This window comes from Pogona vitticeps, chromosome 2 (assembly GCF_051106095.1).
Source record: "Pogona vitticeps strain Pit_001003342236 chromosome 2, PviZW2.1, whole genome shotgun sequence".
In the NCBI taxonomy this organism is placed as follows: Eukaryota; Metazoa; Chordata; class Lepidosauria; order Squamata; family Agamidae; genus Pogona; species Pogona vitticeps.
Window position 1 is genome coordinate 181,813,550 of NC_135784.1, and position 121,896 is coordinate 181,935,445.

Consider the following 121,896-nt stretch of genomic DNA (forward strand, 5'->3'; position numbering starts at 1 on the left):
AGCACCTCTCTTGCACTCTCTTTTAACTTTCTTTCTTTCTTTCTTTCTTTCTTTCTTTCTTTCTTTCTTTCTTTCTTTCTTTCTTTCTTTCTTTCTTTCTTTCTTTCTTTCTTTCTTTCTTTCTTTCAAGGTGGAATTATACAGCAAAAGACATGTGGGTTAAGACTTCTCTCTGCAAGGAATTTACTAATGGCTAGGTAAGTGTCAATAATTTTTGTGTGTGCGTGCAATTTTGTTTGTGTATATATGTCTCAGCATGAATTGTGTGGCGTCTAGAAGTTACTCTCCATGGCGGGCAAAATGTACTTCGATGGTGTTTGGTTTCATAATGAAGGGATTTTGAATAATAAATCACTCACCTTCTTTAAGAACTATAATTCAGAAAACAGCTTGGGGGAGTTTGGAAGAATTTTTATAGTGGGGGGCCACATGTGAGACTTGCTGGCACAGGCAGGAGTCTGTCACAGGCGGGGGGGTGTCTTTCTCTGGTAGGAGGTTGATGAAGCTGAGATCCGTGCCTGGCACTCCACTCCTCTGCCAACTGCCTTGCTGATATTCAGTAGAAACGTCAAAGTTGGTTGAAATAGGTTCTTGCTTTTTGGATCCTTAATAGAAGCCAACTCTGGTGTCTCACTGAGCTCCTGTAACGTACTGCTGCTTTGACTGTTAGGCATGCACATAGATATGTTGAACCCAACATCATCAGTGGTCAAAATAAGCCACCTGCTCAATTTTTACAACAGGCCTCCTGACCATGGTCAAGTGCTCCTTCATTTTCATTAGGTTGAGATACTCACCCAAAGCAGGTGTGAAATAAAAGGATTGTCCTTTAGGACTACAGTATTCTAGTTTATGGGAGTCAGCATGGCTATGCTACAATTTTCCATTAAATTTGTTCCAGCAAAATTTGGTAGTGTTCCCGCTTGGGCACAGTTTGAGAGGGCAGTGCTTTTCCTGTAGTTTATTGGTTCTCAGGCATGTCACTTTCCCTAGCAGTCTACTAATTTCTCTGGCATATATGCTCAATGGGATGGAATGAGAAGAATTGGTATGTTGTTAAAAATAAATAACTAGCAGGCGAGAAAAGGATTTGGCCCTCATTGCCTTTGGAGCGCAGGGTATAGGCAAAAGAATAGAACTTTTCTGGTGAAGCATGGAAATGAATACACACACACACATATTTTTGGCTAGGATTGTTGAGTGGTTTCCCCTTCTGTTGAGTCTCCTTTGAGGTTGTGTAACCACCCACAGCAGAGTTATATAAGGACAATTGGAACATGATGAGACATCAGTTTTTTGGGTGGGGGCACTTCCAGCAATGTGGTACCCTGAAAATGGCACCAGTTACACTCCGCCTGGCTCACACCCATTGAGGGAATGATTCATTCTTTCCCTGTTGGTTCACTTCTCTGTTTTTCCACGCAAAATCGCTTCTGCTGGGAACGACAGTTCTTTGCAAATTTCAGGGCCACTCCCTCTCATACTTTCCATTCTTGAAGCCCAGGCATGCTTGTTGATAGTAGACTGGTGTGGCATTTACGGTGTGCCCAGCGGTTGATGAGGGCATCTCACTGAGGAACAAATTATGCTTCTGAACTACACCCAACTTGCTTTGTTTCGTGGAAGGGCGGACTACTTTTCTCAAATTCAATCAATCCGATCCATTTTGGTGGGGTGGGGGTGGGGATCCAAACAGCCAGCTAAACCACTAAATAAATTAAAGGATGAATTAAACTACCAAAATTTGCATCAGACTTATGTGGAAAAAAAATTTGCACATTTGGGAGCCTGATACTTCAGATCTTTATCTTCTTTGACGAATCTCTGGTGTTTTGTCTCCTGGTCAGGCTGTCTGTGTTCTCTCTAGAACATTCTTTCATTCTTTTAAGAGCCCAGACAGACATTATATAAGAGGTCCATGATCAGGCCTCCTAAATTTTTAAAAAATAATTAATAGCTGTCATCGTGCCCCCCCCACCATTAGTTTTGGGCAGCTGTGCTTCGGGGGGGGGGGCTTCATCTCTTTTTTACCGGGTTGCTTCTTTGATTGTGATCTCACTCCGTTCCCCAAAGTGATTGTCGGCCTTCTTGGAGAAAGTAAATAAAAATCTCTTTAAAGTTTTGAGGGTTTTTTTTGGGGGGGGGGAATGTCAGGAGATGGGAGTGCAACACTCTTCCTGCTGTGTTATGTTCGGTTTGGCCTGAAGCAACTTGGGGCTAATTTCTATTCTGGCGCAAGCACTCCTTTTGTGCCACTGATTTGCACTCCTAGAGAATCTGGCCTCCATTTTGGAAGAATCCTCCACAGCCATGTTTCTTTTGAACAACTGGATACGGAGGAAATCCAGAATTCCCAGCATAAAAAGAAGGTTGGAAACAATAAGGATCTTCTTGGAAACTGGGAACATGCCAGGATCTGAGCAGGTTACACTTCAATTGAGGTTGAAATTGGGGTTTGGCTTTCTTCAATGTCTTTTTTTTTTTTTTAAATGAGATTCCTGTTTTGAAGTTCAGCTTCCCCTTAATTTTGACTCCTCCCATCATAAAAACCCTATGGTTCCCTCTAGTATTAAGCCAAACCATGACAGGCTGAAGCCAGTTCTTTCTTGATAAATGGTACTTGATTTTTCCAGGTCCGGGAATTATTAACGGACAAGAGATGAAAAGCCCTTCTTTACCGGTGTAGGCGTAGCAAAAGAAGGAGCACCCTGTGCTATGTGGCTCATAAGGTTGTCTCCCAGGCCTTCCAAAATGCCTTCCACCTTCCAAAATGAGGAAAACCGGAACAGAAAATGGTGTCTGATGACTGGTCACCACGCTTGGAAAAATTACTTTTTTTGACACTAACTCTGATTGTGTGTCAGGAAGATTATGGGAATTCTAGTACGAAAAGTAACCTTCCAGACCTCTGCTGATTTTTATGCTTTGCCCATGCCCTTTCTCCACGCTTTTCTTGCCCGTTCTGGTGTTTGCCACTGCTAACGTGTGAACCACGACTGGGGCTTTGGAAACAATGCCCGTTTCCAAACCATTGGGGAGTGCATCAGGGAGTTGCCACTGCCATGGCTCTGTTACCCATGCGCTCGCCGTAATATGTAATATGAAGAATAAGCTTAGAGAGATGAGTCCCCTGTTTGCAAATTGTATGGTGCCCTAGCAAAATGTTAGAATTAACAGCAGGCCTGCAGTGGCAAAACTAATAGCTGCATGAATTGTGAAGCGGTTTTTCCTCAGTTTCAAGCACTGCTAAATAACAGACACAAGACAAGGCTCCAGGCTTTGCTTACGTTAATTGATAGAGAAGTCAGCTCGAGGTTTAGTTGATTAACTGCTGAAGGTCAACTGAAATTGCAGAGGGCAAATTTTAATCAGTTGGGGATAAGACTACTAGGCAAATTTTTAAGTTCTTATGTTCAGTCAAACAAAAATAGCAAACTGCACAATAGATACTTGAAGAATTACAGTGAGTATATTAAATTTTAACAAATATAGATTATGATATTTATACTTAATATAGCTTCATTCATTGATTAAAAAATATTTCCAAACAGTCATCCTTTTGAGGCTGTTTTGGTTCTGGAGTATTACTGTAGAAGAAGTGAAAAGCGAACTATTCAACATGTTTTTCAGATTTTTGTAGCTGAATTTCGTATCACACATTTTCCTCAGGAAGAGAAATCAAAATGGGGAGGGGAAGCACTAATGCCGAGATTTCATTTCTGTGCATCTTTACACAGAATAAATTAACTTGATCTCTCACTGATTTGTTTAAAAGGCAGAGGTCTGGAAAGAACCTGTGAAAGGGCATCTATTAGTACAGTACCTACCTACTAGTCTCTGCTACAGGTGCAGATTTAGTCCCCATGGTTTGCAGTCATTTGGAATGGGTCTGCCCAAAAATAAAGTGGCTGCAGGCTTCCATTACACCTTGTTGTTGTGTCTGTTCTTGAGAACCCAGTTTTCACATACAGTATGTACCTTGCTTCCTAACAGCAAAGTATTGAAACAGATGTGTGTCTATGGAATCCAGGCCATGCTTGTTGAACTGTCAAGCTTGCATGTGTGACACATGATGTAGGCAAACATCTTGGCCCAAAGTGGGGGGGAGAGGAGAACACTACCCCATGAGCCTGCCATAAGCCGCTTATGACCATACATACATTTTTTTTTTGTGTGTGTGGTTATTTGGTCACAAATGGAAACCAAGACGAATGGCCATTCCAATCTATTTTTAATACCATCCAAAGTTCTCTTTGAGGGTCCGTTTTTTTTTTAAAAAATTTATTTTTGGACATGAAAATATGATGTTCCACACAGAGAGTTTGCTTTCTCTTCGTCGGTCCTGCTTCCCAGTTCTTTCCTTGTTAGTTGGGAAGGAGAGGTCCATAAGATAAGCTGCTGTTTGCTTCGAAATCTTTGGTGTTAACACCCATGATACCACAGTAGCTGGTATTGGGCAGAATATTCATTGATAAATCACAAGAAGCATACAAACTAGGGCAAATGGACTTACCTGCAGTTGTGTATATATTTCTTCCTCCAATTCAGGCCTTCCAGTCACTACAGCCATTCTTTGCTGCCATTTATGGGGGTGGAGGAAGCTGCTTTCTGATGTGGGTGTATAATTGTATTTAAATCCAGCGTTCTCATTTAACCCCCACCCCAGCTTTAGCCTGAAGTACAGGACAAAGGATCCCCACACACAGTATACCAGATCATGTTTCAAAGCTGATCCAGTAGGCAGACTGAGCTGGTGCTTTTAATACACCATGCTCTGATGTATGTAGCTTTTCACTGCTAATGTCCCAAATTGGTCTCAGACAAGCAAAGGAAAGCAGGCCTCCCTGAAACAAAGAGGAAGGGAGGGAGGAAAAGAGCTGAGGAGGATGGCTGCGAAAGCGTGTAAGAGTGTTTCTGGAACATGGTGGTTGATTGCTTGGGGCCGGAGCTAGGACAATTTTTACCTGTTTGGACCATAGCTTTTGAAAGCAATGTTTTAAAAATGTTCTTAAAATGTGCTTTTCCAAACTCCACCAAGTTTGGGCACTTACTAGTTCTGGCAGTCCTAGAAGAGGGACTCCAGTTTTAACCAGAATTCTCAGTTCCATAGCCCTGTTGTGGGAGGCACATGGCGGTGGTAGAATTTGGGGTGTTACTGAAGGGACAGAGTGGAAGAGACACACAGGTCTGTATCGAATCAGTGGGAACTCAACCAAGCAGAAGTTCTCTTGTATGTCCCGCTGAGGCAGATGGGAGATGGGCAAGAGTAAGGCAGCAGATTCTAACACATTTTCTGTAGGAAACGGCTGTAATTTATGTCAAAAAGCATTATGTCGAAAATCAGGGAGGGGCTCCCACTGAGGTTTTTTTGTGTCTCGGGCACCAAAACACATTGGGTTGACTCACGTGTATATATATGGCAAAGGGAACGTGCCCTAGTGGTTTGTACACTGGTCTGGGTGTGGCTGAGCGGGTATTTTCCACAGGCTTTGGCGCTGAGCGAGGGTGTGGATGATTCACCACTGCCCCGGGTTTGGGCGTCTATCTTTTCCTCCCCGTTAAGTTCCCAGTGAATTCCTGCTTCACACAATGGCGCAGAGGAGGGGCTGTGCAAAATGCCATAGACGCAGAATTGCCCAGTGAGGAGTTCCAGCTCAGCTACATTGGATCCAAAAGACCCCGTCCTATTAGCATTCTGTGGAAGTCGTGCTTCGGTCTGTGGCAATCTTAGGGATAGTCACTGCAGTAGTCACTGGCCATTCTGGCTGTGTGGATTCTGGGAGTTGTGGTATGAAACAGTTTCTCCATTTCTGGTTTGCCATGTTGAATACAGGATGACCACTTATGGGACTTGTCTACTACACAGGATAAGTCCCATAAATTGGATGACAAGTCCCCATTCCAGAGGGAGGCAATTTCTTTTCCAAGTTATTCAACAGTTCTGAAACCTTATGTTAGAATCATGTTATTCACCACTTTGAGTCCTACTGCCAGGAGAAAGGCCACATAGCAGTGCAATAAAGAAATAAAATAAATTTGCTCTTCCTGAGCAAAACCTTTGTATTTCCCCCCCGTACATATTAACAACAATGTGCAGTCCCTGTTTAGCCACATTCTGGGTTATGAAATCGTATAGTTCAGAATGGTTTGAGAAGAATGGAATAAGTGTTGTCTTCATGAGGATCTCTCCGGCTTTCTTTACTCCTGTAGATGACTGCTAGCACATAGACTCACTCTACAGTAATGGCATTGCCGCCATCTTAGCCCACAAAGGGAAATACAAACTCTTCTTTGCTTTGAGGGCTGCAGAATCTCTGCATCCTAATGCCAGAGAGCAGGAATTGTTAACAAAGTGCTCTTCTAAATAGGGCGTTTATGCCCCTTTAAGTTCCTCATTAAGTCTTGATTTTAATTAAAGCCCCTGGACACATCTGGATTACATTCTTTGTATTTCATTATGTACAGTATAGGTATGACAGTTTCCCCCCCATGAAGTCCCACACACTTTGCTTCCTCACATCCTCTCCCTCGGTTATTTTGTGGTGCTTCCCTTCTTAATCCAAAGTACTGTATGTCTTTCCTCCCTTTTTGAAAATGACCCTAGCAAAAGTGGGGACGATAGTTTGCACTGTGGCACTTCCTCAGTTTACTGAAAGAAAGAAGGAAAGAAAGAAAGAACGAACGAACGAACTGTGGCAGGAGAGAAAGGATAAAGTGAAGGTGTTTGGTGGTTGAGGAAAGAGGTGGCACAGCAGTAGCATTCCTGAAAGCCAGAACTGATCTTTCTTTATTCATTATCAGAGTGTTAAACAATTTTACATTATGGAGGTATATGAAATACAGGTCAAATTAAAGTGTTAATTAGACTATTTTTGACCAAAAGTGTGCTACTTCGGTAACTTTATCTCGGCCAATTGCTAGATCTTTATCTGAACACATGGTGGAGCATAAAATGGATGCACATAAATGCTGCACTGGTTGTATTTCTCCATAGTCATAGAATATTTGTCCTGTATCCAAGTAGCCCTATTTTACCTGATTATTTTTTGATCTTCCTACTTTGCGTCAAAGTTTATTAAGAGACTTCCAGATGGCCCGGCCAGAATCTTGTCCTCTTCAGCATCCATCCATTCAGCAAGGTGTGTTGTTTTTGTTCCCCGTGGTTTAGCCTAGCCTTTTCTGGTGTCATATGTAGAACTTGAGATGTGTGCGGAAAACGTTTCCTAGATTATTTATTTATTGGTTTCTTTCTTTCTTTGTTTAATATACCACCCGATTAGTGAATTTATACTATTCTGTGTGGTATACAAACAAGCAAAGACCCACAACCACCATTCATTTCATTCCTGTCATAACATAATGTAATAACATAATCAAAATGGCGCTAAGACCAACTTGAGCGCAGAAAACTACAGAACACCAAAAATTCAAATGTTAAAATTAATATCATTTGAAGGTATGGTGTTCGTAAAGGCTGCCTTATATAATGCTACCTTTAATTTATTGAATATTGGGAGGGATAGAGCCCGGTGCACCTCACCTGGCCGTTTGTTCCACACTGTGGGTCTTTTACGGAGAAAGCCTGATTCCTTGTTGTTTCCTTTCTAGCTTCCTTCAGTGTAGCCACCTTTAGCATTGTGGATTGAGAGGAGCATGTGACATGGGAAGCTGTTTTTTGAGAGAGGTGTTCTGACAAGTATCGAGGTCCTAAGCCAATTTTATTCCCCCCATCACCTAGGCAGCCATTATCAACAGGGGCCATATGGCCCTCTGGGAGCCCTTGGCACTTTTGAAGGGGGCCACAGGCCGGAAACAATTCTTCACACACCAACGTACAAGGTTCTTATGCAACTTACTACAATCCTGATTTGGTCTGTATTTCTTTCATATTGTGTTTATGGCTGTGGCCAAAAAAGGACTGAGAGTGGCTGGTCTAGGACGTTGGTATCCATGAAGTGGATGGGTTTGATGCTCTGCTACCTTATTACACTTATTATTTGCTAGCACCCCTCAGTGTACAAGGGGTAATGCCAGCCAAGTACAGTAATAGACTTTTTCAATGGGGATAGGTTTAAAGCAGCCAGTAACAATCTTGTGCAGTTCATTAAGAGCTACAGCCACTTGTTTCGCATGTGCTGATTTATACCATGCAGCTCTAGCATAATTGTTTTGCGGAGCTGTTCAGGGACAAAGCTATTATTATTACTGTATTCGCGAAGTCTTTCATGGCCGGGATCTAATGGTTGTTGTGGGTTTTTCGGGCTCTTTGGCTGTGTTCTGAAGGTTGTTCTTCCTAACATTTTGCCAGTCTCTGTGGCTGGCAACTTCAGAGGACAGCACTCTGAAGATGCCAGCCACAGAGACTGGTGAAACGTTAGGAAGAACAACCTTCAGAACATGGCCAAAGAGCCTGAAAAACCCACAACAACTATTATTATTTCTGTTTGTGGGTGTGCACAAACTGGTATGGAGCCAGAACTGGAATGGAGCTTGCGTGGTCAGGGAGACTCCGGGGACCCTCAGCTACCTCTACAACTCAACTTGCAGGAGTATGCAGAGGCCCTCTCCCAGAAAACAGCTTCTCGTGTCACATGTTCCTCTCAGTCCACAATTGTAAAGGTGGCTATGCTGAAGGAAGCTCTGATTTCACAACAGTGGTCTAATTTTTAAATGTTTTGAGAGCTGCATGGCTCCCTATTCTTCACTTTATGTGAAAACCGTCACTTGGATGCAGGTCTGGTACATCCAGCGCCAACTTGGAACCAAAAGTGGGGGCCAGAAAAAGGCCATACAAATGCCCTGTCTAGAACAAACCAAATTCACATACTTCTTGTGACACGGAACACAAGTAAAAGTGTTGTTGCGCTCCCGTTCATTTTCAGTGTTTGCTATTTGCACACCATATCAGTTTCCTGCTTCCTCCAGTGTGCAGCTAGTAGACATGAAGCGAAGTCCCACCTGTTGCAAATTTGGTCCAAGAGGGCTGGGAGATACATCCAAATGCAACTTTTACTGTGCAGTCACCCTGTCTTCAATATGACATTGGGGGGTGGGAGTGGGGGCTGTTGTTCTCTTTGATGTGTCTCCCTCTCCTCCCCCCCCTCGTGCTACTTCTTATCTCTTTCTTTCTCTTTCCTTCTCACACAAACAAAAAAAAGGTGAAGGAGGGAAACATGAATGATCGGAGATGGCAGCATTAATAGATATTTGCCTGGAAGCACCCTGGGTGTTTGGTAAAGATGGCCGAAGTTTAGATGCATACAAATGATTTTAACTAAGGTTTGGAGCATTATTTATTTGATCTGAAGCTGTGCAGACAGGCCCAGAGAAGAGTTTGTTTCAGCCCGTGCAGCTATTAGGGATTTGGTGAAGAGCTATTGTAGCTTATGAAGAGTACGGGCTTTGTGGGCTGAAGGTCTCCCAGAGTCAACCTCAAGTTACCTTCATTTTAAAAAATCTGAGACAGCCGGACAGGGGAAGAACTCTAGAAGGTGGTGGCCACTCAAGGTAAACGGTACTGAGCTAAACAGTGCAATGGTATCTGTTAGCATATGGACAGTACAGGATCAGTCCACACAAGGCTAACTTCCTGCATGGAGTAAGTGTGTCTTTCTGCACTACCTTATCCAAGGCACCTTCCGTACATCTAAGTTTAAGTGCCCACCTCTGTTTTATTTATGCATTGTTGTTGTTTAGTCATTAAGTCGTGTCCAGCTCTTCGTGGCCCCATGGACCAGAGCACGCCAGGCCCTCCTATCTTCCACTGCCTCCCGGAGTTGGGTCAAATTCATGTTGGTTGCTTCGCAGACACTGTCCAGCCATCTCATCCTTGGTCGTCCCCTTCTCCTCTTGCCTTCACACTTTCCCAACATCAGGGTCCTTTCCATGAAGTCTTCTCTTCTCATGAGATGGCCAAAATACAGTATTGGAGCCTCAGCTTCAGGATCTGTCCTTCTAGTGAGCACTCAAGGTTGACTTCCTTCAAAATGGATAGGTTTGTTCTCATTGCAGTCCAGGGACTCTCAAGAATCTCCTCCAGCACCGTAATTCATAGGCATCAGTTCTTCAACGGTCGGCCTTCTTTATGGTCCAGCTCTCAGTTCCATACATCACTACCAGAAAAACCATAGCTTTGACTATGCGGACCTTTGTCAGCAAGGTGATGTCTCTGCTTTTTAAGATGCTGTTGAGGTTTATCATCGCTTTCCTCCCCAGAAGCAGGCGTCTTTTAATTTTGTGGCTGCTGTCACCATCTGCAGTCATCATGGAGCCCAAGAAAGTAAAATCTGTCATTGCCTCCCCTTCTATTTGCCATGAGGTGATGGGACCAGTGGCCATGATCTTAATTTTTTTGATGTTGAGCTTCAGACCATTTTTTGCGCTCTCCTCTTTCACCCTCAGTAAGAGGTTCTTTAAGTCCTCCTTGCTTTCTGCCATCAGAGTGGTATCATCTGCATATCTGAGGTTGTTGATAATTTCTTTGGCAATCTTAATTCCTGCTTGGGATTCATCCAGTCCTGCCTTCGCATATAAGGTAAATAAGCAGGGAGACACTTGTCGTACTCCATTCCCAATTTTGAACCAATCAGCTGTTCCATATCTAGTTCTAACTGTTGCTTCCTGTCCCACATATAGATTTCTCAGGAGATAAATAAGATAAAATTAATGCATTAGTTGCATTTATATTCTGCCTTTCCCCTAATGAGCTCTTCCTCCCCTTCATTTAATCCTCACAATAACCCTGTGAAGTCAGTCAGGCTGAGAGGGACTAGGACAAGATTAGTAAATTTCACATGTACAATACAAGTTACTTGAATACAGGCCCCATGAGTCCTACCGTGTGACTACATACCGAGAGAAATAAGAATTCACTCACTGTTAAGTCACACTGGGAAATTCAGGTTTTCCTGGTTCTGCTCGAATTAACTGGCTACACAGGGAGAGGAGGAAGCTTGTTAACATGCTCTTGTGTAGCCCCTTAGAAGGCACAGGTACGGAATAACTATTTAATAAGCTATAAACAAGAGCAGAGTGGCAATTTCCTTACCTTTTTTCCTCCTCTTGTTTTCTATTCTCTCTCTCTCTCTCTCTCTCTCTCTCTCTCGGTGCCCCAATGCAACAGCATTGGCACCAAGCTATTAAGAAAAAAAAATAATATGAAATAAAATAAAATAAAAGTCATGTTCTTCCCAAAGGAGCTGTTTTCTGTATTGGTTGCAGTGATCCCACTGTCTGAACCAATGTGAATGGATTCAATGGTTTTAAAAAAAGTAGATGCCCCAGCTGCAGAGGCAAAAACTATGGTTTGTGGGGTGGGGAGCTCCAGGATGATATGCATTGGCTTTTACATCATGTGGTCAATGGAAAAAAGTGCAAATCGATCCATCTCAGTAACACAGCATTTCCCACATCTTTTGCCAATGTGGTCTCACTCCCAGTCTAGGACATCAACTACTATGCCATTCCCATGAATTGGAGGTTTCTAATTCCCAGCCCTCTCGTCGAGCTTCGTATTTTGTAGCTTTCTATAGGGCTCGGCAGGCAGGCAGGCAGACAGATACTTTATTCTTATTATTACCAGTTTCAATCTGAGGTGTTCTTTCAAGATTTAAAATAATGTGGGGAGTTCAGAATAAAATAGTTCTGAATTTCTGACGGCTTTTTGATCCCAGAACCACTCATCTTTTCCCTGTTGTGACAGAGTGTCTGAAAATGTGAAGCCCAAAGCCTAACATTTTAAAAATGTTTTAAAAAACATTTGTAAAGCAGGCCCCAAAACAAAATAGAAGATCAATGATTAAGTTAAATTTTCTCTGTATGGTTCCAGCAACATTTGGAAGGCAGAACGTTTCATGTCTGTGGGCATTTGAGGAACTCCTTGATGTGTACTTTAATGGAGGCGCTCTTAATTCCTGCCATTTCAGCAGCTGTGCTTTATGAGCCACACCTAAAATGGCGTGTCTTGCATTGCAATTGCAACTATTTTGTTTGTCCGGATGATTCAAAGCAGGGGTTGGATTTGGCTGGATGTGCACAAGACCAGACCCACATGTTAGATTTACCCCTTCAAAGAAACAAGGGGGTTCATTCATGGGATATTTTTTTTTAACACGGTAGTTTTGTGGTGAAGACACAAAATAAGTTGATTTCATGGGCAATGTGACAGGCGGGTCTTGCAAATACTTCAATATGGTGATCATGACTCATCATAGCCTGGAAAACTTGTGAAGTGTGTAGGTTGGATCTGAAGTCAGCCATTTGGGATCTGTCTTCTGGACACATTGGATGTTTGTCTAAACGTTGAGGAGCCATGTCAGAAATCTGTGCAATCCAGTGTTTCCCAGTCGTTTTCAAGTCACAACCCAGTGTTATAATAGTGAAGTAGCCTGCAACTCCCCTGCCAAATTTGCACTAAAAAGCATTTTTAATGAGGTAAAGAAAACACATTAAAATACAGTAGATTTAACTCTCCAGCCCAAAGGGCTAATGTCAGTTGTCCGAAGGTGGATGCAGAGGAGCAGAAAAATTAGCAAGAGTTGCTCTTTCAGAGGGGGTTGGACTGATGTGCATGCACAGAAGGAAAATGTTGATGTGATGTACAAATTTATTCTCAATGTAAATAACAGTAATTTGTAGCATGGATGGCTTTTCAGTGACAAAGGACTAAGTATTCGCTTGCTTGCTTGCTTGCTTGCTTGCTTGCTTGCTTGCTTGCTTGCTTGCTTGCTTGCTTGCTTGCTTGCTTGCTTGCTTGCTTGTTTGTTGAGGACAGTATCCCGTTGAGCTTCCACTCAGCAGACACTCTGATGTAATAACATGGGATTGTGCGAATCAAGCAAGGTTTGTCGTTGTGCATATGGTGATCTCCGTGAAAAAAGAAACCCATGTTCTGCTTCCTAACAGCAATCCTTGCTCAAGGAGCATGAGCCAGCATTGCTAAACTCAAAAGACTTCCTGTTCCGTGGAAGTACAATAGGATACGAGCCTTTGTATTACCTCCCAAGATTGGGATTTAAAAGCACTCACAACCCAATTAAAAAACAGATACACTAAAACACTGTTAAATTATTGACATGTTACTGTTAGAGATGTGTCTGTTTGTGTTTTTGGACTACATATCAGGAAGGAAATTGGCAGCGTTTTAAAACTGATAACCAATGATTTTGGAACAACTCCAGTTGCTGAAATTAATTTGGGGAGGAGGATTAAGATTTTTTATTAGTATTATTACTAATACTATTTAAAAGTTTTAAAAATATGTCATTTCACCCACAAAGTTTTCGGACTTGACTTGCAAGGAACCCTGTGGCATGGTTAAACTGCAGTACTGCAGTCAAGACTCAGCTCATGACCTGAGTTCGATCCCAAGGGGTTTAGATAACCGGCTCAAAATTGACTCAGCTTTCCATCCTTCTGATACTGGTAAATTGCATATTTAGCTCACTTGGGGGCAATGTGTAGCCTGGATAATTAAATTGTAAACTGCCCAGAGAGTGCTTTAAGTCCTATGGGGCAGTATGTAAGCAGCACATTTTACTTGCAATGTTAAGGCTTGACACTTTGGTTCATCCGCATGCATGCACCAACAATGCTGAGAAACAACAAGGATAATGCAAGTTGTACAGTATTAAAAGCAATTTTAAAATATCCAGGAAGACGTGCACTTTAGAACAGGGATGGGGAGTACGTGCTTTCTCAGATGTTCCTGGACTGCAGCTCCCATCATCACCCCATTGGCTATGTACCCTGTTTCCCTGAAAATAAGACCTATCCTGAAAATAAGCCCTAGTACGATTTTTCAGGATGCTCGTAATATAAGCCCTACCCCCAAAATAAGCCCCAGTTAAGTGAACCCCGCCCTCCACCCTTGTGCAGCAACCAGAAGAAGATGACAGGACTGTATGTAAATAAATATAAACTGTTGTATGTGGGGAAAAATCCCCTGAAAATAAGCCCTAATGTGTTTTGGGGAACAAATATTAAGATAAGACCCTGTCTTATTTTCAGGGGAACACTGTAGACTGGGGCTGATGGGAGTTGACATTTGTCAACATCTGGGGGCCACATGTGCCCTGTGCTTTCTTTGTAAAGGTGTAGGCACCATTACTATGGTGATGCAAAATGATACAGCGCTTATCCTCAACCTTGTACTTCTGAGCACCTTTTAAGGGGAGTTTAAAGGCTAGTGTCAGGGACACAGGAATTGATCTGTAAGTGTTATTCAGCCTTCTTAGCGGCAGCAAATTGTCTGTTCTAAATACAACATCGGCAGTTACAACCAGGCCTGTATCTGAAAAGGATAAAAAGGCCATTTTGTCTCCCACGTTTGCCTTTCGGTGTTAAAACTGGACATCATTCCCACTCCTTACCACATTGTAGGTGTACAGAGCAAACAGAGGAATACACAAATGCTGCTCCCATCACATCTAGTTTCTTGGCCCTAGTAAATCAACTGAAAACAGCAGGTCTCATTTGTGCTAGCTACAAGTATGGAATTTGGCAGCAATCCAGTTTGAATATAGTAGGTACATGTTGCGGCCACCATTTTGACAACCAGTTGGCCCCCTTCTGTGTTTGTGAGTATAAGTGTAATGGGAGAATCTAGGCTGCAGTTTCATAGAGAAAAAATGGCTAGAAAGTTAACTGTAGCGCTCAGGCAGACTTAAAAAATGTAGGTGGGTGTATATGTTCTACTTGCCCCAGAATCAGCTCTCCAGCCATATTAAGCATTAACCTCATAAGTCAGAGCCACGTATCATGTGAGATTCCATTTTGTGAGATTCCATTCATTTGTGAGGGAATTTCTGATGGATTGTGTCTCTAAAGAGAAAATCCTTTTTTCTGTCTGTCCTTCCCCACAGCATAATATTATCATGGTATTGGAAGGTACATCAAATGGTATTGGAAGGTACATCATGGTATTGGAAGGTACATCAAATGTCATCTAGTCCACTCCAGAAAATGTAGAAGTGCAACACTCCTGAATTATCAAACAATGGGTACCAAGAGGAAAATCTTCCTAATGTTTAGTTGAAATTACTTTCTTCTCATTCGAACCTACTGGGTCCTACCCTCTAGAGCAACATCATCTACATGACAAACTTTTGGATACTGTATTTGGCTGATAATAGTGCTTTTTAGTTACCTCACCAAAACCTTCCCAGTTCCTTCAACCTTTCTTTACAGGATTTGGTCTCTAGGCTTATCACCATCTTTGTTGCCCTTCCTGCAGAAATGTGCCACTTTCTGAATATTCATCTCAAACTTGTACCATAGACATGCTATTCCAGGTAAAGTCTGGTCAAAATAGTACAAATTTTCACCATTTGGACACCACAGTTCTCTTGATATATTGTTTTAAGGAGGCTTGTAGGAAAAAGGCGCCACCGATTTTAACTGTCAGGTGTACGCAGTTGTAGACCAAAAACCATGGAACGGTGTGTATGACACATATCAAATTATACCTATGCATACACTACCACTGATGCAGAATATTTATATATTGTATTGGTGTGAGGTGTACTATTTTCTTTTTAACACATTTGAAAATATTACGTTTCAGGTGCATGAAAAAGCATATAAGAATTGCAACAAACATCTCAAATACAATTCATACCTTCAGATTAAGGTAGCAGATGTGAAACATTTTGTAAAGGTTCTACAAATGGCTCCTTGCATGCTCGCTGGAGGAGTTATAGCCCCCGAAAGTAACCTTTTAATCTCCATTTGTGATCAGCAAGGAACATCCCAATGGGATGGGCTCTAAGAAAAATGTTGGGGCCGAACTTGTGGGAGGACATGGTAGATTTAATAATCCTGTGGACTATGGGCAGAATGATCAGTTCAGTGTCAGTCATTGAACTGAGGATACTAGTTCACATGGAAGAGATTTGAAACAGTAAATGCCTGCATGGGATTCCAAACAGAGAAGAGATGGACAGGGAAGAAGTAAAGGATCCTTTTACCCACACCATATGCCCACCCATTTCCATAGCAACTCCCCCGCAACAGCTATTTTAATTGCCTTCAACTGAGATTCCTGTATATTTGAAAACCCAGATAAGAGGAAGGTTTAAAACCAATTTTTAAAATCAAATTCATTTAAATTTTAAAAACATTTTAATTTAAATTGTTTTATTTAAAATTTTGATTTTTAAAATTTAAATCATGATTTAAATTGGGATTTAAATCAAATCCACCCTGTCCAAAAACCTTTGCCACATGCCACGGTCCTGATTCTCATCCCCCCATAAGGTAATGCAGTTACCATATTGGTTACTTTGGCTTTAAAATCACATGTTTCACTGTGGGATATGGTGACTCTCTTTCTTGCTTACGTCAGGAGTTGGTCTCATGGACTGGTTTAGGGGCACATTTATATGTTGTATAGGGGTCCTGTTGTACAATGTTCTAACGCTATAGTGCTTTAAAAATATTACAGTGTTATAATGGCGTAACGTGATATTCCTCTCTCTCTTTCTTTGGTTCCCACCTGAGTTTCTGAGGTTGGCTACCATCATTTATAATTTCTTATAATTACTTTTTATCCCTGTCATTTGTTCAGTAATTAGAAAGAATTTTAAAAATAGAAAATCAACATTATATTGCTATGCCGTACTTCTCTCTCATTAAGGGGGGGGGAGTCAGATTTCTAATTTGTTTGCACAATCCTTTTATAATTTGTTCCTAGTTGCCTCAGCGATAAACTGATACTGAGCTACAGCAAAAGACCTAAAGAAGAGAGTATACATACCAAGATGAACTCTTAAAATTTGATATGATTATTGAAAGTGCTCTATACTTCTAATACACGTGGATCTGCGCAGGGTTTCTGACCCATGTCAAACACTGACCCATGTCAGAAACAGTAGTTAAATCCTCCAGCGCTTTCTAGAGGGGAAACCTATCAATTTTTATTTTCCTATTTTTTAACTGTAGGAGATTTTCAACCAGCCTTTCTCTTTGGGATGTCTTGGACTATAGTTCCTTTTATTTATTTGTTTGTTGATCGATCGATCGATCGATCACTCCCGTTAGTGCTGAGGCACTATCCTGGGGGATATTATCTCATGGCCAACCAAGGGGTTAGCAGTCCAACACACTTTGAAGGACAATACAGTATACTGGGGAGACCTTTCTGATGGGTTATGTCCTGCGGTATAAATTAATGGAATGAGGAGTTCTGTTTGTTTGTTTGTTCTATTCCATAGGCACCAAAATATTATGGCCTAGACTTAGACAAACAACGGTACATGTAACCAACATGCTTTGTTTATGGCATAAAGTTTATGTCCTTAACTTTGTTTCCAGTTCTGTAGAAAAACTGTCATTCTTTCCCAGTTACAGCAATCCCCTGGCCGGCTCCTAATTCTCTGCTCTGTCTCGCCCTTGATCTCAGTCCCTTTTTAGTGTGTAATGCCATAACCCTCTTTTCCCATATACAGCTATAATACAAAACCCCTATTGTGTACTAGACAGCCCAGGGCAGGCGTGGGAAGCTGGAAGCCAGCTGGATCCATTACCACCGAGTGGAGCGTGCAAGATCTGAAAGTCCTAAAAGGAGAGAGGCCGCTTTGAATCCTGCCTGGTCTCCAAATTGGACGTGTGCTGCTTGATGGGCAAGGAAGCGAGCCACTGAAGTCCACCCCCAGTTTGCCATAATCAAGAAAGGAGCTGGCCATTCATTCTCTGTAAAGCTCCATCTGCTGTGGTTTCCTCGTTTTCTGCATATTTGGGCACTCGTGTTTGCACTTTTAGATGCTCTCCTTCCTGTTCACCCCTCCCATTCACCCACTCACTTTTGGTTTCTGTGCTCCTGTTCCTAAGAACACTTTTCAAGTATCTCTTCTGATAGTCTGAGATCAGTGTGAAGCAAATCTACAGTTTGACAGGACAATATGACCGGGTAGGGCAGCTCTGGAGCATGGGGGAAAGTCGGTCCTTCAGATGTTTTAACCTACAGCTCCCATCCGTCTCACCCAGTATGACCAAAATTAAGGGATAGTGGGATTTGTTGTCCAAAACATTTGTAGGGTTAAGGGGTCCCTCTCCCAGTTCCAGGAAGTGGTGAATCCATGCTGTTGTCAGGACCTATAGAGTCAAACCAGAGTTTAGAGTTTACTGATTAGGGCGTCAAGTCCAATAATTCTTCCAGTCAGCATGGCCACTGGAGGAGAAATTCAGAGTACTGTGGTTCAGAAAATTATCTTTTCTGCCACGGGTCTACCACCCCAACTAGAATGGCCACTCTGGCTTTCCTTGGAGCATCCCAGAAAGTTAGTTTGACAGATGAATTATTTTTTCACCAGTTCCAAGTTAAGGAAGGGTGGACAGGTGATGGGGTAGAAAGCAAGGGGCTTCTCCCCACCATAACTGAAAATGACACAGCCAACGAGCAGTTACTTTCCCCTATGTAGCTAATGCCTGTGGGGAGAGAGCAGGTGGAAGAAGCAAAAGAGAAAGGGAGGGAGTAGCCAGTACGATGGCATCTTCTGCTTGATTAGTGTGATGACAGGTAAATGGTTACTGAGCCTGAGAGCATCTGAGGCCAGAAGTACATGTTTTATCAAGTATAAAGGTACAACCTTGAAAGCATTAATGGATGAAAATTGGTTTCATCCATAACTTGCTCCTACAAGACTTTCTGCATATTCATGCAAAACAAATTACTGAGAATTCCAGTTTATTGGTAATAAATGATCTTGATGGTTCACACTCCCTGATTATTCCTATTTTGACTCTTCCTACGGACAAGACTACATTCACCAAAAAATGACTGGTCATAGAAATCTCAGCATTGCAATCAGAAGCCAGATTCCTGGCTTGTCAGTCCACTAACAAGACTGAGTTTGAAGCCACGGTTTCTAATTAATTTCTGGATTCTGTCTTGTTAAAAGAGAAAGAAATTAGTGTATGGATTGAAGGCATCAGACTACATTTCCTAAGGATGCAACTCGTACTGGAGATGGTATCGTTAAATTCAATGTATTTTCTGTCAACTGCAAGTTATATAGCTAATTGTGAGTAAGCCTGGTCTTCTTTCAAGAGCATGCTTTATTTTTTGTTCAGCTGGCAGGGGTTATATTTTCTTTTGTAGCAGTTCCGCTCACATTGCTGGTCTCAGTTTCTGGCATATGTGATTGCTTATAGCAATCCAAAGGGTCAGTGGCAGGTATGTTCTTGGGTGCCATTGAACAATGGGGCATGTTTTTTAAAAAAAACTGACAAGTGACATACTGCTGAATTGATATAACAACTTGTGAAACAGCAGTATTCGCCTAATGTACCACTAAATTGTAAAAGCATAATTTTCAAAAAATTGTTTGGAAGAAAGACAGGAGTTGTTCACTTTGTACTACTATACAGTATCCTCATGTTAGCACCTCACAATTCTCTTCCAAACATTTTTTTGTTATTCTTTTTAAATTTAGTGCTACGTAAGATAAGCACTGCAGTTTCACAAGTTGTTATATCAATTCAGTGTGGGATCACATATATTGGAGGTAGGGAGCAGCAGGAAGAAGGCAGATGTACAAGAAGTGAACAAATGGGCCGCTTTCCAGATAACTTGAGCCCTCAGAGCAAGACTGTTCTGTCACCGAATCTCTTTCAAAATTCGAAATTAGGCTTAGATGTTGTGAAATAAATAAATATGTTCCTCTGCAGATCCTATTCCTTCCCATGAGGTTTTCTTGGGAGACCCCTCTGTTGGACTGCAACCCTGGAGTCAACTCTGTCAATTTCCTATTTTGCCACCTTTAATGGCACTCCAGATCTGCCAGTTGAGGCAACTGCTTCATTGCTTCTTATGGCGGGGCTAGTTCTGGTCCATTACTGGAAAACCTGTTCTTTAGACAATTCTGACATACGTAGCTATAACAGAGAAGAATTCACTGGGCTGTAGAATGGGGTGCCGTGTGGTCCAAGCAGAGAGGTGTTTCACCCTAAAATTTGAGTGAACCCCCATTCTAGCTGAATCATATTCCTGGGTTATAGAATTAAATCCAGCAGGAGCTTGGGATTTGTGCAATGGTGACAAGGTTCCACTGATTAATATTTTTTTTTTAAAAAAAGCACCTTTTAATGGATTCCTCCCTACTTATAAAATAGGCAGAGAGCTATGCCCATTTTAAAAAGAGCTTAGAGGCATTTTCCCTTCCCTCCTGTGGAGGAGAGGGAAGGACTGGCTCTTCCAGGCTGAAGCCCTGCTGTGCCACACCTGAAAACAAAGAAAGATTGTTTCTTCTTGAGCATTGCTTTACTCATAATCAAATATTATGCAGATTTATTGATACAGTAGATTCATTCAGTCCTACGCACTTTTTAATTTAAAATACTATCTCCTTTCAATTCAAGGAGATGTACCCACTACTGTCATTCTATGCCGTCAAGTTGCTTCTGACTTATGGTGAGCTATGAATTAGTGCCCTCCAAAAAGTCCTATCTCTTGCAAACTCAAGCCTGTGGTTTCATTTATGGAGTCAATCCCTCTTATGTGTGGTCTTCCTCTTTTTCTGCTCCTTCAGCTTCTCCAAGCATTGCCTTCTCCAGTGAGTCTTCTCTTCTCTTGATGTGCCCAAAGTATGATAGCCTCAGTTTAGTTATTTTTCACTTCTGGAAAGAGTTCAGGCTTCCACTCACTTACAGTATTTGTTTTTCTGGCAGTCCACACTTCTGTTCTCCTCCAACACCACAGTTCAAATGAACAGATTTTACCTTGCACACACACAGAGTCAGCTTTCTTCAGTGCCACTTCCCAAGTTAGCCTCTGTAATCTCTAGGCTGGGCAGAATACTGTATATAGCAGGAGCAGATAAATAATGAAAGTGAGAGATTCAAGGGTTGTGGGTCCGATGGGAATTTTTATATATATTTTAATTGTATTTTAATTGTTATGAATTTTTATTGTATTTTAAATGTTGTAAGCCTCCCAGAGACCTTTGGGTAGTGTGGGCGGCATATAAATTAAATAAATAAATAAACTAGTGGAGAACACAATCTGCACTGCCGTCCAAGCACTTGCATGCAGCCTTAGGATGTATTTTAAAAGCCCAGGTACTGTACTGAAATCTACCTCTGGCAAAGATAGTCTGCTGCTCTTTGTCCTTTGCTGAAGGGTTGGGGTGTCTGAGTTTCAGGAGTGTCAGAATGAAAGCAGAAAACCCTGCCTAACACAGGCCACGTTACTGCCACCCTGTGGCCCCTGGCAGTCCCCAATAGAAGAAAGAGCCCTACTTCTGAGATGGATGAATAATTATTTATCATGATAGCATTTTCTCTCCTTTGGCATGGGCTAGTGTGTGTGCAGAAACAGGGAGGGAAAACCCTTGAATCTCTCACTTTCATTATTTATATTGCTCAGCATATTTTGCTGTGGTATGGGCTCATAAAAAACAGCAAACGTATTGGTAACATCAGAATAGGCCTTTGGACAAGATCTGTGAAGAACAGGATGTTTAAATCTAAAATATGTTACCATATTGCACCAAAATATACATATTTAAAGGAGATGATCAGGAAGTGTTTTTAAGCAGTAGAAAATTTGAGTTTAAAATGCCACGTTGCCCTAGTCTGTCATAATGTCTTATGTGTAGTTTCATTCTGCAAGCTAATATAGTAGTTTGGATTTGGCACTGTTAGAATTATTATTGTTACAGTATTTTAGTGAGGAAAACAAAATATGTGATTACCTGCTTTATTAATATAGATTTGTCAGGCTCCGAATGCTTGATTGGATAACAGTTTGGACAATAGTAAGGAGGAGCCTGGAATCACTTGCTTGGCATCTGCGTGCATAGAAGTCATTTAGTTGCTAGTTCTTGATGATACAGGATTCCCTGTATGTACTGGCAAGGCGTAGGTATAGAATTATTGTTGGGGTCCCTTCCAAATCTAAAATTCTTTGACTTTTTAAGACTCAATGTTGGTTACTGTACACCAGGTAAGTAGCCAACTTGATGGACCAGTTTTCCATGTGTGTGCAATTTCACTTGCTAATGTTTATATGGTCATTCAACCTCTCTCCACCCCCAAAATTCAGTTCTAAACACCTCATTTATTCCTGAGCTTGTTTCATGTAGAGCTTGAATTTGCAGATAACTGTTCTGCCAATAGCAGTTGCAGAAGTGTGTGGCATGTGAAACCAAATTTCACTTCCCAGAATAAAGTTAACTATCAGCATCCATGCTCCAACATTATAAGCTAGGAGAGAATTCTTGGAACACAGACAAGCTTTCCCCAAATGTTCACCAAGATTGGTTATAAATACTGAGATGTTTTTGGCTTAAACAAGGGGCAAATTCATCCATCACTAGTGGATTCCAATTTTGTAGTTGTCAGTTTGTGCTAAATATTCTTCACAATGGCTTCTGGGGCCATTTCAGTGGGGCCAGCAAAGCTGACAATTTCAATGGGGCCAGCATCATCTGTTTAAAACTACTTATGTCAGTACAGTATTGCCCTGTCAAAATTATTGTCTGGTATAATTATTTCCTCTGGCTATTATTTCTTCCTCCTTCCTGGTCTAGTCACATGGATGACCCCATCTAATCAGGAATAATTGAATGGATTAATGCTATGATGTTGTGTCAATCAGATTTGGTAATATCTACATGTCAAAGAGAACAAACGGAGGCAGCCCAATGAAGGCAAATGAGGGCAGTTTAGCTGATAAAATGGACATTTTTACAAACACTGATGAAGATGTAGATTAAAAGGGTGATGCGTTTTTGACTGCTGAATATGTGTCATGAATTATGGCAGCCAGTTTTTGGATCCTCTCTTGTTTCCACTTTCTCGTATTATCTCTATATACTAATTTATTTCTAAAGACTTCTCAGTGTTGGTGGGTGGCTTTTTAAAGAAGGACATGAAATGTGTCTCTTCCCCTTCACAACTCCTGTGTTGGTTATGTGTACAAAAATGTCCTGGATTAGCTTTTATTTTGAGTTCCTGGACATCCATGGAGTGTCTTGGGAGTGTCCCATCATGTCAGGATCATAATGGAAATGATAATGCATTTAAGTATTTCAGAGTCAATTGTGTATGAATTGGAAGGCTGAGGTTTTAGAATCTGCATTCATAAAATGTGAAGTTGGGTTAATAATTATGTGCTGTTCAGTCAATGCTTTCCAGGGTTTTTTATGCACAGGGTGCTATGGTTCTTCTGGTGGCATTTTGTAACTGTGCAGCTTGCCCAGGGTTACACAGGCTGGCTCTTCTTCCAGAAGGTAGTCAGGAATCAAACTCCAGTCCAGACACCTAACTCACTGAGCTATCCAGCCAGCTACAGTTGGCATAAGTTTGTGGAAATAAGAATCCTTTATTTCTGATTTGCCAAATTCAGTTTAATTCTTGGTATCCAACCTATTCTCCTGCTAACCTAGCAGTTTGAAAGCATGCAAATGAGAGTAGATAAATAGGTACCACCACGGTGGGAAGGTAACGGCGTTCCGTGTCTAGTCGTGCTGGCCATGTGACCACAGAAACTGTCTACAGACAAAATGCTGGCTCTACGGCTTGGAACTGGGGATGCGCACTGCGCCCTACAGTCAGACACGACTGGACTAAATGTCAAGGGGAACCTTTACCTTTACCTATCGAACCATAAGCTTATTACTTGTAAGTCCCACTGCTTATTTCTCTTTACGGCTTATTAACGCCACAACTGGCCCAAAACACTTGAGTGCCTAAATGAGAAAATCCAAATGTTGTACCTGTCCCACTAGTCCACATGAAGCATGGTCCTTTGGAAAGTTCTCTTGTATACTCCATATGCTTAAAATGTGAATGCTGCACTGGGTGGCATTGTGAAAGGTGTTTCTTGTGCAAAACGTCCTGTATTTTTTGCAAAATGCAAGGTATGGGGTAATTTTTTTTTTTTTGAATAATACAGAAGTGCTCTGTGCATCCACCTTCACTCCCTGAATTTTACACAAAATACAAGGTTCTTGGGATTTGGGTTTGTTTGTTTGTTTATTTGTTGGTTGGTTGGTTAGTTTGTTTTGCTAATGCTGCTTCTGCTGTTCTCATACAGGAGTGAAAAATCTTTTACATGTTTGCAATTTTTTGAAAGGTTTCTCAATGTATCAACTCCCTTTTGAGAATGAAAACGTTGATAGATAATCATTACATCATTATCATTCTCGTTTGAGGCCTTTTAACAGCTTTATGAGGTAGATCAAGATGAGAAAGATGGACTCAGCCCAGGTCATAGCCCTAGGTCAGAGGGGTCTTTGAACCAGGATCTCCCCAGTCCCAGCCTTGCACTCTACAACACATGTACCTCATCTTCTGCTTTGGTACATTTGCCTAATCTTTAAGATGCAACAAGACTCTTGTTTTGCTGCAAGGAAGTAACAGAGTAAGACCTTGACATTTGTCTGCTGTGCCCACCTCAGAGCTGCCGATATCTGCCCGTCTGCCTGATAATGACATAATAGCATGTCTACCAAAGATGTTCATCAGTCTTGAACAGGCACATACATACGTCAGCAAGCTCCCCATAGCCTCAAGTGTTGGTGGGACCATCCTTGCTACTTGTTTTCCCCTTTCTGTCCCATTTAGTTTTTGCAGCTATCCTAGGAGACTGTTTGAAGGGCTTTAATTACATAGTAAAATTACTGGTTGAATGTTGGGCTGTGTAAAGGCAAAACCATGATGAGCTGGAGTTACCTACGTGGCCACATGAGTTTGCTTTATATCCCTTTATTCACTCTGGGCCTCACTATTTCGGCTACTTCTGAGAAGGCCGTTCTCCGGCAAAGAAAAGGTAGAAAAACCCTTTCCAGTTTCCTCCAGGGCACCAGCTCATGGTGCGTTTGTAAAGCCAAGCTTATTCATTGTTAAGCCACATTATTGTTTCGTCTCCTTCCGCCGTTCCACTTTGAAGAACAGTCATCTGCAGTTACTATGGATACGTTGATGTCATTCAGTTGGATGGGACTTAGTGATGTTTACAAGACCAAAGAAAAAATTGCAACCAGTTTTTCTGAAATCATGCCATACTATTAGAATAAGGAAGTCTTGATGACTGACAAGGATGTGAGAAGTGAGGGTCTGGAGTTTAGGGATTCAGACGGCGTTGGCAAATGGGTTGGATGCATTCTAGTGTTTTCTTCTTAGTGAGAAGACCAGAGGAAAATGGGATAAAATGTGAGAGTTGGAATCCCAAATTCCTAAATCGGACTAGATTGAGGGTGTTTGTTTATTTTTGACTTGCCCCCGGATTTTATTTTCCCTTTTAACCAATTTGAGAATAGCATAGAAGTGTAATTTGTGAAACGTGTGAACTGAGAAGGTACCAAAGATTTTCCTACTCTTGCTTGGCCGTGGGGCCAGATCATTTTAGCCATTGTGGGTGTTCTGGCCCTACCACTCTGCAGCATTATTGAAGTTAAGCAGTGCTAGAGAAGAGGCAATTGGGAGCACCGTATTGTTAGTAGCCTGTAAAGGTTTCTAAAAAATAAAGGAAGAATACCTTCTAAGTATCATAAATACATAATTACAAAATTCACTTGGCCATGGGAGAAGAAAAATCAAGAGGGTAGCTTGATGAGCTCCTCCAGGGGTCTAATTTTCGCCCACGGTTTAGCTCTACCAACAGACTGTGCTGGCTTTGCACAGCCCATTGCCCAGGTACTGAGGACTGATTCGAGTATAGACTGACCATTTCTTTCCATCTTGAACTGAGGCACATTTTTTGGCTAACCACGCGGAGTTCTTTAAAAATCCGACTCTGCTTTCCTTCCAGGGTCCTGAATATGAGGCTTTTAAGTCCTCTCCCTGAGTTACAGAATTTTAGAGATGTGGTAGTGGTTCAGGTGGTTCAGACACCTGCTATTAATCCTCCTGTGTTTCACCACTGTTTCTTCTCTCTTCCTTAATTCCATTAAAATAATCTATTCAGGAGACAAAGACAGAACAGCTGCACAAAGCCTTTTGATTGTTCACACTAGGAGATGCCATCTGGAGGCACCCCAGCTGAAGTAGTTGAAATGGAGGGAAGATAATTTGCTCCACATCTATTTAGTTGTTAGCCAACAGACTCTGCTTCACCCAGGCTAAACTCCGATGAGTCCCAACCTCAAGCCAACACTCTCTCTCTTCTCTGTGTACTCTCCGTCTTTCTTTTACGTTGGTCTCTCTCTCTCTCTCTCTCTCTGTCTCTTCATCTTGATACTCATTGTCAGAATACCTCAGCCAGCATGGCGCCCAATTAAGATTTGAAGGCCTCCTTCCATAAAATTACACCATAATTCAAAATGTGAATTATAAAGCCTTTCAGATGATCTGATACACAATTGTTTAGTCAACAACAAATAACTGGAGTGTCCCAAAGGCCCCAAAAAGATTTTGTGTGTATGATAAAAAGATGTTTGTGTGTGGTTCATGGCCTATCATTTAAGTCACAGACTTAAGAGATACTCTCTACATTTGCTGAAAACCCAGCCAGTTGTTTAAGAGAAAATCCCTGAGGATCCCCAAAATGGTTTTCATATAAGGCATACAATTTGCACATCGACTCACATCACCTCAATGGTATACTCCAAATTTGATGAAAATCTGTCGAGACATTTTTGCACAATGTGATACTGAACAGACAGAGGGCAGAATTCTCTTCTTTAGCCTGGGAAGCCACAGCTAGAATAGGTCCATTGAATCAATGGGGATTTGGCGAGTCAACTCTTTTGCAAGTTCCATTAATTCAAGGGCCCTTCTCTAGTTGTACTAAGCAATAGGACTTCAGCCAATGATTTACTTTTATTTATAAAGATTTATTCATGTCATCTCTTTCCTCTAAGAAGCCCAACGTGGTGTACGTGGCTCTCTTCCCTCCTTTTCCTCTACAACAACCCTTTGAGGTAGGTCAGGCTGGGGGGAGGTCTCTCCCAAGCTCATCCAGTGTGTTTCATGGCCAAGCGAGGATTTGAATCTCAATGTTTTGAACATTGCACCATATTCATTGCCACCCAGAAAGTGCCAGGATTAGGCTGGCCCTCAGATCATGGCTATCTAAGTTATGATTGAAGAAACGTAAGGATTATCTTTGTGCATGTGTATATAACAGGTATAAATTGGCTTCAGCTTCATAGACATTCCTTTCCCTCAAGGAACCATATGACATGTAAAAATTTGTGAGCCCCCCCTCACTCATTTACAGTTTGCCCGATTCCTCGTGGAAAGGCATCACTGTAAAACTGGTACAAAACAAGAACATATTTCTGACACAGTTTTGCTATCTGTTAGCGTCCTACAGTTCTCTGCTCCGTCAGCAAAGCCATCAAAAGAGCATTTGAAGTGTTTACCATGGGTACCGTATGTGTACTGATTTTATGGCTTCTTAACTAACTTTAGAAAATTTGAGCTGGCAAGCCAAATTGCAGCCCGTTGTACAAGAAACAGTTCAGGCAACTGATGTGATTGTATGAATTGGTCCCCAGACCTGAAGGCTGTGCTGGTAAATCAAGCACAATGCTGAAGATTTGCCAGAAGTCGTAATGCAACAGTAGCAAGGAATGGTAAGAAGTTAATCCTCCCATCCCCTTTTCACTACTGTACTATAATAAATTTAAGGCTTGTCCTCCATATTGATCTTTGATGTGGGAGTAGAGACTAGAGCCAAAAATACATTGATAGAGAAACTGAAGGTTTTGAATGCTGAAGTCAAAATCAGGTGGATTTACACTTTTAGAAAAGAAATCTTCTGAACATTTTGTTTGTTTTACCAATATATATGTAGACATTTGGCCAAGATTATTTGTGCCATCTTATTTGGCGAATGCCTTTTCAGAGACAGAAGCTCCATTGCATCTGGAGACTGTGGCAGTCATAATGCAATGGGGACATGGTGAGAATTACTTTAAAAAATAAATAAATGGTGGATTGCACTGCCCATCACTGTGAGTTCAGTAGTGAAATCAATGGGACAACATGGTCTGGAGAACTCAACAGGATTTTGATTCTGGTTTTTCAATAGCATCAGGACACACACATTTGGCTTGTTTAGGATTGCCAATATAAGTTTATATTAACTGCAGAGTGTTCTGTATGCCTTTATGATATGTGCTAGTGAATAATGTACCTGAGTGTTGCAGTGCTCAAACTTGGAAGTCTGGGAATTTGTAGCAGATCACAACATGAAAAATTAGCAACCTAGAGGGGCGCACAGTAAGAAATGCTGCTCCTGTAAAAGACACCAGTATATACCATCTGATTTACCTGGTTGAAGAACTCTTGGAGCAAGGAGCAATGTGTGTGTACATGTGTACATACGCACATGCATCTCTGTGTGCACAAATGTTTTTCTTACCATTAGCCAAGCCCTACCTACAGTTACAAATAAACCCAGTTTTATGGTGTTCCTGACTTTGGAGACATTTCACTATGAGTGCAATCAAAAGCAAACACTCCTTTTGCACTCACAGTTGCTTTTAACTCTTCAATTGTATTTTAATTAGCATATCGTTTAATTGTTTTTTTAATGTTTAACTTACGATGATTTTTAATTCTATTCTTTTTAATATTGTGAGCCACCTTGGGTCCCCTTATTAGGAGAAAGGTGGCCTATGAAACAAACAAACAAGATTTTTATAAGGTGTCTTGGCAATTCTAGTCCACGCTGTTGGCTGGGGCGGGAGGAAGACTTCTTCTTGCTTGTTCTCTCCCACCTTCACTGGGTGACCCTGAATTCTAGAGATAAGAAAAAGTTCATTAGAGGACATGATCTTATGTGAGTGGAATTTTTAACTTATTCTATATCCAGGAAGGCTGTTCGGATTAGAGTGCATGTTTATCTCCAAATTTTCTCTCGATGAAAGAAAGGTGATATAACCTGTATATGACTGCCTTTGTCCCTGCTTTCTGCTCACAACACCCCTTTGTGGTGGGTTCAGCTGACTGGATTCCACCTCTCACTTGGTGAGCTTTGTGGCTGAAATGTGAAATGTAAACCTAGATCTCCCAAGTGCAGAGTTTGAGAGTGTTATATTTTTAGAATACAGCTCCCAGAAGCTGCCAACCAGTTTGGCCACTGGCTGGATTCTGGAAGCTATAAACAACAAAATGTAACTTTCCCAAGTTGTGTCATTTGAGTGCTATGCATTCAGAGTGCAGGGACCTCTATAATATTTTCTGGAAGAATGAATGATGAGCTTCCATTGTTTTCTATGGCGTGATGGTTCTGAGGCAGACAGAAATAAGACCAAGAGAGTTTTGTTTAAGGGGGTGTTTCTATGAATGGGGCTGCCTGGAAATGCACATCAGGACAGAAGAATGCTAGAAAAGCATGGGGGGAGGGGAGACAAGGCTGAAAGCTGAAGTCAGAAGCAACTAAATTGACTCAGAAAGGAAATTAGTTATATGTTCCGATGAATGTTGCCTGTTTTACTAATGCTTGTGGGTAGCTAGGCCTATATACACATTTGTCAAAACTGTCTGTGCTGTCTTTGCCCCAGATACTTCCTGGGGAACTTTGGAAGTTGTAGTCCAAAACCACTTCTGCACACCTTAACGCATCTACAGACTAGCCAGGAAGGATTTCTCTAAGAAACAGTGGACAGCCATGAAGCCCATGGCTGCCTCTGGACACTGACCAGAATTGGCTCTCCATGGCTTCTGACAGAAACTTCCTGTGCGTCCATCATAGTGCAGACAATAGATTAGGCCAGAGTCAGCCAAAGGGCCAGATTGTACATTATAGATTACTTGTCCTTAGAGCTGATATAACATTTGAGTTCCAGGTACATAGCTGAAAAATCAAGCTTGCAAGGCAAAGTTGTACTTACAGTATAAAGGTAAAGGTAAAGGTAAAGGTACCCCTTGAAAATTTTTGTCCAGTCGTGTCCGACTCTAGGGGGCGGCGCTCATCCCGCTCTTCAAGCCATAGAGCCAGCGTTTGTCCGAAGACAATCTTTCCGTGGTCACATGGCCAGTGTGATTTAGACACGGAACGCTGTTTACCTTCCCACCGAGATGGTACCTATTTATCTACTCGCATTTGCATGCTTTCGAACCGCTAGGTTGGCGGGAGCTGGGACAGGCGACGGATGCTCATTCCGTTGCGTGGATTTGAACTTACGACTGCTGGTCTTCTGACCCTGCAGCACAGGCTTCTGCGGTTTAGCCCACAGCACCACCACGTCCCCACTTACAGTATAAGCATGCTAATATGCAAACTACATGAGATGAGAAAAGTTCTCACTGGTTCACCCAGACAGCTTTCAGGAGTCAGGAATTCACCCTTCCAATGAGAAATGGTCTCTAATGTATATTTTGGCCCCAACCCAAATTTTCTGCAATGTATATTTTGACCTGTTGCATCTTGTCCCTCCAAGTGGTGTGTGACAACAACCCAATATGATCCCTTGGCTGTGGTGGCAAAGGCTGATGGGAACGGCCATCCAAAAAAAAACATCTGTTGGGCCACACAGTCCTCTAATCTGGGTTTAGGCCATGCCTATGCATTCCCATGCTGGTCAAAGTGTGCCATCCATCCCAGTTGCCCGTGCCATACAACTCCAGGAGCTGCACCTCTTGAACAGTGCAAGGGAGACTCTTGGGCTCACCCTTCAGGTGTTATGGTGCTTCACAGACGTCCTTGAAAATCCTTCTCTCCCCACCCCCAGCAGCTGCTTCCTACTGGGCCAGACACAGAGTGAAAAATGTGACGAGCAGTGCTTTGGATTTACACCACGGTAACCGAGATCAGCATCCCTCGTTGGCTGTACATCAATATTTGTACAAGCAATTTCCTCCCTTGCAGGTCACCTGCAGCTCCTAGCCACTGGGCGGGGCTTGGCACAGGGAGAGAACGACACACACTTGCTCTTGTTGCTTTGCCATGGCAACGGCACACAACAGTTTGCAGTTGTTTGGTCGTCATTGCCTGACCCTCCCATCCCTCAAGGCTTATGAGTGCTCAAGCTGTGAGAGCCCCACTTACTGGCAAGACTTGTCCATGCACGCTGCATGGCGATAGGAATGGTTAAATGTAGCTGAGTGGGAAAGCAAGGAGTTTGAAATTTGCATCCCTTTGACACTGACTTTGTCCTTGCACGTTTCATCGGAAGCAGGAAGAGTCTCCCTGCTTCCAGCCTTCCTGTGAGTTGGGTTTCCGTGGCACACTCTGAACCCTGCAAAAAAAAAAAAGAAAAAAAGAAGGAGGGTGCAACTTGTTAAGGCACATAGGTTGTGTGCAGAAGGCCAGGTAGGCCTTCCCAGGGAGGGTGTGGCTAGGAAGGGTGACCCTGGCCCATCTGTTCCAAGCATTCCTTGTCCACGGGCTGGCTCAACTGGACAGAGCTTTAGCAAAGGATTTAGTATCTCCAAAGAGCTTTGGGGGAAGGAACTTAGCAAGACTGTTGTTGTTATTTTGGACAACGTCCAGAATCCTCCGCCCAGCAGTGCAATCTGGAAAAGGGAGTTCTAGTAGCTGCAATCCCAAAAAGGACATTTTCCCCAAGCATTGCTGAGGGCACAAGGGGTTAGCCTGAAAGTACACCTGGCAGGTGATCAAAAATGTGTGTGTGCAGAACCTCTGGCAAATATATCCAGTGCCACTTTCACTGCCTGAATGACAGCACTAGGTCAATAAAGGGAGAGGCCACCTAACTGTATCCAGGGTGATGCCTTGCTGGGTTAAACAGTACCGTCTGGTCCCTGAGCAGAAACCTGGAAGGCCACCAAAAAAAAAAAATTTTTTTTTTTGGTAGCACAAAACGAGTCTTGAGGTTATGTTCTTTCTAAATCAGCATTACCATCACCATAAAAAGGGTAGCACCAAGCACTTGACAGTTCTCCCAGTTGTTCAGAGGTAGCGGTTATATGGAGGTTGCAGCACGCAGCCCATCTTCCCTCTTTCACTTCCCCATAGATCCTGGAAGAGACTTTCCCCATCATCCATTCCTCTTGGGTCTGAAGCTGAAAACCTGTCCAGCTTTCTTGAAAGTGCTGTTCAAGAGCCAAGCCAGACTAGGCAAGGGAGGGTCCCCTGATGAAGGTGGGAAGGGAGAGAAGGATGAGAAAGGGCTTGGTTATACACTCTGTGTGGCCAACTTTGCCAGCTTTGAGAAGCCGAAGAGGCCAGAGGCTCGCTAGAGACCCCTGAGAACGTCACAGTCTTGGGTGAGCTTCAGTTAAGGTGCATGCGATGGCAGATCTCTCAGACTAATGAGCCAAGCTCTGTGCTGCCAGAGATGAACTACTGGCAAATCCTGGGCTGACAAACCAGCAATATTTGAAGAGAGCTGCAGGCTGTGTGAAAGAGGCAGCATAGCATTCCCTGTCCTTTCTTTAATCTCACCGTCATGTTCTCACTAAATAGGTTTTGCAGGTTTTTAAAAGCATGCACGCACGCACGCACGCGCACACACACACACACACACGCGCGCGCACACACACACACACACACACACACACACACACACACACACACACACAAAATATGCCGGAATCCAACTTTCATAGTACCAAAGGTGACAATGTGAGGAGTGGATAAATGCAAGGCCAGGATCAAAGTTCAGACAAGTTATGTTTACAGCCTATCTGTGATCATCCCTTGTGCTGTCTTGAGGATTCTGGGACGGGTAATCCAAAGACCTAACTTTTCCAGCGTCTAGCAGTGATGTCTTTCTTTCTGAGTACAAATATGGCAATCAGTTAGAGCCCGGCTATAAATAAAATCCATCCACAGAGCCAGCCTTCTTAACGGACATTTTAATGAGGTGTATGTGCCTGCATCATGCAGTATTCTGCCTCTGATAGCAGAGGTCCAGTGAGAGCTTGAATTTCTGTCTAATTGCAACCCCCCCCTCCCCTGGGTCGTAGCCAGTTGTGACTCTTTGCCCGATGGTGCCCTCCTCCTCCTCCTTCGAAAAAGATGTTACACGATCCAAAGTGTGTATTGTGCAGCGCTTTGTGGCAAGGGCCTGGCAGAAACTTGTAGAGAAAGACAAACGGGGGAGTTTATCAGGCAGGGAGCTGGCTGTTGCCTGTCTCAGAAGATGGGGAGTCAGAACTGTATGCCGCACTATTTCTCTCTCTCTCTGTGTGTCTCTCTCTCTCTCACACACACACAACCCCCCCCTCCTCAGACAGACCTGATTTCCCTATTTATCCACAATGACTCAACTCTCGGCCTTGTGACTCTCCCGGTAACCTTCAAGGAAGGGAGAAAGCAGAAGCAAAACAGGCACAGAAGCTGCCAGCTTTGATTGGACAATTATTTCGCATGCGACCCAGGGGTGGGGATGGGGGAAACTGGACCATGAGAGACAGTTGGTGTGGGCAGGGCCAGCTCCTTGCTTTGCTTTGCTTTGCTTCTATCCTGCTCATGTATGCCGGAGGCCACATGGCTCAGGCCAAAGAAGAAAGAACAGGAGGCCTGGCTGGGCTCTAATACGGAATAATTATGCAGAAGAGGGGAATTTGATAGCCTTGAAGCGTGCTGGGTGACTCACATGCCAAGACTGTGGGCTAAGAAAAGCCCTCGTTGGCATCTGTGCCCCCCAGATGCCTTGTCCCCACTGAGTTTTCCTGGGGGGCCACTTTGAGCAGGGGTGGCCCAGAACATTGAGAAGCTGGTTTGTTTTTTGGGGGGGTGGGGTGAGAGGTGTGATGCAGGCACCACTTTCTCCACATCACTTTTGCTGTGAGGACTCAGAAGGGGCTTATCTGGACACCCTGGTTTTCAACCTTCAACTTAAAACAGGAAGCTAGCCTCTCAAGGCTCAGATGCCCTCACGGCCATGAAACGTGCAGGCCTACCGTCTATGAGCCTGGCTTACCTTGCCTTGTGGGGATTTGGGGAGAATGAAAAAATGGGGAGGAAAGCTATCTAATCACCTCCAGTTCTTTGGAGAAGAGTCAGGATGTCCATACACACAACAACATTACAACAGAACTATTGCGATGGTTGTTTGGAGAGCCTTCGGATTGGCCAGGTCAATGCCGTGACAGAGACGATCCTTTCCCAAGTGCTTGCCAGGGGCTGCCACCCCAAAGGGCAAAGGGCAGCCTCCTGGAGAGGGCATCGACTGTGGTCCCATTGCCCCAAGGAAAGCACCGGAGGCTCTGCTTCTCTCTCTTTCCAGGAAACTCACCCTGTGCATAGGACAGGAGTATTTGCCACAAGCGGCCATTTTGGAAACTGCTTGGAGTTTCTGGTATGAAATGTGTGTCTTCTCTAGCTGTACGCTGACACATATATTTGGGCTGTGCAGTCTCTTCCCCACCCCGACTCCCTTTGATTTGGAGTCCATTTCGGCATTTTGGATAGGATCTTGATTCAGCGTGGGCTTAGACCTTACACAACCTGATCTAGAGCTCAAATGAAAGTTAAAATTCAATCATCCAAAGTTTAAGGTCTTCATTTCATTGAGAAAACAAGAGGGCTATGGCTTTTCTTTTTCTTTTTTCTTTGTTTTATACAAAGGTATCCGTTTTGGAGGAATTATGTCCCTTCAGAGCACGTTACGCTTGTCAAATTACATATAGGTTGCTCAAGGTTCTTTTTTTCCTGAGCACCTTTAAAGTTGACTTTTGTTTAAAGAAAAATGACATGAATATTTTTAAAAGCGTGTGCACTCAATCTTGCCAGTTCATGCTGGTTTCTGCATTCTCTGTGATATATGGGTGCTGCTTGTGCAGTCCGAGACCTTAACATCTGTATGTAGCTGAAGAAAAATGGTAGAAGTTTCCTTCTGTACTTCAGTGCCTGCCTATTCCAGGCTGATTTTCACCACTGAAAGGGATCCCATGAAGTCCCACCTACAGTCTGAAGAGGTGCAGCTCACATTATTGTACCTCACACAACTGCTGAGGGGAGTTGGGGGGGGAAAGGCATATCTGCTCATAACCCAGTGCTCTTAGTCGAACAATGGCAGTCCTTAATTTCCTGGTTCTTAAATCACTTTTTGGGAATCTTGGGAGATGCTCCACCTTGTTAGTCAGAACTGACTTCAATCTGCTTCCTGACATCTCTAGGCTCAAAGTAGATCGTTGGGAACATCATTATGATGGGGTAGATAACAGTCTCCTTTAAGATGGTGCAATCATTTTCCTGTTTGACCAGCAGTTTATGATGCTTGGAAAAGTACAGTAAGCATTAAAACACCTATTTGATCTAAGGATGGTTTTGTTTCATAGTGTATCTTAAACCATACAGACAAAACTCTTCTTTGTTTTTGTAATAGGGCAGGGAGACGTTGACTAGAGGAGTTGAGTTTTTCATAGTCAGAGAAAAACAACAACATGTAGAGATGTGTTGTAGGGAGAGCCTGTACAATCTTAAGATGTGTCTACTGAGAAGCAATTCTCATAGATTCCAATGAGGTGAACTCTTGGAGGTGTGTATAGGATTGCCACTTCAGGCAGCAGTGGTCTTGCATATGAAGGGACAGGGTGCTTTGCAGCAGAGAAGAATGTTACTTGCCGTTTCCATTTGTGGAATGTTTGTGAAGAGTCTGCTTAAGCTTTCCTAGAAAGAATGAGTACAAATGTATTTAGGGCCCAGCTTTTGTGATAACCTCCTTTCCCTTCTGGACTGAGCCTCTTTGAAACACACTTTGAGGGGAAATGACTCTGCTTTAGTACAGTGCAATATTTTTCCTGTCTGTCCTGAACTTTTCATAGTTTTTCAGATGTAATTTTTTTTTGCATGTTGATCCTATATAGATAGATGCCGTCTGTGATAGGATGGCTTCCAACCCTGAAAGAAGAGGAAGGTGGGGGTTGCTTTGGAAAAGAAGTGGAATGATTTATGGGCAGCTCTTCCTCTCTTCAGAACTGTCCCAGAAGCCTAGTATGTGTAGCCTTTGTGTATAAAATTAGACTAATCTTTTCCTTGATGTGATATCCCCCTACTCAGTGAGTCAAGATCAGTTTGTCTCCTGTGATGTTTGAAACTTCCACAGGAAGGCATTCTTGTGGTTTCCCCTACTGCTGCTATAGGGGTAGTTTTTCATCTTTACACACCTTGGTGGTTTTGCAAATCTAGTACTGACAGGTCCAGCAACGATGTTTGGTTTTGGGCTTCGTAGGCTCTGTGAAAAAGGAAAGAGACCTCCAAAAGAACTCTCTCTCAGCTGCCTTGTGGCCCGGTTGCCTGAAACACATGATCTAGGACTAGCATTGCTGCATAGATGCACATTAAGACCTTTAGCTCAAATGCAGGCTGCCTGCAAGAACTTCACAACCACCAGATACCTCATAGCAGAAGTGTAGCAAGATGCCATTTTCAGGTAACAGTAAGGGATGGGAAGCTATAAAAGGATTTGGGGGTGGGAGGGGGAGAAAAAGAAGAAAGCTGGTGAGGACCGATAAGAATTTGAGTCTGACATGTGGAGGGCCACAAGTTGCCCAGCCTTGAAGTACAGGTGGTTTTCTCCTGCCCATTCGTCTCTCATCTGTTCACCTGCTGTTGCCCGTCTCTGCCTGCAGTGGGGCACACCTGGCATCCCTAGGAGTGGGTGGGAGCACCTGGCATCTGCTATGGCGGTATGTTGCAAGGTGTGGGCCTGTCTGTAGTCACCGTGTCATTATAGCACATGCCCGTGTCCACATCCTTTCACGCAGTGAAAGAGAAGAGAGCATGTGTAGGGCCACCTCACAGTTTCATGCCAAGCAGAGGTGAGCTACTGGAAGCTTTTGAGGAGGTAAAGACCTTTTTCTTCAGGCAGGCTTTTCCTTAATAACTGGTGATCAGAGAGGGGTTTTTAACTGGATGGTTGTGCACTGTTGTTTTAAATGTGTTTTTGTATGGATTTTATTACTGTTTTAAAATGTAATACTTTTAAATTCTTTTTTTTTTAATATTTACATATTTACTGGTTCTAGCTTTCAAATCTTGTCTTTTTAATGATGTTAGGGCCTTGGGTCTTTTTCAGGAAAAAAACTGGGATAAAATATTTTAAATAAAATAAATAGTGACTCTTGGAAGGGCTTTCTTAGGTGTAGAGTGCATAGTTTACCAGTTCCCCTCTACTAGTAGCACTTCTGGGACTGTGCCATTTGCCCACGACCATGGAGGTTGACTCTTCTCCCAGGTAGCACAGTGGGGAATTAAACTTCCACACCTGATTCTGTAGCCATGTAGCCCAACTCACTGAAGACCGCAGGCAGGGACAGAAAAGAAAGATAATAGGAGCAAGTGAGACGGTTGTGTGATTTCTATGAAACAGGTTTTTGCAAAAGAAAACTTCCTGAAGGATAGTCTGTTTAGCTTGAATTCCACAATGTTTCTGGGCTCAGAAGGCTGCTGGTTGAGTTTGGATCAGTGTAGGAAAACCTAACCTCCCCAAAGTGCTAGCTGCCCTTCACAACATGGGCTCACTTGCACCCAGTTCTGAAATGGTGTCTCTCAATCCACAGTCGTTCTGTATTCCAGGGTACTCTGTCTTTTGTCTCCCCCAAATCAACCCTTGTTGTCGTCCCGTTTCCCCCCCCCCCACTCCTCTACTGCACCGCTGCCTCACTCAGGGCAGCTGTGCCAAACCAGTCTTCAGGGTCGCCAGAAAACAGGCTTGTGCTTCCCCAGGTGTGCTGGGCTTGGCCCGAGGCTGCAGCAGTGGAACGATTTGTACAGAATGAATTAGCAGCAGCAACAGGCCTTGAGGGGAATGTTCACACTGGTGAATGTGCTGAACCCTGCGGGGCCCCACCCTGCTGGGAAGTGAGTTTCCGGAGCTGCCACATAATCTTGGTGCTTTTGAATGCTCTATTTTTAGGGCTGCTTTTAACTGATTCAGGAACAGGCCGCTTGCCCTTGGCCTGCTATCTCCAGTAGGCTAAAAGGGTGGGCAGAAATGGGGCTGCTCCCCTAGCCCCCCCCCAGTTCCTCCCAGTAAGGCTGTGACAATTATTGAAGCAAATGTTGGAGAAGCAGAAGAAGATCATTCTCTCCTCTTCTTTGTTTTTCTTCAGAGACATGCTGACACGAGGAGTGGTCTAGACAAGGGACCACGGAAGCCACCTCCTGGACCTGCCCACCTGTGGTGAGTTTTCTCCCTTTGCTTCTTTGACCTTCTTGAATACAATCCTTAGAACAGGGCTGGTCTCAGCCTCAAAGGGGCCTTTGGATGCCTTCACCCCTAAAAAGTGCCCTACCAGTGGGTGCTCTCTCTCTCTCTCTCTCTCTCTCTCTTTCTCCTCCCTCCCTCCTTCCCTCCACCCCTAGTGGGCTATTTCTTAATTTTCCACACATGGGTCAAGAGGACGTAACCTGGTGATACCGTTGCTTCAATTCATATCAGGCAGCTGCCCTTAGACCAGAATTTGACAAAGTTGCTTCTTTGGATTATAATTTGCATTAATTAGGATGGGGCTTGGGGGGATTCTGGGGCTTGCAGTCCGGGAACATAACTTTTTCAGATCTCTCATTTTCATACCTCCTTCATGACCCAAGGTTGCATTGGCTTGGAGCAGTGTAAAAAAAAATTAAAATGACAGCCAGCTGGTGCTAAGAATGGGAAAGGGGGCGGTGTTCAAGGGAGCCTAGAGCCACTGTGGGCCCTGGCTTTGCCAAAGGGCCTTGCGGCATAGCAATGCCAGGCCTCCTAGGGGGAAAGCTCCCTTCAGTTCGCTGGAACTTAACAACACTTAATGGAAGCGTCAGGTGGCAGCCTTGCAGGACCTTTGAGCCCATCTTTGCTGGATCCAGTCCTATCCACTTGCCTGCTCCCCAAAGTGCCTTTCTCAGGGGCAGAGATTTATCAGCACCTAGAAAGATGTCAAATCATCTGTTTCCAGGTTTCACTAAGTGACTCTTGCAAATCATCACAAATCTTTGTAGGTACTGACACCCTACTTTCCTTTAATAGGGCCACAAAGCAAACTATTGGCCAAAATTAATGAAGGAATAAACCACAAGATACTTTTAAAAAAAAATCTTTGAGATTCCATATCTCCTTACACATTAGATTTAAGGGAATATTTCCATATTCTTTTATTTTTGCTTCCTGCAGTGGCCCCTCATCTGTCCCTTGGAAGCCTACAAACAGGATGCGAAGGGCGTCTCCACTCCCACCTTAGTGGCTCCTCCTTAGAAATCAATACCTGGAGGGATCCTGTCCAAGCCCCTCTGTCTTCCTCCCATTTCAAGGACAGAGCATCCCGCAAGGGACATGGAGTCAAATCCTTCTGTCAACATTGCCAGTTTCTCTCTGCCCAGGAACGTCCAGTGTGGGAAAACTGGGCTTCCCCAGTCCACATCCCAGATTAATATATTATAGACGTCCCATCCCAATTCAAGCTCACTCTGCAGTGCAAGGAATGAAATCCCACTTATGTGGCACAATGGCAGGTCAGCAGCTGTGCTAGCTATGGGATTCTGGGCATGGTCATTCACAAGATAGATGCTTCCAAAACTCTGATCCTTGTGACACCATGGAGTGACACAGATTTATCTCAGGAACATGTTCCCCTGCCTGTACTTGGGCCTGTCCTGCTTCACCTCTTGTTTATTTAGAGAACTCTTTGCTGAATGTGTGAATTGGTAACTACAGTATTCTGTGACGCGATTCACACCTGCAAGCCAAAACTTTGAGGAGAGAGAGCCCAACACTAAAGAACCTGAAGGTGGCATCTTCTGTGGTGGGTTGGTTCCACCTTTGTTCGGGAGACAAAAAGCAGATGGATTGACAAGGGCCTCCTTGAAAGGAGGTTGGAAATGGGGCTTTTGCAGTTTCCAGAGATCACCCAGGCAGCATCCTGGCTCCTAACTATGCTGGCCAGACAGATCGTGAAGCTGAAGCAACTTTCCCAGGATGTGCTTTCAGGGTTTCTAAGGGGTGGCATCAGTTTTGCTTAGGAAAAAGAAACTACCTCCTTGCCAGTGTGGGGTTCAGTTTGCACTGAGCTCCCCCCCCTTGTGCAACATCTGTCTGAGCACAGAGGGTATGGCCTCCAGTCTTTCAGTTGCAGAGCAATCCATAGTGACTGCAACAAACCTAAACTGCTTTGTCAGTTACTTTAAGTCAGGGCCCGCTCATACACGTGTATTGAAAATTCACCCGTTGTCTTGTCCTTGATTGAGGTGCCCTGCTGAACAAATTGTGAACCACAATGGAGGCTTCTCACCCATGCACAAAAATGTACAGACCAGCAAGGTTTTTGTTAGCCGAAGCATTCCCCGGTTTGGGGGGGGGGGGGGAGAAGGTTCTGCAAAGACAAAGCAAACAACAAAACAACAACAACAAAACCTACCGTGTACAAGTTTTTGTGTACAAAATTTTTTTCCACACACTTGTTTAGGAGAGGAAAGGCCTCAAGTGTGAAAAATGCATAAAATGTTGACTGTGGGGAGAAAACATTTGACATGTTTCTTCTAACCTGTGAGAACCAAACAAGAGAAGACTTAACCTCCCTCAATCACACAATGTTTATCCGCATGTGTGCATGTGCACACGTTGACAGGTTAGCGTGACGTCCAGGAAGGCGTGCTGTTTCATACATTTTTAGGGAGCAGCTCAGGTCACTGACTTCTAACATCCCTTGCTGAGACCAAGCATCAACTTACACATTGTGCATTTTTGGAATTAACTGCTTTCAAAACAAACAAACAAAAGGCACTGGAGAGCAGAAGCCTCGGGAACAAGATCATTTGGGCAATCCGGGGGACATAGGTACATATTCCTGGGTGGTGGTCTTGGCTAAAGCTGCCCCACCCTCATGATCTATTTTGGCACGTGCCCTTCTCAATTCAGAGAACAGCTGGAGGAGAGGCATTTTTACTGGATGGGCAGGCCATGGCGGGGAGAAAGATGGTTAAACACCCTTCTCTATTCAGTACATTACACTCCTTACCTCCTGCTGGTCATTCATTTTGTTTCTAAAACCTGCTAATGAAAGCAACAATACACACACAGAGTGCTGTCCTCTGAAGATGCCGGCCACAGAGACTGGCGAAATGTTAGGAAGAACAACCTTCAAAACATGGCCAAAGAGCCCAAAAAATCCACAACAAGCAATACACACCTTGGTGTGTACTGCAACCTAGACAGTCACTTCACACTACATTACGTTATTTAAGTGTAACCCTAAAGTTGTTTTTTTTTTCAAAGCATGGAAACATTTGCTAATTTGCTCATCATTGCTCACAAGCAGTTAAGCACCTTTGCTCATTGGTAACAAATTTTGAGTATATTCTGAAAAACTTTAGTATCACCCCATATCCCACCATATAACTTCCCAAAAGTAATGCCTTTGAGCCATCATGAATAAACATGAGCTCTAATGAAAAGAAACTGCTAACATTTATGTTATTCTTGTTAAAATGTTAAAAAGTAATGCTGTTGCCCCCTGTTACAATGTTACTTTTAACCCATTACTTCTATTATTGTTGTTGTTAGAAAATACCAGGCACAGTCAATCAGAATAATAAAAACAATAACTGGTATTATATAACAGATACAAGTTTTAACAAAAAAAACTATCTGTTAAAAATTGGTGCAATATGTATGATGTTCCTAATATTGCCATTTTTTTTGTAGCTCTGATGGTGTTATTTCTGAGATCTGCCACTTATGGTGATGGTTTTAAAGCATGCCTCTAAAAATGTAAAGTGTCCAACATTTGTTTGCTGGCATGCCTCCTGTGCCCGCATTCTCACCAGGGAGCCAAGCATGGATGCCGAAGGACTTTCCCCTGCTCTTTTATCAGCTTGGATTGGTCTCTCGTGACCAACTTGCAGATCCTACCACGCTAAGATAGACAATTTATTTTGCATGATATGGAATCATACTGATCATTTTTGTGCCTCTTGCTGATTTCATCCTCTTGTCCCTACAGATAGCTCGGGTTCTGGATGCGTTCTGGTGGGATACTTGAGAATCAGACTCTTGCCTGGTGCCCCAAGAGCTTTTTTGGGGGGGGGGCTCAAGAAAGTTGTGCTCACAGGAGGTGGTGGTACTGCTGTTCTCTCACCCCATGAACGTGACTCTCCTTTTCTCTTCTAGCCAGTGGCCCAGAGAGGAGACCTCTGGAAGCCCTGCTTCTTCTGCCAGCTGGGGTTCCTGGTGATGTGATTTTATCCTGATATTCAGAATCACATTGCCAGGGATTTCCAACTGTCGGTGAGTAAACGCAGCACCTCGATGCAAGCCCCATGAACTAGAGCACTGAAGTGGACCGGGATCATCTTGGCATCAGAAAGGTGGCCAACACAACCACCCCACTGTCACACATACACAGAGCTCCCGGACTTGATGATGCTTGTGACCGGCCCTACCATCAGGCAGTAGATTTTGGCTGTCAGGAAAATGCAGCCAATTGTTATTTAGCTCATATTGCACTTTTTGGTGCCCCTCAATGTGGGGAGAGCTGCTTCTGGGACCTTCTGACCCATGTGCCAAAATATCACGACTGTTTTTAGATCCTGCACATCTTGATTCAGGTGACCTGAAGGTAAGCTGTCATTTGTTGGTCTGCTGCGGGCAACACTATGCCTCAGACCAGGTGAGTGTGTGTGTTTATGTGTGTGTGTCTGGGTAAACCAGCACAGAGGCATTGGGGATCGGTGGGGAAAGGCTTTCTACAGACGGCAAGGGGCAGGGCTTAGCCCACCTGTGAACAGCGTTCGGTTCAGCCATGTTCACAGTGGCTAAGTTCCGCCCCTTGTGGTCGATTTGCTCTCTCCTCCTCCAGGACCCCCATACTCTGTGCCTTCGCTGTGAAGAGGTCCTAAGAATGCAAACAGAGCCAGGAAAGAAGCAGCACAGGTGTGTTTGCCAGGGATTTGGAAGGGTACTAAAAAAGGGAGATACTAGATCTTTATTTGTACTGAGCCTAGAGACGAAGTGGGTGGGCGGGTGGGTCGGTTTTTAGGATCTGGTGCTCCTGGCCGCCTCTACGGGGCTCAGCCTCCCGTGCCTACTGAGCTGATACTCAGTTGCTTTGAATAAACTGGCTCAGTTCAGCAGGAACAGGAGTCCTGCCCAGGCCTCACAAGGACTCGGCTGCTGACAAGCACCCTCTGACAACATGGGCAGTGGGCACGAATCACTTACACTCTCGCTCCCCCCCTCCCCACTATCCTGTGGTAGGGCACTGCTTGGACTCCCCATGTGCCACCGAGCAAGAACACTGGGACCAACAGAGCCCGTCCGTAATAAAAGAGCTCCCTCACTGGACAACGGACACGTCCAGCCCCAAACCCTCTCCCCCCATTTTCCATGCCGTATTTTTTTCCTTTTCTAGTTCTCATTTTCAATCCTTACAAAGGGTGTGTGTGTGTTATTTCTGGGTCATCCTTTTGGATTAGCTTTTGTGTTGCATTTCTTTAAGGCAGGGGTTTAAAAAATCCGCATCAGACATTAATAAACAATTGCTCTTAAACTGTTGTTGGTTTCTGGCTTTTTAATTCCATCCACATTAAAAAGAACTCAACAGGTTTACGGAATCAAAATGGGGGGGGGGCGCCTCTGGGAAGCAGGCACGCTGGGTTCTGATCTATATGTTTGTGGTGAGTAAACTGGAATTATGCCCGTGAGGGTGGTTGCAAGGGGCAGAAGGATGATGCGGCCGCCAGTACAACTGGCTGAGTTCTGCAGATTTAGCAGTTCCTATAAAATGAGAGCTCCCTTTTTTAATTTAAGAGGATGGCACAGAAGGACCTTGAGGAAGATCTGATACGGCTCTCAACACCAAAGTGGAGAGAACTGCTGGAAGAACTTAGAAAGACCAATGCTCATTGGATGCTAACTAGTTTGTTAAAACACAAGAGGGAAAGAACCCAAAATGCTGTCAACATATGTCTGTTTTTGCAGCAATGGCAATAAAAAAGCGGCTTCATCAACACCCATCCTCTTGTCAGGGAGAGCTTCAATCCGCTCCTTTCTGCAAGTCAGGTTGCAGTTAAACAGGCCAAATCCCATCCTCTCCTTTCTTCTAGTCAAATGGACAACCCTGATCAGCAGCCATTATCCAGGTAAGGAGCAAGATTCTTCTTCCTGCTGAGCTTTGAAACATGACGAATGGCTCCGCTTCACACTCTGGTGCCATCATGAGCTAAAAGGCATGATAGGGTGATCCACCGAGCTCAATACTGCCTGTGCGCACCTGAAGCCATCTGCATTGCTGCCCCCGCAAACCATCCCATGCACTTTGTCAGCAAGTCCAGACTTCATGAGCAATTAAGGGATTATAGGAAGGAGTGGTGAGGGTGATCCCACCTGTTCTGAGTCATGTCAGAGCCAATATTTAACTCAAGAGGCCCGTGTGCCCCCACCCCTGCCTGTAGGTGTGTGGGAGGTTAGAGGTGGAACGTAAACACATGCGTGCATAAGAAGGAAGGACTAGGAGACAGGACATGCACAGATACACGCCAACACATGGGCCAAGGGACTTAGGAGGTCTGGTGGAAGCCTGAGAGAACCCCCCCCCCTTGAAACTCCATTCTTCCTGGTGGAGGTGTCAGTGAGTGGAGGTTCGAGCCGTTTTGATCAAAGTAACACTTGAAGACTTCTTTCCTTGAAGATGTGCTATTGGATTGGTGCAGGTTGTCCCATCACAGATAAGAGACGGCAGTTATTCCAGGCACAGTTGCAGTGGACAATACATTGACAACCCCCCCCCCCAAAAAAAAAAATCCTTCTGCCAATGAGCCTCTGTGTTAGGCTCTTCAGACACACAATTCATTTCTGGGGCCGTACTTTGAAGGCCATACTGGGAGAGGCTGCCAGGTTTATGCTACGTTGGCACTGCCTTCGAGGGTCTCACATGGATTCTATGCCACAAGAGAAGATAGAGTAGAACTATGCAGAGGTAGCCAGTTCCTCTAAGGCTGAAACTATACTGAGAAACCAGATGACAGACCAGTCATTTAAAATGAAAGTGTTGATTAAAGACTAAGGCTATCACACTGCCTTATTCATGTAAGTTTATAGAAAGTCCAGACATGATTGCCTCCAGCTGTCAAGTTTCCCCAAAGTATACCACCTCTTATTGTTAGTTCTCCTCAACTGGCGCCAACAGTCTCGATAACTCATTCTGAGACACTGGGAAGAGAAAGACTAAAAAGTTCTATTTACTCACAGTTCTGAATAGATAAAAATCCAGCATTTTGTAGAAAAATAAAGGCTGTTTGCATGAACAGAGTTTAACTGATTTAACTAGCTTCATGGCTGATTCACTCCATTGCTAACAGAATTGTGACTCTGACTGACTTCATAGCTGACACTGAGTACTAACTGAAAAAGAGTGGGAAAAGGACTCTCAGGCAGAGAGGGGCGGCTCTCTTCAAACTGAGTCAGAGAGGGAACAATTGGTTGCTGCTGGATTGACTGACATTCACTCCGGTCTGGAAAAGGTCCCTCCCAGCCAAGACCTCCTAAAGGCAGCATGCAAAGTTTGCCAAATCCCAGCATTTACTAGGCCATCACACTGTCTTATTCATGAAAGTTTAGGGGAGATTCAGATGTCACTGCCTCCAGCTGTTGTCTCTCCCACGTCTTCCTTGTTATTTCTTACCAGAGGAAGTCCATTAAGGAAAGAAAAACTAATCAAACGGGACCTTTTGATTATGAGCTACAGGAGGCCAGCGTCTAAAATGGGGCAGGCAACAGGGCTCTTGATTCCTTGTTGATACCAGTAGATCTGAAGGAGATAGCCAAATCACTCTAGGCAGTTTCTGGAATTGGATCAGTTTCCATTGGTATGGCCTGAGGATGTAAACAAGGCACTTGCACGTAGCAAAGGCAGGTACCTGCTCCTGTCTCAGTCTTTGCCCATCATGACTCAAGACCAGCAAGGGAGTCAACCAGGGAATGAGCGAGCCACATACACCATTAATGGGTCTTTCAACTTAAAGGAGACCATGATAAGATCCATTCCAAAGAAACCAAATGTAGCAACAGATGATTTCAATAACAATAGGCTCATTGCTAATATTTCATTCTTAGGCAAATTGATCAAGAGGGTGTTTGCCAACCAGCTGTAGGTGCTTTTGGAGGAAATGGCTCGCCTAGATCCATTTTAGTCAAAGTTTAGGTTGCACCATGGAGCTGAAACAGCATTAGTCACCCTGCAAGACAATTTTCTGAGGGAAGCAGATGGGGGGGGAGGGAATGTGACTCTGCTAGTCCTGGATTTTTCTGCAACCTTTTGAGACCATGGACCATGGTATCCCACTGAGATAGCTATTGTGTTCAGGACTTGGGGGCTCTGCTCTTTGGTGCTTCCAAGTGCTTCCTCTAGGGCCAATCTCAGATGGTTCCACTTGCGGACCTCTTGGGGCTTCTGTTATTTGAGATTGACTGTTTCCCAATTCTTTTCAATATCCACATGAAGCTGCCAGGAAAATCATACAGAGCTTTGGAGTTCATTGTCATCAGTATACAGAAGACCCATAGTTCTCTCCTTTTCATCATCTGCAGATGATGCGGTATAGGTCCTTGATGGGTTTACAGGTACTTGACCTTGATGGGGTTACCCTAGTGCTGATGGATCAGGTTTGCAGCTTGGGTGCACCCTTGGACCTAGCTCTCTCTATGGAAGCACAAACATCTGCTGTGTCCAATGGTGCCTTTCATCCACTTTGGTTGATTGCCCAGCTGTGCCCCTACCTAGAGAAGAAATGCTGAACAACAGTGATTCATCCCAGTGGTGGGTCTCAATGTCATTGTCTTCCCTCTGTACCCCTTCTTGCATTTCTTTCCCACTTCCTCTGCTCGCTTCCCTTACCTTAAAAAGATTCCTCAAGAAGCAAAAGACAATTATAGGGCTTGGGATATGCTTCTTAAGTTTAATCAGTATGTGCCTGATCCCTGAGCGTGCCTTCCTCAGCCAGCCTCCTTGCCCACTGGAAACAAAAACCAAGGCTTATGAAAGGATGTGACCAAGACTCTGCCAAGAACAGTTGACTCTGCCAACTCTGTCACCACCACTTTCACCCAGCAGGCGCCTCTTCTTTCCAAACCTCACATGCAAACCAAGTTGGCAATGTCAGTAAACAGACTGCTGTTTCTTTAATATCCTTCCACGGCCACCATCTTCTGCGCATGACATGGCAAGAGATGGGCTGTGGTGGGACGAGTCAGCATCAAGAGCAAGGATGCCCCACTCAAATTCAGCAGGGTGGGGAATGAGAGGAGAATTTTGCTTTTTTTGGCCTCAGGAATGAACACGCCTCGGTCTTGGTTAGAACCACCCATGATCCTTCACTCAAGGCCAACCCACTGCATTTTTATGTCTGAGGCTCAAATGCCGACAATCAAGGCCACCGATTACCATGGGGCATGGATCCACCAGGAAATATTCCCCGTGTGAGCCCCACCATCTCAGTCCCAACAGCTTTCCAGGCTGCGAGCAGAAAATACTAGTGGGAAAAGCTTTGTCTGTGGCTGCCCCTTTATTCTGTTGCCACTGTACTGCAACAGGATGGGTTGGCGGCCTGCGCCTGGCCCAGCACAGCCTGTTTAGTTACGGTAAAAGCGGGGGGGGGGTGGTGGAGAGGAAGGAGAAGGTGACGCGAGGGCACCCAGCAGCTGATACAACCCCCGTCAGGAAGTCCTCGTCTGTCCAGACCCTTTTGATGTACAGTCAGCTATAAATAGGCCTAGAGGAAATGGAGCTATCCTGTGCAAACAGATTCGCCTCCCTTCCCCCCCCCCGCCCTGATCTTGAGCTTGGTCCAGCTATTACTCTCTCTGTAGCCACTGCCTGAGTAAGCAGAAAGGGAGGCATCAAAAAAGTAACAAGGTGGGTTGGAGGGGGTTATGGGAGGAGAGGGATCTCTGAGTAGAAGGACCTGGAAATCAGAAAAACTCTGGCGTTTTGCCACAGCCCCCAACAAATCATAGCCATCAAATGCTGCTATAACATCCAGCTCAAGAGACCAGTGGGTGGGTAGGAAACACAGCCTGGATTTACGCCAACTCATCCAGACATCTTCTGCTGAACTTGAGAGCTCACTTGTTTCTTAGGAACATGTGGGGTGGAGGTGGGGGGGAAGCACTCTGCATATGCCTGGAGGCACTGTCTTTTCATCTCTCGTCACATGATATTCCAAGAATGGGCCATGAAACAGACAGTGAGGACAGACACTGTCAGGCACTAAAAATAACTCCCTTGGTCCAGCTCAACAAGTCTCCCTCCCCTGCTTGATGTGAACGGGGGGGGGGGGGCAGACGCGAGATGGCACATCAGAGCCATTACAACAACTCCTAGCTGGGCATATGAGGCCTTGGCGACAACAGCAAAATGGGCTAGGAATCTAACCGTTCATTGTGCGCCTTAGCTAATGAGCTCCCTGCCCTGGAATAAATATAGACCACAATACAGTATTCTTAATTAATCACAGTCGCATCCAAGCTTCCACCAAGGCCCTCAGAGTGGTAGATATGGATCTATCCTGTTTTAAATTCATAACAACCTTAGTCCAGAGCTTGGCAAAGTTCCTTTCTTGGACTACATCAAAAATCGTCTCGTCCCCAAAAGTAGCTTGTTCCAAGCTATGCGAGGTATTGGGTGATGCTGAAGAGAAATGCTCTCCCTTCATCTGCATCCAACATACTGTGCCCAAAAAAAAAAAAAAAATCCAATTACATTCATCTTCTCAGTGACACAGGGCACACCTATGATCCCGATTTAAAATGATTAATTACATTCATTTATTTCTCTGAAACCCTCAACAAGTGGGTTTTACGTTTTAATGAGTTTTACAGCTAAAAAAGATGCATACTGTGTCATTTTAGCTGGTTACAGCTCTCTCCAGAGAATTCAACAACCTATAAATGTGGTGGGGAGTGCCGTGAAGATGGAAATCTGCCCTCCGTTGCCCTCTAAGAGGCCAGTATTCCTAGGGGCCACTGGTCCCCAGAGAGAACTACTTGGAAGGCTTATATACAGTCCAAAGACCATGACATCCTAATAGGTTTAAACTCTGACCAACAACTTTGAATGTATTAATTAGCCATAGATACCTCTTAACTAACAGGAGCTGTATAGTAAACTGGAATGAATGAATGAATAATATTTTTATCCTGCCTTTCTTCTAAAAAAAGGATCCAAGTGGCTTACATCACTCAAAATACAATATTAAAAGCTAACAACAGTAAATTATTCAAATATTTTAAACAAATAAATAATAATGGTTGCTGTGGGTTTTTCGGGCTCTTTGGCCGTGTTCTGAAGGTTGTTCTTCCTGACGTTTCGCCAGTCTCTGTGGCCGGCATCTTCAGAGGACAGCACAAATAAATAATAATTATATTTAAAATGTTAAATAAAAGCATTGCTAAAACAAATTTAAAAGGAACAAAAATATAAACCATCCTGTTTTAAAACCAGTCAGTCACTAAAGAAAACCCTGCCTGAAGAAAAAGGCCTTTCCCTACTTGCAGATGGACAGCTGTGATTAAGTTCGTTACATATCTGGAGCAGTTCCTCTTTTTTGGCGGGAAACAACAAGGGAGAGACTCCTTTTGAACGTTACCAACTTTATTGATGTTAACATTTGGAGAATCAACAATCACTTCAATCGGTTCAAATAAACTAATATTGTGCAACTGTCCATAATGAGGTGACAATAATTCTGCATTTGAGTTGGCAGTGTATAAGAAGGGGCTGGTCCAAACCGTTGGTGATCTGTTGGTTTCCTCAGGGATGTACTCCTCACCATGCAGATGGTTCCAAAACAAGGATGTCTGGCCCAGTCGCCCTCCAGAGGAGGGTGGTTGTACGAGGAGTCTGGCCAGACCACCTTCTTCCAACAACACTGTCCTCTCAGATACACCATCACTGTCCATTCTAATGGATCAACTGGTATCTCCCTTTGTTTGGCGACCTCTGGATTAGGCAGCAACCCTCCAGTCTTTAGATTAGGAAAATCCTCTAGTAATCCTCTCATTCTTTCATATTCGACTCATTTCTCCTTTTCTCCCTCTTATCTTTCTCCTCTGGTGCTCTCCGAATTCTAAATTGTCTCCTCCCACACTGATCCTTTATATCTTCTTCCCATACTGGTAAAATTAACTCCTCCCCTCTTTCCCCCTCTTTCTCTTCTACCAAACAGATCTGTCTTTTCCTCTTTCTCCTTCAGTTCTCTCCTTGTCCCTTCTTCTACATTCACCCCTTTTTCTAATCTCTCACTCTCTCCACTTCATCCTATGTGGATATTGTATCTTTTGTTAAGGGGACAGCTCACTCTCCACTTTCTCTTTTCTCTCTCTCTCTCTCTCTTTCACAACAGTAAAAATGGGGCCAGCCTGGCTTCCCGTGGGAGGGAGTTTGAGAGTCTGGGAGCAGCAACAGAGAAGGCCCCTCTCCCGTGTCCCCACGAAACATACCTGTAGGGGGAGCCGGAACTGAGAGAAAGGCTTCCTCTGATGATGCTAAAATGCAGGCAAGCTCATAAAGGGAGATGCAGTCCTTGAGATAGCGTGGGCACCAAGCTGCTTAGGGCTTTATAGGTTAAAATCAGCACTTTGAATTGTGTCTGGAAACTGACTGGCAGCCAATGGAGCTGCTGTAACCGGGGGGGGGGGGGTTATGTGATCCCTGTAACCAGCACCCAGTCAGCAACTTGGCTGCTGCATTTTGGACCCGTTGAAGTTTCCAAGCACTTTCCAGAGGTAGCCCCACATAGTACGCATTACAGTAATCCAGGCGGGATGTAACTCAGGCCTGTGTCACCGTAGCCAGATCAGACCTCTCAAGAAACTGGCCCAAGCTGGTGTACTGTACTAGTTTTAACTGTGCAAAGGGCACTCCTGGCCTCTACCCTGTCCGGGGCCTCCAGGCTCAGAGACCAGGAGCGCAAGCAAGCCCATCCAGCCCAGGCTGAACCCTATTCCTTGAGCTGCCTTTCTGTCAGCTATCCAATATATCCTGAAGGCACCAGCTTGTTTACCCCCATGCACAGAACACATTATAAACTCCCTTGAAGTTCCTTCCAACAGGGAGAGAAGAAGGAGGGGGGAATGATCTTTGTTTATCATGATCATCACCATGTGAAAAGCAAGGTTTCTGCAGCTGCTTTGGAGTCCACCATTCCAATACCTATTTAGATGACCGAAGGAAGGGCGCTTTTCTTGCCCACTTGTGGCCCTCCAGATATTTCTGGGGATCCTTATTTAGCCCATTATCTTTTACCATGCTGACTGGGTTGGTGTTCCAACAACCTCTGGAAGGCCACACGTTCCACAGCCCGAAGTCCCACAGACAGCCAGGCACCCGCACCAGTGAGTAGGAGGAGAGACAGGCATGCTGCCACCCGTCCCCGTCCCCCCCCCCCCTCCTCCTGCCGCCCCATAGCAGCCCAGCCTCTCCCCCCCACACACACACAACACAGGGAATCCCTTCCCGGCCTCGGGGTTGTTTCTCCAGCAAGCCAGCAACCGCGGCCCCCGTTCCGCCTTGCGTGCAAGCCCGCTTCCCCGCTCCGGCGGCGGCAGCGGCGGGAGACCAGCCCAAAGCGTGGGCTGCGGAAAGGCGGGCGAGCGGGCGCGAGAGCCAAGCGGCGGCGCTTGAGAACAGCCCCGGGGAAACCCGGCGCCGACAGCACGTAGCGCACGGGGCCGACCAAGGCGTGTGCGCGCGGCGCCCTCTAGCGGCGGCCGGGGAGCGCTGCCGCCGCCGAATGTCCCGCGTGTGCGAGGCAAAGCGACTTATCCGCCGGCGAGGCGGGCGAAGGCAAAAAGGCGCCTCTGAGTTTAGCCGCGTCGCGTGGGCCACCCCTGGGGTCGAGCGAGGTGCCGCTGGTAGGAACAGCAACAGGAGAAAAGGGCGATGCCCGGGATCTTCTTTTGCAAAAGGCGGCTTGCACCTTTCGCCACCAAGCGCGTCACTCGATGGGAGGGCGTTTTGCCACGCAAGGCAACAGAAAGCAACTCTGGGAGTTTTGCGGCGTCAAAATAGCCGCCACCCCCGAAATCGTCACACCTTGGACAAAACTGATGGGTACTTGAAATGCCCCTTCTTCTCCCGTTTCGCTTTTTTGGGATGAACAACGCTCAGACGATACACTCGACCCATGCTAAATGGAGAGATCCTTCGGGGGGCGCAACGAAGGATCTGCAAGCCGGCAATGATCGGGGGCGGGACCCTGCCTCGGCATAGTCATCATGGAGAGTCATTTCCCGATGTTTATTTGCCTACCTGTCCAGATGATCTTGTGAAGCCTGTGGAGGCGAAAAGGGAACTAGAGCAGGTGAAGCCACATTTGGGGGGGGGCGCGGAAGAGTTAGGGTTGAACCCCTGAGCTAATTCTAAACACAGCGAGTTACTGGTGCAAGCCCTTTTCTAGGCAAAGAAAGCAAAATGCATGTGTAGTTGAGCCCCTTGGAGTGGATGCTTCTCGCTGAGATGTGGGCCGGTAAGAACTACCACTCCCAGAGTTCCTTGCTCATAGGTGGGAGGGAAGAGCAACTGGCAGGCGGGGCAAAGCTTTCTAGTTACCAAGGGGGGGAAAGGGTGAAGCCCATGCTGCTAATAGGACGGATGATAAAATGTTGTGTTCATACACACAGAGGACATGAATGCTGGAATAGGTTGCAGTCCATGAAAGCTTATGGCAAATAACAAATGTTAACAAATAACAAAACTGGTTGTTGTGGGTTTTTCAGGCTGTTTGGCCGTGTTCTGGAGGTTTTTCATCCTAATGTTTCGCCAGCCTCTGTGGCCGGCATCTTCAGAGGACAGGAGCTAGAACTCTCAGACTGTTCCGTCGCGGTAGAGGCGTTCAATGTGTTCTTGCTTTCTAGCTCCTGTCCTATGAAAATGCCGGCCACAGAGACTGGTGAAACGTTAGGAAGGAAAACCTCCAGAACAGGGCCAAGACAGCCCGAAAAACCCACAACAACCATCAGATCCCAGCTGTGAAAGCCTTCGAGAACAAATAACAAGACTCTTAGTTGTTTCAGTGGCGTAGATATTTTGCCTGCTGAGTAATAATTAGCGAGATAAATTTCCATTCAGGAGATCATTCATGGTGTAGGAATAAAACAGCCCCCCCTACAAACAATGAAAAGTTAAGTGACTTGTTTTGTTATACTGTACAATGTTTCTTGCAGCCACATAAGTCCATTAGCCAACAACAACAATAAAAAGGATAATACCAGTATTAGATCTATCCAGAAAGTTGAAATAGTTTGGGAGCCTGATGGAAAAGCCCCAGTAGAGGTACCTTGTATTTCAAAGAATGTCGAAACGTTTCCAGTTGGTGCTGTGCCGTCGCCACCATGATGCTTGGGGTCTGTAACTATAAACTAAAAAAAAAATCAAATGAGATTTAGACTTCCTTTGTGAAAATATACTCAATTTTATTTATGAGGAAGGTGGTGGAGAGAAAGGTGTTTAGATCTCTGGCCTGGACAGTAACTTCAGAACTGTCAATTATGGCTTTCTAGGGTTTTTTTTAAATTGCTTTCATGGATTTCAACCCATATCAGCATTCACAGGCTCTCTCTGTGTGTGAATCAGGCATTTTATCAAGCTGTCTGTGAGGCATTTCACTCCTACTATTTAAGCATAGGGCTTAACTATCCGGGGGTCCATAAACTTTTACTATTTACTATGCTAGCAAGTGAAAGGCAGGACTGGATGAATCCAAAACCGGAATTAAGATTGCCAGAAGAAATATCAACAACCTCAGATATGCAGATGATACCACTTTGATGGCAGAAAGTGAGGACGTCTTAAAGAACCTCTTAATGATGGTGAAAGAGGAGAGCACCAAAAATGGTCTGAAGCTCAACATCAAAAAAAAAAAAAAAACCTTAAGATCATGGCCACTGGTCCTGTCTCCTCCTGGCAAATAGAAGGGGAAGATATGGAGGCAGTGACAGATTTTACTTTCTTGGGCTCCGTGATCACTGCAGATGGGGAGAGCAGCCACGAAACTAAAAGACGCCTGCTTCTTGGGACGAAAGCGATGACAAACCTAGACAGCATCTTAAAAAGCAGAGACATCACCTTGCCGACAAAGCTCCGCATAGTCAAAGCTATGGTTTTTCCAGTAGCGATGTATGGAAGTGAGAGCTGGACCACCGAAGAATTGATGTTTTTGAATTGTGGTGCTGGAGGAGACTCTTGAGAGTCTCCTGGACTGCAAAGAAAACAAACCTATCCATTCTGAAGGAAATCAATCTGGAGTGCTCCCTGGAAGGACAGATCCTGAAGATGAGGCCAATACTTTGGCCATCTTGTGAGAAGATAAGACTCCCTGGAAAAGACGCTGATGTTGGGAAAGAGTAAAGGCAAGAGAAGGGGACGACAGAGGACAAGATGGTTGGACAGTGTCACGGAAGCGACCAACATGAATTTAACCAAACTTTAGGAGGCAGTGGAAGACAGAAGGGCCTGGCGTGTGCTCTGGTCCATGGCGTCACGAAGAATCAGACACGACTTAATGACTAGACAACAACATGCTAGCAAGACTGAAGGGAGTTTCAAGCCAAGAAGCTCTCAAAGACCACAGTTGCCCACTCTTGTTCTAGACTGCACAAGACCATTACCATGTGTGATGCACAAAGTGTCTTTGAGGGTTTTAAACCTTGCTCAGGCCTTTGTCTGGATGCACGAGGGCTAATAACAGAGATGTCCTGGTGTGGCTTTCACTGCACATTTTCCCTGACTTGTTCACAATAGGGGCTCAGGCAGCATCCTGCCTTCCGTTTGCATCCCTCATTTTCCAGCTGCTTCTCCCCTCATTTTTTATTAACTCCCAATAGCAAGGCCAGTCTTAGGGTTGAAAGAACTAGACAGTTGCCTACCTTACGGAGCAGAGCGGGGGCTCAAAGCGGAATTAAAGTCACCCCAAGCTGAGCTGGCCAGCTGTGTTTTTTCTTAATACACTGTGGGTGCAGTGAAGTACCAAGAGATAAAAAGTGTCCGATGTTGTTTAACATCTACATAAAACCACTGGGAAAGATTATCCAGAGTTTTGAGGTTCGGTGTCACCAGTACATGGATGACACCCAGCTCTACCTCTCCTTGCCGCCTAAACACGAGGAAGCTTCTTCTGCTCTAGATCAGTGTTTGCTATCAGTAATGGACTGGGTGAGGGTGAATAAATTAAAACTTAATCCAGACAAGACCGACGTGCTCCTGGTCAGTCAAAAGACAAATCAAGGAATAGGGATGCAGCTGGTACTGGACGGGATTACACCCCCCAGAAAACACAGGTGCTCAGTTTGGGGGTACTCCTGGATTCATCCCCGAGTCTGGATGCCCAGGTCTTGGTAGTGGCCAGAAGTGCATTTGCACAATTAAAACTAGAACAAGCTATGTCCATTTCTTGAGAAATCTGATCTGGTCACTGTGATGCACACCTTAGTGGATTACGGTAACACACTCTATGTCAGGGATCTCAAACATGCAGCCCGGGGGCCATTTGCGGCCCGCCGGATTTATTTATTTATTTATTTATTTATTTATTTATTTATTTATTTATTTATTTATTTATTTATTTATTTATACCCCGCCCCTCTAGACCACGAGTTTCTGGCCCCCGCCTTGCCTTCCCTCTCCCGAAGCGCCCACGTGTCCTCTGCTGTCAAGGGTCAAAAAAATCCTTGCCTTGCTCACCAGCTCTCTCCCAAGATAGCGCCTCTTGCACCCTCCATCCGGAACTGCAGCCTGACAACCAGCCCACCTGTGGGGGGCCCACCCTGTTCTGTTTAATTTCACGGGTACCGATGGGGACTTTTCTCCTTTTGCAAGGCAATTCTGTGAGGGTTTTTTTTTAATTAGTAAAGTTTACCCCGCTAGGTGGTCACCGGCGCTCCCTCCCTTCTCCGCTTCTTCATCCTGCTGCTGCTGCTGGTAGTGAAGAAGGAGCCGGAGGGGGTTGTGGCTGGCGATGAGGACTTGTGTGCCACTCCTCCTCCTCCTCGGAGCCCCAGCCAGGCTAAAGAAACTCCTGGGCGGCTTCCTTGGATTCTTGCTCCGCTTGGCGAAAAATCTGATGTGGCCCAGCCTCACCCAGACTTTGCCTCCAGGTAAATTGAGTTTGAGACCCCTACTCTATGTGGATCTGCCAATGAAAAGTGTCTGAAACTTCAGTGGGTCCAAAATGCAGCAAGCAGATTGCTAATTGCGGCTGGTTAGAGGGATCACATAACCCGCCTGTTACAGCAGCTCCACTGGCTGCCAATCAGTTACCAGACACAATTCAAAGTGCTGGTTTTAATCCACAAAGCCCTAAATGGCTTGGGCCCAAGCTATTTCTAAGTCCCTATCTCCGATTGTGAAATGCGGAAGCAGCTGTGGTGATGTATAGAGATTTGGTCACATAACTTGTGTGATCCAGGAGGTGACCATGTCTCTATATTGTCACAACCTTTTCCCGGTTTTCATTTACACCTGCAGTAAATTGATCAGGATATTGGCTTTGGCACTCTGTTTGACATTTTTATAAAAAGAGGAAATGATATATTAGAATGTGAGTTGATACTGAATCACAGCATATAATTGTGACATAGTAGAATTTTCCCCAGGCCATGGTGAAGTAAATACTTTACATGGTTGTTTGTGAAACAGATGCTAATTTGAAGCCTAAGTGGGTTAAAAAACAACTAATGTGTATTCAGTGTAGTATAGAACAAGTTAAATGAATTATATTTTCCCCATCCTCTGTTCAAAATTAAACTGGCTTCAAAACGAATCCTTGGGAGACTGGAAGGGAATGGGGGGCGGGCCTGCTTACCAGCTAGGACAGCAATCCAAATTTGTTTGTTTGTTTGACTTGTCAGGGTGTCTAAACCACCAGTCCCAAGTAAAATATGCCTTTATATCTGGACGGCGATACTTAAGATTGCCCTACTTCAAGCACGTCTGGTTACAGAGTTTGTTGTAAGGAGTGGGTGAAGGCTGTCAGAGGGGATTTTGTGGCAACACAGGTGTCCTGCGCTTGTCCCAGAGAGAGCTTTGGATGTGCTAGTGAAGGTGAGGAAACAGAGTGAGGAAAGACCACCGAAGATCTCCAGGCAAAGCCAGATGCCATCAGAGAGTAATTTACTCTTACGGTTTGCATAGAAAAAAGCCCAGGCTTTAAGGGGGGGGGCATACTTCCCGAGGGAGTAGTGGAGAAATCTGTCAGCAGGTCTGGTTCAATTTTGAACATTGATTGGTGTCCAGCGTGTGGGATACGACTGGTCCAGTTGTCCAGTGGTCCAGCAAAGCCTTGGCAAGAATGCCCAGAGCAAGGGGGGTCTAGTCAGGGACAATCTGAGAGCACGTAGGTAATCTTCTAGGTGTACCTCACGGGGAGGTGCGCTAGTAGAAGAACGTGTAACCTCAGATTGGGGACTAGATTAGGGAGCTCTGAGGCAGCCTGTTTTGGCGGGAAAAAAGCTGAGGCAAAACTGTGTAGTAGCAGTGATTTAGCCTGCCTGCTGAGAGGCCTAGCAGAGGGGGGTAGACTCTGGCTCGCAACTGTTGCAAGTTAGTGCTGAAGAACAGCAGCAATCTATAGAAAGCTGGTTCTGAGGCAAAAGAAAAAAAAAAGTGGTCGCTTTATTTTGAGGCTTGACTTTTGAAAGCAGCCTGTTCTGGGGGAGATTATGCCCTTGACTCGAAGCCAAATGGCAGAAATGGGTGAAGTGAAAGACCCCCAGGTTGACCAAGGTTCTGAGGATGAATTTGGCTCAGTGCAGGGTGACAGCACGGGAGAACAGAACCCAGAACTCAGGAAAATGCTCATAGCCCAACAGCATGAACTGAGGATGAGGCAATTTGAAGTGGAGGAAGGGGAAAGAGAGAAACAGAGACATTTCGAATTAGAGAGAGAGAGAATGGAAAAGGAAGAAAGATTAGAGAGAGAAAGAAGGCAATTTGAAATAGAGAGAATGGAAAGAGAAGAAAGATTGGAGAGAGAGAAAATGGCGTTTGAGCTGAGAAAATTGGAACTGATGAATCAGAACAATAATAACAATAGGGATTCTGAGGGAGGCCAATTGTCTGAAGCTGACCTGAAGAAATTCCCTGTGTACCACAAGGGAGATTGTCCTGAGGTGTTCTTTTCCCTAGTGGAAAGAGCGTTTGTGGACTTCTCAGTAAGGGAAACTGAGAAGATGACCATCATGTGATCTTTAATCAGTGGCAGCCTTGCAGAAGTCTATGCAGAGATGCCACAGGAACTGATGAAAGATTTTGCAGAGTTTAAAAAACTGGTGTTTGCCAGACATGGGATAAATGCGGAACAGCTGAGGCAAAGATTCAGGTCAATCACCAAGAAACCAGAGCAGACTTTTACCCAAGTGGGGGCCCAATTGGTGAGGCTGCTAGAGAAATGGCTGTCTCAGGAGGGGACAGAGACCTTTCAGCAGCTCAAAGACTTGATAGCGCTGGAACAGTTCTATTCAGTCCTGCATGGGGAACTGAAATTCCAGGTGAGGGAAAGGAAACCTAGATCCGTGGCAGAAGCGGCCGAGATCGCAGATTTTATTTATCAAATCAGAAAGCCCTTAGGTGATGAGGGGAAATCGATAGGTAAACCTAAGGAGACCTACAGCAAGTACTCTCAGGGACCAGGAAAAAGCCAGCAAGGGGGAGGGGCCCATGGTGAAGGGAAGCCCTCAGACATGAAACCAAGACCTCAGATTTTGGAGGGAAAACCAAAACAAGATGAGAAAGACTCAAAATATAGCAGAAAATGTTATTTCTGTCAGGGAAAGGGCCATCTAATCTCAGGGTGTGAGAAATGGAAGCAGCTAAAAGGAATTGTGCCTCAGGATTCGAGTGGAACCAAGCCAAAAGCTGTGTTCTGTGTCCAGAAAGAGCAAAGCTCCTTGTCACTGAGGGAGCCTGTTGCCATGGCTACTCAATCTGGAACAGTGACATCTGCTGATCAGGCTGAGGAAAATGGTCCTCTTGTGGAGGTCAAGCGCTGCTTGCTCGTGAGAACAGATTCTCAGTTGTTTGAAACAGCGGGGGTGGACGTAGGAATACTTGACCATCAGTATCGGGGGCTGAGGGACACTTGTTCCCAGGTGACCCTGTGCCATCCAGATATTATTCCTAGGGAATATATAATCCCAAATGAGAGCATGAAGGTGGCAGGGATTGAGGGGCAGGTGATCTCACTGCCAGTAGCGGAGGTACCTGTGAACTTTCAAGGCTGGAGGGGAGTTTGGCGGCTAGCGATTTCATCGACTCTGCCAGCAGCCGTGCTCGTGGGAAATGACCTGGCTGAACATGTGAAACGGGTGCTAGTGATTACACGTTCACAAGCCACCACGGGGACAGTTCAGGGGGGTACTGATGAGCCAGAGACGGAAGCAGAGGGGAGTTCAGAAGCTGTGGTGGAAACCTTAACCACAGACAGCCGATTTGGCCAAGAGCAAAAGGCAGACGCCACTCTCCAAAAGTGTTTTGAACAGGTGACAGACGCCCAGCTAACACCTGAAACCCCAGTGAGATTTCTAGAGAAAAAGGGGATTTTGTATAGAGAGACCCTGAGGAATATCTCAAAAGGGGGAGATGGGATCCGAAGTCAGCTAGTGGTACCTGAAAAGTATCGTCCCATGATCTTACAAAGGGGGCACTCTGACATGTTTGCTGCGCACTTAGGGGTGAACAAAACACAGCAGAGAATCACACAGAATTTTTACTGGCCTGACATAGGGAAGCAGATCAGGGAGTTCTGTAAACAATGTGATGTGTGTCAAAGGCAGGGGAATAGCCGCGACAGGACCAAAGCAAAGTTGTGCCCTTTGCCTGTGATTGACACTCCGTTCAAATGCATAGGGGTGGATATTGTGGGACCTTTGCCCAAGGCCACAAAGAGGGGGAACAGGTTCATTCTCACCATTGTGGACCATGCCACGAGGTACCCTGAAGCCATACCCTTGACTAACATTGAAACTAACACAGTGGCAGATGCCTTGGTGGGGTATATGTCCAGGATGGGATTTGCCTCAGAAATAATCACAGATTTGGGCGCATCGTTCACATCGAAGCTCATGAAACGCTTATGGCAAATCTGTGGAATTAAGCACAAGGAAACCACTGCCTATCACCCTGAAAGTAATGGGTTAACTGAGAAGTTCAATGGGACTCTAATGCGCATGATTAGGGCTTACTTGGCAGAGAATCCAAACAATTGGGACCAGAAGCTGCAATCCCTTTTGTTTGCTTATCGATCAGTGCCACCAGCCAGTACCGGGTTCAGTCCGTTTGAACTTTTATTTGGGAGAAGGGTGAAAGGGCCCCTTGATTTGATCAAACAAAATTGGGAGCAGATCACCCAGGATGACCCACAAGACGTTGTGACATATATAGGCACTTTAAGGAATGACCTAAAGAGAAACCTAGAGCTAGCAGCAGAGACCCTGCAAGCTCAAAAGGTCAGAAAGAAAACTTGGGATGACCAGGAAGGCAGAGAGAGGCACTTTGACCCAGGGGAGGAAGTGCTTTGGCCTAGGCTCTGCAAAGAGAACAAACTGCAGCTGGGTAGCCCAGAAATAAAAGACTTGGGTCACATAGTAGGGGGAGGAGTGATAAAACCCCTAGAGGCCAAAATAGAAGCAGTTCGTGATTGGCCCAGACCCAACACCAAGAAAAAAGTCAAATCATTTCTTGGGTTGGTGGGCTACTACAGAAAGTTCATCCCGAGGTTTAGCGAGATTGCGGCTCCGCTGACCGATCTGACGAGGAAGAAGGCTGATGACCGCATCCCGTGGACCAGCTACTGTGAGGAGGCGTTCCAGAGGTTGAAGCAGGCGCTCATCAACTATCCAGTGCTGCGTGCTCCAGACTTCGACCGGGAGTTCATCATCTACACCGATGCGTCTAACAGCGGGGTAGGAGCAGTTCTTTGCCAGGAGGATGAGAATGGTGACCAGCATCCAGTGTCCTACCTGAATAGGAAACTCCAGAAAGGTGAGAGACATTTGGCAACCGTGGAGAAGGAGTGCCTGGCCATAGTCTACGCGATCCAGAAGGCCAAGCCTTACATCTGGGGAAGACATTTTGTTCTGTGCACTGACCATTCCCCACTGCAATGGTTAAAGACAATGAAAACCCACAATAGTAAACTTATGAGGTGGGCTTTAAATCTGCAAGACTATGACTTTGAAGTGAAGGTGGTCAGAGGGTCAGTGAACTGTGTTGCTGACGCCTTGTCAAGAAGACCTGAAGAATGAAGACGGCGAAAGAAACATGGACCATGTATATATTTTGATGACAAAAAGTCAAATGTGTCTGTTTATTAAACATGTTGGTTTGTATGAATAAAGGTAACTTGATGTATTGTTAATGGTAAATGTTTAAATGCCTAATAGAGTGTAAGTATAAGTAAGTATGGTATTGTATGTTATTATATGACTGTTTTTGTTTGTTTTGGGTCCAGGTTGTTTTTTGGTGAAAAGCACCTTAGCTTTCCCCCTACAAAACAACTTATAAAGAGGGGAGGTGTTACATACAGCACTGATGTTACCTGTCTGTCATGGGTTTGGAGGGAAAGTTCCATCCTATGGGGAGTGGAAGGCGGGACATCAGGAGGAGGGGCTGTACTGTATATATATGTAGAGCGTGTGTGGAGAGCAAGGAGAAGCTGGAGAAGAGCTGAGAGAAGAAGCTTGAGTGGGAGTCTGTGTGTCAGACAGGGTACTACTGTGTGTCAGTCAGTACCAACCTGATAGGTTCAGGTGTCTGTATGGTCAGCCAGAACTGATAGGTTCAGGGTCTGTGCTTCAAGTTAAGTGTTCTGTGTGAACCAAACTGTGTGTATGTATGATTGAGACTAAGCCACGTTACTGTATCTTATTCACCTGATCATTTTATTTTCCCTGTGTGTTACTTAAATAAACCTTATTCCTTTGTTTATTTAAAAATCCATTCCTGGTCTGTGTGACTCCTTGCAGGGAATGGTTGGTGGCAGCTTAGTGAAACTGTGGCCTATCCCAGTAGGTCTGGGTTTGTCACAGTCTGGTTACAGAGTTTGTTGTAAGGAGTGGGTGAAGGCTGTCAGAGAGGATTTTGTGGCAACACAGGTGTCCTGCGCTTGTCCCAGAGAGAGCTTTGGATGTGCTAGTGAAGGTGAGGAAACAGAGTGAGGAAAGACCACCGAAGATCTCCAGGCAAAGCCAGATGCCATCAGAGAGTAATTTACTCTTACGGTTTGCATAGAAAAAAGCCCAGGCTTTAAGGGGGGGCATACTTCCCGAGGGAGTAGTGGAGAAATCTGTCAGCAGGTCTGGTTCCCAGTGGCGAAGTCTTTGCAGACTGGGACAGAACTAGCATTGGCAATAGTCAGAGGCCAAACAGAACCTAACAGAGAGTCAGGTAAGCCAGGTGTGGGAGATTAAAAAAAAAAAGTCTAAGAACAGTCCAAACGTCAAGCTGAGCCAGTAGTTACATGCCCAAAACTGGTCCAATAAAAGGTATCACCCATTCTTAACTTAGTGTAATCTTAAGGACCACATGGCCATCTCTTTGTTCTTTCTAGACTATAGAAATCTCTTTGTTCTTTCTAGACTATAGATGTTAATGGTCACGCACAGCACCAACAACAAGGCAACAAGGACTTTCAACACCGGCCATATGGATTCTTTGCGTTGACCAGAGGTGACTACAAACAGAAGAAACCTCTTCCTATGCTTACCATGTAAAACATTAATTTGACTTTAATTTGCCTACGATTGGCTGCTTCTAACCCAAATTATAACCCCAAACAGGCTGACTCTTCTGGGATGCCCAGTGGGGAACTGAACTCCCAACTTCTGGCACTGTAGCTGCATATCTAAACCACTGAGCCACCTGTTTGATTCTTTAATGGTCCAGTAAAATGTATCACTCACTCTTACATTTGCGTAATCTTAAGGATCTCAAGGGACGTGGTGGCGCTGCAGGCTAAACTACAGACGCCTCTGTGCTGCAGGGTCAGAAGACCAGCAGTTGTAAGATCGAATCCACGCTACGGAGTGAGCTCCCATCACTTGTCCCAGCTCCTCGCCAACCTAGCAGTTCGAAAGCATGTAAAAATGCGAGTAGATAAATAGGTACCACCTCGGTGGGAAAGTAAAACGGCGTTCCCTAGTCACACTGGCCACGTGACAATGGAAAGTGTCTTCGGACAAGCGCTGGCTCTGTGGCTTGGAAACGGGATGAGCACCGCCCCCTAGAGTTGGACATGACTGGACTGAAAATGTCAAGGGGAACCTTTACCTTTTTAAGGATCACATGGCATTCTCCTTTCTCTTCTCTGTAACTAGTTATTTGAAGCAGCACAAGTAGTTACTTCGTGTAACAAACCTAACATTACTTTTCCAGGGCATTGTGACTAGAACTTTTCAACTCTTATGCCATCCTCTTATCACTCCTAAGCAACAAGGGGAATCTTGTTTGTTTTATCTTTTATATTTTTGTGTTTTCAAAGTGGAGTATCAGAATTGGCTGGGAGAAGGAACCAGAGAGTGCTTCCCCGGTGGGGAAATGTTCATATCAGCAGAGTTTCTGTAGGAGACCTTCCCCGTAAATGGCACTCCTCTCCATTAGTAGTAGGAGAATTCTGTTTGCCCTTCTCGCCCTAAGAGAATCCAAGGCAATTTGTTTTCCCCAACGCTGCTACGCGCATCATGGTGCCTGAGAGGTGTGGGTACACCCTGTGCTGATTTAGCCCCACAAGATCTTGGGGGCATCCTTCCCATAATGCCTGAGGCTTCCTTAGAAGCCATGTGGTTAGGCTGGCCATGCTGGGAGACACACCAACCAGCTAAACAACCTCAGTGGTGCTTGCTCGGGGCAATATTGCTAGGTGTGACTCACCAGTCTGAGTTTTGTGAGGGGCTTATTATTTGTCAAAGAGGAAGGGCTTCCAGGAGTACCACCTTGCTCCTGTTCCCATGGCAGTTAGCCACAACGGTTCCTGCTCAGATAATCTTCCACCCAGCCCAGCCTGCTTCCTTTATTGAATCTTCCCCTGGTTTGTATGTCACCCAGTGCAGCTGCCTTCGGGGGAAGAAACTATGAGGTAAACACTGCAAAATGGAACTGCCAGTTACTGCCATGCCTCAGTTGGCAAACTTGGACATGAGTCATATATTCAGGCAATAGGGAGAGGAGCATTCAGCAGCCGGATCAGCTGCCTCACACAAGATGCTGCCTGAGGAACATTAGGGTGGCCGCTTACACACTGCCAAAAGGAGATTTCATAATCAAACAGGAGCATGAAAGAGAATACAAAATTTGTGTCAATCCACTAATGCTTGTGTAAAGATGTAAACTTAGAAATAATTACTGTTAACTCACATTTTCCTTTAAGGGGGGGTGTTTGAAGATAAATAATGATAAAATAAAGAGGAAGGAGAGACATCTTTTAAACTTTACAATAGCTTGAAGAGTTGGAAATTATTTTTAAAGTTAAAAGATGCCCCCCTCAATTGTATTAATTTCTGACTCTGCTATTTAGAGATCTGTTGCAAATGTGTTTCTCTCCAAACACATTCCTCCGCAGCATTTTGAGAATTTGCTTTTTGGCCTATACGTTCCAGCATTCCCAATGTCTATGATGGCTGAGGGATTCTGGGGACTTTAACCAAAAAAATAACATACCCAAGCTCTGTTTTCCCCCAATATTTTTGGCTGCAGATCTCATGTGTCATATCATTCACCAAGTTACTATGTTTACCCCCATTATTATAAAGCCTAGGGGCAGAGAGTTAGAATCATTATCAAACCAAGAAAACAGGAAATTTGGCATGGCAACAGTATCTTCTGAGAGGTATAATGTGGCTAAAGTTCAGAAAATTCTAATAAAGAATGAAGTTACACAATAGTTAAAAGCAAAACAAACCCTGCAGCGAGGAGCACAATAACCAGCCTTTTGCAACTGGTTTTGTGGCAACCCAAAATACTAAAGATTTCTCATTTTGAACGGTTATATTAAAAACATCTAACGTATTTCAATGATGTGTCTTTGGTGAAAATCCATTCTGTCTTTGTAATGTTACAAAAAAATTAAGCACATATGGTAGGTTTAAAGAATGCATATTGTACAGTACTATATATTCTTGGTTGTGCTGGACGTAATTTAATACAGACTGCTATAAAAAGATAGAAGTGAAATGAAAAAAGTTTGGAGGACGTCAAGACTTTGTTGGATTGAAAAGATGGCCAACAAAGAAGTACTCAAGTGAACGGATAAAGAGTAAAAAATAAGTCATGGAACCCATTGTCCAGTATCCTGCTTGAATGACCCCATGCACAAGTACAATTGGCTGCAACGACATCTGGGGTCTGGTGGCCTGTCTGCTTCTGTGCCTTGTCACATGGCCAGTTACCCATTTTATGGGTATTTTATGTTTCCCGCACATGCAGTAAATGGAGCAGGATACTGGTCATAAAATGGTGAAATGTCACATAATATGGAATAAAAAGTACAGCTAATATAGCTGATCATTCAAGGTAAAATAAATGTCAGAAGAGAGGCAGGAAGGGAAGAAACTTATTGGATGAGCAACCTAGGGCCCCCATTGGGTGCAACATCATTGCTTAGAGTTGCTTCACCCAGAGACCAGAATTTCCATGAGGCCGTCCTGTTTCCAGTAAGAGAGGAATGAGAGGGAGGAGAGGGGAAAAGGAAAAGATTTCAGAGTTTCCATTTGACACCAATTATTTCCAGAGTTCATCCCTTTTGATTACAACGTCCAGAATCCTTTGGCTAGCAGTTGTACTACAGAGAGAGAGAGAGAGAGAGAGCGCAAGTGAATGAGAGTTTTTAAACTATATTTAATGAAGATGTTGTTTAACATATTGAACCATCCCTGGTAGAACTTGCTTCTGAAAACATGAACATTGCCTTTGTTCTGTGTCATGTGCTGCTGTGTTGTTTGCAGGTGACGTGTTTGCCATGTTTGCTTGTCGGACACTGCTGTCAGTATCAGCATGAGACATGGTCGATGTCTTCTACGTAGTATCTGGAGATAGGTTGTGCAGGAGATGGAGCAGACTTCCCTGATGCTCCAGAGGACGGGACAAGAAGCAAGAGGGCAAAACAGGAGGGGGAGCCATGTTTAGTTGCTGCATCCTCCAGTGCAAAGCATGCAGAGTGTGTGCGTGTGTATGTGTGTGTGTGTGTGTTGGGGGGGGGCAAAGATCCTTGTTATGTGCCATCAAGTCACCTTTAACTCAGGTAGGGTGACCCTATGAATCAGTGATCTGCAAAATGTTTTCAAACATCAGTTCCCATCGTGTTTCATCATTGGCTGTGTCCGCTAGAGCTGATGGGAGTTACGATCCAACCAAATTTGGAGGACAGGACTTGGCCACCCCATAGTAGATGTTCTCTTCGATCCCTCCCTAGTCTATGCTTCTCCTGCTGATTGAGGTCTGTGTGAGAGCCGGGGGGGGGGGGGGAAGCTGCCATGACGTCACTTAGTTGGCCATCTCTGGCTTATCTCAGTTCCCTTGATTTGCTCAGTCTGTACTTAAGAATACAGTATTGGAGTATCTATGAGAGTTTCCACAAGTCGATCGGCAGCTCCTCCGGTCCCTGCCACCAGTCATGAACTATGCAGTGTTTCTCTTCTAGTTTTTGAACTTTCTGAAAAACTGTTTAAAACAAGAATGCTGTGAGGAGAATAATGCAAATGATGGCTTGAATGGGCTAGAGAGATTACTTTAATAGTATCCATGAAGTTGTTTCAAAACTTTTTAATTGTGCCACCAGCATTAAGTAGCCGAGGACCAAAGTGAAGTTGAATCACATTCATTCAAGAGAAGCCCTGGCGGTCAGAATATAGATCCTTTTCAAGCCAGCCTGCCTGCCCACCCACAAAATCACCCAACCGGTCTAATGCCAAATGCCTACACTTGAGCTCTTAAGAAGCGGGAATTTGTTGCTGATATTTACACCCATGGACCGACATCAGCAGAGCTAAGTAACAGGATTCTGGCCATTACCTTTTTCACACAAAACCTCTGCCAACGTTTTGTCATTACTGTATATTGTACAGTTGTAATGCAGTCCTCAGTTTTGCAGCCACATCCGCTGGGTAATGGACCTATGCGGTGCTGAGCTCAGCGCTGAACCTACAGTGGGGTAGGGAAAGCAGCAAACACTCCAGAAAGGGATCCCAGGTGTGATGAACGAAAACTGCTGGCAAGGCAACGATTGCCATTTCAGGCAACTCAGTGGCCTCGAGGTGTCATTTTACAGTCTCTCTGTGCAGAAAAAAGCCTGTCTGACATCTCTCCTTCACGACCACCACCACCACCACCACCCCGTCCATATCTGTCCATTGCCTTGGCTGAGGCGGATAGCCCACTTTTCAAAAAGGAAGCTATGCAGTTTACATCAGCATGTATAACAAAAACTAAATCAATAATAAAAACAAAAGTACTGTGCCGCACTGAAATAAACCTTCGTCCCCAAGCCAGAGATGCTAGAGCTCTTAGTTAGGAGGACCTTGGGGACTCCTGCAGATCCCAGACCCTTGGAGAAGGCAGAAAGCTGAGGTTGCCACTGAGGGACTGAGTCGCAGGAGGAGGACAGACACCCACCCACCCACCGAGCCACAAGAGTGGCACAGGCTGAAGAGACAAGCCAGAAGGGAAGCTATGAGGTGAAGACCTTTCTGTTTAGCCAGCATTTTTATTAAACAGTATTCCCTAGCTGGCCACATGAGCAGCAGGACTTATTAATTTTTAATGTTTTAAGAATTATTTTAATATATGATATTTTATATTGTCTTTTAAAATGTTTTTAATATTTTTAAGTTTTAATGTTGTACGCCGCCCAGAAGCCACTGGTAATGGTGCGGCTAAAAAATATTATAGATAGATAGATAGATAGATAGATAGATAGATAGATAGATAGATAGATAGATAGATAGATAGATAGATAGATAGATAGATAGATAGATAGATAGATAGATAGATAGATAGATAGATAGATAGATAGATAGATAGATAGATAAAACAAGTACCAGGTTTCAGGGAAAGAGTCCTCAGGAGTAGGAAATTCTACCTTGAGGAGAACCAACTCTACAGCTGAAGTTCTTCCTCAGCAGGCCAAGGGCTTGCTGTTGAGCACCAGCTGGGGTCCAAATAGCTCGGCTGTTGGCTACTGGAGAGAACCAGCCTGCCTTGCGCCTGGCCTCTGCTGCTGACTCCTTCCCACCCCTGGATTGCCAGACTGGGATTCACTGTCTTCTCCTTGCTTGTTTTTGACACACCTGCTCTGGCTTGACCCAGACTGCCTTTTGACGCTTTGGATTTAGAGCCGAATTCTACTTGCCCTTCCTTGGACCACACCGCTTCCGATTCATCACTCCTCTGGCTGGGCTCGTTAGGTATTTCCGCCTGCCCCAGGTCTCAACTGCGTAAGACAAACTGTCAGGGTGCAGGGCATAAGGCTATCTCGCTGTTTGTGTTTTTAATTTTTAAAAAATGTTTTGCGTCTCGTAATTGTTTGGTACTGTTGCCATAATACGGATCATGATTCCTTCCCTCAGCTTAGGGCCAATACAGCTATTTTTTCTGTTTGAGGACTAATGTGCAATAAGTTTTACCTTGGTATGGCTGGTGACGTGGAGGGCATAGCAGCAAGCATCTCATAGAGGATATGTAGTACCAAAGAGGAAGCACATCCTGCCAGGGTCCTGCCACCCCCACCCCCCAAAATGTTCAGATGGTGAGGTCAACTTCAAACCACGAATTTAAAGACTCACAAAGCAGTAGCGGGCATTTATTCTCAACCAAACCTGCTTTCTGCCTCTGCTCATGCAGCACCTCTCAGGGTTAGGGCCTGGCTGGGCTGGCACAACCGACCTAATTGGTACTGAATGCCAGGCCTTAACTTTCTACCAGAAATGACGTGCAGGAGTGTTTTCGGGCAACAACCTCTCAACATTCTCGAGACAGCTTCCAAACCACAAATCTATCCACTTATTGCTTCACAGCTGTGGTTCAGGACTGTGTAACCTAGAAATAATCCCTCAGACGAGCATTGCTGGGGTTTCCCGTAAGGGTACTATTATAACTGTAGAGTTTTCAGCACACGAGAGGGACTTCACCTCACACTGCCTCAGACATAGGCCGATTTCAATGGCATTTAAATTTATGTTTCGGTTGTATATTATTAATTGGTCTGAGTCTTTAAAAGATATTAAGTGCCTCACAGGGATGGTGGGAAAAAGGCAGTCATTTTAGGTAGATGCTGGCTGATGATGTGAATGGCTGGTCCCCTCTGTTAAAAAGGTGTGTGTGTGTTCCAAGCAGCCTGGCTTACAGGCCCTCCTCTACCCGTTGCCGTAAGGTGACTTGGGAGAATGCTGGCCCACCATCAGGGCTAAAAGTAAAATCTAACAACTATTCCGCTGGGCTTCTGCAGCTAGAACTGGAGGTGCCTTCCTGTTGCCTGCTACCAAGCACAAAATGCCTTGGATCATGTCTGGCCCCTGCAGAGGCTGTTCGCATCAGACAAGGCCTGACGGCCCTAGTAAACTGGATTAAACATGTGGAGCTGGTTCCAGATTCAAGGGAGTTTTCTGGTGCATCCCTTTCTATGCTGGCATGTTCCAGATGGGCTCATCTCATGGCAGTCAGCAGCTCTTTGATCAGCACCAAGTCGCTGTCATTTTGATTTTCCTCAGTGCCTGGAGCCATGCTGAATCAGAGGAGGCATTGTAAGAAATTGCAGTGCTGACTGCCTAGTGTTGAAGAATGTCTCTGCAAATTAGGCTTCACGTTAGAGATGTCGATGGACCCTATGTGTCATTGGGATCACAGGTACCAAAATGTCTTTAGATGGATCCTAGAGTACAAACAAAGCATTGGCTGGGAGAAATTTCTTCACATTTCTATATTTAAGGGATCAGTCCTCAATAACACCATTTAAATTGGAAAATATCTCTGTGGTATCAAATCTCTCTCTCTCTCTTTTTTGGTCTGTTTCAATTCTGCATGCACTTATGTAGCTACAAGTCTGTTCCAGTCTGCTATTTTAAAAGAAACCTGAATAGAAATTTGTACTCAAATACATATTGTAAAGTTATTTTTCCCCTGGAAACATGTACTTCTAATATTTTACCTCAAAGGATACATTGTTGAAGTATTTTGGTATTTCTTTTGAACAGAGGACTGTATTAGCAGTGTAAAAGGTTATTAACAATTAAATTCTGATGTATCCCTTAGTCCAGTAGGTCAGAATAAGGTCAAATTTGTATCACAATCTTCAGAATGAATTATTCTATTTTTCCATTTGTCCCTTTGATTGCAGAAGGAGGTGAGCACTCAGGTTCACACAAGAAACCACAATGTGTTGTTGTTTTTTAAATGCCAGCCCTGTCATCGTAAGAAAGCAGATAGTATAGCCTGGAATGTAACAAAGTTTAAAATGGTTTTTGGAAAAGATAGCTTCATTGTCCCTTTGCTAGGTCTAGAGACTATTCCAAATAAGTAAAATTCTTTCCTTGTAAGAAAACAAACAAGCAGAAAAAGAAAGCCCACACAGCATGTCCAAAAAGAGAAGCCAAAAAAACAAATGTTGCGGTTTATGTTAAACCTTTACAAAAGAATACAATAAAGGATTCAATAAATAGAAAAGAATTACAAAATTACAGGATTTTTTTTCTTAATACAGGGAAACAAAGAAATAACCCCCCCAAACTTTTAAAACTAACTCACTAGCTGGCTCCAGAGCAGAGCTGTGCAACACACCAACATCTCCACCAACACTAAGGACCAAAGGGAGCCGAGCGCAGGGCGCAACCCCCTGGTCCCGCGCGCACAAAAAAGGAGTGCCCTTCCAGGCACCCTTGCCTCTTCATATATATTAACTTTTTAAACATTATCTCGTCTTCACAATAATCTAATCATAGTAGCATGAGCTTGTTGTGGTTTGTTCCTGAGTAGATTTTTATCCAGCAGAAAAGAAAAAACAAAACATGAGATTTTGGATGTTTCTGGAAATGTCATTTAGCACCCCGCCTGTGGCCCCTTGGAACTTTCCTCCTCCTCCTGCTCCATAGGAAATGTTAGTCTCCTACATCTGGGCCAGGATAACCGCGTGAGAAAACTCAAGAGGTGACCACCTGGGGCAGCAAGCTTTGATGGGTGCCAAGAAAGCAGAACGGGATCCAAGAGAACTCACTCTGAGAGCCTCCCAAGGAAATAACTGGAGGGTATACACTTTGTCAATGTGCAACCCCAGTCAGCACAAGCACCTGAGGGGCAGTGAAACATCACAGGTAGGCCCAGCCACTCAGGAGGGCTGTCCTGGACTGAAACACGAGGGGGGGGCAGTTTGAGGTATGACCTGTCTTTCCACCACAGCAGCTCCAGGCTTTCATACCGGAGGAGACAGAGAGTGGAATCCTTCAGTGGTAGGAGTCTTGAGGGGTGTCAGCTGGAAACAGAGTGAAAGAGGGATGGTGAGAGGATAGAGCTGTGCCCCCCACCCCCACATACCTGTGGCCCATTAGCACAGCTAAGGGAAAGCTGAAATACTGACAGATATGAAAGGTTTTCATGACGAGGCAGGGAAACATGCCTGAGAGAACGAGGAAGAAGAGGAGGGTCCCCAGCTGTAAAGAAGCCCGTGTAACTGAACGCAGAAGCCCATTTGCTTGGAGCAACAGTTTTGTGTGTGTGTATGTGTGAGTGTGAAGAGTACAATGGGGATGAGGACTGGGCATAGGGCCCTTCAGATCTCTTCCAGAGGTACCATTCCACAAACGACACAGCAAGCTGCTGGCTCAGTGCATCTGATTCATCAGTCCCCTTCACAGAATTCATAACCCACCCACCCCAAACAGTATCTCATTTATTACCAGCAAACTGGCATTAACAGCAGGATGTTGCTCCATTACACCACTCCTGTTTGAGGACATTTGGTGCCAAGGTAGCCCAGGCAGTAAGGACACCCCCCCCCTCTGGTCTTAGGAGCTCTGCACCAGATGCTTCCCAAATGTGAATGCTGTCAGTGCAAGGAAGTATCCAGACTTGGTGGGTAACATACCCTTGTCCGGAGGGTGGGGGGGCAGGGGGGGTGACAGCTCGTGTTGAACGCACAGACTTCAACACAGGTTTGGTACTGCAGACACAAAGGGACTTGGGGGCCATGGAAAACTGGGAGGTAGAGACAGCTTGTGGGTAACTAAGCAGGGAACAGGAAGCCTAAAACCCATGCATCCCACCCTGACTTACATAAACGAGGCCAACCCAACCCCACCACCACTGGGTTTGAAATACAGGATTGGAGCAGCAGCTGTGAAATTCCATGAGACTGGGTCCCCCACCCTCTGTAAGACCCTATTAGGTCCCGGAACCTTCAAACAATGGGAAGGGGTTCCTGTTATCCTCCTGCAGGTTAATACTGAAATTGGCAACTCCTACAACCGACAAAACCGGAGCCCACGTTCCTTCCCTGCCCGGGCAACAGGGCTGGAGCTTCAAACTTGAACAGAGTCTGTGGCCAATCCAGGTGTTGCAGGCCAGGGTCTCCAGCCCGAAAGCCGAAGAGTTTCACAGTCCCAGAGCATCACCGCCCGACCAAAGTCTTGGTGCTCTCGGAGCTGCAAGCAGAGAAATTTGGAATCTAGGCAGAAATCCAAATCCGCCTGGTCACTCATGCCTCCCCCGAGGGAAACAGATCTTGCGGCCTCGCTTTCCCAGCCAAAAGTGCTTCTTGATCGTGTGGGGGGGGGAGAGATGTCCCTCTGGCTGCCTGGCCCCCTCCCCCTCCCTTAGCCAAAGCACTCCCTCCCCAAAGTGCTGCCTAACCAAAGCGCTCCCGCACCAGCAGCATCAGTTTCTTCTTGCCCTTGTAGGTCTGTTTGAGGTTGTCGAGGAACTGGCCGAAGCGCCTGTGCCCTTCGTGCGCCATAAGGAAGGTCTCGCGGGCTTTGCCCAAGAACTCGATGAACTCGCCGTAGTGCCGGGGACTGATGTGAGTGAGCCGGGAGTGCGTGGTGCTGATGTAGGCTGCCATGGCTGCCTCCAGGAGCTGGCAGAGCGGGGCCTTGTCCATGGCAAAGAGCTTCCCTCCGGCACTGGCCCCCCCGGCTCCACGGCGGCTCCCACCCAGCGAGGCAAGGGCTGGGGGAGGAAGGCTCCAGCGGTGCAAGATGTCAGAAAGCATCGGCGCACACTGCACGCTCTTGATGACCAGAGGGACGATGGCGGCCAGCTCATTCTTCCCCAGGGACTGGCTCAGGGAGCAGGCCCAGAGGACATCGTTGAGGGCAGGGTGGGTGTCCTGGTTGAAGGCAATGCTGAGGTGGGAGAAGGCCAGGGTGGCCAGCTTGTAAGCACGCAGAGGCAGCCCGCGATGCTCCATGTACCGGGCCACGGTGAAGAGGTGAGAGTGGCCCATGCCGGCTGAAGCTGCAGAGTCCAGCACAATCTGGTATGCCGCCTCAAAGGCCGCGTGGTTCTTCTCGCAGAGCGTCAGGGCTGGCAGCGCACAGTTCTGGGGATCCTTCATGGCGCACTGCAGTGCCAGTGTCCGGGCACAGCTGCACAGCTCGTCCCGTTGCCCTGCGCTCAGGTTCAGCCTGAGCAGCGTGGCGTGTGTGGTGCCTGTGACAGCCACAATGGTTGTTGCCTCGATGGGTGTGAAGAGGGTGTACCAGTTCTGCATGATGTTCATCAAGGCCTGGACTCCTGGATGGAGAATAAAGTGGGAAAGAGAGCAGAGGGCAATCACAAAGGCCACAAAACAAGCCACATTCCAAGAGAAGCATCGGAAGAGAGAGAGGAACGATTAAGAAAATCAGCAGGAAGATTTTACCCCCCTCTTCATCGTCTCACAATACTAGAACCCAGTAGACCAGAATAGACAGAAGGAAAGGAAGCACCGCTTTGTACAGCACACACTTAAACTGAGAAACGTGTTGCCACAAGATGTACTGAGGGTCACCAACATGTGCAGTTTTAACAATGGAAAAATTCAAGCGAAATAAGCTTCAAATGGCTAAAAGTCACAACAGCTAGAGAACACAAGCCGATATGATTGCTCTTATGCATCTGGGGAACACAGGCAGGTCTTATGGCCCTCATAGCCTGACTGTGTGCTACCCGGAGGCATGTGGGTTTTCACTGTGGAAGCAGAAGGCTGGACTAGACAGGCTTCTGGTCTGACCCAGGTGGGGACCTCCTCTGACGCAAGATTCCATCCAATTGCACATGTTGCCCCTCCAGTTTTTCCTGGATGTAGTGGCACAAGCAGATTCCCTGCCAGGATTTGGAAAAAAAATAGTCTTTGGGGCTGAACTCCCAGAATCCCCTTGGCCAGCCAGTGCAAGGATCAAGCCTGCTGGGAGATCCAGGGAGCTGAACTTCAAAAGGAACCTTTCCATGCTCTTTTTAATCCTTCCAACCATTCCTACTCACCTATCTCAGTGGCACAGCTGACCAGCCAACGCACCATTTCCCTGCGACGCCAGGTCATGGTGTTGAGTGTCATTCTCATCACCTGTGGGAAAAGCAACAGCAAAGAGGCATTCTCGTGCCAGCTGGGGTAACAAAGGAAGCACAACACATGGTAGGATCCAGAATGCAGTTATACAGCATACAGAATAGGCAGGGTGGCAGTCTGGCTTCTCCTAAATAATTGTCCACTTTATGTGGGATCTTTTTCTTACATCAGCTGTATAGAACCTCAGCTGGAAATGGACAGAAGAGAACAGATTAACTTTCTTGTTCAGGATCTTCTGAAACACAGGCATGGAACACCTCTGCCTCCCAAGCTTCATCTGGCCCACAGAAGGTGTGAAGAAAACCCTTCTTCTCACCCTCACCCACCCCTCCGGATGTGGGGAGACCACTACACACGCTGCAGGTTTCCTTATTTGGGATGGTGGGTAAATCCACCTCCTGTGGCTGGGTCCCTTGTTTTGTCACTGGAAAGCAGCACAAGAGAAAAGGGCATTTCATGGTTATTTCCAGTCAGTGATTGGAGAGAACAGGGGCTTTCCAACTCTACTCTGTATCTTCTTTTCTTTTTCCTAAGAAAGGGCAACAGGGAAAGCAAAGCCAGCTTGTGACTGAGCTCCACAGCTCAATGGGGGGGGGGGCTCCTTAGGCCATGCAGTTCAGTTGGGATGTTGCTGATAACCTGACTTCCCCAATTAGGAAGGGCTGGCATGGCTGAAGCCAGCTCCTGTCTGAGCAATGCGTTCTCCTCAAACCTCATGGGGCTCAGCTGAAGATCACTATGCACCATCTCCTCCCCCAATCAGGGCAGCTGTCTCCAAGTGATCCAGCCAGAAGATGATGATGCCAAAGCCAGGGCTTTGCTCCTGGTGTCAGGATGTAGCTGCATCTCTGATGTTCTCCCTCCTGCACCAGAATGCAGGACGGGCATTCTGTCCCCAAGCCAAATATGGTGACCACCACCTCCACCCCTATTCTAAAACCAGAAGCAATCAGCACAAAGCTATTTCTGATTTCCTTCCAGATTGGGTGAGGGCCTCCGTCTGCTCACAGGCTCCTCACCTGCAGGCCAAGCTCCAGAGAAATGTTAAGCAAGGTAGTGTCCGGAGGTGTGTTGGCTGGCGTGGCAGTCTTGCAGGCATCTTGGGCCAATTTGAACAGCAAGGCCGGAGAATGAATGTGCTGCTGGATGGAACCCAAGACCATACGAAGCCAACTGGGGTCACCTAAAGTGCAGTGGAAGAGGCACACAGTATTAGACCTCATCTCAGAGCAGAGGATATCATGATCGCCTTGCTGCCCTGAGCAGGGGACACGCTGTGGGTCCCAAATCTCTGACCTCCGTGGCTGGGACTACCTTTAGCAGCAGTAAGCATGGCTGATGCGAGCTCGCACTGCCGGGTTTCCAGGTGGCCGAGGGTAAACCAGCGGGGGAAGCGATTGGCCATCATAGAGTCTAAGGGGTTCTGGTGCAGGATGTCGCTGGCGGGCAGCACCGTCTCCAAGACAGGAAGCCTGTAGAGATGAACGGGAGAACCGGGTGAGATGGCCGTTGTCCAGGCTGGGGAAAGTTGCTTTTTTGGAACTATAGCTTCTAGCGGCCAGGCTGGCTAGGCCTTCTGGGAGCTGCAGTCTTAAAAAAGTAATTTCTACAACCTGTTTCAGAAAAATATAAGGCTCACCTGCCAGCATGAGAGGACTCCAGTAGTAGGAGGCTGACTTCAAGCAGATCTTTGGAGAAAACAGAGCTCGGGCAGTGAGGTAAAATCAGAATTGAGAATTGGCTAGATATAATATTCTCCTTGCCAACAGGGGATCAACTCCCTTCAGCCTGAGCATTTATCAAAGTCCGGGGGGGGGGGGGGAGGAGAAAACAGGCGATAATCTGGGGCAGGAACTGGAATGTTACTTTGCAAAAGAAAGTGGTTACATTTATGCAAAGCTGAATTTTTTAAACTGCAAATCATGACTATTATCTCACCATCTCCTCTCCCCCACGCATCCCAGACATGAAAATAACTTGTTAAAATGCCCATTGCTTTGCTAGTTACTTCATTTGTTACCACTTAATTCCTTTTTGTAAGGCCACCAGGAGTAAAGGGAAGTTATCCTGCCTTGAACTGGAACACTAGAACTGCCGGATAGCTCAGTAGTTTTAGATCTCTGGTTGCGGAGCCAGAGGGCGATTCCCCCACGCTGCCTCCTTGACGGGTTGAGCTCAATGATCCATAGGGTTCTTTTCCACCTCTACAGTTCTCAGTTGAGCTAAGATGATAAAGGCCCTGAGTTGCTCAGAGCAACAGGGGACCCGCTCTGCAGCACCAGTGAACATTTCCTCTACCACAGTCCACGAAGCAGCTGCCTACACTTCCCAAACAGGGCCTAACATGTTCCATTTGCTCTGTTCATGGGAACCTCTGGGCACAGAGGAACTGTAGGCCGCTGCCTATGAGACGTTCTGCTCAAAGATGAGGAAAGTGATCAATGGAGCAAGAGAGTGGGTCTTATTTTTCAGTTAAAAAGAGAACGGAATAGGAACCATCCTTGGCCGTGGTGGCGCTGCGGGCTAAACCGCAGAAGCCTGTGCTGCAGGGTCAGAAGACCAGCAGTCGTAAGATCGAATCCACACGACGGAGTGAGCTCCCGTCGCTTGTCCCAGCTCCCGCCAACCTAGCGGTTTGAAAGCATGTAAATGCGAGTAGATAAATAGGGACCACCTCGGTGGGAAGGTAACAGCGTTCTGTGTCTAAGTCGCACTGGCCATGTGACCACGGAAGATTGTCTTTGGACAAAACGCTGGCTCTATGGCTTGGAAACGGGGATGAGCACCGCCCCCTAGAGTCGAACACGACTGGACAAAAATTGTCAAGGGGACTCTTTACCTTTACCTTTACCTTGGCCACTTTACACGAAGAGGGCAATGGATAACAAATTGCAAATACTATTCACTAACAAGGAGCAATGAGGAACACCAATTAAACATTACTGGTTTTGTTAAATGGGAGAGAACACCGCATTGTCACCTTAGTTTTAAAAAGCAACGCTCTCGTCCTCATTACACAGAAAGCAATGATCCGTGATAAAGACAGTGCTTTCTACAAACTCACAGCTTCCAAGTGCTTGGCCACAGGGCAGCGCAGGAAATGCTCGGGGAAAGTATCAAAATGGGCAAATACTAAAGCAAGGGGAGCTGTACTGGAAGAAGAGCTAGAACAGGAAGGGGCACAAGAAGACTGGTGGAATAGAGGAGGGGTTTTTACTTACCTCATGGCTCGCAGTGCCAAGCGGTAGGCCAGCTCAGAGTCATAGGGCAACATGGCCGTGAAGAGGTAGCGGGCAAAAGTGTGCATGGGGACACTCTCGCGGAACACGACCTCCCCAAAGCCACTGAAGGGCCCCCCTGGGAGAAACAGGCAGGCAGTGGGTTAAAAAGAGGAAGAATCACACAAAGGCAACTCAACACACGTGACTAGACAATGGCTCAGCGTAGAAGAGGAGGAGAGTGAAGAACAGACCACGATGACCAGGAGCTTCTGCTTGGCTGTTGGTGTGACTGGCCCTTCTCTAAATCATCTGAGTTTGGAGAAAATTATTGTGTGCTACCACCAAAATATAAAATAAAATAACATCCCTTCATGTGAGACCTAGATCCCCTCCCCCACAATAGTCAAAGCATCCCAAAGTGTACTCATTCGCCTCCTCCTGGCTTCTTAGATCTTTTTACATTTTGGAGTGAGGGTTTTTGATCAATCCCAGCTCAATACTTCAGCACCAAAGCAGAAAGCCACCATGACAGCAACTGCACTGATATCATGTTGGGAAGCCAAAGGGCTAGAATGGCACTGCCATTTACTAGTCCAGTTGTCATTTCTGCCTCATTGAGGGCCCTCAGAAACTGGCTTTTGGGTTCTCCATTGCAGGAGGAGCATATTTTATCCCAAACCAAAGGGCTCTCCTTTCCTTTAGACCTTCATGAAATAAGAGCCCTTCAGATGATGATGGACTGGACCCCCTCCCCCCGAGATCCAGCTAGCAGGTACAATGACCAAGGATGATAGGACATGGGGGAAGACCTCTCGGGGGAGGTCTTCAGGACATTTTGGGTGGGGCTAAGAAGTAGGCAAATATAATTCACGTGTAGTGTGCAAAACATTTTCCTTCAGTGTACACACATGCTTTCACCCTTAATATCACACTCAGTGACATTTAGAGGCTTACAAACACCTCAGAAACTTGAAATCTAAAAGAATACAAAAGGCATCCTGAACTCCAGCCATGGTTTATGCATAGGGAGAAACTTTTTTTTTTAATGAAAAGGAAGGTTTCAGACCCAGGTGGAAAAACAAATGTATTGAGTAGTAGGGAATCTGAGTCTGGCATTCACAGCAAGAAGAGTCATTCTAAATTGCTGGATAGCTCAGTGGTTTAGGCACCTGGCTGAGGAGTCAAAGTTTGGGAGTTCGATTCCCCACTGTGCCTCCTTGACAACGCCCAGTGATCCACAGGGTCCCTTCCAGCATTACAGTTCTAAGATGATGGTGATTATACAGGTCTTGCTAACTAGCTGTATGTGCTTCTTGACTGTGTTCAAATAAATATTAATACATTATAACCTGAATATACTAGACTAAATAAATGTATTTGAGGATTCCTGTGGGAGTGGGAAACAATCACCTTTGCCCTCTCCCGACCCATAGGTGTTCTCCACCCTTGTAATACACTGAGCAGCCATTGATGCCTCCCCTGAAGACGAGCAGATTAACCAGCCTGGGTGACCTCCTCTGGCTCCTTCGCTCTCTTCATTGAAGGCGCAGGAGTGGTGGGGATGGTGTTTTTGTTATATTCAGCAGATCAGAACCACCACCATTCTTCTTACCCTCCAAGAGCAAGGCTGCTTGCTTGCGGAGCACAGGTACCAAGCGCTCATCCATCTCCATCTCCTCCAGAAGCCCAATCAACTGCTCCTCACTGCGCACCACCTTGTCCTGAGCGTAGAGACCCTCCGGCATCGACCTCTGCTGCCCCAACCCCAGCAGCGCTACCTCCAGGGCTAGCATGAAGTACGATTCGCCTGGACTTGAGGGCACTGGAACGTGTTGGTAGAGGGCCTTCTTGGGCTCTGCTGTCGAGTCTGGAGGGAAGGAGGGAGAGGTGTAAAGGACAGAACAAATGAGCAAGGATCAGAAGAGCCGACTGCCTCTGCAAGCAAACTGGCACTTGGAAAAGCCCAGTAAACCTCCTCCACCCCTGGAATAGCTGGCGCCACTGCTGGGGATGTGCAGATCTTCCAGTCCTCATTTCTTTCTGTTACTCCGAATCACGCTTCCATTTTCTTGCAGTATTTGTTGGAATGTCATCGTTTGCTTCATTCATGGAAATGTGTGTGCTCCAAGAAACGTATTTCACTTAATGCTCATAGTCATTTATGAATTTTGCCTAACATTTGCTTTTTTTCTCTGCACCGACTAAAGTGTGTATATTTTAAAATCATACACATTCTTAGCCATTCACATTTTTAAAAAAAACGTGCATATCATTTTATGTGGACCTTATCTTTCCAAACCCCCCTGCAATTGTGCACACTTCCCAGGCAAGATGCCTTTTGTTTTGAAGGAGTCCTGAAAGGTTTGAGGCTGACAAAAGTGAGGATCCCACCCACCACCCTGCAATAGCTGCCTCACGGCCCTGATGGGCAAGTGCGAAGGTGTTGCCCAGGTACTCTGCAACAGGGGGAAAGCTCCTTTCTCAGAAACTGAGCTCTGGCCTCCTCACGCCAGCATGGTCTGAACTCCTTCTAGTCAAGGGGGAAGCATTCCTTTCTCAACAAATAGTAGTAGCGTTTTCTCTCTGCTCATTTGGGCCAGACAGACAAGCTGTCCACGGGCAGAGAGGAGCTCAGTGCTAGCAAGCGACGGACCGCTTTTTCCTAATTCTCCCACAAACCGCCTTCATGGTCCTCCCCATACCTGGATACAGGGACAGCCCCTCGTCATCCATCCGGCAGGCCTCCAAAAAGGTGCGGCAAAGGCAGCCGATGGGGTCCAGAGGGTGCCCCACCCACCCTTCCAGGTTGGTGATGCTGGTGGTGCCTTTGTGCAGCAGCTCTGAGGGGTGGGAAGAAGAGAGACAAGAGGCAGACATTAATCAGAAAGCAAGCCCCAAGCTGCTGGGACGGCCCACCTTCAGTCGGAGCCTGGGTAGCGAAGACCTGTTCTACCAAGCCTGGGCAGCCCTGAAAAAGCCAGAGAAGCCACGATGGGCCCAAGGCAGATGACCCAAAAGAGCCCGTCGCTCAGGCCCACCTGGGTATGGATGGGGAGCTGAGAGTCGTCGAGAAACTTCGATTCCCCAAAGTCCCAGCCAACCAAGAACTGCAAGAGCAGCACTTCCTGGATTATATGGTATCTCCTGCTTCAACTAAACAAGGAGGCACTGTCAAGCATGCCAGCTTGCCACCAGCATGGCTCCAGCAACAGCCTCTGTCCTCCTTGGGAGGCTGAATTTGGAGACATTTGGAAAACAGCAGGATAACTAAACATGATTAAGCGCAGCACTGGCCCCTCTCTGCACACCTCTTTCCAGGCTCCAGTGATCTGAAACCTTTAACTGGAGATGTCAGGAGCCTTGTGCGCATAGGGCTCTGTGCTCTGCTACTAAACGTTGCCTCCCTGAACCCCCTTGCTTCTCAAATGAGTTGAATTAAAGCCAGGTCCCTGACAGCTGCTCACACCCCCCGCCATCCAAGCTAGCCACAGGCCTTGCCTTTCTTTTGCTGCTTGTAGCTCTCCAGCTGATGACGTTGCTGCAAGCGCATGGCGTTGACCACAGCCACCGCCAGGCGCAGGGCCTCGCGGGGATAGCCGTGGGAGCGCAAGGCATCCACCCGAGCGCAGGCCATGGGAAAGGCATCCCCCAGCCAGAGCGGGTGGCCCTGGGGGTCGAAGCCCAGCTTGTCGCTTCCACTCTTCAAAGAGACACCATAGCAGTCACTGCTCAGGATCTTCTGCAGGTGGCAATCCCCCCACCGAAGCTCGGCAGCCTTGATGGCCCGCCCGAAGACCGTCTGTCGGACGCCAGCTGTCGAGGAGGAAAGAGGTCACAGCATGGCTTATGAGAAATCTTGAGATAATTCAGTTCAGAAAGTCATCAAGATCATCTTCACCCTCGGGGAATAAGATTTCCCATCTAGCGGATGGAGTGGGAAGGCTCTGGGCAACCAGGGACCAGTTTTCCACCCCCGGGATCTGTTGTGGATCTCTTCAGAAACTCTGCCAAATGAATCTTCTGGTATTGTGAAAACCTTATTTTTTTTGGGGGGGGGAATATAAGCTAAGGTGCAAGGGGGCCTTCTTTTCAAAGGAAATCATTGCTCCTGGGGCTTTTGAAACAGCAAACTCCAGCAAACAACAGGAGGGGAGGATTTGAGGGCTGCAGGGATAAAAGGGACTGTATGCAGCCATGTTTCCCTGGTCAACAGTGCACATAATATTTAGATAGCATTTCATGCATATTATTTCAGTTAACCCAACAACCCCATGAAGGAGGCCAACAGGACTATGGCTGGGCCACCATCTTCACATTGCAAGTGGTTTTCTTGAAGTTTGCCTAAGGCCACCTAAAGTGTCTGGCCCAGAGGCGAAGCTTGCATTGAGACACTTTAGCCTCAGCCACCATGCCTGCACTGTTAAAAAAGGGAGATGCCCAGAAACATGGGGCTCAGGTAAACAACCTTGCAGTGACCACGTGTTACAACTGCTTAGAGACGTGGTCAAGGAGATGGAAATGTGGAAGAGAGAACCACCTTCAGGAATAGGGTTTGGGTGTTCTTTCTTTCTTTCTTCCTTAGATGGCAGGAAATGCTTGGCATGTGTTCCCCTACCTGCATTGCGGTTTGGGTGGGGTGGCAAGGTGCCATTCGGTCCAATGCTGTCGCAGGAGTAATTCCCCTCCTCCAAGGGACAGACGTCCAGCTTGTTCCACTTCTTGAGAAGCTGCAGCCAGAGCGCCCGCTCTTCCAGCTTGCAATGGGGACTCAAGACCACACAGACCCACAGAGCACCTGGAAAACCAAGAGAAGATGGCCAAAAGCCCAGGAAATTGCCCAGCAAGAGCTGGTGTACAAGAGGGATCGGACAAAGAGCACCTGGCCCATGTCTTGGGGAGTCAGGTCTACAGTCTGATAGCCAAGGAAGCAGCACTTGTGCTGAGGCTAAGCAGGCCTGGGACTGGCCCCAGCATGGATGGGAGCCCCAAGCTTTGAATGCCAGTGTGGGAGACATACAGGATATACATAAAATAAATAACAGCAGCCTATCATGCTATCCAACAAGCAAGTTGCAGCAGGACTGAGAGGGCTCATAGTCAGGGCAAGGAAGTGGAAAGCTGGCAAGATATGGTGGCAGAGTTTTCCTGAAGGAGCAGTGGTGTCAATAACAACTGGGAACTTCTGGCTTGCACAGGTTCCCCCTCTGGCTCAAAAGATCCTTGACTGTCATCTTCAGTGACTGGAAATAAACGGTTGTTTAAAGACTGGAAAGGTATTGCATGCAACCAAGTTCCACTTTGCAGCTTAGGAAAATAAGTCATAGACACAGTATCCTTTGGAAATGGCTTCTCATTTCCCTTTCTTCCACCCATACCATGTCATAGGAAAGTAGGTGTGGGGTTTATGGTATAGCAACCAATAGCCTTGTTGCTTCCAAACCTGATCAAACAGGACTGCCCTCCACTCTGATTTAACAACTGAAATGACACCCCTCAACTCTCAAGTGGTAAGAGAGCTGGGGTGTCCACACCCTGCTTATCTACAGCAGCCTTCTTTAGTCCAGTGCCTGCCAAATCTGTGGGACCTACAACCATCAAGAGCCACCCTGGCTGACCTGGGTGTACATTTTTGAAGTTTGTTTCCAGTTTTATTCTCTACTACTTTCCAGAATTCTTCTGATGTGAAACATACAACCTTGGGCTGACTTCTCTCCAATATAAGAAGAAACACTCACCCAATTCATCCCAAAGCTGCCGACACTTGTCAGTCATGCCAGCTCCTTGCTGCCGCCAGAGTGCCAGGCGCGGATCCTGCAGGAATTGCTCTGTCATCAGGATGAGCATTCGTGCCCCATTGGAGTCCCGCATTCGCAGCATTTCCCGCACCTGAGGAAGGAGAGAAGTCACGCATGAAAAGGAGAAGGTCAATGGCTTCAGAAAGCAATCCCCTTTCTTGAGGAGTCTCATGGGATAGTGGTTAAACTGCAGTACTGCAGTGAAATCTCTGCTTATGAGCTGAGTTCGATCCTGCAAAATAATGGGGCTTCTTCTCCTGGTTGGGGGAGGGGGCAGAGGGACTAGGAACCCTCAGAGAACAGAGGGGTCCCCACCTCGGACAGATCCACAGTAGCCTTTACCTTGTTGAACATGGACTGCAGTTGCTTGCTTGCCCCATAGTAACCTCCATTGGAGAGCAACTGCTTCACTTGTTCTTGGATCTGCTCTTCGTCCAAATGCCAGCAGTTTGCATCCTCAATTCCAGCACCAGCTGTGGGGTCAGGGGCACCTAGGTGCAATTATTTTGATCAGTTTTAGATTTTTACAGGGTTACTCATATCTTTGGTTTAATTGTTGTCTGCTATATCGCTGTACTGTTCTTTGAATCTTTTGTTGTGGTGGTGGTTATTGTGGTGTATTAATGGTTTGTGAATTTTAACTTTATGTAAAACTGTCCAGGGCAGTGCTTGCATTAATGGGGTGGTATATAAATTGGGATGGATGGATGGATGGATGGATGGATGGATGGATGGATGGATGGATGGATGGATGGATGGATGGATGGATGGATGGATGGATGGAGCAAAGCATCAGTGCAACATGCAACTATGCTGAGATACCCAGAGTGCACTGCATTTCAGCAGACATTACTATATCATCTTCTCCAGTCCAAAAAGCAGCCTCTTGGCTCAATATTTTGTTTTGATAATACAGAAGTGAGGGGTGTGTGGAGCACAACTCTCTCCATCCCTCACCAATTCTGGAAATTCTGACTGTGTCTTGTGGAAAGCTGAAATCCAAAACTACTGTAGGACCAAAGTGTCTCCACTCTCAGTTTAAGGGGGGGGCGACGGGAAAGAGGAGGGAGAGTAGAGTGGCTATTTTTCCAACCTCACTATTGAAAGAAATCAATAGTAATTATTTAAGAAATCCCTGGTCTTCTTAAATAATGGTTTGCGAGTACAGATCTCACGAAGCTCAGGAATAAGGCTGCAAATTCAGACTGTCAACACATGTGTAACATCTGCACCTTGAAACCAGTCCTGGCAGTTTAAGAATTGCAACAAGCAGCCAGTGAGCCAACCTTCAAATGAGAGAGAGAACAGCAACAATACTATAAACCCATTGGAAGAGCAATGCTTATATCTTTGCAATCACTACAGGGATTCAGATTATCTGATGATCATGGGATTTGTTTTACTATGCATGCTGGACTGGCAGAATTACTGTTGTACCATTTCTGTCAATTTAGTATTGCTCAAGACTGGCCCTGCCTCTGGGCAGAGCGAGGTGGAGGACAGAGTGGTATGTTACAGGCAATGAGTGATGCAGAACTGAAGCTGCCTTGCTGCCCTCGGGCGAGATGAAAGAGGATGTCCCATCAGAGTTCAGAAGTCAGATCCAACAGCCAGTCTAGCTGGCTTCTGCAGATACAATGGGGGTCATGTTGTCTTCCATTTCAGGCAGCAAAACGCCTTGGCATCTGATGTTACATTCTCTTTTGCCATTTAGCATTGTGTGTGGAGTGGTCACCAGATGAACCTGACTCCTAGCCTCAGCTCGGAGATCCACAAGGAAATCCTTTTAACAGGCAAGTCTTATCCCACAGCTGCCTCGACTCCTCTGTTGAAAACTAGAAAAAGGGATAAGCAATGCAGGCTGGCAGCTAAGAACCCTGGACCTGGAGCCATCCTTTCTGAGCAGAGCCTAGAAAAGTTTATGTCTTGGATTACAACTCCCCAAATCCTCCAGCAAGGATGTCGTGGATTTGGGGGATTATAGTCCAAAATATAAAATGCTTTTGTGCTCTGCCCAGAGACATGGCCGTTCCGTTCATTTGAAGAAATGTGCCTGGACAAACAAAAGCTTATGAAAAATTTAAAAAAATAGTTTGTCTTATAGGTGCTATATTACTATTTCTGGTTTCTCTGTAGTCCAAAATAGTAACTTTTCCAAGCTGTGCTCCCAAAACAGGGTCATGCAGAGACTCATACCATGTACTCGGTTTATCTCGGAGCCAAGGAGCAGGATCTCATCAGCAAGCCTCTGAGCTGTTGGCAGCACCTCTGTGTGATGAGCACTGATCAAGTACTGCACAAATTTCTGTAGCTGGTCCCGATTCATTTGGGAAAGGGTTTCAGAGATGGGCAGGCGGAGCTCCACTTGGCGGGCATGGCGGATGCGGTGCAGAGACAATGCCACCACGTGGGCACAGTAGAAGATGTCCCGGTTGTCACAGGCACAGCTCACCGACGTGATCTTGCAGCGGTCAAAGCTGATGGAGACATGGTAGCTGTGCTCAGGCTCACTGGGGCCTGCTGGCTCTGTCACAATCCCACTCAGATGGAAGCCTGTGGGTTTGGGGAAAGGAAAAGGAAAAGGAAAAGAAAATAAGAATAGCCGGGGAGTGTACGAAACATCTGCCATTTTACCTGCTATAAAAGACCTAACTCAAAAATAAATAAATAAAACCCAGCACACGGGGACACATTTATTACAAAGGAGGGCAAGCGCAAGTCTGATTCTAAGCAATGGCTAAGAGTCAAGTCCCAATGTGCTAAAGGAGCACCAGAATAAGTGTTAGACTGGAATCTGTGAAATCCCAGTTCAAGTTTATTTTATTTATTTTATTTATTTTATTTATTTTATTTATTTATTTATTTATTTATTTATTTATTTATTTATTGGACTTATATACCGCCCCATAGCGCTACAAGCACTCTCCGGGCGGTTTACAATTTTAATTATACAGGCTACACATTGCCCCCCCAGCAAGCTGGGTACTCATTTTACCGACCTCGGAAGGACGGAAGGCTGAGTCAACCTTGAGCCGGCTACCTGGGATTTGAACCCCAGGTCGTGAGCACAGTTTTAGCTGCAGTACAGCGTTTTAACCACTGCGCCACGAGGCGTTACAGAGCCATGAAGCCTGAGTGACCTGGGAGTCGTCTTCTAATCTATTTCAGTCCAACTTGCCTTATAAGCTACTAGGAGAATAAAATAGGGAGGAGGATAGCCATGTAAACATCTTTGAGCTCTGCAAAGCAAAGGAAGGATAGAAGTATAACTAATAAATAAACCCTGGGCTGAGACGGGGCCACAAAAGCTAACCTGATGCTCCTGCCTGCGGACAAGGAACATCTAAAGAGAGGTTCTTGTTTAACCATAAACACAAAGCCTCAACGTGATACACAGTGAACAGAACTGAGGGAGTGACACGGCAGGAATCCCACTCACTAACCTTCATTCTGCTCAACATTTATGTTTTAGAATGGTCTGTCCACACAGAGAACAGGGCTTAGTCGCTAGAAGCCTGGCAGAACCCCATAGGTTTTACTTCTAGTCTTTAGATCAATAATAAGGAGGCCTAACTTGTTCCCTATTGAGAAGGGAGCCCCAGGACCACTTCACAGAAAGTGCTACACAAAGTCCCCACAAACATCCCCTTTCTACAGTTACCGGCAAGGGTCACAAGTTCCATGTGGGTTCTTATAGCAGGAGGACATTTCCTACACATGCTAGATAACAGCCATTCCAGGGCTTCATAGGTAAAATTCAGCACCACAAATTTGACTTCAGAACAAACAGGAAGCTGATAAAGCTTTTTTTCAAGACTAGTGTTACTTGATCAAGGAACAGTCTGATGACCACCCTGTTGTGTACTTCGCTGCAGTTTTTGAACACGCTTCAAAGGTGTTCCATAGACCAGGGTGCAATACTCTAGCCCTCAAGTGATTCAGGCATGGACCACTGTGGCCGGCCCCATCTTCCTCAGGAAGGCACACCGGGAGAGTGTTATCAGCTGAAACAGGGGGGAAAGGCACTTCCGGCTGCTGTTACCACATGAGCAGTGCGTCCTCCAAGAGGACTTTCAGACTGTGTACCTGATCCTTCAAAGGGAATGCAGTCACATTCAGAGCACATGGTGCCCAAAGCAACAGGCCCACATTCTCTGGCAAAGTACGGTAAACCCTGACACTCAGGGAAGGCAACACTCTTAGAAATCCTAACGTGGAAAAGACTCATATAACACACTGTGTGGAAACAGCCAAACAGCAACATAGCTTTTATACTCAGGATTACTGCCAACCCTGTGAGCTTACTTGGAGGCAGGATGGATGTGATCTAAATCAAATCAATGTAAATCACAATGATTTAAATTTAGAACAATATTTAAAAATCTGATTTCAATTTTAAAAATCAATTTCAATTTTAAAATCTGATATTTTTTATTTAAATCAGATTTTTTTTTAAAAAAATAGGTTTACTGACTACTGATTTAATTCATGATTTAAACTGATCTTAATATTTTTTTTACAATTTAAATCCAGTCCACCCTGCTTGGAGGCAGAATTGCACGGAGTACACTCAGACCTGCTTGAAGGGGAGGAAATCCCACCCACCATTAAGTAAGCAGAAGCCTTTCAGCTGAGGCTGGACTGCTCCATTCTGCTCTCAGTGGGACTTCCAACTTCTTCTTTCTAGGAGGGGTGCCAACCAGGTCACACGCACACGCACACACTTGAGCAAGAGAGATGGAGGAAGATACTTCAGCATGGTATCATGGGAGGAACTCCTCAACTGTATTGACCAAGCAGGTGAGTCACATGTGAGGAAGGCAAGCATCCTCACAAAACCGGTTGGGCCCCAGACCACACCTGCAACCCCTGCTACGTCAGTGCCAGTGCAACCGAGAAAGGGTATCCTGCTAGTACCGCCAGCCTGGCAATGCAGACCAGCAGCTGAGTCACGCTACCTGCCAAGTCCAGAGTCAATACACCCAAGTAATCTGATTTCACCTCTCATGATGACGTGTGCAGTTGCTGCTCTAAATAGGAAAAGGGAAAAAAAGGCCCTCCTGGAGGGAAAGCAGACAAGAGCAGCCCAGCACAATCCTAACCATAACGCAGAGTTGGTAAACTTTTCCAGGAATCTAGGAGCTTTCAGAGAAGAATTAACTTTTCCAGGATCTAACATAGGATGGAAGAAACATATCCTGATTTCACAATATCACCCTGACTTCTATAAGATCACAGCTCAGGTATAATGTAACACACTGCCTTGAAATTACAAAACAAACAAGCAAACAAACCCACTCTGCATTCACTAGAAGGTGGGCATCCTTGGATATTGGATTCAGGAACAAGACATCTAGAAAACCTCAAGTTCAGGGATCACATATGCCTTAGTTTGGTGCTTTCAGACCTCTCCAAGTATATTTGTAATAAAACAGACCATTTTGTGACATGCACACGCAAACCCATTGAACAGCTTACATTGAGAAGACTGCGTATTTGGAGTCATGTTAAGGACGCTGGCAATTTCTCTCTTACTATGGATAAACTACACGCCAATGCATGTAGCCCTTATGTTCCTCCCTGGCTTCTCCTTCTAGTGCCAGATGAGCAACCTGAAAGAATATGGGGGATAAATTTCTACCCCTGGATGCACCAACGGGCAGATCCAGAAATGGCCAGAACTCCACTCCCAGGAATTAAAAAGCTTTTTTCTAGTTTTAAAAAATGAGAAGAGGGTTTGAGGCTGCAAGGCTTGGTGTAGAGAAAAACCACACATTCTGGAGTACAATTTACCATGTTTCAATTAAATAAAAAATGAGGTAGATGGCTCCATGGGCACATGTGACCAAGAGGCTGCATGTGATCCCTGCTCCACTCTACCCCACACCCCAGACCCACACTCCAGGTGAGGTCAAGAAGGCAAACTAATTAGAATGTAAACCTCTACCATGACAGCTAAATGTTGTTCCTCCTAATCCATCCCAATCCATCCAGAATTCATAAGCCACGAACTATAGTCATTTATGATTGTTATTTATGTCACTTGTAAAGGGACACATGACTGAGACAAATTTATACATTATAGAAATACTAGATAAAGATGTGTTTTTCTCCGTCTCGTTACACAAGAAAATCAGGATTATCCAATGAAATTGTTAAACAGTAAGACAGACACAAAGGAAGTCGTAACAGACGCAAAAAAGATATGTATACTACACTGGAGCCTCAATTGCCATCTAAATCTCTTTGATACAAGATGGAATGATTGCCACTGGCTTTTGAGAGATTAAGACAAATTCATTGTCTGTCAGCTGTGCTATTATAAAGGATAGTTCCATGTTCCATGTTTATCAGCTGTGATATTCACTTCCATGTCTCACGTTAGAACAAATCATAAGCCATCTGTTTCTGCGAAGCCTCGGTCCAGCCCTCCAAGCAGTGAATGTCACACTGGGAGCCCTACTCAGGCATTACATCTCTCTAACAGGTTTTTAAGAGTGTCTAGCTCTCTCTCTCCACCACCACCCCCATTATCACTTTCTCCACATGAAGAATGAGGTGTCTTGGAGGTTTCTCCTCATGTGTACGCTCCCCCATGCAAGCAAGAACTCTTGGAAATTGGAAGCTCCTGCTCACATGGAGAGCCTGCACACAGGCAGAAACCGGTCCTCTGCAGATGCATCACTCACCATGTTGAAAAAGCAGTGACGAAGGAGGAGGAGCTAGGTGCTTCCCTGCTCCTGTGTTGAAGAGAACCAAGTGAAGGAAAACCTCCTTAGGCTTTGCTTGATCCAGCCAAAAAAGGGCCTCTTGTTTCATCAGTCATGTGCCATCCTGTCGACACCGAGCTAGTTAAGGTCAGCTTAGACTGTTGTACTTTACAATATGACTGGCTTGCCACGTGCAATGTAAGAGAGTTTGAATGGGGGAAAACTCCTGCTCTTCTGGTCCCACCTGATGGTCCACCTGATTCCAAAAGAGCGCCCAGATAGAACTATGAGAAGATGTCTCCTGATTTAATGCCTCTTGTCTCCCTGAATACTCAGTGCTGAAGGGCATGTCAGTCTCTTGATGTTTTTATTAGGTTATAGAGCTGCTGACTGGGCTCAAGATCATGTGGTGAGCTATTCAGATTTCAGTAGGGCATCTAAATCTGAGTCTCCCTCACTTAAGTGTAGCAGTCTTCTGTGTGCATGTTTTAAAATTCCCAGGATTTAAGTAATTCCTACATATGCACCACCAACAAAATTATCTGTACAAGAGAAAATAAATGCATAAGGGTGTGTACATACTGTAATCATAAAATTTCTTATTCTTGCGATTCATGAGTAAATTCACCTTTCAATAAATCTACTAGATCTGCAGTATGTCCCTCTTTATCCTATTTGTAACATCAGGGTATGACAAAACATATTACCCCTTAATATACCACAACAGAGATGGAGAAAGTAGCATCTTCAGGATGTTATGGGTTCTAACCCCCATAAGTCCCAGCAAGCCATGGCCAGTGTTCAGGGATTATGGACTGTAGTCTAAAAATCCTACAGGGCACCAAGCTGCTTATCTTTGTACCACATTACCTCAGACTCAAAGGAACTGTATAGTATACCACTAAGCCTCATAAACATGAATGCTTTGCATTAATGAAGGAGAGTGACCAGATAGGCGGGATATAAATTAAATAAATAAATAAATAAATAAATAAATAAATAAATAAATAAATACATAAATACATAAATAAATAAATAAATAAATAAATAAATAAATAAATAAATAAATAAATAAATAAATAAATAAATAAATAAATAAATAAATAAATAAATAAATTGTGTTTTGTGTGTGTGCTTCCCTCTCTTGCTTACCCTTTCCTTCACCGTTTTATGTCAAATTATCCAGGAAATGTTTAATTAAATAGCATCATGAAGGCTGTTTCAAAATCCAAGCAGAAGGGGGAGGTGCAAGGTGTAGTAATTTTGAGCTTGTAGAAAGATTGGTTAGAACTCAGTGAGAGTTTTCTGCGTTGTTCTTTGTTTCATTTGTTGCAGGCTCCTGATGCCCTTCATGTTAAGCTCCACTGGCAGTGCCTGCCTGTCGACTTTGTCTATCTTGGATAATGGATCCTTTCCAGTTTCTTTAAACATATTGATTTGATCTTAATGAACATAGTGGGATTTACTTCTTAGTAAACATGCATAGGGTAGGACTGTACATTCTTCTTCTCGCTTGAAAAATAAATCCTTTAAGATTCACATATCCTGAGAAAAATCCATTAATACATTGATTTTCACTCACAACAAAAGTTTTTCGCTCTTTTGTATATCAAAGATTTGTACTTGTCACTTGACATAATTTTGTACTGTTGAGGTGGAAGCTTTTCATTCCCTGGAGGTTGTAGACTTCAACTCCTGCAACATCCTAGTCATTGTGGCCAATGGCAAGAGATTTGGAAGGAGTTCTCCCAAAAAAACAAACAAACAAAAAAAACCCTAAGAAGTCTGTGTCCCTATACTAACCTACACTGAGATGCCAAATCTACACTGAGATGTCTTGGGAGCAACTTGAATGAAAAGCAAAGAGCCCCATGGCCATCAGTCCTGGGACCCATTGTATTCAATAATATTTATTAGGTAAGAATACACTGACAAAACCTACACATGGCAGAAAGCTGATAACCATTATTTCTACAGAAACATGATGGGAAAGGTGGACTGAATGATTTCATCAAACAGAACCATAGAAATGAAACAATGCAATGAGCTGACAGTAATCCCATGAAATGACAAACATTTTATATTATTAGCAAAGAACTCATCAGCTGAAAATAACAGATGAGGAAAGAACTGGGCAGATCTCGCTCAGTCACAAGATGACTGTGAGATACCACAGTGATGGAGTTGCAAAGCAAGCTAATGTCATTTTTGGCTGGATGAGGTGGAGCACGTTCAGGCGGCATCAGAAAACCAGGAAGCATTTCTCTCAGCTGCCAGCAATGTCTCATCTTGAACCCCATTTTCCAGGAGAAGAATCTCAGTTAGAACTGTAAAGAGAAGATGGGACTTATTCTACAAATGGACTGAATCAACAGGCAGCGTATAAAGAGCATATATTGAAACGAGAACTTAAACCTGGAAGGCAGAAAATAGTAAAAAGAATAATTTGGAATTTTGATATGGCAATAAGTATAGAATGGACGTTAGTATGTTATTGTTTCTCCTCTTCCCTATTAACCTCAATTCCCCATTTCCTTTTTGTCACCCCCTTGTTAAAAATAAAAATACTGTATTAAAAAAGGAAGGAACTGTAAAGAGGAATCCAGTAGCTTTTTTTTTTTTTTTTTTTTTTTGGAGAAAGGGAGAAACTTAAGAATGACAATTAAAATAAAATGAAAATGGTTGTGACTAGAGGTTTAAGTATCTGGCTGTGGAGGCAGAGGTTGGGAGTCACAATTCCGCAAGAGCTGGACTTGACGATCCATAGGGTCCCCCCCCTCCAGCTCTGCAGTTCTAAGATCAGAGAAAAATCTAAAATATAATAGACTGGAAACATAGAAAATGCTGAGGATACTGGTAAGATGCACTGACTTCCTCTGTGTATGCCTTCTGTCACACAGACACCTCTACCTTGGAGGATACTTTCATTAAACTGGGATTGGCCAATTCAGCACGGATCCTAACTTCAGGCTGGAGGTAAGCAGAATGACTATTTGCTGCTGCACAGCCTAAGGGCTCTTTGAGGGCACCCAAATACTGTATAGCTTGCTTCACCCTGACAGATAACCTGGGTAGCTAAGCTCACCATTGCAATCCACCAGTGAGCTACATTTCCATGGCAGGGGTGGACAAATTTGGCCTTCTTGACCTTTCCATAAGACGCACCAATTTTTTAGGAGAAGAAAACAGGAAAATATAATCTGTTTTCTTCGCTCCATAAGATGCACAGACTTTCCACCCCCCTGTTTTGTGGGAAAAAAGTGAGTCTTATGGTGCAAAAAATACAGTAGTCATCAGTGAAAGACTTTAGGAGTTTCTGTTCAACAACATTTAGTGGATCAAAGTTGATCCTCCCATACTTAGATAATACTTCAGAAATAATAGTTAATGATGGTATAACGGAAAAGATCTTTCTAGGCCGAGGTACTAGACAAGGCTGCCCACTTTCACCAATATTGTTTTGCATGATTATAGAATTATTAGCTAACGCAATAAGAAATGATAAATTAATTAAAGGAACAGGTAAAAATGAAATGATTAAAATTAATTTGTTTGCTGATGATTCCTTACTGACTATTAAAAATCCATTAGAGAGTATGGAAAACATTAAAAACCATTTAGAAAAATTTGGGGAAATAACAGGTTTAAGGATTAATTGGCAAAAGTCACAAATGATGATGTTTAACTATAATATACAGGAACAAGAAATGTTTGTGAATAAATATAGCGTTAAAATGTGTAATCTTATCAAATATTTAGGTATAAACATAATTAGAACAACTCAAAAATTAAAAGAGAAAAATTTTAATAAATTAAAAAATGAAATTAAAGATAAATTGCAAGAGTACGCCAAATTGAAACTATCATGGTTTGGGAGAATCGCTTTAATTAAGATGAAAATATTACCGAAGATCACTTTTTTATTTAGGATGCTCCCAATACGATTAGAAGAAGAGGATTTTAAATATTGGCAGGGATTAATTAATGGATTTTGTAATCAAGGCAAAAAATCTAGAATAAATAAAAGATATTGGTATAAGGCTCAAAAAAAAGGAGGTTTAGGTATGCCCAATGTTAAAAATTATTATATAGCAAATCAATTAAGAGTTATTGGAGATATTATATTCAATAAAGAAAAATTAATTTGGTGGGAGATGGAATCTTCAGAAATAAATGGAAATGCTGAAGGATACTTGTTTAATATACTAAAGAGAAGTTCAATAAATCAGTTTAAAAACCCCTTTTTAAGAAACCTGTTAAATATTTGGAATAAATATAAAGAGAAGTTTTGTCCCTTAACTTCACCATTAAAACTAGTGACTGAGACAGAAAACTTTCCTACAAATTTAAAGGATTTAGTAGAACTATTTAAGAATAAAAGGGTTGCAAGATTGAAGGACTGGATGGGTAACATGAGATCGAAGGAGTTGATTATGTCTAAACTGCAATCTAATAAACTATCATGGTATAATCTTATCCAGTTAGACACCTGGACAAAGGATTGGTTGAAAACTAATGGTAAATGTAGAGAACTTACTAAGTACGAACAATTTCTGTCATCACATGAAGATATGCAAGATACAATTTTGAAAGGAATAGTAAGTAAAATATATAATATAATTTTGGAACAAGAGGAAAAAGAATGGGGAATAGAAGGTTTAAAATTAATTTGGGAAAACGATTTAAAAACAGATATTAAAATAGAGGATTGGACAAAAATGTGGAGGATGAGAGTGTTAAGATTAATGTCAACAAGAATAAAGGAATTTTTTTTAAAAAATCTGTCTAAGGTGGTATTTGACTCCTGTAAAATTGAATATAATAAATCCAACATACCCCAAAGCATGTTGGAAATGTGATGAGGAAATTGGTACGTATTTTCATATGTGGTGGGAATGTAAAGTGGTTAAGAAATTTTGGGAATTGATTTTTAAGGAAATGTGTGATATATTTGGTAAAGATATTGATTTTAATGCCAAAATTGCTTTATTGTCAATTTTTGATAATACAGATCTGGACCATCACTCGAAAGAATTAATCACTAATTTTATGACAGGTGCTAGAATATTAATAGCTAGATTTTGGAAAGACAAGAATGATATTAAAATTGAAGACTGGTATTGTGAAGTATGGGACATTGCATTAAATGATAAATTGACTATGGAACTTAAAATAAAAAGAGGGGAAATAAGATGTAACAATTTCTATGATATTTGGGGTAAATTTGTGGAATTTGTGTTAGTGAAAGGAAGGGGGAAAGCCTCCAAAGAATACTCAATACAATTTTGGAGAGGTAATCTGTAAGAAAAAAATTATTATAGTAAATAGAGTCCCGTGGGTATGGGGTGCACATTAGAATTTAGTTTATAATAAGCACTATTATTTGTATTTTTTTGTATTTTTGTTGTTATGTATGTGTTCTTTTGTGTATTTTTTTTGTATAAAATAAAAATTAAGTAAAAAAAAAAGTTGATCCTCCCTCCAATTTTCGGGTTACCAGGATTCTGAGGCTCAGAGCAATAGACTAAAAAAAAACCCAGATGAACTCAGGAGCTAAAAGGGGGTGCCAGGCAGACCCTGCCTACACAGAACCTTGCTAGAGTACACCTGCCTCTTTCCTCCTTAGATGTCATGACATGCCTGGAGTACAGAAAAGTTTTTGAGCTTATGATGAATATAAAATGTGCTATGATGTGATTTGCAAAAATTAAACTCCTCTCACTTTGTGCCTGTTAGCTTTCTTTTGGACTAAGTACAAACTTCCTCAACCCTGCTCCCTCTCTTCCTGTTTAGCAGTATCAGATCTACTGAAGTCAAACATTAAGCTCCTATCCTTTGACTCGTTAGTCTAAAACCCTTTCTGCAAATACTTCCTAACAAAGTGGTAACTGATGTCTTGCAGAGGAGATATCGTTTTTACCTTCATATGACTCACCAAATTAAACAAAGGAATTCACGGAAACTTCAGTGCTTTTGATTTGGAGTCCTTAAATCATATTAGCCACATGTCAAATCTCAGCTTTAGACTGACTATCTTAGAAAAATGAGGTGATCCTACTAAGTTGAAAGAACAATGGAGGGGATGTAATTCTGAATGTGTCCTCCAGCTTCCTAGTTCATCCCTACATCTGCTGAGTTGGGAGTTTGGGAGTTTGATTCCACACTGTGCTTCTGTGACAGGGGCTGGACTCAATGATCTATGCAGTTCAATGATGATGACGACAACTTTCAATGTGATATTTTCTTGCGGATGGGTATGAATAATTTATTTAGCCTAAGTATCACCATTAGTCCCAAGCAGAGTAGAATCATCAAATCTGTAGGATTTATGTATTAGTTTATCATATAGCAATTGCTGCAGTGTGTCCACAGTACTAGCAATTCAATTTAGTATGTTAGTACAATATTTATGTGCTCTTTTGTTTCCTCTGCATATAACTGTTGTTTTATAAGAGTCCCACCAGCTCTTGGTTGCTTATTTGGTTTGGGTTCCATACACAAAACCCTTAAAATGGCTTGGAGGCTATTTACTGCATCTCTCTAAAGAAGAAAAATAGGCTGAAACAAGGATGGGAACATGTGGTTGTCCAGATATTTTCTGACGTCAAGCCCCATCAGCCCTAGCCAGCAGTGACAATGGTGAGGAATGATGGGAGTTGTAGTCCAACATCATCTGAAGGGCGACATGCTTCCCTGTCCCTGGTTTCCACTTTCTGGCAGCTTGGTGTCTGTTTATATTGGTCAGACATTCTCCGTTCAGCAGCCGTATCACTAGACAGCGGGTGAATGTTTGACACAGAAAATGGTTCTCCATTAACAGAGACACAAATCGTGGAATTCATAGCTTCGCCTTCTCTCTGCCACACCGGTTTTCTTTGTATTGTTCTTGTATGCTGGGACATTCCGGTGTGTCAGTCCTCACTTGACTCCCAGTGTACTATAATTTATTTTATTTATTTATTTATTGCATTTATATGCCATATAACCCAAACATGCCTTGACCACCTGAGTGCAAAGCAGACCCTTGCTTATACTGAAATGAAAGTGCAGTAATGCAGTCGCAGGCAAACCTGAGTGAAAGGCCTGTGTGGAAAATTCTCCTCCTATTCTTTCCTTTATTCACAACCAGTCATTACAGAATTGGGCTCAGTGACAGAAAGAGGCCTGCTGGGCTCCCTGGCCCTTGGGACAATGACCTTCAACCCCATTTAGAATGTCGAGCGTATATTGGGAAGACTAAAAGGGACGGAGTGCAGTACGGTGCTTACAACAGAGGTGGGCATTTGTGGCCACCCCCCATGTCTTTTACATAGCAGCCCCAACCAGCATAGCCAATGGTGAGGGATGCTGAGATTGGCAGGATCAACCATCCCTGGAGAGCTGCATTTACACAGAAGTAAGCTTTATGCAGCCATAACATTTACTGGACAACCTTGGCTTGTTCACTATCTTTCACCCTAATCTATCTCGGAGTAGCTGTAAGGAGAAAACAGGAAGGGTGAAAAAAAGAGAGAAAGAATTACTGTTCTTTGAGGAAAGGTAGGAAAACAGAAACAATAGTTTTAAATAGAGAAGAAAACAAACAACTCCCCAGACTTCTAGCTCTGTCATTGTGTTATGTACTATCAAGTCAAAAACAACAAATAGCAACCCCAACAGTTTTCAAAGTAAGTGAGATATGTTGTCATGTGTCTCATATGTAAAAGAAGCCGTGTTGAATTGGCGACTTTTAATCATGTGCTACGTCAATTCATGGGAAACAAGAGTTCAGCATGACCTTAAAATTCTCTTGCTCCAGGCAATGAATCCTAGGAGTGTTTGCTGTGGGCCAGACTAAGTTCTGTAAGGAAAAAAGGCACGAGATAAGGGCCAGCCAAGGAGAGAGAGAGACTCTCAAAGACTGGGGGAACAGCTTAACAGTCAACAGCAAGAAGAGTTTTGGATTAATTTAATTGAGAAATGAATGACAAATGAGTGTAAGCGTTACAAATCTAATGTGTTAAGTCATTTCAGGTGACTACAGCATGGGTACAGGAAACAGATTTCAGAGTTGGAGGTGGGTGTATGTAAATAGTTATGTACAATTTCCATGCAACATAAACATATTTGGTCTCTAGCCTTTGCTGTGTCCTCTTTTCTGCACATATTAGAAAAATAAGAAAGAATTGTTAAGTTGTAGTGTTAGTATTTACGTCTATAACCTAAAAAATGTAAAGAACTGAACAATGTGGGAGACACAGTAATGATGAGTGCAGTTTTTTGTCTTATTGCACAGACAGAACATACTTCCATGAGAAATGTGTTACAGAAAAATTTGGAGGGTAACAAGTTATGCTACAATAATGATTAGCTACAGATAATTCTGTTATTAGTGTGATTCTGTTATTTAATTGCCAAATGTGGAATTTTCAAAAATTGTGTTCCCCACTACTGCAAAGATTCTCATAGCATAAAAATTAATTCCGCCAGTAGAAATATGGAAGCACTTTGTTCTTGAGATTCCTTCCACTTTTCACACATAACTTAAACAAATGATTTTAAATAAAAACGCATAGTTCCCCGGGCCTATTTTAATGCATTTATTTTTTTAAAAGGATCCAAGGCAGCTTGCAGTATTAAAATAAAGGTCTTAGCCTGCCTGGAGGAGGACAGCAAAGATGGAGCCTGCCTGGATGTCCATGACGGGGAGTTCCAGAGTCTGGGAGCAGCAACAGAGAAGTCTTCTTCTGTGTCCCCATCAGACACAATTGTGAAGGTGGTGGGACTGAGAGAGAGGCCTCCCCTGAAAATCTTTAAGCCTGGGCAAGCCTTCATGATGCTATTTAATCAAACTTTTCCTGGATAATTTGACATAAAACGGTGAAGGAAAAGGTAAACAAAAGAGGGAAACATATACACAAAACACAATTTTTTCTGTCACTCTCATTAATGCAAAGCATTCATGTTTATGAGGCTTAGTGGTATACTATACAGTTCCTTTGAGTCTGAGGTAATGTGGTACAAAGATAAGCAGCTTGGTGCCCTGTAGGATTTTTAGACTACAAATGGACCAACAGCCAGTGGAGCTGTTGTTAACAGGGGAATTATGTGATCCCTGTAACTAGCCACAGTTACAGTATATAATATGCTATCCACCACTAGCCTAAGTTACTTTAAAAGAGGTTAGATCTAAATATAAAAGATAAATTCTGTAGATTATTTCTGGTGCATTTTGTGGAACTTCTTATATATTATGTATTCTGTCTGCATTGCTGCTGCTTTTTAATGGTACGTTACTCAGCCATAACCTCCCTTGGATTAAAATTTTCCACATAAGTTTCCTATGGTTTTTGGTGCTATACACTGAAAGGAACTAACTAACAACCATACTTTTGACCATTCTGTGCAAGAGACATGGTTTCCATATTCAGCTTTCCACAACTTGGAGGGCAGAAGCTTCACATTTTTCAAGAAAGATTTGAAAAGTCCTAAAATAATTTTCAAGAACATAAAGGAAAGTATGCCATATAGACAATGTAAAGTACGTATGTGTAATGTGCATAGAAATCATCTTATTCCTTCAGAAAAAGTTAAGAAAACAGCAAAACCTGCAGCTGCTACTCCTGCTGTTTCAATTACATATTCTCTATTTTCTCCATTTAGCTCACTATACAAAGAGATCAGACACAGCACTGTTTGAGCAAAATATAACTTGCTTCCCCCCTTTTGTATCAGTGTTAACATTCAGAATACCTTTCTGCATTATTTGTGCTTCATTTTCATTTTGCATTACATAGTAAATGTATTAACAATTCAGAATAATTTCTGTAAGAAATGTTCACATTTAGCTTACGTCTCAGTGAACAATTTCTGAAAGATATTGGTTTTAATCTGTTTCAGAAATTGCAACATAACACGTTCCGTAGATCATTTCACTAAAAACAGCACTGATGCCTTTTCTGTTAGTGAGCTAGACATGTCAATTTTGTTTTCACTGGCTTTGTGTATAACCACTGCTGGAATATAAAACAACCTTTCCGTGAAATATAATGCAATGGTCATTCTTACATAAATTTTTTGAAAATGTTGATGCACTGTGTAGCATTCACCCTTATTATGTTAAGTAGTCATGCATATTCATGTTGCAGGCTAATGTTGCTGAGAGGCGGAGCCAAAAGATATAATAAAGAGGTGGAGTCAAGAGAGAGAGAGAGTCAGTCAGTGAGAGTCACTGAGAGTCAGAGGAGAGAAGAGAGTGGAGAGACAGAGTGGTATTTGGGAGATTTGAGGTGTGATTAGAGTGAAGAGTGAATAAGAACTGCATAACAAAGAGAAGGTTGAGATTGATGATCAATAAACCTGTAGAAGTTACCTATTATTAATAATCAAACATCTGTAGTCAATAAATAAGTTTTATTTACAAGACAGTGAAGTTTGGACCTGCATCTTCATCCTTCCATAATTAATGTTGATTTAGTGATCACTGGTGGCAGCGGGTAAAAAGGAATAGTAGTTTGCCTTCGTGTGCTCTGCGTTTGGGGAGTCAGGCAAGGGGCCACGAGGGGCGAACGTCACACACAGACTCAAGCTACTTAACACAGAATGAAAATGGGAAAATGAACTAAAGTATTTCAAATGCTGCTGCTGATTGAAAACAAAGAAACAGGTGATGTTTTACACCAATACTCATGTCCCAATAGTGCATTGTCTGGTTCTTGCATGGTTTGGTAGAAGCTTAAATGCAGACTATGTTGCTGTATAATATGTACTTAAAGACAAGAACTCAAGATATTAGGAATTAATTTTTCCACTATGTAACACTTGAAAGTAAGATTTATACCTTCTAAGTTATACATATCATACACTGTTTGTTTGGCTCCTCTCCTGTAATACTTCTGCAAATTATTTCACTACCCTGCAGTTCTTCTTCAACTCTCTGGGACCCAAACTGGGCAAAAATGGGAGAGTAATAGGGCCCAATGGTTACACTACAATCTGGTTTTAGGTCTAATCATTAAATGTGTCCTCCCAAAAACTGCGGGAAATTTGGCAGAGTACTTTTTAAACAAAGGTTCAGGTGGGTGGGTAGCTGCCTCCAAAAAAGAAATATATATTTTTTTAAAAGTATAGCCCACAAGAATTATTGCCATGAAATTCATTTTCTAAACACTTCTACTCCAGTTCCCTTTATGCCCCACAGTATATGGCTAAATGCCCAGATAGCCAGAGTACAGCCTCTCAGACACTGGGGATTAAAACAGGAGGAACTTCTGTAAGATGACTGCTCCATCCCCATATTTGGCCTGGGAAAGAATCTGCCACAGATTAGATACAGACCCTTGGACGTTTCTCCCTTCTGTGCATACACAGTTCAGGTCTGTGGCCTGAATGGTCTGGAAAGCCATTCATAGGACAGATCATTAAACACACCTGCTCTACACCGATAGTGAGAGGCAACCTGATTTGCCCCATGCCGAAGACCAACGAGCAGATAACCCCTCTTTGAGTGGGGTGGGGACTACACAGTCCAAGGCAGAATGAAGAGTTCAACCAGCCACTGTCCTGCTACAAGGTAGGGAAACTTGAGCCATCCAGATGTTTTGACTTAACAACTATCACAGACCTGTAACCACTAGTCATGCTGGGTGAAACAGATGGGAGTTGTAGGCCAAAACATCAAAGGACCAAAAGGTTCCTTAGCTCTGCCTTGACCTTGAGTTACATCTCCTGACCCTATTAGACATAATAAGAAGTGCCGACTCACTTTTTTTCCAGACTGGACAGGGTGATCCAAGGGGAAGCTAACAGTTATGTCTCATTATCACATGGCAAAGCTTGTATGGTTGCATTTTTTTTTTTGAACACTCCAGTTCTGCAAGACGTAGGGCTGGCATAGAGATTTCTGAGGAAAGCTACTGGATTGAATTATAATGCCACCTTCCCTTTGTACTCTGCTCTCTTCTCTGCTCAAACTACTCAAGATGCAACCTCGTGTTTGGGCCAGTATTACCAATTATTCACACATGCATGTTCCCTCCTCAGCAACTCTCCAATCTGCCAGAGGCCTCCATTTAAAGCCAATGTGATTGGGGAGATAACAATAGGTTTGTACTATACTGTTGGAGCAAAGAGAACTACGAATACAGTCAAATGAAGCAAACAAGCACAGCAGCTTTGAATGAATAACCAGATACTGTTGAGCAGCTTCCTAAAAATAGGAAGTTGGCTTCAAGTCCCATATTTTATAAAATGGACAGCCAGACAGTTCTGCAGGCTAAGAGATCAGGATAAGGTCCAGATAGGTACCAGTCTCTGGCATTCAGATACGTATGGTTTCTGAATATGGAGATTTCACTTTACCGCCATGGACAGTGAACAGTTCTATCATTTGCATTAGATTTCTTTTTGCTCTAAAGTAAGAGAGGACTCAAAAACCTTTGGTTTCTTGTGGTAGAGATACAGCTCTAAATTCTTCATGACTTAATTGCTTTCTTCAGTGCTAGGATGTTCTTTCTGAGAAAAGATTTTGGCTGGAACATTGCACAAAATAGTCTTCGCCACCAGCATAGTACAAACCATGAACTGCTAAGGTCAAAGGTTAGAATAAAGCTAAACAATAATAAAACGCTCATAGTGCTAAAATATAACTTGGGTAATGTTCCTGAATATATAAATATAACTTGGATAATGTTCCATAGTGCGAAAATATAACCTGGATAATGTTCCTGAATAATTTAAACATATAAAGCTTAACATATTTTCTTCACTGAACAAAAACTGACAGTGATCCAGAGCAGTGGTTCCCAACCTTGAGTAACCCAGGTGTTATTGGACTACAACCCCTAGAAGCCTTCGTGACTAGATGTGCTTCCCAGGATTTCTGGGCGTGGCAGGTCAAGAACACCTGGGTTACCCTAAAAGAACTGTAGATTCAGAGAAGAGATGTCAGAGAAGAATGTAAATAGCCAAAACAGAACATGACAGGTTAAAAATAAATGGTGGCATAAGTAGGGCCAGAATCCTAAAAGCTGCTTTTCAGTAACTTGCATATAGAGACAAAAAGAACTTTTATAACTGTCACTGAGAAAAAGAAATGGCAGTGGGCAATTTAAAAAGGGGGAAATTCTCTTCCATAAGATTCAAGAAGTCAACAAGAAATTCAAACCAAGATAATAAATGCTTCAAGATGAACAGGAAACTGTGTTGAGAATAAAATAAAGAAAATATGGAAACAATATACAGTACTGGAGAATTATATGGAAGAAATATATACATGGAAGGTTCCTTTGAAGACATATCTTTGGTTGGAAAAAAACACCCTGCAATTCAGAAAACAAAATGAAAGTTGCTCTTAAAGCAATTGGAATAAACAAATAATCAGGAATAGATGGGATACAATTGGAGCTACAGTATTTCAAGCTACAGAGGTTGAATCTATCAAAATAACAAGAATATGCCAACAAACAACGAAAGTAAAACAATGGTCCACAGACTGGAAATGTTAAATATATTTCAACCCTAAAGAAAGAATATGCCACAGACTGATGTGAACTATATGACCATAGAATTAATGCTGATTACAAGCAAAAGGATACTCCGCTTTATAACAAAGATTTTTATTATATAAGTACTGTAAATGTTCAATATGTTCAGATATAAAAAAGGAAGAAGCACTAGAGATCTTATTACAAATATATGTTGACTATTGGAGTGTATCAAGGACTATCAGAAGATAATCAGTTTTGTACTTTATATATTACAGTAAACTCTCTGCATGGAACATGAAATTCCTAAAAGAAATGGGTGTGTCGCAACATTTGGTTTTCTGCCTGCATAACCTGTGCTTAGGACAAGAAGCTACTGTTAAGATAGGACACAGAAAAAAAAAAACAGTTTACAGTCACCAAAAGTGTCTGACAAAAGTATATTTTACTTCCCTATCTATTTAATCTATATCCAAACATGGATAGTTGGATTAAATTCAGATGAAGAATTAGTGAAAATCTGCAGAAGAAATATCAATAGGATATGCTGATGACATCACTCTGCTAGTAGAAAACAGCAATGGCTTGCAGTAACTATTAAAGATGAAAGAGGAAAGTGCTAAAACAAGATTCCATTTCAACATTAATAGAAAAATTGCTTCAGCATTAATAATGAAGAAGTCAAAATTGTTTAAGATTTTCTCTACCTCTGTTCTATAAACAAACAAAATGGAGACTTCAGGCAAGAAATCAACTACAAAGGAACTAGCAAACTCCTCAGAATGTAAGAATATGTCACTGGAAACCAATGCCAAGATAATCTGTCTATAGTATTCCTTATTACTATGTATGGATGTGGAAGCCAGATAGTCAAGAAAGCCAACAGGAAAAAAATTGATTCATTTGAAACATAGCACTGAAGGACAGCTTTATGGATATTTTGGAACACTAGAAAAATAGAAAAATGGACTCTAGTTCAAATCAAGCCTGAAATCTCACTAGAAGCTAGAATGACTAGACTACCATATTTTGGGCAAACTGTAAGATAAGACTTGCAGGAAAATACAGGAATGCCAGGAAAAGATGAAGATGGAAGACAAGATGGACTGGTTATATAGTCTTTAGTATGCAAGATCTGGCCAAGGCTGCTAACAACAGGAACTACTGGAGGTCATTAATTCATTCTTACCTGCCTTCCAGTTGGAGCTTGTAGGCATCCTTCAGTCTCAAGAGACTATGGTAATGTGCTCTGAATCGAGGTCTTGGAACAGCATCTAGTGTGGCTGAGAAGGCCAATTCAAGAGTGGCAATCCCTTCCACACTGAACAGGACTTTCAAAGTACAGCGGTACCTCAGTTTACGGTTTACGAACCAAAATCCATAGAAAATAATGCCCTGGTTTACGTTTTCTTCTTCTTCTTTTTTCCCGCTGTTTGAAAGGGTTTCCCCAGGATGCATTGCATCTGGAGGTTTCTACTGCTGCCCCCCATTCCTAGCACAATCTGCGTTTTGGTTTACAAAATTTCCGCATTATGTAACGTCCCGGAGGACGCATTACTTTCGTAAACCAAGGTATGCCTATAAGTGAGATATTTAAGGGGTGATTTTACCAGTTCCAAACCCCCAGTGAGCTTCCATTGGCTGAGCAGGGATTTGAACCCAGGCCTCCTGAGTCCTAGTCCCTTACTCTATCCACTACACCACACTGCATATAGTAATTTACAGGGTCACTGTGGATTAGAAATAACTTGACAACTCACCCTCACTATTTGTGCCACCTGCCATTCCCTCTGATATATGCATCCCCCTGAGAGTAATGCGGGTTTGTGCTGCACATGTTTGTCCTTCGATCTTTAGCAGGGCCAAATCTAGCTTGAGAAACTTTCAGGTTTCTCTCCTGACTAGACCTGGCAGTGAAGCATTTAAAGAGCCCTCGTGGGCCAGTGGCAGAAGGACATGCAAATGCAAAACAGCTACCATATAGTTAATTCACCTTCCCCAACCCCACTGCACCTCAGAAACTGAGAGCTCTCATCTGTCCTGTGGCTACAACCAGCTCAAAGCACAGGGTGGGAAGGAGCAAGTGGGCTTTTTCAGAATGAAACGCATCATCTTAGCCAGAATCTTCAGCTCCAGAATTCATGTTTCAGGTACCACAGATACATCTTCAAAGCAAAGAATGTTCTGTTACTCTACCTACGGATTCAGTACAATAAGCATTCCCAAATCCTGTCTGAAGCCTGCCATCTTAAACATGTTTACCAGAATACAATGAGACTTTGTTGTTGTTTAGTCATTTAGTTGTGTCTGACTCTTCGTGACCCCATGGACTAGAGCACGCCAGGCCCCCCTGTCTTCCAGTTGGGTCAAATTCATGTTGGTAGCTTTGGTGACACTGTCCAACCATCTCATCCTCTGTCATCCTCTTCTCCTCTTGCCTTCACACTTTCCCAACATCAGGGTCTTTTCCAGGAAGTCTTCTCGTCTCATGAGATGGCCAAAGTATGGGAGCCTCAGCTTTAGGATCTGTCCTTCCAGTGAGCACTCAGGGTTGATTTCCTTCAAAATGGATAGGTTTGTTCTCCTTGCAGTCCAGGGGACTCTCAAGAGCCTTCTCCAACACCACAGTTCAAAAGCATCAATTCTTTGGCAGTCGGTCTTCTTTACAGTCCAGCTCTCACTTCCGTACATCACCACAGGAAAAACCATAGCTTTGACTATGTGGACCTTTGTCGGCAAGGTGATGTCTCTGCTTTTTAAGATGCTGTCGAGGTTTGTCATCGTTTTCCTCCCAAGAAGCAGGAGTCTTCGAATTTCGTGGCTGCTGTCACCATCTACAGTGATCACGGAGCCCAAGAAAGTAAAAGCTATCGCTGCCTCCATCTATTTGCCAGGAGGTGATGGGACCAGTGGGCATGATCTTAGTTTTTTGATGTTGAGCTTCAGACCATTTTTTGCGCTCTCCTCTTTCACCTTCATTAAGAGGTACTTTAATCCCTCCTCACTTTCTGCCATCAGAGTGGTGTCATCTGCATATCGGAGGTTGTTGATATTTCTTCCGGCAATCTTAATTCTGGCTTTGGATTCATCCAGTCCAGCCTTTCGCATGATGTATTCTGCATATACATCATGCAATGAGACTTACTTCTGAGTAAACATATAAAAGCAGTGAATGGTAGAGAGGCATTTGAGATCAGAGGGCATGAATGTGAGACTCTCAAATTCTAACCAATAAATATTTATTCAACTAACAGTCCAACTAGTCCTCTTAACAAGTAATATTTACAGACTGTGTTTCTTTTATCCAAAGGGCTGCACACATTACAGGAGGTAATTCTGACAGGAACTCTGAAGAGTAGACCAGTCTCATCCCTTCTTCTGGTGGGGGCAAAGAAGAACAAGCAGAGCCTCAGAGACCAGCAGTTTGCTTTAGGCCACCCAGGAACATCATGACTGCTGAAGACGGATGTTGAACTGGGGATTTCCTGCCATACACCTCATACTCTTAGTCAGTTCACTAACTCTACACAGAAGTGCTCTTCGTTTAACAAGTCTTGCAGGAGTCTTAAGAGACGGCCCTGGCCAGTTCTGGGGACTTGATGACACAACACTCTATAACAGACAGATGAGAAGTTGCAGGCAGGATACTGAACAGCAATTATGGGCTTTTTTTACTATCAAAAGAAGTACTGGCAGGGGAAGAGAGGAATGTAAATCTACAATCAGGGGCCAGTACTCTGAGATTAGGAGCTGCACCCTTACCTTGTGGCAAAACAACACTTTTGTAGGGCGTAAGTTGTGTATCACAGGTGTGCACAGAAGATAGTGTACAGTCTAGCCACAGTAGCATCCTGCTTGTTTTTATACGAGCAAAAGAAAACATACTGTTGTTTAACTAGACAGGATAGCAATCTGAGTCTGAAGAAGAAAGGACAAGAAGAGGTTCAGTTGTACACAGTAATTGCCATAGCCCATCCAAAGCACAACTGTTTCAACATGTTTTATGGCAAAAAAACAACTCAAGCCAAATCCAGAGTCATCACTTTTTCTATTTTCAATATATTCAGTTGTAGAACAGCCACGAGGGTAATTTCATTAAAGCACACTCTATTTCAATAAGCACTATTAAGACAAACAGACAATATCAGTTTTCAAACACTTGTCAGCATGCCCTCCACTATTTGACATAACATCTAAGTCAAACACACAATAAAAAAACCACTATTTGTTTAGAGGACAAAGACTTTTGGCATTACATTCAGAACAACTCCTCCATAACTACACATCATGTCACATAGCAGCACTTAAAAAAAAAAACCTTATTTAACTAAAACTACTCCAGCAGATTAACATCACCAAAGCAAAACATTCAGGACAGGCCCTGTCTTTAAAGGAGAATCTATAATTCAGATACATACTGGGGAGTACAGACACTATAAGGTAAAGAGTAGCTCAGATGACACACGAGGAGCCAGAAACCAGCATTGAGAACCAAAAGGTTTCTGTATCTCAGCCAACATCTTTATGACCTACAGCAGTGCCCCCCAATGTGGTGCCCTCTGCATGTTTTGGAGTATAACTCCCATTGTTCTTACACTGGCTCTTGATTGTGGCACATTGTAATCCAACACAACTAAGTAACTAGCCAGGAAGGATCCCTTCCATATTTTTTTTCCATCTGCTTATAGGCAGAGTCCTACAATATGGTGGATCAGTGGAAAAGACCATTCTGCCTCACTAACAGTCTGGAAGGGATGCTGAAAGGCATTTGGACCACAAGGTTGCATGGAATAATATGTAAATATTTAACACTGACTATATGGTAAAATCTCTGCCACGACTGTATGGTACAATCTCTACCCAAGCTATCACTGTTAATCAAAATATTTGATGAGCCAGGTCAATGTCTTTTATATTCACAATATGCAATTAAAACAATAATCTTGAAGCTGAAATCCTGCACCATCTACCTGAAAATATTTTCCAACTCCATGGGGCGTATTTCTTAGAAAGCTATATACAGGAATGTACTGAGTGATTTTAAAAATATGGTTGTTATACTTAGGAAAATAAGGAATTTGTGCTCATTTATGTGTATAGATACATTTTTTTTCCAAAGGGGGGGATTACTTTAGAGTGGATGACTGCAAACTCAATTCCAGCTGGCAAGGCTGTTAAGAAATTGCTAGTGCATTTCTATCAATATAGCAGGAGGCAGACTCAACTGCTCTTGCACACCAAACTGGGCTGATGAAGGGAAAAGAGAAGCAGCCATCATATGCCAGTGAACAGAAGATGATCAAGGACTCTTCAATCCTTCAGTGCAGAAGGGCTTCCTATTTTCCACTTAAATGGGGCCTATCCCATAGAGCAGTGGTTCTTAACCTTTGTTACTCAGATGTTTTTGAACTGCAACTCCCAGAAACCACAGCCAGCACAGTTGGTGGTGAAGGCTTCTGGGAGTTGCAGTCCAAAACTCCTGAGTAACCCAAGGTTAAGAACCAGTGCCATAGAGTATGCTTATGGAAGTCTGTGAGAGTAGCTGAGAGATGTGCACAAGCAAATTCTAGCAATAATACCTGTGTTGATAGACAATCTCACGGTGTCAGAGCACCGCAAGTGATTAAAACTGATAACCTTGTAAAAATGAGAAAGTGAAAGTATCTGTTTGGTTGTCCAAAGATCCTTTATCATAGACCGATCTGGACAACTAGTCCATTGAACCAATAAAACACGTCCCTCTTCCAACCCAGCTCATAACCTAGCAATACAGCAGCGACTGCAATCAAATATTTCGAGCCAATGGTGAAATAAAGTTTTCTGCCAAAGGCACATGAACAGAATCAGTGTCTCATCTCCTACAGGTTGAGTGTACAATGATGTCTAATTTTTTTTTTGCTTAAGAACAGAATCTAGGACAGTATCTAACAACCTGAGAAACTCATTCCCTTTTCTAGGACATCCAAAATCCATGGTTGTACAAAGATGTCTGGCAACAAACGGAGGGCAGAATTCCAGCTGGTAAGACCAGAATTGGAAATAATTTGTTAAGTAACTTCTCACCCTAATTTGTTAACCCTTTCAACCCTAACTGATTTAATTTTTCAACAACAGCCAACACTATGCTAATTATTAAAACACTAATTAGTGTCATTTCAACGCTTCTTGTTGACTTTGTTACAAACATTCCAGAAAAAATGATATTTTACATTTTAATGAATTAGCAACTTGACAAATTAACCAATGAGTTAACATTCTTAGCATCTTAAAATGGACAAACTAGATTCCCCCCCCTTCCCATAACACATTAACACTACCTATAAGATTTCAAAGCTTCAGTAAGGAGCAAGAGCTAGATAAGGCTTTTACAGTCTCCTGTTATTTTCCTATAAATTACTGAAGAAGCTATCTTGGGTTCCAAAGGAGGGAATGAATCCTGCTTAGCATCTCCTCATGATCTCTTGGAAAAACCTATTCATTATCTCACGGACATAGCGGTAATATAAGTATGAGTATTATTTGGAAATAATTTGTGTGGCTAGAATATCCAGCAATTCCTATTTGCTAGTGATTTCAGGCAATTGTTACTTCATGCTCTTAGGTTCTGGGATGAGTAAGACTGGAAATCCACAATTAAGACACTTCCTTCTCCTATTTTAAAGGCTAACCAACAGCAATGTCACTCCCCCCATCCGTACCTTGTAGCATTCAACCCCTTCCTCCACAAATGCTAAAATTAGCATTTCTGAACCCTGGGTGCCAGTTTATACAGTCTGTATGTGCAAGCACTTGCACAAGAGCCGCTGTATATTACTATTTTGACTGATGTCAAAGAGGCTGCTGAAATTCTTAAACTGTTTGCCCCAGTGGGAGACTGCATGTGGGTGATTACACCGAATTTCAGTCCACAAAAGATAGTGGTCCTGCTGGTGAGTAGACATACAAACCTGGACCAGAGAGTACAGTGTGCTCTGGAGGTGGCTGTACCCCCCCCCCTTGAAGGATCAGGTGAACAAGTCTGAGACCACTTTCAGAGGCAGTGCTGGCAGCAATGGTCACAGGTGCATCTGGCAGCCTTACATGGTACAACAACTTAGTCCCTTACTGGCGAAAGCCACCCTGGTCATGGTGGGCCCCATCTTAATCATCTTGTATATAGATTAGTTAGCATATCACATAGCAGCCAGACTGTTATGGGTTGTGACTTCTAGAGACTAGGTAGAACCTTCCTTGGCTTGCTGTTTGTTTCCAGATCAAATTTATGGTGTATGCTCTTACGGTACCTACAAAGCCCTACATGGTGTGGGCCCAGGGTATTAAAAAATGATTGGATCTACCCAGATTAACTATCCCTGAGTCTGTGGTACCTTCTTATGTGTCCCATCTTCCAGAGAGTTGAAGTTAGTGTGGGCTTCAGATGAAGCTTTCTGCGTGCCAGTATCCCAAATGCCAGGTAGTTAGGTTTGACCCCCTTCCTCCTGACTGGCTTTTAGACTGCCAATAAATACTACGGTTCTCTCAAGCTTTTAGTGATTAATGTCGTCCTTTGAGCTTCAAGGATTTCTTTATTTTATGGTGATATGTGCATTTAATCTTTTTTGTTGAGGGGGGTTGTTACAATTCGTTTTTGTGATTTCAGGCATTCCCCTGGTGAAAGTGCCTTACACTGAAGAAAATAAGAAATAAATATGGATATTTTGGCTGCAAAACTCGGGTGTGTGTGTGTGTGCGTGTGTGCGTGTGCGTGTGCGTGTGCATTTCAAGTACTGGACCATCCTGGAAACAGGCTGTAATCTTGGTCGTTTGCTGTTTTTATTTATTTATTTACAGGATATAAATTTTAGCCGCGTCATTACCAGTAGTCTCTGAGTGGTGAAAGTTCAGTTTTTGCCAGTTTTCAGCTGGCAAAGCTCAAAAGGAACCTGATGTGTCCAGCCGGACCTCATGACAAATAAAACAGGAACCAGGTACTTTTATGACTTATTTAGAAAATAAAATTATCCAGGCTCAGTGGTGCATGGTCACAGGTTATGTACACATGCTACACAGGTCTGCCAAAATGCTATTCCAAACCAGATTACATAATTTCTTCTGCTCTTTCATCTGCATAACATCACAAGGATTTCTGTTGGTTTGAGTGCTACCCTAGCTCTGCCACAAATAAAAGCAAAGAGAACGCTCGTTATCTATAATCCAGGGTGCAGAACTCAAGTCAAAACTGAATCAATTAATCCACTTACCTACTTGCAGGACACGGTCAACAGCCCCTGACTGTAGCAAGTGCAAGCCACGGTTGAAGGGCACACGGGAGTCTCGCTCCCCCTCTGGGGGATGATAGCCAAGGGACGAATACATACATATTTCCCGCTCACTCCGTGGGAAGGACCAGAACACGATGCGCTTCTGCACAGGCTCTGGGACACGAGAGAAACGCTCCTCCACCTGGACGGGGGGGGAAAGGAAACAAAGACAAGACACACTGTGAGAATTACTATTGGGCTCTGAACTGCTTTGGAACCAGGCTTGTGGAGCACTGACCTCTCCCCTTTAGGAAAAGGCCCATTTCTTAAGATCCTCCTCCAAGGTCTTGCTCCAGGCACCTCCACTTTCAAAGCCATCATCTAGGATAAGATCTTTGCTGGAGTGGCACCTCCGTTATGGCATTCCTCTTCCTTCTTTTGCCTTCCAAGATTTTGAGTGATTGACTTTGCAATTCTTCCTGCAGTTTTTTTATTCTATGTTTTGAGTTTCATGTTTATTGGTATAAATAGAGAATATTCAAGCTGCCTTGAATATTTTCTGAGGAATGGTGAAGTCAGATATAAACAAACAGATACATCATTTTCAGCCCTGGCTTTCTTGGCACCTAGTGCCCCTCTAACCCATCTTCAAACAAAATCCCAACGCACATTTCAGTCCCAAAGTAGACAGGCATTCTGTCCCCAAGCCACAAAAGCTAGTGTATACAACGTTTCAGTTCTAACGGTTGCATGTGATTCAAAGCTGAGGACCACTCATGCCAGTACAAGGGAAGGAAAAGAGCAATCGGTATGAAACTGATAGAAGTGGGTATCAATGCAAGGCTAGAAATAAAGCCTCAGTTGGTGCATTCGTGCTCCATAGCAGTGGTTCTCAAACTTGGGTCCCCAGATGTTTTTGGACTGAAACTCCCAGAAAACCTGACCAACACAGCTTGGGGTGAAGGCTTCCGGGAATTGCAGTCCAAGAACATCTGGGGACCTCGGTTTGAGAACCACTGCTCTGTAGTAACCTGAAAATAACCAGTCCATCAGCAAGGAGTGAAATATCTGCCCTGAGTATGACATCATGGTAAGCATGGGGACGACTAGGTACTCGGGATTTTATCCTTTCAACCATTTGTACTACAAAACAGCTGAGTAGTATACGAACATTCCAAAATGCTCTGCAGATGGACATGACCGGAAACAAGGATGCTGGAAGCCACAGGATTGCAGCAGGGCTGGGAGAGGAATGCAAACAGATATCCACATATATGACCTCCAAGCGTCGTCTACTGTAAACTAGAGGCTCTCGGCCAATATCTGTGGACAGTTAAGAGTTCTATATCTCTGGGAGAAGAAAGGAGTCATGGTGTGGGCAAGGGTTCAGGCAAGAGATCTGTTACCTACCGTTCACAGCAGCAGAGACACCCATGCCCTACAGAGCCAGGACCTGTTACTGATATCCACCCAGGAAGGACAGCAGATAAGAGTGAAACCACATAGTCTCCAAAGGGGACCCATGTGGACAGACTTTCTTCCCCTCCATGCCCCATCATAAATTCATCTCACCTGCCTCCAATCGTGCTGGATGTGGCTGGTTAGTGTAAACAATGTGAAATAATCCCCCCCTTCCAATTTTCTGAACTGTTTCCCTGATTTCCCCAATTAATTACAGCCCAGCCAACCTTCAAAGTGGTAAGGGTGAAGTATCTCCATATTCCCTGGAAATGTCTAAACCAGGGGTCTCAAACTCAGTTTATCCGGGGGCCGCTGGAGGCAGAGTCTGGGTGAGGCTGGGCCACATCAGATTTTCCACCAAGCGGAGCAAGAGCCCGAGGAAGCCGCCCAGGAATTTCCTTAGCCCGGCTGGGGCTCCGAGGAGGAGGAGGAGAAGGGGCGTGCGAGCCCTCGTGGCTGGTCACAATCCCCTCCGGCTCCTTCTTCACTACCACCACTAGCAGCAGCAGCAGGACGAAGAAGCAGAGAAGGGAGGGACTGCCAGCAACCACCTAGCGGGGGGGGGAGGGCATGACATAAAAAATTTTTTAAACCCTCACAAAACCGCCTTGCCAAAGGAGAAAAGCCCCCATCGGTACCCACGAAATTAAACTGAATGGGGCGGGGGCCCCACAGGTGCACGCGGGCACGTGCACATGCACAAAAACACACACACACACAGAGATCCGGGAACCTTCCTTAGAGGGCCCCCCTCAAAAAAAGTCACACTCAGCAGCAGCAGCTACCCCCACCACAACAGAGGAGCAAACTTTGTGAGGCGACCCCAGGCAGCCTCCAGAGCTGAAGTGGCTGAAGCAAGATGAAGAGGAGGAGGAGGAAGCACCGCCCGGCGCTGAGATGGCCGCTGGCCGGGCTGGTGCTGGGGGTGCCAAGACAGAAAGAGAGCCACTTCCCTGGAAGAGGCTGCTGTGGCTGCTGCTGTTGGCGGCTTGGCTTGGGCATTCGGGGGAAAGGGCCGGCAGTGCATCTCGCTCGCCAGCTCTCCCCCAAGACAGCGCCTCTTGCACCCTCCATACAGAACTGCAGCCTGCCAGCCGGGAGACAGGCGAGCCAGCTGCCAGGCTGCAGTTCCGGATGGAGGGTGCAAGAGGCGCTGTTTTGGGAGAGAGCCGGTGAGTGAGATGAGGCTTTTAAAAAAATCTTTACAGCAGAGGACACGTGGGCGCTTCAGGGGGCCCAAGCAAGTGGCCCCCGGGCTGCATGTTTGAGACCCCTGGTCTAAACCCAGTCCAAAGTAATGGAAAGATTTTTTTAAAAAAATCCATACCAGTTTTTCTACATTATTCCCGAATGATCTGAATTTGGAAGTACATAATAGACCAGCCAGCCATGTTGCATTGCTTCTATTCATAAGCTACGCAGAAGGTGAACCCCTGTATACAAAGGAGGGGTGGGATCTGAGATCGGAGGGTGCAAAGAAGCCAGTACTAAGGGAGACAGAATGGTGACTGATAAGGAGCAAAAATGGGGATGCATACACTAAGAGAAGGACAGAGGATTGCCAGCATCAACATGTAACAAACATGTTTTCCTCTCTGGCTATTATTAATACCAGGTTGCAACCCTGCTGAATTAAATAAATGATTGGCCCACATTTACTTTCCAGGTGGGAAAGCACTGTATTTCCTACAACAGATTCCTGTGAGTTGTCACTTTTCCCATCAGTGTTGTAACAACAGGCAAAGATGGACCAAGGAACATTTTTTCCTATTCATTCTCTAGGGCAGCCATCCAAAGTTTGGCACTGTTTCAGAAAAATAGGCCTGGAAATACTGTATGTCTTTGACTCTGGCCCTCAACCCTCCAACTTCTAAATCATACTCACTTGCGCTACTCCTTTGTGCATTTGGGACTTTTATAAAAGTCTGCTCCACCCACATTCTTCCTTTCAAGCCTACATCCCCTCCTCACCCCTGCTTCCTAACCGATTTCTTCAGCCAGCCTCCATGGATACCTGCCAGTATCCCCTCAGGTGAAGCATCATTGCTTCCTCACTTCCTTTCGACCAACAATATGCAGCAACTGTTCCTTAGGCCCAGAGGCTTGGTCTACTCCTCGGCTCAGCGCCCACCTCCTTCTCTCAGCCCACCCCACCCCTCCCTCTCTCCATCTTCCCAGGACCAGCACCATAGGTTCGGTTTCTCTGGGCTCCAGCTGAGGCCCATGGACTTGCTCTGCTGCTGCCTGTTCAGATGGCCCTTCCAGGTAAGTAAACAAGGAAAAGGAAGAAGAGATTCTTATGGCTGTATTGCCCTCTCCTATCTCCATAGAGATTGGGCCAAAAGGGAAAGATTTAAGAAGTGGCAAGTTTACTCAGGGTATCGCTTAACAAGTCAATCCCCCAATTTTTTTTTTCCGTAAATGCTGCTTATTTCCTCAGGTTCTTCTATCCTAATCTACTAACAGATCAGTCCTCTTCTTCTTAATCCTCTGCCTCTATGCTTTCTGCATTTTAGCCTCCATATCATGGAATACTTTCACGCAGCTTGCATGTCTTACCTGACAACTCCAGTGAGAAACTTCAACTTGACTTTATCTTTGCCTGACCGCTGAGGCCAGACCTCTTCAATCCGGTGCCTCCCAACAGCTATATTTGACTGCGGGATGATGGAATTTCTAGTCCAAAATATCTGGAGGACACCAGGTTTGAAGCAGGGACAGAAGGGGTGCAAAGGTTCTGCACGGCCCATTTCTTCTTCCCACTTAAGAACTCTGAAGAACCATCCATGACATCACGATCAATTCGATGAACAAGGGACAGGGTTTCATCACATACCGCAACCAGATCTCTCAGCTAAAAACATGACACATCTGACTTCTCAATCAATACACCAGTTTTTCCACGCAAAGGATGCAACACACTAGCTGGCCATGCTATTTCTGGTGTCAGACTCCCACAAACTTGACACTACCAAGCACTGACGGAAGCCCACAAGGAAAATATTTTCCTCCTCTTCAGCATAAATGGTGGCCACACAAAGTCCTAGCATTCAAAGAATGGCTACCGGGGATCAAATAGGCTTCTAAATGTCTATTTGCAGATCTTTCCTCCCAGACAAGCTTAGTTCACGTGCAGTTCCAACACTGACCAGAAAACAGGACCAAGGTCACATGCTGCCATTTAGCAGGAAGTGAAAGTACTGTAGTTCATTAGCTGATGTTATAATACAAGGAGCTTCCTCGTATAGCTGATGTTATAATACAAGGTGAACAAGTTTTCTTCTATATCAAGCAACAGTCTGCTCAGAAATACATCCAGATTCCCTCCACCTATCTTTTTCACTGCCCACCCCTTTTCACAAAAAAGAGGAAGAAAGCAAGTTGATCTTTTTAACCTAAATCTTTATCAATGGTCTAACCATAGCCTACTTCCATCTCACAGAACCACTAGGAATGGAATACAATGTAGGTATCCAATTTGTGCTATATAAGACTAACAAGTGCTTTATCTTTTGGTCTTCCATGATTAGAAGGATACTGCATGTGTCAGTTTTTTTCTTTTTCTTTGCTAAATTATAAGCATATATTGTATGGTTGACTATGTATGTGTGATTAAAATGCATATATTGGAAAACTACATAGAATGCATAAAAATTATTTTGTTTAGAAAGATTATCAGAATATGGACAAATTGCTGTGCAGAAAGAAAAAAGTATTGTGACCTAATATGGAAATTGGATGGAACTATAATGTTGGTGGGATTCCGAGAAATACAGTGAAAACAAAACTGACAAGTTTTCCCATTCCTAAGTTCTTCAGTTTTCCATATTTCTCTCCCCACACCTGACAACCTTTTGTAAGGTTAAACAGCCATAAACATGGACTTTCCTCTTTCTACACCAAACTCATAAAGTTCGAATAGTTTATTTAATCCAAACCTGAAGTTAAATTTAAACCCTGGATTCACATGAGACTCTATACATATCCAGCTTTTTTATGTCATTCCCTTTCAGCAGTCATCTCTATGTCATTACCTTGAACACTGCAGTTTCCTCCTTTTCAACCAGCTCACACACCTTCACCAAATGAATTTCCCACAACTGTTTCATTGCCATGTTCAGATCAGCTGTCTCCCAGAATCCTCTGCTACAGCTCCATCTTTGTCAGCACCAAGTTCCTAACACCATTCTTTAAAAACAGAATGTTTGCTCAACATGCTATTACTTCTGCTTGCACCTGTTTTCCTAGTCCCACAACATCCTCTTCCACAGTGCCAAGAGAAAAGGTCCTCCCTGCTTCTGCCAAGTGGGCTTTTCTCCAGTCCCTGAGCATCTTTTGCAGAGTTTCAGGAAGGACCATAGGGACTTCACTACAAGTTGCAGCAGTCACAAACTCCGCTCTCTCCTGTGCTAGCTCTTATTTGACAAAATCTCCCCTCGATTTTCTGGCTACAGTCTTGAGCCCTCTGGGTAGTGCGCACAAGGCAGACCTAAACTGCTGATATTAAACAGTAATAATAGTACAAGGGACAGAAACAATAGCAAAATTGTACCCACTAGCTAACACAGAGGCACAATCTGCTGGAAGATCTCTTACACAAACTACACTGAAATAAATGGTAACTGCACAACCATAGTGCCTATTCATTTCAGCTGGGTGTGTATATAAGAACCTCCCAAGTGATTTCAACTCAAGGATGAGATCTGTCCAGCTCATGCTTTGCTGTCCTTAATTGCACCAAAACTCACCCCCTGATTCAACCATGACACCTTCCAGGCTGCCTCCACACTGTCTCATTGGTATCTGAAATTAATGTGGCTTCCAGCAGGAAACAATTCAATTTACGGAAACATCATAAATTCATAAATCCCAAGAGTTGTTTCAGTGAGAAGCATATTTTGGGGCAGAAGCTTATCTCAATCCACACCGAAGGGAGGGGATAAGAACAGAGGATGAGAGTTAACAAGGCAGGGGTGAAGCAAGAGGACCAAACAGCTCCAATCATGGACCAGATAGCTCCATTTCTAAAAGCCCTGGAAATAAGAGCTCCTATGACTGAATGCCCCTTCATATAAACACTTTCAAGAACACAGAGACCTACAAAAGAATTTTTTTTCTATATGGAGTAGCCTTTGGCGTACTCTGAAACAGAGCCACTTTTATCACTTTTGTTGTTGTTACGTGCCATCAAGTCACTTCTGACTTACAGCTGTGCTGCTTTCACTGAAACAATCCACCTCCTTGGGTCTTCCTCTTTTACTGCCAGCTATCAACTTAAGAGAGGCACAAGCAAGGCAAAAGAAGATTTAAGGCCCATGGATATAGCCTGGCATCTTACAAGTCAAATTCATTGTTCTTACAATGCTGAACTTTTTGGCCAACTTAAGAGGAGGGAACACGTTTTCCAGTGACCTCTTCTGGCTGGTTACTCCTACAAATTTGTTCTCCTGGGGGGAAAAAAATAACTATACTTCCACCAACCTGAAGATGAAGGGGGGGGAATAAAATGACTCTGTAGATATTTTGCTTTCACTCCTACTTATGCACAAAAAACATCAATGCAGCTTAGATGACAAGTAAAATTCAGCCAGCAAGAGGCTCTTTGAAAGCACAGCTGCTTTCTTTCTTTATTTGTCTGTTTTCTTCAATCCTATTTTGGAAGCCTTCTTAGCTATACACATTGAAATTTTTAAAGGGGACCTTCTCCAGCCCAGAGCTCCAGAGTACTTTCCCTCATTTCAGGAGCGTGGTTGCTTCGACTTAGAAGTTTCACTCATCGATGCTTATGACAAGTGACTCTTGTCTGACTTGTTCCCCAGCCCAACACCGAAATTAAGCTCTGTTGTCTCTCTGTGCGGAACTGCAGCTGCTTACAAGGAATTCTCCATCTGACGGAAATGGAGCTCCAAGAATCGTCAAGCAAGCAAGGCTTTTGCAGATTTCAGACATGAGGTGGGGGTGGGGGTGGAAGCAAGGTTGGGAAAGAAGAATACATGCAGCAAGTGTAGCCTCCTTTCCACCTGACTCCAAGAACACAGCACAATAATCGCAGCTTCAAGTCCTGGGCTTTGCCCAGACTAGCCCTACATCTCTCCCCTACTTCAGGTCTGCCTAGTTACACATATTTGCCACTCCAGCTGCTTCTCATCCTTCATATCCAGAGAAAGCCCAGAGAAGACACGCTAACATACTTCCTTCCTCCAGACCAAGCAAAAGAGAGAGCCTAGTACAGGAAGGAAAGGCTACAAAAAGGGAGAAGGTGGGGGGTGGTGGAAATAAGACGACCACAAATAGAAAAGGGATGTAACATACAACTGAATGCACAAAGGAGACAAAAGGAAGTCAAGAGACACCACAGATCCCTCAATGGACCTCAGAAGCATGACTGTAAATGTAGGAAAGACCAGGTCAGAAGACATGGGATTACAGGAGCTGTCCGTGGAGTACTTCAACAGCAGGCAACGTTATGCACAGTTCATGGACTCAAAGGGTCAGTCAGTAGAAAGAAGTCTAGGGAAATCCAGTAAGCCATACATACAACATCTACCACATTTGGGTCATCATCCCTACCCACCCAACCAGGAATAAGCCTTTCAGTGCAAATAGTATTTAGTGGGAGCCCCTAATGAAAAGGCAAGTAATCTCAGTCAACCAGAACTAGACCCCTGGTAAGAATCAATGGTCAACCTCGGAGCACCAAAGAATTGATGCTTTTGAATTTTGGTGCTGGAAGAGACTCTTGAGAGTCCCCTGGACTGCAAGGAGAACAAACCTATCCATTTTGAAGGAAATCAACCCTGAGTTCTCACTGGAAGGACAGATCCTGAAGCTGAGGCTCCAATACTTTGGCCATCTCATGAGAAGAGAAGACTCCCTGGAAAAGAAGCTGATGTTGGGAAAGTGTGGAGGTAAGAGGAGAAGGGAATGACAGAGGATGACATGGTTGACAGTGTCTGCGAAGCAACATGAATTTGACCCAACTCCGAGAGGCAGTGGAAGACAGGAGGGCCTGGCGTGCTCTGGTCGATGGGTCACGAAGAGTCGGACACGACTTAAAGACCAAACAACAACAAGAGGATGCTACACGACTACAAAGCATGCAAAACTCAGTGTGGCTAGCAAGCTGACTCTTCTGGGCAGCAAGCAGAGGGGGAAGAAAAGTAGTCTGGCACCACAACCCAGGAAGAAAGGGGACAGCCTCAGAAGAAGATAGGCCAGGAATTGGCGCTGGAGTCGTGTGGGGGGTTGAGTGGAAGGGAAGAGGGGGGGGGAACAGACAGATTAGAGTAGGCTTTGTTCCAGCCAGGCTAATAAGTATGATCGCCAAATAACCGAGCAGGCAGGCGGGGAGAGGGGGAACCCAGCTTTTCCTGCCCCAGTGCCTTTAAACAGCAACGTAGATATGTTTAAATTAGCCGGAAAAGCTCCCCTTTTTTTCACCCTATAATTTTCACGCTCCCACCTGCCAATATCCTACAAGTCCAGCTATTGTTAAACGGACAACCCAACCCCCCACCAGCCCCTTCTCGGGCTCAGTCCCGACATCGATTTTCCAACGCTAGGCCTCTTTTGAGAAGGGAAGGCAGACTTGGGGAAGGCAGTTCCTCTGCTGGAAGGGCCGACGCTCGCGAAGGATGTGCGGGCCAGCCGGCGGAGCACCCTCCTCGGGCTTCGGGGGGGGGGGGAAGGCGGCAGCGGGGTGTGTGTGTGAGTGTGTGTATGTGTGTGTGTGTGTTGGGGGGGAAGGAATCCGGGAGGAAAGGCAGACTTGCTGGCACCTTTACGCACCTCTGGCTGAACGGGGAGGGAAAGGAGGGGGGGGACGGCGGTGTGCGTGGATGAGGGTGGGAGGTGGTGCAAAGGAAAGGCCGAGGAGACAAGAGGAGGTTTAAAGGGGCTTCACTGTGGGGCTCCTCCCCCCTTTCCCCCGCTTCCCTCCCCCGGGACTCCGGCGGGCATCTCAGTCCCAGCCCGTCAAGGACGACCGGCCGGGGGCGGGCTGCAGGCGAAGACAGGCGTCGTGCCCCCTGCGAGTTAGTGGGTGGGTGGGTGGAGAAGAGGCGCTCCCGTTCGTCCTCTCACCTGCTCGAAGGCCCACGTCTCGGCCACCCGCCGGGCACTCAGGTCCAGAAGCGTCTCGACAACGGCGGTGGAAGGGAGGGAAGAAGTAGCGGCGGTGGAGGAGGAAGAGGAGGAGGAAGCACCCGCGGCCACAGCACCGGCGGAGGCTCCCGGTCCCGGCTCGAGCGGCTCCCCCGAGGCACCGCACCTGCGCTTGGCGGGCGGGGGCTCCATAGGCCTAACCAATCCCCGGCCTCTCCTGAGCGCTTTCCCGGGAAACCCACCGGCGAAGGCGGCCCGAGTCCGGCCCGGTCTACTCGGCCCCCGCTCGCTCGCTTGCTCGCTGGCAGGCTCTCAATCGACGGCGGATGCGGCTCCTTTAAGGAGCTCCCACAACAATGAGCTCGACGGCCGCTGGTTCTCCAGTCCTCCCTTTTCGCTTCGCCCGCTTTCCATTGGCCGGCCTGGGAGGGAGAGACAGGTGGCGATTGGCCCCGCTCGGCTGCCACTCAAGGAGGAACAATGCACGCCCCCATGTTGTGGGGTTTTAAAAAAAGGGAAATAAAATAAAAGAATCAGGGCTGTCTGGGAAAAAGAT

General features: G+C 44.5%; 1 protein-coding gene across 1 annotated transcript; it reads right to left on the reverse strand.

Moving 5' to 3' along the window:
- Positions 1 to 70,764: 70,764 nt before the first annotated feature.
- Positions 70,765 to 121,676, reverse strand: ZSWIM4 (zinc finger SWIM-type containing 4). Its single transcript, XM_072991527.2, has 14 exons — positions 121,320 to 121,676; positions 111,777 to 111,978; positions 85,560 to 85,916; positions 83,706 to 83,854; positions 83,304 to 83,454; positions 82,184 to 82,363; positions 81,067 to 81,381; positions 80,271 to 80,408; positions 79,181 to 79,435; positions 77,569 to 77,704; positions 75,662 to 75,819; positions 75,367 to 75,530; positions 74,263 to 74,344; positions 70,765 to 73,533 (listed from the first exon to the last, which is right to left on the reverse strand). The coding sequence occupies exons 1-14, from the start codon at positions 121,530 to 121,532 to the stop codon at positions 72,647 to 72,649; spliced, it is 3,387 nt and encodes a 1,128-aa protein (XP_072847628.2). The 5' UTR covers positions 121,533 to 121,676; the 3' UTR covers positions 70,765 to 72,646.
- Positions 121,677 to 121,896: the final 220 nt, after the last annotated feature.

Bases quoted from the DNA above. Each gene is read 5' to 3' on its own strand.
- ZSWIM4 (XM_072991527.2), bottom strand. From the start codon at position 121,532: ATGGAGCCCCCGCCCGCCAAGCGCAGGTGCGGTGCCTCGGGGGAGCCG. The intron at 81,382-82,183 runs GTAGGGGAACAC...CCTCCTCGACAG, and splicing joins CCACCCAAACCGCAATGCAG to CTGGCGTCCGACAGACGGTC. The intron at 79,436-80,270 runs GTATGGGGAGGA...CCTTCCCTCCAG, and splicing joins GGGGCTGTCCCTGTATCCAG to ACTCGACAGCAGAGCCCAAG.